This window comes from Pocillopora verrucosa, chromosome 10, assembly GCF_036669915.1.
Source record: "Pocillopora verrucosa isolate sample1 chromosome 10, ASM3666991v2, whole genome shotgun sequence".
In the NCBI taxonomy this organism is placed as follows: Eukaryota; Metazoa; Cnidaria; class Anthozoa; order Scleractinia; family Pocilloporidae; genus Pocillopora; species Pocillopora verrucosa.
Genome location: NC_089321.1, coordinates 267,377 through 386,496, shown reverse-complemented (window position 1 = coordinate 386,496; position 119,120 = coordinate 267,377). Strand labels below are relative to the sequence as shown.

At 38.1% G+C, this 119,120-nt stretch overlaps 7 protein-coding genes and 3 pseudogenes across 9 annotated transcripts; 6 read left to right on the top strand and 4 right to left on the bottom strand.

Moving 5' to 3' along the window:
- Window positions 1-4,449: 4,449 nt before the first annotated feature.
- Window positions 4,450-6,307, top strand: LOC136283919 (uncharacterized; annotated as a pseudogene).
- Window positions 6,308-13,349: 7,042 nt separating this feature from the next.
- Window positions 13,350-16,202, top strand: LOC136283870 (uncharacterized). The gene has a single exon (XM_066173380.1). It carries the CDS (start codon window positions 13,525-13,527, stop codon window positions 14,992-14,994), a length of 1,470 nt encoding a protein of 489 aa, XP_066029477.1. The 5' UTR covers window positions 13,350-13,524; the 3' UTR covers window positions 14,995-16,202.
- A 3,013-nt stretch (window positions 16,203-19,215) lies between these two features.
- On the bottom strand, window positions 19,216-63,290 carry LOC131769315 (tubulin monoglutamylase TTLL4). 3 transcript variants are annotated; one of them, XM_066173664.1, is made up of 22 exons: window positions 61,694-63,290; window positions 60,872-61,168; window positions 59,927-60,037; window positions 59,190-59,266; window positions 58,372-58,461; window positions 57,530-57,634; window positions 56,835-56,917; window positions 55,775-55,903; window positions 55,518-55,643; window positions 55,064-55,162; window positions 54,507-54,554; window positions 53,754-53,840; window positions 53,107-53,220; window positions 52,865-52,934; window positions 52,173-52,205; window positions 50,929-51,000; window positions 50,641-50,718; window positions 50,247-50,316; window positions 49,842-49,912; window positions 49,303-49,382; window positions 46,869-46,932; window positions 19,216-19,300 (listed from the first exon to the last, which is right to left on the bottom strand). In XM_066173664.1, the coding sequence occupies exons 1-22, from the start codon at window positions 62,238-62,240 to the stop codon at window positions 19,226-19,228; spliced, it is 2,526 nt and encodes an 841-aa protein (XP_066029761.1). In that variant the 5' UTR covers window positions 62,241-63,290; the 3' UTR covers window positions 19,216-19,225. The 3 variants fall into 3 exon arrangements, with proteins under 3 accessions (XP_066029761.1, XP_058941025.2, XP_058941026.2); XM_059085042.2 differs by lacking the exon at window positions 19,216-19,300 and adding an exon at window positions 44,007-45,771; XM_059085043.2 differs by lacking the exon at window positions 19,216-19,300 and adding an exon at window positions 44,008-45,771 and having other exon boundaries at window positions 59,190-59,263.
- On the top strand, window positions 22,128-23,964 carry LOC131769305 (RING finger protein nhl-1-like). The gene is made up of 2 exons (XM_059085033.2): window positions 22,128-22,223; window positions 22,364-23,964. The coding sequence occupies exon 2, from the start codon at window positions 22,381-22,383 to the stop codon at window positions 23,962-23,964; it is 1,584 nt and encodes a 527-aa protein (XP_058941016.2). The 5' UTR covers window positions 22,128-22,223; window positions 22,364-22,380.
- Window positions 37,113-40,702, top strand: LOC136284050 (uncharacterized). The gene has a single exon (XM_066173814.1). It carries the CDS (start codon window positions 37,986-37,988, stop codon window positions 39,684-39,686), a length of 1,701 nt encoding a protein of 566 aa, XP_066029911.1. The 5' UTR covers window positions 37,113-37,985; the 3' UTR covers window positions 39,687-40,702.
- Window positions 41,949-43,014, top strand: LOC136283988 (low molecular weight phosphotyrosine protein phosphatase pseudogene; annotated as a pseudogene).
- Window positions 63,291-65,094: 1,804 nt separating the features above from the next.
- On the bottom strand, window positions 65,095-70,108 carry LOC131769302 (neurofilament heavy polypeptide-like). Its single transcript, XM_066173484.1, has 7 exons — window positions 69,999-70,108; window positions 68,142-69,469; window positions 67,596-67,736; window positions 66,952-67,048; window positions 66,276-66,374; window positions 65,516-65,576; window positions 65,095-65,205 (listed from the first exon to the last, which is right to left on the bottom strand). Exons 1-7 carry the CDS (start codon window positions 70,106-70,108, stop codon window positions 65,095-65,097), a joined length of 1,947 nt encoding a protein of 648 aa, XP_066029581.1.
- Window positions 70,109-74,713: 4,605 nt separating this feature from the next.
- Window positions 74,714-85,562, bottom strand: LOC131769323 (tetratricopeptide repeat protein 28-like). Its single transcript, XM_066173602.1, has 8 exons — window positions 85,497-85,562; window positions 83,571-83,639; window positions 83,283-83,348; window positions 82,161-82,322; window positions 79,579-79,656; window positions 79,052-79,119; window positions 75,477-78,194; window positions 74,714-75,172 (listed from the first exon to the last, which is right to left on the bottom strand). Exons 2-7 carry the CDS (start codon window positions 83,635-83,637, stop codon window positions 75,489-75,491), a joined length of 3,147 nt encoding a protein of 1,048 aa, XP_066029699.1. The 5' UTR covers window positions 83,638-83,639; window positions 85,497-85,562; the 3' UTR covers window positions 74,714-75,172; window positions 75,477-75,488.
- Window positions 85,563-88,632: 3,070 nt separating this feature from the next.
- On the bottom strand, window positions 88,633-92,021 carry LOC131769301 (uncharacterized; annotated as a pseudogene).
- An 8,718-nt stretch (window positions 92,022-100,739) lies between these two features.
- LOC131769300 (oncoprotein-induced transcript 3 protein-like) lies at window positions 100,740-106,681 on the top strand. Its single transcript, XM_066173403.1, has 7 exons — window positions 100,740-100,869; window positions 101,567-101,944; window positions 103,617-103,808; window positions 103,888-104,013; window positions 104,171-104,756; window positions 104,946-105,247; window positions 105,432-106,681. The coding sequence occupies exons 1-7, from the start codon at window positions 100,797-100,799 to the stop codon at window positions 105,566-105,568; spliced, it is 1,794 nt and encodes a 597-aa protein (XP_066029500.1). The 5' UTR covers window positions 100,740-100,796; the 3' UTR covers window positions 105,569-106,681.
- The last annotated feature ends 12,439 nt before the right edge of the window (window positions 106,682-119,120 follow it).

Genomic DNA, 119,120 nt, shown 5'->3' with positions numbered 1-119,120 from the left:
CTCGAATGAAATTATCTTTAATGCTTCAGTAGACCTTAAATGGAATTAAGGGGAAAAAAATCCCTTTGCTGGGTACAGGTTTTTCACTGATTGATAAGCAGTAAGAAACAACAATCGAGTGCCTTTTCAATTTCTGCTCCCGCTTCCCGCCCACGTGTAGATCCCTTCTCCCGCCGTCTTAAGCTTCTGCCTTCTGTTCTCTGAGCTCGTTCCTCTTTGTTCCCCTCCACGTTTGTGGTGCAAGGCACTCTTACCCAATAAGTATCCTTCATTTGAAAAGAAACATAAACTTTTCGTTAGTTACATCACAGGATTCGAACGATTTGAATAAAATTCGGTGTTTATAGCTGTCGTTATTCGAGAACTTGAAAGAAAGAGCGTCCAGATGTTTTCAAGTTGGTTGATTCCCAGGGCGCGTGCGCGATGAATAATTTGAATAATTTACCCTTCTGACAAGCTGCAAATTAGGATAGAGGCACTTTACCATTTATTCGCCTTGTTGCAATCTAAGATGGCGGATTCTAAATATCGACAAATCCTGTTTGTTGGTCGAGGGAGCACTTGTCGTTCTCCTTCCGCTAATGCAATTTTAAGGCACCTTTTACAAGAACGTGAAGATAGGAACGAATGGGAGATTGAAAGCGCTGGAACTCGTGTTGTCCGTGAAGGACTCCCATCGGACGAACGGGGGTTGCAAGTGTTGAAGAAACATGGAATTGTTAGCAACCACCGAGCAAGACAAGTAAACTAGGATGATTTTCGTCGTTTCGATGTAATGTTGGCCTTTGATGAGGGCAATGTACGAGGTCTTAATGAAACTTTTAAGCCAAATGACGGCACTGCGCGATTACACTTTTTCATAAAATAGAGCAACAGTTAACTCAGCGATATGCGAGACAGCAGTGTGCTGTCCACTTACACAGGCATGACGTGTTAACTTTCCATTAGTGCTCAAATCGAGCTGGTGATAACCAATTACGTTCGAGAATTTTGTTGTAGTTTTGATTATGGATGAAATAATTGGTGATTACTCGCAAGAAAAGTAAACGAACACTATACATTAACTTTACTAGTTTCTTAATTCCTTTACGTGAAAATTGTTGCAATCAAAATCTATTTGAAAGCATTTTGACGACGTTTAGAACATACTTCGCGTGACCATCTCATTAAAGGTAAAAGGTTTCTACATATGTTATGGTAATCTAAATCTAATAATGTAATTTTTTTTCTCTTTTACCGTTTTTACATAATTCAAAGCAACATATGCCAGCTGAATAACTGACGCGTAACATATGCAGAGAAGATGACGGACTTTTTCATGTGACTCGCAAGGAATAATTGTAATTTAGGTATTACTAGACGACTTTGAAATTGCAACCTATAAGCCCCGGCTCAAAATGTTTTCAACCAAAATGATTGTTATGTAAAAAGGTTATTAGCTGTCTGTCATACAAAAACGCCGTATATCAAAAAAATCAATATTGGCTAAAAAATGACGGTAAACATTTTCACCGGAAGTAAGAGTTTTAATTAAGTGGATCTTAAAACCTTAACATCATTTTAAGCGGGGATTCCTAGAAACGTGATTTCTGAGAGTCATATATAGAAGGTACCCTTGTGGCAGCTGAATCGAAATTCTCCCGACAGAAACAAGAACTTTCAAATATTTAGGGAAAGAAAAAACTATTTGAGGAATGAGAAATTCCGGGAGCTCTTGTACCCACGGCTGTTCTGCACATTTCCATAATCTCGTTTTTATATTTGTTGTTTCGTTTTATTTTTTTTCCTAACAGTCCAAAAGCATGCTGAATTTTTTAAAGGTACTTTGCCAATTTCTTCTGATATCTGCCAGAATAGGAGTGGTTTGGTTGAGTACGTGTGCGTTGACTACAGGTTTCAGAAATCATTGTTTCATGACCCACCTAAGTTCAGGCTGATGAGAGTAGTTGAGTTGTTACAAGTAGTTTCTCACAGGGAAGATACTGGCAAGCGAGGTACCTGGTAGAATTGAAAGAATATCGCTCTCGTGTTTGCCTTTTTGGTGCAATGAACGTGTCAGTTGCCCGAAGCTGCTTTCTTATGGAGTGGTGACCCTCCATACCTCGTAAGTAGAGGCTATAGATTGAAACATCCCTTCGTGAACTAAGGCTCTATTGCGAAAATGGAGCTCTTTTTTTCTGACGCCAGAGGGCAGAATAATTCGTTTGGGAACGATAAATCCTTTTCAAATAGCTGACTCATTTCCTCATTCTTGTGAGATCTTCTGTGGTAGGGTGACGCCAGTAATTTGGATTGACGATAGTCTAAATCGCGAACGACGCTTCAGTGACTCATGCCAGAGTTTCTTATCGTTTTATTTCATGTCATAACAATTTTTTCTGCTTTCTCAACCCTTTCTCTCTTGGCTCTATTGCATTGCTATATTCGACAAAACCGATTTGACCCCCCTCCTCCCCCCAAAAGAAATCAGTCTTATGAATCAACGAAGCTATCTCTCGAGCCGGAGTTCTTGAGTCTTTTTTATCTTTTTATTTTTTGCTTCACTATTTCCCTCCTTTCACACCTTAAGTACTTTCTTGGAAACCTCGAGGAATTTCGGTGACATGCTTAGTTCGCTGCTTTGTGAGAGAGGGTAATTTGATATGATCAACTGAGTTGATATCGTAAATTGGCCACCGTAAAAAGCTTCAAAGCTGAAGTTTCGAGCGTTAGGCCTTCGGCAGAACGAAGCTTTGTACTAGAGATGGAGGAAAAGTGTAACTGAGGTGACTGATAGGCTATAAAAAATTTTATGGCCCTCTACATCTTTCTGTTATGAGAAATAAAAGTTTGAAGTTAGGACAAACTTATCCAATATTCTTAAAAATTGCAATAATTTACGTAATGAATTTTCATTAAGAGGGTTATCTCATGGATCAAGTTTGTAACTACTGAAGTGTACAGCTGTTTATTTTCCTTGTGATATTCATAGCCTCCGTCATTTGGACTGTTACCATTCTTGAATATGTTCAGGATTTAGAACTGGTTTTGCCCTGGCCTTTCCACTGCTTTGCTCTGGTTATTTATCGTGTGGAGAAATTTGAATTTATTGGTGTTGTGATATTTATTTTATGGTTTCCTGAGTAAATGTTTATACTTGTGTTCTAAGACTTCTTTAACCAAGAGGAGTGACATGACACAGTTGTCGAGCTATGTAGAAGGAAGGGACTATCAACATCTGACCGCATCTTAGAAATGCTAAACCGAGTGATGGTTACAGTACTAAACACGTTAGACAGTCCCACGGATCCTGTAGTAGCAAGTAAAGTGTGTATTTAAGAGCTAAATGCGGTCTGCAGTGGCATGAAAGACCAGGAGAAAACCAGTTCTAAATCCTGAACCTATCCAAGAATGATAACGGTCCATGCAGAAGCTATGAATATCACAAGTTTTTCGATTCAGAACAAGAAACTCACGGTTTTTTCCCTATCTTGCTATATATTAGTTGATGTTATGAAGACCAATAACTATTGTTGATTGGTTAAACTTACTGTAAAAAGAGACACGCTGCTGAAAAAGTGAAGTGATCTGGGTTGTGTTTTGCTCTGAGTGGCTCACCTTGCATTTTCACTTTCTAATCATCTGATTACACTGCACTACTTAATGATGCATAAAACACTCAGAAGAAGCTAACATCAGTGACGTGCATGAGAGACATATTATTCATAACAAAATACAGTTTATGTTCCGTAGCCTTCCTTTGTCAACTGTATAGTGCAAAGCTTGGCGATAACGATATCTGGTTTGAAATCATAATTTAGCGTATGGGTTTGAGTCTATAAATATAAACTCAGTCTTTCACCCTCTGAGTTCACCCGGCTCGCTTTTCAACCCATGCTGTGAGAAGGGATTCCAAAGATTCTTGAAGTCAATTAGATTGTACGTGTGTGGGGCCGAAACCCGATAAGTAGCCAAATACTAATTTGGTTGAAGGAACCCGTTCCAGCTCCAGTTGTGGTATAACAGTTATTTACGGGTAACAAGGTAAAGAAAGAACTCAGTATAAGTAAAACACATTACAGCTGAGAACAAAGCTAACAACTAAGGAAGATTCATGAACAATAATCAACCTTTTTTTGCCTCGGGTATCAAACAACATTTCCATTGAGAAGTCGAATGATGCCGTGACGTGATTGAAAGTTTCAATGATAACGAGTAACATTTTATTGAACAAAACAAAGAGGGCTTTAGATTGTACTTTTACTGATACATGTCAGGGATTTCTAATGCTCACATTATCATTCGTTGGCGAAAGGAAGAACTTAAGACCACAACAGCCTATTTGAGTGTCTGCAATGAGCAACATAACTTTTCAAAGACAAATATGTTTTTCCAACAAAGGATCATTTGAAGAGGCTATAAATCTTCACGCCATCATTCCTTGATTGCTTTCTCTTTGTTATGCTTTGTTTTGTTTTATTTTCTGGGCTGACAGCTATTATCATTCCAAAATTGCAATCATTCTTGAAATTTTGCCATCATTTGTTTTTTCTTTTGCTTTCATCGACGCTTGAGGAGTTACTTATTGTGAAGATTCACTGAAAAAAGCTCCCAATTTCTTCTGATTACTAAGTTCCAAGCTGCCATTATGTCTGCGATCATAACAGCAGTTTTCAAAGCGACTATTGGATGGCTTGTGGATAAAGGCAGAGATGAGGCATCAAAAAAGCTTAAAGATGGCGACGTAACAGATCAACAGTTTCGCGGCATCATCATGCGAGAAATCGATGACATGAAGTCCAAGCTGGATGGATTATCAAGGAAAGATTTATTAGCGAGTATTGGATTCTTTAGAGAAGGAATCGAGTTGCTGTATGAAGTCTTTGAAGAGAAAAGGTCGAGGAGTGAGTATGGCGCGGATACAGCACAAGCGGCTTGTGTGGAAGCTGTGTCGCTCGCTGAAGGAATGAAACACTTGGAGCTTACTGAATCTGCCACAAGACAGCTTACCAATGCAAAGAAGAGATTCGAACGTGCTCGTGAAATGGCAACAATTGCTTTTTCAAATGAAGCGCTATCAACAAGTGACCGCATCGTAGCAATGTAGTACCGAGTCATGGCAACAGTATTAGAAACAATAGACTATCCCGCAGATGCTGTAGCACCATGTAAAGTGTGCGTTGAAGAGCTAAACGGTCTGCCCGTGGTTCAGCGAAGTTTACAAGAACAGCTCAGGACAGGTTTCAGGGCAGTGAAGAGTTTATTTAACAAAGAAGAACGACGCAAAGTTATTTCCGGGGTCTGTCTTGTCAATCGTGTCGCCTTCAATGTCATACGAACAGTACCCGTTAAAGAACTATTCCCAGAATGGCTCATGATTGATAGAGGAGAGGAGAAAGTTGATCTGCTGCGAGATGTGAGAGTAAGAGAGATACTTTGTAAACAGGGTATGGAGAACTGTTTTATATCACCGCGGATACTTGGTCTTGATGATGGCGAAGAGGAGCACGGGTTAAGGATGCTGTGTGATATCGCTACCAACTCAAGCAGGCAATATATTTTAGCATACGTTGACTTCACAATCAAGGTGTTTGACAACAGTGGCAAGTTTGTGCAAGGTTTCAGACTTCCTCCTCTTATTGATGACAGCGGTAAACAGCTATCGATTAAAACCAGCGTGGTTCGGCTAGCCACAGACATGAATGACAACATTTATGTCTTGGTCAGCGAAGAGAGTCGTATGGGCTCATACTGGATTCTCAAGTTTAACAAAACCGCTGACCAGCATCACAAGTTTCGCGTCGAGGGATTTAGCTTCGACTTTGACCTGTGTGAACTGTCAGTCAGTGATAGTGGAAAAGTGGTGGTGATGAAGGGTGACTCGAGCAAGAAACATTGGATTGTGGATGTTTATGAGACTAACGGTCAGTTAGTTTGCAGTTTTGGACAACAAATCTTGAGTTGCCCGTGCGACATCACTACTGTAAGTGATAACAGAGTTATGGTGGTGCAAGATTCAAGTTGGAGGTCGGGAGTTGTTCACATATTCAGCGAACAAGGTGATCATCTTAACAAGTTTTGTTTGCAAAGGTCTGTATTCTCTCCAAAAATTGTATTTCACAGGGAAAGTCAACAGGTCGTCGTGGTCCATGGTAATAATGTTCCAGGAGAATTGCACATAGAAATATACACCAAAGATGGTAAATTTGTGCGAAGTATTTCTATTCGTATGGGAAAGTCATTCTCTTCTCTTCAAGGGATTGCAGTGACCACTGAGGGATGCATTGCGGTAGTAACCAAGCTTTCAAACAAAGTAATCGTCATTTAAAAAACGCACTGATTTTCCCTTCTTACTTTCACGTTTAGTTTACCAACTAATTATTATGAACGATAAATTGGTGCTTTGCATCAATAATCATGTAATTAACATAATAGGTACAATGCCTTTATTTTTCACATGGCATGATGAAACTTGAGACTTGAGTTTCATGCCCAAAATAAAAGCTTTTATGGCCTCAATTTATTAACAAATGCGATGCAGTTGAATTTTCTTGGAAAATAAGTATTGTATCATTGATCATATAGGGACTTTATTGATGGCTCCAAGCTTACGCTAGAGATATGATGCTTATTTAGAAACCAGCCTTGTGGTCCTCACTTCTTTAGATGTATTGATAAAATTGCACATTGTAACTGCCATATATCTCCTTTTACTGGGAGGAAATATTTTTGTTTATGTCATGGCAAGGTGACACGATCTAACACAGCAATAAGCTGAGATATTTGTTTATTCTCATTACCTGTTTACTGGATAATGTATGGATATTGTAAGGAGAAGTTGAATGTGATTCTCTTGTGTGAGTGAAAGGGGTTGATATCCAGTCTCCCTTAAATACATGTGCGTCATTTTACATTTTAATCATGGTGTTCCTGCCTTTCGATGATTTTAACATTAGCCGTTGTCCGTCTGTTAAGCATAATACGTGGACAGTTACTGCTGTGATAGGCATAATGTTTGCTTAAGTAGTTTTGAACACTTGTGCTTTTCTTGTCGAATGTTCCAATAATCAAATTTAGTATTTTATTTAGCTGTTGTTTCCTGCGTGACAATTTTTAAACAAGACCATTTTTTGCTGTGAACTTTGTCGCGTGACAAAATCAAATGGTGAAAAATTAGTATGATGATCCTTGGAGATCAAATCAAACTTGTTAGTAAATGCTAATTAATTCATAGCTAGCGGAGCACGCGGGTGAGATGATGTGAATCCTTTGCTCTGCTTGGCTACTCAAGCAGGCAAAATGGAACTCTTGCCCGCTAATGAAAAGTGTAAATTTTTTTGTATTTAGTGGAAACTGAAATATAATCAGTAAATCTTATCACTCGCTCAATTTGTTCTTGTTTTCCCTTATGTTCTTCTTTTTTGTATGATTTCGTTGAACTTCGAATACGACTCTTGCCCCACAGCTTCCAACTTCCCGTACCACGTTCTCCCACCTCTAGTTCTTTTGCAGCCCTTTGTTTCCCAACTCCTGCCCCTCTTTGTATTACTCCCGTCTTCGGTTTGATTAAAAGGACTATTAATCGAACTAATTGCATATCCATTATGTTAAATTTTCGCCCTTCGCCGGAAGCAGCTGTAGTCGTGAGCTGTATGAAAGCTGGCTCCAACGAATGATTCAAGTCACTACTCATCCATTGTAAAACCGTTTGCATTTTTGAGCGTTCAGTTTAAGCGCTGATAGACTGTTATTGCACATTATTGTTCGGCTGGTCTCGAAGTCACATTTTAAAACTACTCGGATTTCTTCAAGAAATTGAAATCTTTTTAAAACCTCTGCAGAAAGGTTGAAAAGTTGTTCATACATTCTATGGTACATTTATTCACTAGCGGTATGATTCAGCTATGTGATTGTGTGATTTTAACAGAAGCATTTGCAGAAACGAGGACTGATTTTTCATTGCCACATACAAAAATACTGAGGCTGTTCAATATGACCTTGGACGACGTTGGACCTAACTCACTTTGCTCGCTGAATAATTCCGATTGCTGACACTGTTTACATGTTTCATGTTCTCTCGTTCATGACGTATGACGCAACCGACTTCGAGAGGTATCTAATTACACCGGCTGATTCGTTTCCTCACGAATGAAATCATCTTTAATGCTTTGGTGGACCTTAAATGGAATTAAGTGGAAAAAAAATCCTTTGCTGGGTACAGGTTTTTCACTGGTTGATGAGCAGTAGGAAACAACAAACGAGTGCCTTTTCAATTTCTCTCAATTTTCCCTCTTAAGCTTCTGCCTTCTGTTCTCCGAGCTAGTTCCTCTTTGTTACCCTCCACGTTTGTGGTGCAAGGCACTCTTACCCAATAAGTATTGCGCTGGAACTCGTGTTGTCCGTGAAGGACTCCCATCGAACGAACGAGGGTTGCAAGTGTTGAAGAAACATGGAATTGTTAGCAACCACCGAGCAAGACAAGTAAACGAGGATGATTTTCGTCGTTTCGATGTAATGTTGGCCTTTGATGAGGGCAATGTACGAGGTCTTAATGAAACTTTTAAGCCAAGTGACGGCACTGCGCGATTACACGTTTTCATAAAATAGAACAACAGTTAACTCGGCGATATGCGAGACAGCAGCGTGCTGTCCACTTACACAGGCGTGACGTGTTAACTTTCCATTAGTGCTCAAATCGAGCTGGTGATAACCAATTACGTTCGAGAATTTTGTTGTAGTTTTGATTATGGATGAAATAACTGGTAATTACTCGCAAGAAAAGTAAACCAACACTTTACATTAACTTTACTAGTTTCTTAATTCCTTTAAGTGAAAAAAATGTTGCAATCAAAATCTATTTGAAAGCATTTTGACGACGTTTAGAACATACTTCGCGCGACCATCTCATTAAAGGTAAAAGGTTTCTACATATGTTATGGTAATCTAAATCTAATAATATAATTTTTTTTTCTTTTTTACCGTTTTTACATAATATAAAGCATAACTGACGCGTAACATATGCAGAGAAGATGACGGACTTTTTTCATGTAACTCGCAAGGAATAATTGTAATTTAGGTATTACTAGACGACTTTGAAATCGCAACCTATAAGCCCTGGCTCAAAATGTTTTCGACCAAAATGATTGTTATGTAAAAAAGTTATTAGCTGTCTGTCATACAAAAACGCGGTATATCAAAAAGAATCAATATTGGCTAAAAAATGCAATGAACGTGTCAGTTGCCCGAAGCTGCTTTCTTATTGAGTGGTGACCCTCCATGCCTCGTAAGTAGAGGCTATAGATTGAAACATCCCTTCGTGAGCTAAGGCTCAATTGCGAAAATGGAGCTCTTTTTTTCTGACGCCAGAGGGCAGAATAATTCGTTTGGGAACGATAAATCCTTTTCAAATAGCTGACTCATTTCCTCATTCTTGTGAGATCTTCTGTGGTAGGGTGACGCCAGTAATTTGGATTGACGATAGTCTAAATCGCGAACGACGCTTCAGTGACTCATGCCAGAGTTTCTTATCGTTTTATTTCATGTCATAACGATTTTTTCTGCTTTCTCAACCCTTTCTTTCTTGGCTCTATTGCATTGCTATATTCGACAAAACCGATTTGACCCCTCTCCTCCCCCCAAAAGAAATGAATCAACGAAGCTATCTCTCGAGCCGGAGTTCTTGAGTCTTTTTTATCTTTTTATTTTTTGCTTCACTATTTCCCTCCCTTCACACCTTAAGTACTTTCTTGGAAACCTCGAGGAAATTCGTTGACATGCTTAGTTCGCTGCTTTGTGCGAGAGGGTAATTTGATATGATCAACTGAGTTGATATCGTAAATTGGCCACCGTAAAAAGTTTCAAAGCTGAAGTTTCGAGCGTTAGCCCTTCGGCAGAACGAAGCTTTGTACTAGAGATGGAGGGAAAGTTTAACTGAGGTGACTGATAGGCTATGAAATTTTATGACCCTGTGCATCTTTCTGTTATGAGAAATAAAAGTTTAAAGTTAGGACAAACTTATCCAATATTCTTAAAAATTACAGTAATTTACGTAATGAATTTTCATTAAGAGGGTTATCTCATGGATCAAGTTTGTAACTACTGAAGTGTACAGCTGTTTATTTTCCTTGTGATATTCATAGCCTCAGTCTTTTGGACTGTTACCATTCTTGGATATGTTCAGGATTTAGAACTGGTTTTGCCCTGGCCTTTCCACTGCTTTGCTCTGGTTATTTATCGTGTGGAGAAATTTGAATTTATTGGTGTTGTGATATTTATTTTATGGTTTCCTGAGTAAATGTTTATACTTGTGTTCTGAGACTTCTTTAACCAAGAGGAGTGACATGACACAGTTGTCGAGCTATGTAGAAGGAAGGGACTATCAACATCTGACCGCATCTTAGAAATGCTAAACCGAGTGATGGTTACAGTACTAAACACGTTAGACAGTCCCACGGATGCTTTAGTAGCAAGTAAAGTGTGTATTTAAGAGCTAAACGCGGTCTGCAGTGGCATGAAAGACCAGGAGAAAACCAGTTCTAAATCCTGAACCTATCCAAGAATGATAACGGTCCATGCAGAAGCTATGAATATCACAAATTTTGTCTACCAGCATATAGATGTTGCCGTTCATTTCTGTGGCTTAATTAAGCGTCACCCTGTCACCTTATCAATCGATAGATATTTACCATTGTCAAAAAGAAGAGCTGGAATCAATGCCCTTAAGGGATTCGTTTGATCAGTAAAGAAAAACAAAGAAATCATTTCTGGTGTCTGTCCCGTCGATCGTGTCGCCTAAAGTGTCACACAATCTATATACAGTGGGGATTTACTGCTCCGGAATGGCTTACAGTTGATACAGAAGAGGAGAAAGTTGACATGCTGCAGGACATGAGGATAGTTAAGGCGCTGCGTAAACAGGATATGGAGCATCGTAATGTATCATGGATACTTGATCAGGATGGTGTAGAGGAGCACTGGATATAAATGATCCGTGTTATATCGTTACCAGCTCACGCGGGCGAAATATTGTAGTAGACTGTGACTTGACAATCAAGGTGTTTGACAACAGAGGCAAGTTTGAGAAATGTTTCAGAATTCCAGCTCTTCTTGCTGACAATGAAAATATAAGAAATAGTCTTTAAAATCGCGGTTGTTTGGAGTACATTCTGTACATGTGTTAATCTGATATACGCTCTGATGGTATCAGACGCTGATATAATAGGGTTTATAGCTAAACTGGATGGCAACTCTAAAGTTTCATCTCGTCAACCGTGATTGTTAAGAAGTTCGAAAGGGGAAAGTTTCTAGCCTAATTACTGCAGGAATATTGGCTTTCAGGGGGCTCAGCTTTTCACATAAAGAGACAATTATTACTCAGTGAGCCTTACTGTTTTAGAAGGAAGTCAGTGATTGTTAAATTCATGCCTCTGAAGGCATACTGACACAAAAAAGAAACCTTGACGGTTGAAAATCAGCGAGTGGAATGCAGACCGGGCAATGTAATAAGTTGTTTAATTCAGGGTTTCCGACAAAAGAAGCACCTCTTCCTCTTCCTCTTCCTCCCCATATTTATCACCAGTGGCAGCAAAATCTAACAAGAATACGATACATAACAAACTCGTCTGTGACCTTAGTTTCTGTTATTTTAGTCTTTGTTTCCTCTAAGTAAAGATCGAAATCCATCTTTGGGTGATGCTTTGATCAATTCTGAGAAAATGAAAGCCAAGGAAGAAAAGAATAAGGTCACTTTGATAGTTATTTTGGATTTGTTGTGTTGTTTGTAAGTCTGTGTTCATCATGTGGGTCACGGTTCACTAAGGCATTGTCATCACGTGCGTATTCACAATTTTTCATTTTGAAATTGAGACAGTTCATCGTGCATGGCACGTGATGAAAGTTTGTTAAGTTGTTTTTAATTTCGGCGAGAAAAAGTGAACCAGGAGATAAGGAGCAAAAGATAGGGAAAGAACATCTGGTGTATATGTAGCTACGAGAATATTTATCTGTGAATGAATGTGATATTTACCTGAATGTTATATACCCAGCGATATCCATTTGGGAGGGGTGTCACTTTCTGTAATGTTGCGTACATTGCTACGTTCAGTGTTACTTAAATAAAACCCCCCCAAAATAAAAAAAACACACACACGAGAGAAAAAAAAAAGACGATAAAAAAAACACAAACAGAAAAAAAAACCCGGCCAAGTAAAACTTGGTCAATAAGTATTTTAACTTATGAGATGACCATAAGTGATGAAAATTCCCAAAATGTTGTTTCAACCTAAATAGAACGCGATAGACGGGCGCACATGGGACAACCACGAACAAGATTCAAGATTCCTTTAAGTTTTTCGATTCAGAACAAGAAACTCACGGTTTTTTCCCTATCATGCTATATATTAGTTGATGTTATGAAGACCAATAACTATTGTTGATTGGTTAAACTTACTGTAAAAAGAGACACGCTGCTGAAAAAAAGGAGTGATCTGGGTTGTGTTTTGCTCTGAATGGCTCGCCTTGCATTTTCACTTTCTAATCATCTGATTACACTGCACTACTTAATGATGCATAAAACACTCAAAAGAAGCTAACATCAGTGACGTGCATGAGAGACATATTATTCATAACAAAATACAGGTTATGTTCCGTAGCCTTCCTTTGTCAACTGTATAGTATAAAGCTGGGCGATAACGATATCTGGTTTGAAATCATGATTTAGCGTATGCATATGGGTTTGAGTCTATAAATATAAACTCAGTCTTTCACCCTCTGAGTTCACACGGCTCGTCTAACAACCCATGCTGTGAGAAGGGATTCCAAAGATTCTTGAAGTCAATTAGATTGTACGTGTGTGGGGCCGAAACCCGATAAGTAGCCAAATACTAATTTGGTTGAAGGAACCCGTTCCAGCTCCAGCTGTGGTATAACAGTTTTTTTTTTTACGGGTAACAAGGTAAAGAGAGAACTCAGTATAATTACAGCTGGGAACAAAGCTAACAACTAGGGAAGATTCATGAACAATAATCATCCTTTTTTGCCTCGGGCATCAAACAACATTTCCATTGTGAAGTCGAATGATGCCGTGACGTGATTGAACATTTCAATGATAACGAGTAACATTTTATTAAACAAAACAAAGGGAGCTTTAAATTGTACTTTTACTGATACCTGTCAGGGATTTCTAATGCTCACATTATCATTCGTTGGCGAAAGGAAGAACTTAAGAGCACAACAGCCTATTTGAGTGTCTGCAATGAGCAACATAACTTTTCAAAGACAAATATGTTTTTCCAACAAAGGATTATTCGAAGAGGCTATAAATCTTCACGCCATCATTCCTTGATTGCTTTCTCTTTGTTATGCTTTGTTTTGTTTTATTTTCTGGGCTGACAGCTATAATCATTCCAAAATTGCAATCATTCTTGAAATTTTGCCATCATTTGTTTTTTCCTTTGCTTTCATCGACGCTTGAGGGGTTACTTATTGTGACGATTCGCTGAAAAAAGCTCCCAATTTCTTCTGATTACAAAGTTCCAAGCTGCCATTATGTCTGCGATCATAACAGCAGTTTTCAAAGCGACTATTGGATGGCTTGTGGATAAAGGCAGAGATGAGGCAGCAAAAAAGCTTAAAGATGGCGACGTAACAGATCAACAGTTTCGCGGCATCATCATGCGAGAAATCGATGACATGAAGTCCAAGCTGGATGGATTATCAAGGAAAGATTTATTAGCGAGTATTGGATTCTTTAGAGAAGGAATCGAGTTGCTGTATGAAGTCTTTGAAGAGAAAAGGTCGAGGAGTGAGTATGGCGCGGATACAGCACAAGCGGCCTGTGCGGAAGCTGTGTCGCTCGCTGAAGGAATGAAACACTTGGAGCTTACTGAATCTACCACAAGAAAGCTCTCTAATGCAAAGAAGAGATTCAAACGTGCTCGTGAAAGAGCAACAGATGCCTTTTCTAATGAAGCGCTATCACCAAATGACCGCATCTTAGCAATGCAGTACCGAGTGATGGCAACAGTATTAGAAACAATAGACCATCCCGCAGATGCTGTACCACCATGTAAAGTGTGCATTGAAGAGCTAAACGGTCTGCCCGTGGTTCAGCGAAGTTTTCAAGAACAGCTCAGGACAGGTATCATGGCAATGAAGAGTTTATTTAACAAAGAAGAACGACGCAAAATTATTTCCGGGGTCTGTCTTGTCAACCGCGTCGTCTACGATGTCACACAAACAGCGCACGTTAAAGAACCATTTACAAATGAACCATTTGCAAAAGAATTAATTCCACCATTGCACATGATTGACACAGGGAAGGAGAAAGTTGATCTGTTGCGAGATCGGAGAGTAACAAAAATACTTTGTAAACAGGGTATGGAGAACTGTAGTGTACCATGGATACTTGGTCATGATGGCGAAAAGGAGCACAGGTTAACTTACCCGCGTGATATCGCTACCAACTCAAGCGGGCAATATATTGTAGCAGACTGTGACTCGACAATCAAGGTGTATGACAGCAGTGGCAAGTTTGTGCAAGGTTTCAGACTTCCTCCTCTTATTGATGACAGCGGTAAAGAGCTATCGATTAAATCCTGGGGGGATCGGCTAGCCACAGACACGAATGACAACATTTATATCCTGGTCCAAGGAAGTAGTGGTGAGGACCCATACTGGATTTTTAAGTTTAACAAAACCGCTGATCATCATCACAAGTTTCGCGTCAGGAAAATAGGCACTATATTTGACGGGCGTGAACTGTCGGTCAGTGATAGTGGTACAGTGATGGTACAGAGTAACTCGGCCAAGACACATATTGTGGATGTTTATGAGACTGATGGTCAGTTTGTTTGCAGTTTTGGAGAACAAATCTTGATTACCCCCTTCGACATCACCACTGTAAGTGATGGCAGAGTTATGGTGGTACAAAGCTATCCGTCACGTGTTGACATATTTAGCGAACAAGGTAACCATCTAAACACGTTTGATCTGCAAATATCTATGGTGTATTCATGAATTGCATTTCACAGGGCAAGTCAACATGTCGTGGTGGTCGGTATGGAGGACTTTGATAGAGACATCTTGCACATAGAAATTTACACCAAATATGGTGAGTTTGTGCGAAGTACTTCTGTCAATATGGGACATTCCTGTTTTCTGAATGGGATGGCAGTGACCACTGAGGGCCGCATTGCAGTAGCAACTGGGCTTGGTAGTTTAAGACGCGAAGTAATCATTATTTAAAAATCACGCTAAGTTTACAGACTAAGTGTTTTGCATCAATAATCATGCAATTAACATAATAAGCACAATGCCTTTATTTTCCACACGGCATGATGTAACTTAAGACTAAAGTTTTATGCCCAAAATTAAAGCTTTTATAGCCTCAATTTATTAACTTTTGATGCGTTGGAATTTAATTGAACTAAAGCGATGCAGTTTTGAAATTTTCTTGGAAAATAAGTATTACATAATTGATCATGTAGGAACTTTATTGATGGCTCCAGGCTTAGCTAGAGATATGATGTCTATTTGGAAACCAGCTTGTGGTCCTCACCTCTTTAGATGTGTTAATAAAATTGCATATTGTAACTGCCATATATCTCTTTGTAATGCGAGGAAATATTATTTTATGTCATGGCAAGGTGACACGTCTGACACAGCGATAAGCTGAGATATTTATTTATGATTCTCATTACGTATTTACTGGATAATGTATGGGTATTTTGAGGAGAAGTTGAACTGATGTGATTCTCTTGTGTGTGTGAAAGGGGTTGATATCCAGTCTCTCTCACACGTATGTGCGTCATTTTATATTTTAATCATGGTGTTCCTATTACGTCTTTTCAGCGTAATGCGTGGACAGTTACTGCTGTGATAGGCCCAATGTTTGCTTAAGTAGTTTTGAGCACTTGTGCTTTTCTTGTCGAATGTTTCATTAATCAAATTTAGTATTTTATTTGGCTGTTGTTTCCTGCGGGACAGTTTTCAAACAAGACCAATTTCTGCGGTGAACTTTGGCGCGTGATAAATTTAGATGGTAAAAAATGTGTATAATCATCCTCGGAGATCAAATGAAACTTGTCAGTAAATGCTAATTAATTCATAGCTAGCGGAGCACGCGGGTGAGATGATGTGAATCCTTTGCTCTGCTTGGCTACTCAAGCGGGCAAAATGGAACTCTTGCCCGCAAACGAAAATTGTAAATTTTTTGTATTTGGTGGAAACTGAAATATAATCAGTAAATCTTACCACTTGCTGAATTTGTTCTTGTTTTCCCTTATGTTCTTCTTTTTTGTATGATTTCGTTGAACTTCGAATACGACTCTTGCCCCACAGCTTCCAACTTCCCGTACCACGTTCTCCCACCTCTAGTTCTTTTGCAACCCTTTGTTTTCCAACTCCTGCCCCTCTTTGTATTACTCCCGTCTTCGGTTTGATTAAAAGGACTATTAATTGAACTAATTGCATATCCATCATGTTAAATTTTCGCTCTTCGCCGGAAGCAGCTGTTGTCGTGAGCTGTATGAAAACTGGCTCCAACGAATGATTCAAGTCACTACTCATACATTGTTAAACCGTTTGCATTTTTGAGCGTTCAGTTTAAGCGCTGATAGACTGTTATTGCACATTATTGTTCGGCTGGTCTCCAAGTCACATTTTAAAACTACTCGGATTTCTTCGAGAAATTGAGATCTTTTTAAAACCGGCCTCTGCAGAAAGTTTTAAAAGTTGTTCATACATTCTATGATACATTTATTCACTAGCGGTATGATTCAGCTATGTGATTATGTAATTGTAACATAAATATTTGCAGAAACGAGGACTGATTTTTCATTGCCATATACAAAAATACTGAGGCTGATCAATATGGCCTTAGACGACGTTGGACCTAATTCGCTCTGCTCGCCGAATAATTCCGACTGCTGACACTGTTTACATGTTTTATGTTCTCTCATTCATGACGTATGACGTAACCGACTTCGAGAGGTATCTAATTACACAGGCTGATTTCAATTTTATGTTTCCTCTCGAATGAAATTATCTTTAATGCTTCGGTAGACCTTAAATGGAATTAAGTGGAAATAATCCTTCGCTGGGTACAGGTTTTTCACTGGTTGATGAGCAGTAAGAAACAACAAACGAGTGCCTTTTCAATTTCTGCTCCCGCTTCCCGCCCACGTGTAGATCCCTTCTCCCGCCGTCTTAAGCTTCTGCCTTCTGTTCTCCGAGCTCGTTCCTCTTTGTTCCCCTCCACGTTTGTGATGCAAGGCACTCTTACCCAATAAGTATCCTTCATTTGAAAAGAAACATAAACTTTTCGTCAGTTACATCACAGGATTCGAACGATTTGAATAAAATTCGGTGTTTATAGCTGTCGTTATTCGAGAACTTGAAAGAAAGAGCGTCCAGATGTTTTCAAGTTGGTTGATTCCCAGGGCGCGTGCGCGATGAATAATTTGAATAATTTAATCTTCTTACAAGCTGCAAATTAGGATAGAGGCACTTTACCATTTATTCGCCTTGTTGGAATCTAAGATAGCGGATTCTAAATATCGACAAATCGTGTTCGTTTGTCGAGGGAGCACTTGTCGTTCTCCTACAGCTAAAGCGATTTTAAGGCACCTTACACAGGAACGTAAAGATAGGAACGAATGTAAGATTGAAAGCGCTGGAACTCATGTTTTCCGTGAAGGACTCCAATCGAACGAACGAGGGTTGCAAGTGTTGAAGAAACACGGAATTGCCAGCAACCACGGAGCAAGAAAAGTAAAGGAAGATGATTTTCGTCATTGCGATGTAATATTGGCCTTTGATGAGAGCAATGTACGACATCTGAATGAAACTTTTAAGCCAAATGATGGCACTAAGCGAGCGGAAGTAAAACTGTTTGGAACATATAAGCTCCACAGTGACATGCAGTTTTTCATGGTCTATTCTAAATTATATAATAAGCTCAGCTATGCACGGATTTTAATTGGTTCTCACTTATGACCTATTGGAGGACAGACGTATTGATAACGTCATCATTAAAACCTTTTTAAATTCTTTATTATATAAAACAAATAGATTCCAAGTTGCCGTGCTTCTGTTCAGTAATAGATCACAGAGGACGTCAAAACGTGGTAAGAACAAAGTGGCACACGAGGCGCAGCCATGTTTGAAATATTTTTGTCGAGAATAAACAAGGTCAGCCTCTTCCGTGTAACGTCACAAGTTTATGTTAACAACATGCACAAGATTAATTCTCTTTACACTATTTTACTTTTGTTTTTCAATTTCTTTCCTTTTTTCATTCGAAGGTTTGGCAGGTAAACCATTTTGGAGACTTGAGTGTTAAGCTTATCCATTTTTGTTTCTCGATGGACACATTTCGGAATCTCTGTGTCGAAATTTCTCCCCTGCACACATCATAGTTCAACGAACGATTTTTCACAATCGTTTTTACTTATTAAAATAATTGTGTTATATTATGTGTTTCACCAGAACTGTTCACGATGAAATGCAGCGTTTTTAATTCGTTATCAATTCCTTTGTAGTTATATCAATTAGCTTTTTCTGTGGAAATTGTTTTTCCATTTAGTACATAAATACGTAGAAAACTTGCAACAGATAGAATATGGTAAAAAGTTGTGTCAATCATGGAAATTGGATTTACAAGCATTAAGAAGTATTTACTGTTATATACATCTGTTCAATATCATGAAGAAAATTCGGTGTTTGGAAATTATGCATAAGAAAATAATTATTTATAAGGTATCATCATCTCAACAATACCTTTCTTTCCTTATTGCAGTTATCTAAAGCTTTGGCTATAAACATTTCTGCTCCAGATCTGCAAACAGAACTTCGATAGAGTGATGATTTTTTTTAAACATTATATTCACGTTTGCTCTAACCCCACACGGGTTAAATGTCTCATGAAAATTACGTCTATTCTCACTTTTCGCTCTTTGTATATGTAAAATACGAATATGTACATTTATATTACAAGAACGCTTGCAGTTCGAAATGAATCAATTAAACGCTCAAGCATATCTATCCGAGCTTAAATTGAGTCTGTTCAGATGAATCAACAGTTCATGAAGAACTCGCTTCTGTGGGCATGTCTCAATCGTGCAATGCGCATGTCGGCTCTGGATGCACTCTTCACTCTCCCCCCGATACACACTGGCTGTGGATTAATACTAGGGAGAGAGGGTATGGTAGTTGTTATCACAGTAAGCGGCCCTCTATCCTGCACTAGTCAGATGTTCGATTTCATCCGAGCTCTCAGCATCTGCCGGGTTCGCTCAGAGGATGTGGCCGAGCTGGAAGACATCTGATGAAAAAAAAAGAATAAGTTGAAAATCAAGCGTAACAATTTCATGATATGTTAGGCTACGTATGTTAGGCTATGCAAGGTCTGCGTATGCAAGGTCTTCATATAAATACATACACACAACCCACAATTCCTCCAGTCGCTCTGATGAAGGGCTAATTCTCGAAATGTTATCTTCGAAACTCTTCACGGTAGCTAATTTACATTATCAATTCAATTGATAATACTAAATTACCCTATGCAAGGTTTGACTTGTCTCCAGTCTTCCTCGTGACGCTGGTGGCCATCACAGAAACCCGTGGGCGGATGTGTGATGATAAAGTCGAGTGGAAAAGAGGAAAATGGCTTCTACCCTCCTTGCTCCAGCGGGGTTTATCATTACCTATTAATTTTCTGTTCTTTTTGATAAACAAAGCTTATCAATTTAGGAATCTCATTCATGGTTCTAGGCTAATCATCACTGACCCTCAACCTCATAATTGTAAGCATATTTCTTTTTAAGATGCGATTATTAATTCACGATTTTAGCTGCTAATCATTTTCTTATACCGAGGTAAAACCAGCATGTGGCGGATATATTTGTCAATTCTCTTTATATATTTTTGTCGGATGACGTGAGGTTATTATAAGGAGAAGCTGAATGTGATTCCTTTCTGTTAGTGAAAGGGTTAATAGACAATTTTCTTTGGGTGTATTTGTATGATTTGATATTTTAATAAGTGTGTTCCTAGACCCTGTATAATTGCAGCCGTGGCATTCACCGTACTGATTCGATTTAGCGCTCGGGGCGATTATTTACTTTTGGCACCTCAAAGGAGGGCGCTTATTCGAGACAAGGCGGTAATTAGAGACAGGGCGCTAATTAAGAAAAGGGCGCTTACCTGTATTTCTTTTTTAGAAAAAGCAGAATATGCAAAACAAAGCTTTGATGATTTTATTTGAAGAGAATCAAGAAGACTGGAAAAAGGAGTTGTAGTCTCTTGATCCTTCCTGATTACAACGACCAGCCTAGCAATCGTCACACGGGAAACATGTCTTATTGACAAAACGATGGTCTCCTAGATTCTTTCATCCCACATAGATCGTACTTACCACGTTGAAGTTGCAGTTTGGTAAAAATGAGAGATGGACACGCGTGCAGGGCTGCACGCGTAGGCTGCTTACGAAAATTTTAGACACGGTCACTGCGTCATTTTACTCGCTTAAACGGCGTGCTATTTCACTCGCCAGCGTTTTATTTTATTCAGTGTCGAGCTCGACACACTTCTTTGTTCCATGTAATTCGCGCGTTTGTTTTTATCGTGCAATTCGAGCAATAGAAAATTTTAATTAGGTGTGCAAACCATGAACACCGGCTCCGCTCCGAAGCCGGCGTGTCATTTTTCTCGCTGCCGTTCGTTCACCTTATTCTCTGTTTGCCCGTGGAGGGTCACATTTATGACGAGGTCATTCGTTTGAAGGAACTGTGCACTCACGTGGACATAATATAGATGAAAGACTGAGACGAAAACCACTGTTTTTGCAATGAGGCTTTAAGTGATAAATCAAAGGAAGATGAACCCCTACGATTAATCTCAACGTCTATGTATTCTAACAGTGCTATCACTGAAGCAGAATAGGGGTAGCTTTTAGTGCAGGCGTTTTATGAGGGCGAGTTAACCTTAACAAGCTCGCGATCGTTTATTCAACCGGCCTTGTTTTGTTTGATGCAGGGAAGTAGCGATAGCCGTGAGCTAAATGAAAGCTGGCTCCAACGAATGATTCAAATCACTACACATCCATTGTTGAACCGTTTGCATTTTGGATTTCTCTGAGAAGTTGAAGTCTTTCCAAAACCCCTGCGGAAAGGTTTAAAAGTTTGTCAACTTGTTTGTTGTTATTCACTTGCAGTAGTATTTAGCTTTGCGATTGTGTGATTTTAACAGAAGCATCTGCAGATGCGAGGTCTGATTTTTCATTGCCACATACAAAAATGCTGAGGCTCATCAGTAAAGACGAACTCAAGGAATGAGAATTTTGTAAATTGAAAATTACGCCCATGATTGTTTTTGTAATCATTATTCAACGCATTTTTCCATCTTAAGCCTCAGCGCCAACCCACTGTGCGATATTTGTTCAGGAATTGTCGATTCCTTTATTTTCATTGATTAATAAAGTCGGTTTTTCTTATCAGTAAAGAGCTATTGTGTTTAGATGACAAACAAAATAATTCATGGTTGCTTCTAGATATGAAATTTCTCTTCTGGAGTTCAACTCGACATCTCACTCGTTCGATGCGCTCACTCGTGAACTATCGAGTTGAACACTCGAGGAGAAATTCTTCTTGAAATGTAGACTATGTTCTTAATTACAGTTCAAATTCATCATTGTAATGATATTCACACCTGTCTGTTTTGTTTTCAGCTTTTGTTGATTTCCTAGCTACGTGTGACCTCTCTCCGTTTGAATTATTTCTCTGTATCTTAAACTACTTGAAAAACTTAGCTTCACATTCTCCTGTTCCTTTTCTGGAAAAAATTTATCGCTGATCTTAGCATGGTCGCGTATTATTGTTTTGCTTTCCATGATGGAATTCTTACTAAACAATTTTCAGTTTAAAGGTTTACTTTCAATTATGATAGAGCTAAAAAGAAAATGAATTGATCCTCTTTGATTAGTCAAAGATTAGAACTGGCTCAAAACATCATGATATCAATTGTATTCACAGTCATATTGTATTCATAGCTATCTGTTACTTTTCCACCTGTCGTTTATTTGCCATGAATGATGTTTCCTTGAGTTGCATTTTTTCGCTGTGTCTTCAGTTGCCCGAGGAAAACAACTTAAGAAGTTGAAGAGTTTTTAGGGTTGCTTCATTTTGACTGTCTAACTTTGAACACATATCGACAAAATTGTCTTCATTTCTTTCGTCGAATATTTACCGGTTAGTATACAAACTTTTGAATCTAGTTGTTAATAGGCCTTCGATTCATTCGCGCCGGAAAAATCGAGAAAAAACTTTTAATATCGAAGGAGTCTTCATAAGCTGCAAAATATTTTCAATTTCCTATGATTTTTTCCCAGTCAGTATCAAGTACTAGATGATAACATCAGTTTTTAAAACTATTATTGGATGGCTTGTGGAGAAAGGCAGAGAAAAAGTAGCAGAAAAACTTAAAGATGGCGACGTAACAGATCAACAGCTTCGCAGCATCATCATACGTAAAATTGACGATGTGAATTCCAAGCTGGATGGAATATCAAAGAAAGAATTGAGAGCAAGTAACAGCTTCTTTAGAGAAGGAATCGAGTACCTGTATGAAGTATTTGAAGAGACTAGGTCGAGGAGTGAGCTTACTGAATCTGCCACAAGGCAGCTCGCCAATGCAAAAGACAGTTTCAAACTTGCTCGTCAAATGGCAACCATTGCTTTTTCAAATGAAGGGCTATCACCAAATGACCGCATCTTAGCAATGCAGTACCGAGTGATGGCAACAGTATTAGAAACAATAGACCATCCCGCAGATGCTGTAGCACCATGTAAAGTGTGTATCGAAGAGCTAAACGGTATGCCGGTGGTTCAGCAAAGTCTTCAAGAACAGCTCAAGACAGGTATCATGGCAATGAAGGGTTTATTTAGCAGAGAAGAACGACGGAAAGTTATTTCCCGTGTCTGTCTTATCAATCGTGTCGCTTACGATGTCACACAAATATCCGTTAAAGAACCATTGCCACAATGGCCCATGATTGATACAGGAAAAGAGAAAGTTGATCTGCTGCGAGACCGGAGAGTAACAAAAATACTTTGTAAACAGGATACGGAGAACTGTAGTGTATCATGGATACTTGGTCATTTTGGCGAAGAGGAGCACAGGTTAAATAATCCGCTTGGTATCGCTACCAACTCAAGCGGGCAATATATTGTAGCAGACTGTGAAAAGACAATCAAGGTGTTTGACAAGAGTGGCAAGTTTGTGCAACGTTTCAGAGTTCCTGCTCCTCTTTTAGATGACATGGGTAAGCACCTATCCTTTACATACCGGGTGGTTCATCTGGTCGCAGACATGAATGACAACATTTATGTGCCGGTCAAAGAAACGAGTTGTGAGGACTCATACTGGATTTTTAAGTTTAACAAAACTGCTGACGAGCACAACAGTTTTCGCGTCAGGACAATGGGCTGCGAATGCAAACTGTCAGTCAGCGATAGTGGTAAAGTGGTGGTACTGAAGAGAAACTCTGGAGAGAGTTATGGGATTGTGGATGTTTATGAGGCTAATGGTCAGTTTGTTTGCAGTTTTGGAAGACAAATCTTGAGTTACCCGTGCGACATCACTACTGTAAGTGATGGTAGAGTTATGGTGGTGGAAGGATGGCTTTCGACGCCAGGTGTTCACATATTCAGCGAACAGGGTGACCATCTAAACAGGTTTGATCTGCAAAGGTTTCTGAGATCTCCAAAAATTGCATTTCACAGGGAAAGTCAACAAGTCGTCGTGGCCGGTAATAAGGAATCAGACATCTTGTATGTAGGGATATACACTAGAGATGGTGAGTTTGTGCGAAGTACTCTTATCCATATGGGAGAGTCCTTTATTCTGAATGGGATTGCAGTGACCACCGAGGGACACATTGCAGTAGTAACCCGGATTCTAGGTTCAACAAAAAAAGTAATCATCATTTAAAAAACGCACTGATTTTCCATTCTTACTTTCACGTTTAGTTTACTAACTGTTTATTATTACATAATAATAATAATAATAATAAACACAAAGCCTTTATTTTTCACAGGGCATGATGTAGCTTGAGACAAAAGTTTTATGCCTAGATTATAATAAAGTTCGGATATAACGCGCACTGTTATTGGTTGAAAGAGCGTGCTCTATGAGAGTATAGAGCATAGAGCTGAGCTAAAGCTGTCACGCCATCTGCCAAACTGTACTATGTTCGAGCTTTTCCGGGACTTCTTTTTAGCTTTTTTCTGATAATTGAAAGTGAAATTTCGGAACTGAAGCGAGCCGACAAGTAGCAACAGAAGAATCAAACAAAGGTTTGTAAACATACCAGGCGCCGTAATTTACGTTATTAAAACGTGAGCAGATACGAAAATCCTCAAGGGAAAAACAAAATAGGCATTCGAGGTTTTAAAGATTGATTCACGCTCAGTTAGATTGCACGCTTGCGTACGGAAATAAAAATCAAACACAGCTTACACTCATATAGTATATAAAGTTCAGTGTTCGAAAACAAAACAGAAATGATGAAAAATATAACCAAACTGGCATAACTGTTAAAATTCATTCTAATCATGACGGTGTCTGAGCGAATATGATCATGCTGAAGTCCATCGCGGCTCGCTCATCATGGCGATCTCCGGTCATCACAGCAAGCCTCAGAAACTACATCGGCCGCCCTTCGAGTGAAAAAATAAGAGCTTGCTCTGATATCCTTTCCGATGCGTTGAGTGGAAAGTCACATCTGTCATTGCAGCCGAGTTTTGCGACGCTGTCATCCCGAGCGATCTTCATGTTCCGGTGAATTTGGCTGTCGTTCATTCAAAAAACACTCGCCCTGAACAGTTTGTTTTCTACCTTGTCATATGAAAAAACTCGCGTGTTTTTATGAGCCATAATTCGGCTGAAGTTCACTGAACATTTCACTTCAAGATTCTGTATTAGAGCCTTAAAAACTTCAAGCAAAAGTGTTAAATTCGACCTACCGAACTATTTTAGTTTGTAAACTATCGCAGAAGGTGAACTTTGATGGTTTTTTAACTTTGATGGTTTGACACTTTTGACAGCTTTAGTCTTGTACAGCCAATCAGATTATTTGAATCATTCTAACAGGGATTCTGATTGGCTTATTGTAGCGTGCTTTATGAGAGTATAGAGCATGCTGACGACACTGTTGTTCGCTTTGGAAATAAAGTTTGTTTTGAAAATTGAAAGTAATGCTCGGGGAATTTAATGGATTCTTTATTATAAAACAAATAGAGAAGCCTTGGCTGTGCTCTGTTCTGTTATAAAGCACTTAGGAAGCGGCTAGAGCACTCAAGAAGTGGGGAGAAACACTCGACTACGTCTCGTGTTTCTCCCTACACTTCTTTCGTGCTCTAGCCGCTTCCTGCGTGCTTTATAACAGAACAGAGCACAGCCAAGGCTTCTCTATTTGTTAAATGAAAGCCTTTATAGCCTCAATTTATTAACTTTTGAAGCGTTGAAATTTAATCGAACAAATGTGATGCAGTTTAGAAAATTTTCTTGGAAAATAAGTACTACATCATTGATCATGTAGGAACTTTATTGACGGCTCCAGGCTTAGCTAGAGATATGATGCTTATTTGGCAATCAACCTAATGGTCCTCACTTCTTTAGATGTATTAATAAAACTGCACATTGCAACTGCCGTATATTTCCTTGTAATGCGAGGAAATACTTTTTTATGTCATGGCAAGGTGACACATCCGACACAGCAATAAGCTGAGATATTTGTTTATTCTCATTACCTGTTTACTGGATAATGTATGGATATTGTAAGGAGAAGTTGAATGCGATTCTCTTGTGTGTGTGAAAGGGCTTGATATCCAGTCTCTCTCACATGTGTGTGCGTCATTTTATATTTTAATCATGGTGCTCCTATCTTTCGATAATTTCAAAACTAGCCTTTATCCGTCTTTTAAGCATAATGCGTGGACAGTTACTGCTGTGATAGGCCTAACGTTTGCTTAAGTAGTTTTGAATGCTTGTGCTTTTCATGTCGCATGTTTCATTAATCTAATGAAGTATTTAGCTGTCGTTTCTTGCGTGACAATTTTGAGGCAAGACCAATTTCTGCAGTGAACTTTGTCGCGTGACAAATCTAGATGATAAAAAATTAGTAGAAAGATCGATCCTTAGAGATCAATTAAACTTGTCAGTAAAGACTAATTATTTCATAGCTGGCTAATCAATGTTAGGGGAAAAATTCATGTGTTTTAGTTCGTGTAATGTTAGTTCAAGTTTTGTTTCAATTCAAATTTTATTTTTCAAGTTTCAATTTATTTCTTGTATTCTGTTTGTTCTTTGACTCGACCGGTCGAGCTATAAAGAACGATGAACAAATTGCTCCATTCAAATTGTTATTACCATTGTGTAAATTATAGCCAAAAATTGAATTGTTGACGTATCATAAAATGATATACTTAGGGTTTTTGGGCATATATATTCGCTAATTTTCCATATGTATTCGTACACTTTCATATTTAAAATATTCGGCTTCATTCGGGTTTTCCTTCTAGTAAGTTAAAAAAAATAATTAAATAAAAAAAATACTTAAAAAGCCACAGCAGTTTTTGAGTAGTAAACTAAGAAATTTTTGCTTTCTTCTTGCTTTCATTGTATACCTGTATATTGGTACTTTTGTTGTTCATTACTAGTGAAATATTAAGTAAATATAAGTGTTAATGGTCTTTTTGGAAAAATTGATTCTCACGGTAGTTAGCAGCTGAGTTTATACTCGTAATATTAATTTCCTTTCATACGATAATTTCCACACCAACCTTACATAGATAAGCAGAAATTTTTAATTACTTTTCCGCTTTTATTTCCTAAGCTGCTCTACTTTAATTAAGATAAGTATATTTTCTATACCAGAGCTGTGAATTCTCACCCAAGTTTCCTATTTTTGATGGCCTCGAATTTGTTGTATCCGTCCTTTAAATTTTGAAATTCTTTTCATCGTAGAAACAGCGGGAACATTTAAGTAGTTTTCGTATAACTTCAAGGAGACATTTTCTGCTTCTTTGTGTCCTTGTTCAAATATTGTAATTTGTGTTACAATAGCACCTCACACCAGTTAGTTTTTAAACAAGTACCTTGTACAGCTTTTACTACAATTAGTTTAGCTTTTACTGTGGCATGATTTATGTTAGAGTGCTCTTCGAATAAAGTCTGCTGTGGAACTAAAACGCTGTCTCATCCTTGACGTCCGTATAAGCTCGCTCGAAGTAGATCTCAGTGTACTAGGAAATCGTGAGGAGTTTCCGCTCTCGGAAGCCGAGTGATCTCTACCGAGTTATTTCCCCCGTTTTGTACGTTTTCCGCAAAGTCCAGTTTAGTGCGCGAAAACCTATCGTCACAAATTTCACGATTCATTCGCTCATTACAAAATGTCTCTCATTTTCCTGCAATTTGCTTGATTTCTTCAAACAAGTCCTGAAATCCGATTGGTTGTTGTGTTTTAGTAAAGCGGTCTCATTGCCTGGGATAAAGATGCGATTTGTGGATATATCACACTGGTCACGGAAAGTTGATCACATTGCAAGGATCACAAGTGATTTTTAAAGAAATGTTGTAAAGGATTTTATTCCCCGAAATATCGCATCGAAAACACAATAGTACAGTCAATACTACCGTTTCACTCAGTAAAGGTGGCGACATTTTTGCGCAATTACGCAGAATATTTAAAAACCAGATAATTTGGTTTTATCAGCAGAGTTGATAATGTAAATTGGCTGCTGAAAAGAGTCTCTAAGGCAAAAGTTTACAGCGTTAGTCCTTGGTAAGAGCGTCAGTTGATAGAACCAAATTATCTTGTAAATACCCCATCGACACAGCATCACCATTACCCCTTTTATTCATGTGTTATTTAATGCATGCAGTACTGGGCGGACTGTCTCTCATGTACTGGCTTCTAAGGAACATTCGAGTTACAACTTACGATCGCAACTCCGTTGTAACTCGCGATCCCAACAAAAATACCCTATGCCGGCGAGAGGACATGTGCACGAAAACAGATGGACACAAAACGTGATCAGCACCGAATCCGAGCGTGGAAACGACCCGCACTTATCCCGATCAAAGTCAAGTATGATCCGGCCATAGATCCCTCGAAGAAGACTTAATTTTGCTGGATAAGCTTGCACATAGTGTGCTTTTGCGCTCTCTTGGATGGCACGAAAGACTTTCCTTTCCTTGTATTGATTCTAGTGCTTTCAACATGCCGGGTTCGTTCAGAGGATGTGGCCGAGCTGGAAGAAATCTAATGAAAAAAAAGAATAAGTTGAAAATCAAGCGTAACAATTTTATGATATGTTAGGCTATGTATGTTAGGCTAAGCAAGGTCTGCATTTGCAAGATCTGCATATAAACATACACACGCACAACCCACAATTCCTCCATTCGCTCTGACGAAGGGCTAATTCGCGAAACGTTATCTTTGAAACTCTTCACGGTGGCTAATTTACATTATCAATTCAATTGATAATACTGAATTACCTTATGCAAGGTTTGACTGTCTCCAGTCTTCCTCGTGGCGCTGGCAGCCATCATAGCAACACGAGGGCAGAGGTGTGATGATAAAGTCGAGTGGAAAAAAAGATTTATCATTGCGGGTATTCAGCGGGGTTTCTCATTGCCTATTATTCGTTTTTAAATCTTACTTAGCAGATATTTAGCAGTCTTCACAAAAGGGAGTTTTGCATCTTGATGCAACAAAATATTGAAATAAAAGCTATTTCAGCGCGTTAGCATGGCTGTGTTGATAACGAAAAAAGTTTGTTGTGCACCGTGGTCATAAAATAGCTCTGAAACCCGTGACTGTGGGTTCGTTTGATTAACAGCTCGTATAAGCGGTAAACTAACTGAAGGTGTAGCTAACTGAATATTTTTACGATGCGAATGAATTCTTCGAAGTTTTAATCAGTGCTGTTAGTACTAACAAACAGAGAACCGTACAACAAATCGCTTTAACTGCTCCACGCTCTTTGATCTGAGGTAAGGTCAGTCGGCGCGAAGAGTCCCTAAGAATCTTGCACGTTCGGTTAGAATTTGCTAGGTTAGAACGATTTTGAAGAGTTGAATGGCTGATCTGGAAATCAAACACAATGTTTGGAGAGGATGAAAAAAATCGAGAACCGAGTCAAATTAAGGAAGATAGAGTTAAACAGGTTGAATGTAGAAGATAAACTTATGTACAAAGTAGAAATCAAGTGTATGCTATTCAGTTGTAGCAAGTCAAACGTATCGTGAAGAGGAGCTAAAAAAAACCGAAGTGACTTCCTATGGAGTAAGCGGGTATCCAGTAAAAAGAGATTGCGCTTTCTACAAGAAGTTTGAGAAAAACCAAACTTATTTTGGGCAGAAGTACCGGAGCCGAAGCACTGCAAATAAAAAGACGGATAATGATTCTTGACATAATACTATTTAGTGCTGGCTGTGACAAAAAAGCTACTTCTGAAACCGCTGTGGTATATGTGGCCTAGAATAAAGTTCTAACATCTCCTGGGTCGGCGGAAGTTTGAACTGTAGATCTGATGGTCACCCTGACCCTTAATGGCCATCGTTGTTTGAGTAAAGAAACTGGTTGCGCTTTACATAAGTATCTTTGTGACTTTAAAACTGAACTTGGAATCACTGTTGGAGAAAATACGCACCTACCCCTCCCCTAACCCAACGACAGTCAACTGATAACAAGTTAGGGTAAATGTTAGGGTAAAATAATCGAAAAACTTCATAAGTGCATCTGCGTTTGTGAGAACAGGAAACTGTATAGCATAGTCCTAATTTCTATTGAGTTCCACTTCGCACACCTTAAACGAAACTATAATTTTCAAAATTGTCACTTAGACCGATAAAGAAATTCAAATCAAAAATGCACTTCGTGCGTTTGATTTGAACTTTTTGATCGGCAGTCGTGAATTAACGATTAATTTATAGGAAGATGGGACGAAATAGCTGAAATGGGTGTAGAGCGAACGGAAAGATTAGAGTTTGAAGTAGAAATGAAAGAAAAAGATGAAGAGAAATCGTGAAAGTTACCATGTGTTACCCTGATTCATTAGAGCTTTCAGACTTTGCCGCATTCTTACGCCTACAAGAAGGAGCTGACTTACATCGTGGGGTTGCTCGAGGTTTTCTATTTGATGAAGAAAGAAATCAGGACAACAAAAATAAAAGATAGAGTTAGGGCACCAGAGATGGAGGGTAATAGAGTACGAAAAAGGAAAAAAACGGCCGTCTTTTTCCGGGTATCGGCCTGCAGAATCTTCAAGATTAAAAAACAAAAAAAAAAAAGAAGATTGGAAAGAAAGTAAAGTCGAAATTGATTATAAAGTACAACAGAGGAAAAACTAGTATGCAGATCCAAAATTTAAGGAATAGGAAAAGGTTCAGCAACAGCAACAGAGATCTCTCCCAAAGTTCCGTTTGTTACAATAACATTTTGTCATGCGGATATTTCTCTTGTGAGGATAAGAGGAAAAAAACTAACTGAAACTACAAGGAGATATTTAGAAACAAATTTCTTTCTTGCGAACCTTGGATATCAAAAAATGGCTTTGTTCGTGACTTTCCTTAATAACATTCTCTCGATACAACGCGTGCAACTTAACTGTATTGAATCACGGTGGTTCGTTTTCTTCACATCAGCTCTTCAATAATCTGGAATGTGCGATCAGAATCTCACCCCTATTCGCAAAGATGCGTACAAATCATGTGAAATTAATATTGAATTTCGAAACTAGTGTCCTAAGAAAGACCAGGAGAAAAAAAGAATGCCTTTTTCCCGTGACAGCTCTGGTTTAAGTTCCTCACTCTACCCAGGAAGGGTTCAAAATTTCTCTCCTTCCCCGGTACGGAAGACAGTCAAATGCCTGTGCGTTACTCAGCCGGGGAGAGGGGGGATGTTGAAGCTTCGAAATGAGTGGAATTTTTTCATGTAACTCGCAAGGAACAAATGTTATTTAAATATGACTAGAGGACATCGTAATCGCGTTCTATAAGCCCTTGTTCAAAATATTTTCAACAAAATGGCTTGATTGTTATGTAGAAACAGTTTCTGCTGTCTATCATACAAAACCCTATATCAAAATGATCACTATTGGCTAATGACCGCATCTCAGAAATGCCGAACCGAGTGATGGTTACAGCAATAAACAGACAGTCCCGCGGATGCTGTAGTAGCGAGTAAAGTGTGTATTAAAGTACAGCTAAACACAGGAATCAATGCCCTTGGGGGGGTTTGTTTAATCAGTAAAGAAGAACAAAGAAAATCATTTCCGGTGTCTGTCCGTCAATCGTGTCGCCTGAAGTGTCACACAAGCTATATGCAGTAGGAGTTTACTGCTCCTGGAATGGCTCAGAGTTGATACAGGAGAGGAGAAAGTTGACATGCTGCATGACGTAAGGATAGCTTAGGCGCTGCGTAAACAGGGTACGGAGCATCGTGATGTATCATGGATACTCGGTCAGGATGGTGTAGAGGAGTACTGGATATAAATGATCCGTGTCATATCGTTACCAGCTCAAGTGGGCAAAATATTGCTGTAGGCTGTGACTTGACAATCAAGGTGTTTGACCACAGAGGCAAGTTTGAGAAATTTTTCAGAATTCCAGCTCTTCTTGCTGACAAAGAAAATATAAGAAACAGACTTAAAAATCGCAGTTGTCTGGAGTACATTCTGTACATATATAGCCTTTATGTTAATTATATACATTCTGGTGGTATCAGGCGCTGATATAATAGGTTTTATAGCTAAACTGGATGGCAACTCTTTAGTTTCTTGTCAACACGATTTTTAAGATGTTCGAAATGGGAAAGTTTCTAGCCTGATTATTGGCTCTCTGAACCGGGGGCTCGTTTTTTCACATGAAGTGACACTTATCACTCAGTGACCTAACAGTTTTAAAAGGAGGTCAATGATTGTTTAATTCACGCCTCTGAAGGCATACTGACACAAAAAAGAAACCTTGACGGTTAAAAATCACTGAGTGGAATGCAGACCGGGCAATGTAATAAGTTGTTTTCATGGCTACCGACAAAAGCAGTATCTCTCCCTCTTCCTCCCCGTATATATCACTAATGGCAGCAAAATCTACTAGCAAGAATACAATACACAACAAACTCATCTGTGACCTTGATTTAAGTATTTTAACTTATGACATGACAATAAGCGATTAAAATTTCGAAAATGTTGTTTCAACCTCTATAGAACGCGATAGGCGGGCGCACGTCGGACAACCACAAACAAAATTCAAGATTCCTTCAATTTTTCCGAGTCAGAACAGGAAACTCACAGTTTTATTTCCTTATCTTGCTATATATTCGTTGATGTTATGAAGAGCAATGCCTATTATTGATTGGTTAAACTTACTGTCAAATGAAACACGCTGCTGCAAAAAGTTAAGTGATTTACGTTGTGTTTTGCTCTGAGTGGCTTGCCTCGCATTTTCACTTTCTAATCATCTGATGACATTGCAATACTTACTGATGTAGAAAACCCTCAAAAGTGGTTAACAGCAGTGACGCGCATGAGAGATGTGTTATTCATAGCCTTCCTTTGTCAACTGTAAAGTGCGAGCTGGGCGATAACAATATCTGGTTTGAAATCATGATTTAGCATATGGGTTTGAGTCTATAAATATAAACTCAGTCAGTTTCACCCACTGAGTTCACACGGCTCGCTTTTCAACCCATGCAGTGAGAAGGGATTCCAAAGATTCTAGAAGTAAATTAGATCGTAAGTGTGCGGGGCCGAAACCCGATAACCCTTGCGAAATGGCTTTTGGAATTCCTAGGAATTCCTAGGATTTTCCTAGGAATTCCTAGGAATTTATTCCTAGGAATTCCTAGGAATTCCTAGGAATTCCTAGGAATAAAGGTGTGAATTTTCACGGTAAATTCGGACTGGGAATTCCTAGGAATTCCTAGGAATTCCCAACCATAACAACTCTGGTTCTAAAAACCTAGAAATTCCTAGAAATTCCCAGAAATTCCCAGAAATTCCCAGAAATTCCAAGTTTATAGCCAACAGGACTTGGAATTCCTAGGAATTCCTAGGAATTCCAACTCAGAGAGCCAATGACTTTCCCTGAAAAGCTGTAAATTTCTGGGAATTTCTGGGAATTTTTGGGAATTTTTAGGAATGTTTAAGAATTACTGGGAATTTTAAGCAAAAATTTGAGGCTAATAATATAAAATAAATACTTTAAATTAAAAAAAAAACAGCTAAAATTCAAGTATTCAATGAAATTTATTTAGAAGCTTAGTTGAGGCTTACATGTAAAATATTTTTGATTAATTAACATCAATGTGTGGTAATATTAGGATGGAATTTGATTTATGTTTCCTTTCTTGAAAACTTCATACGGATTAATCCTCAATTACAACTATTCATATAAAATAGTTCTAATCAATCATTAAATTTGGTTTGACACAAATTGTGAATAAAATCTGTTGATTCTTTTCCATAAAATACAATATCTTAAGTTATATTTGAAAACCAAGCACTCTTGGGAGTGAAGGGGCTAATTACAGACAAATAAAATTGATTTTTTGATTAAAATCTTGTTGTAACTGTAACAATAAATTAGAATGAAGTTATCCTAAACTGCAAACTTAGCTGCTGTTTGTACTGTTTGTATTTTTTTCCTGGGCTCACAATGAGTTGGCCTTGAATGAGGTTGTCAACAAGAACCTTGACCATTTTGTATCTGGATTCCTTGACATCTGAATTTGAAAAAAAATAATATATTAAAATATGTATATTTAAAGCTCAGACCAGGCTTTTAAGATGGCTATGAGGAAAAGGGCATTCATTGGATTCTCAAATTGAGAAATCTCTGTTATATTGAGTGACTTTTATATTGGAGTTAGTACATCTCTCTCATGGATTTTACTAAAAAAGGGCTGAATACATTATTTTGTTTTTACCAAGGAGGGCTTCTTTATGTACTAAGGTTTGTTTAATAACAGTTCCTATTATGAATCTTGAATGTTCCCAAACGTGACTAGAGGAATCTTGAAACCTTACTGATAGGTTTATTTCATTGTAAAGCATAAGCTTAAGAAACTGCGGCATGCAAGTGACCGATTCGATTCTCAGAATTATTCTAGTTTCAGTTGCGCCGAGCGTTATGTAAGCTTAATTCAACCCGCTACATCTATTCTTTTATAAGATTTTGATCACGTAACGAATATCGCAATTTTTACTCACCACAAACTTTCAAAATCGTAGCTTTACAGATGGCCACTCGACCCTTGTTTGTACCAGTCAATATGTCTAACTGTTGTCCCTTCTTTTAACTCCACGGCGCCAACGACTTTCTTTTCTTTTACAACACTCACGCTATTCTCGTTTTCCCATTGAACCACAATAAAAGCTATCTTTAGAAATGTTATATTAAGCAAAACAGTTGAGAAAAGCGATCAACCGATCCAAAGTACATTCAAAGATGAGCGCCAAATGGAGTCTTCTTTGTTTCCGATCACGGGCATGATCACGTGGATCTTTTAGGACTTGTAATTGGCTAGCAAAGTGAATCCGCTGGCTTGCCGATTGCAGTGTTAAGAAAAGCGCCTAACTTTATTCTGACTTCTCCGACCGGTTTTCTGCTTTTAGAAGATGGATAGCTTGGTGATATAAATAAAGATGTGAGCTCACTCTATGTAGAAATAATCGAAAAGAATCGATCGTATTACAAATGCACGATTTGTGGCCGAAAGTTGTCGAGGAAACAAAGACTCGAAACTCACTTGAGTTGTGTTAATGGCCAAGGTGAGAAATAACACTAGCCAATCACAGTTTTGAATGCGACTACAAATCGTCTTTTACCCTCATATTTATAAAAGAAGGATACCACATTCGGAAGTATAAGAGATACATAGATGATCCCAGTGTACCAGTACCTAAATCTACAAAGCTTGACCGTAGCAAGCGTTCAGCAACACGTTCCAACACCGCCATCTCGATTCCTCAGTCAGTCGTTTCCAATGAACTTAAAGCAGTATTGACAACAGAGTAGAGTGCGTCTTACAAAGGAGAAACATTTGTACAAGAGACAGGAGTAGCTATATGCGATTACAGAGCTGCGTTGGAACTCTGGTCCACAAATAGTTATGCACTGCCCGAAGTATAAAACAATCTTGTTGATAGCTGACAGACAGAGAAGAACAACAAGTAAACTTAAGAGCTGTTATTATCGAAGTGTGACTATCACTTTTCATTTTATATAAAGAAGGACTTGTAATTTGCACCAAAAATAAAAAGATGTAATATTTTTTGGGAGATCCAGTGATTGGGACATTTAAGAAATTAAGTTATGAAAGGAAATTTGGTTGGTACTTCTCACTACTAACAAGTCTTGTTGACAAATATTTTCAGATCAGAGTTTCAAATAAAGTAAATTGAAGACATCATATAAAAGGTGTTTTTCCTCTAAGGGAACATTGACTACCTCTGTCTTGTCTGCATGCCAAATGTTTGCAAAGTGTGTGGATGATCCACAAGTATTGGAACTCTTACAAAACATTTTTGTAAGAGTTCCAATACTTGTGGATCATCCACACACTTTGCAAACATTTGGCATGCAGACAAGACAGAGGTAGTCAATGTTCCCCTTTTCTTACAAAAATGTTTTGTAAGAAGAAAAACAGCAAAACAAATTACAGCAATTAGTCATGAAAATAGAGCAAAAAACTGAAAAAAAAAAGCAGCAACAACAATCATGAAAAAAGAAAGATTAATTAGGTGTTGAATTTGTTTGTCTAAGGCATGAAATTTCTACTAAAAGTATTGTCAACAAAAAGTCTCTGGCAGCGTTTGAGGCAACTGAGCTTGACTGTTCCAAGGTTTTCTAACAAAGGCAACCAGTAATGTAGGTTAGGGAAGTAAGATAACAATGTAATTATTGTTAATTATTGTGGAAGTTGGCAATTTCCATTTAACATAACTGACAGCTGGTTCATGAGAAAATCCAGATTAATGTAAAGATTTACTAAAACTTAGTTTGAGTAATAAATTTCATGATCTTTAAGTTATAAACATGTACATGTATGTATATCTCTTGGTAAGTTTTGTATAGCATACCTTTTATTGAACCAAAGTTTTAAGCCTCTGAAATTACTCTTTTTCTTAAAACCTTCACATTCAAGGTATTGAGAATTTCTTAGAATTTATGTGGACCTCAGGGTATCAAAATTGCCTCAAATTCAATTCCCAGAAATTATCGAGAGTTCCACACTTCTTAAATTATAGGTAGTTTGTAAAGCTGAGAATTCCTAGGAATTCCTAGGGATTCCAAGTCCTCACAAAACTGGAGTCTTCCTTTCCCAGAAATTCCCAGTAATTCCAAGCTTTTTAAATCAGAGTTAATTTTCATAGTTGGGAATTTTTGAGAATTCCTAGGAATTCCTAGGAATTCCAAGGAATTTTTAGGAATTCCTAAGAATTCCCAGAAATTCCCAGAAAACTGGGAATTCGGTTTGCAAGGGTCATTTGCATAATTGGGAATTTTTGAGAATTCCTAGGAATTCCTAGGAATTCCTAGGAATTCCCAGAAAACTGGGAATTCAGTTCGCAAGGGAAATAGCCAAATACAAATTTGGTTGAAGGAACCCGTTCCAGCCCCAGTTGTGGTATAGCAGATATTTACGGGTAACAAGGTAAAGAAAGAACTATAAGTGAATGAAAGAACTTCAAAACACATTAAAGCTGAGAACAAAGCTAACAACTAAGGAAGATTCATGAACAATTATCATCCTTTTTTACCTCGGGTATCAAACAACATTCCATTGAGAAGTTGAATAAATGAAGTTGAATGAAGACCAATAACTATTGTTGATTGGTTAAACTTACTGTAAAAAGAGACACGCTGCTGAAAAAGTGAAGTGATCTGTGTTGTGTTTTGCTCTGAGTGGCTCGCCTTGCATTTTCACTTTCTAATCATCTGATTACATTGCACTACTTAATGATGCATAAAACACTCAAAAGAAGCTAACATCAGTGACGTGCATGAGAGACATATTACTTCATAACAAAATACGGGTTATGTTCCGTAGCATTCCTTTGTCAACTGTATAGTGCAAAGCTGGGCGATAACGATATCTGGTTTGAAATCATAATTTAGCGTATGGGTTTGAGTCTATAAATATAAACTCAGTCTTTCACCCTCTGAGTTCACACGGCTCGCTTTTCAACCTATGCTGTGAGAAGGGATTCCAAAGATTCTTGAAGTCAATTAGATTGTACGTGTGTGGGGCCGAAACCCGATAAGTAGCCAAATACTAATTTGGTTGAAGGAACCCGTTCCAGCTCCAGTTGTGGTATAACAGTTATTTACGGGTAACAAGGTAAAGAAAGAACTCAGTATAAGTAAAACACATTACAGCTGGGAACAAAGCTAACAACTAAGGAAGATTCATGAACAATTATCATCCTTTTTTGCCTCGGGCATCAAACAACATTTCCATTGAGAAGTCGAATGATGCCGTGACGTGACTGAACATTTCAATGATAACGAGTAACACTTTATTAAGCAAACAAAGAGAGCTTTAGATTGTACTTTTACTGATACCTGTCAGGGATTTCTAATGCTCACATTATCATTCGTTGGCGAAAGGAAGAACTTAAGACCACAACAGCCTATTTGAGTGTCTGCAATGAGCAACATAACTTTTCAAAGACAAATATGTCTTTTCAACAAAGGATTATTCGAAGAGGCTATAAATCTTCACGCCAGCATTCCTTGATTGCTTTCTCTTTGTTATGCTTTGTTTTGTTTTATTTTCTGGGCTGACAGCTATTATCATTCCAAAATTGCAATAATTCTTGAATTTTGCCATCATTTGTTTTTTCTATTGCTTTCATCGACGCTTGAGGGGTTACTTATTGTGACGATTCGCTGAAAAAAGCTCCCAATTTCTTCTGATCACAAAGTTCCAAGCTGCCATTATGTCTGCGATCATAACAGCAGTTTTCAAAGCGACTATTGGGTGGCTTGTGGATAAAGGCAGAGATGAGGCAGCAAAAAAGCTTAAAGATGGCGACGTAACAGATCAACAGTTTCGCGGCATCATCATGCGAGAAATCGATGACATGAAGTCCAAGCTGGATGGATTATCAAGGAAAGATTTATTAGCGAGTATTGGATTCTTTAGAGAAGGAATCGAGTTGCTGTATGAAGTCTTTGAAGAGAAAAGGTCGAGGAGTGAGTATGGCGCGGATACAGCACAAGCGGCCTGTGCGGAAGCTGTGTCGCTCGCTGAAGGAATGAAACACTTGGAGCTTACTGAATCTGCCACAAGAAAGCTCTCTAATGCAAAGAAGAGATTCAAACGTGCTCGTGAAAGAGCAACAGATGCCTTTTCTAATGAAGCGCTATCACCAAATGACCGCATCTTAGCAATGCAGTACCGAGTCATGGCAACAGTATTAGAAACAATAGACCATCCCGCAGATGCTGTAGCACCATGTAAAGTGTGCATTGAAGAGCTAAACGGTCTGCCCGTGGTTCAGCGAAGTTTTCAAGAACAGCTCAGGACAGGTATCATGGCAATGAAGAGTTTATTTAACAAAGAAGAACGACGGAAAGTTATTTCCGGTGTCTGTCTTGTCAACCGCGTCGTCTACGATGTCACACAAACAGCGCACGTTAAAGAACCATTTACAAATGAACCATTTGCAAAAGAATTATTTCCACTACTGCCCATGATTGACACAGGGAAGGAGAAAGTTGATCTGTTGCGAGATCGGAGAGTAACAAAAATACTTTGTAAACAGGGTATGGAGAACTGTAGTGTACCATGGATACTTGGTCATGATGGCGAAGAGGAGCACAGGTTAAATTTCCCGCTTGATATCGCTACCAACTCAAGCGGGCAATATATTGTAGCAGACAGTGACTCGACAATCAAGGTGTATGACAGCAGTGGCAAGTTTGTGCAATGTTTCAGACTTCCTTCTCTTATTGATGACAGCGGTAAAGAGCTATCGATTAAATCCTGGGTGGTTCGGCTAGCCACAGACATGAATGACAACATTTATGTTCTGGTCGAAGAAAATAGTGGTGAGGACGCATACTGGATTTTTAAGTTTAACAAAACCGCTGATCATCATCACAAGTTTCGCGTCAGGACAATGGGCTGTAAATTTGACCGGTGTGCACTGTCGGTCAGTGATAGTGGTACAGTGATGGTACTGAAGAGTAACTTGAGCCAGGCACATATTGTGGATGTTTATGAGACTGATGGTCAGTTTGTTTGCAGTTTTGGAGAACAAATCTTGACGAACCCTTGCGACATCACCACTGTAAGTGATGGCAGAGTTATGGTGGTACAAGGCTATCCGTCACGTGTTCACATACTTAGCGAACAAGGTGACCATCTAAACACGTTTGATCTGCAAATATCTATGTTGCATTCAAAAATTGCATTTCACAGGGCAAGTCAACATGTCGTGGTGGTCGGTGATGAGGACTATGATACAGACATCTTGCATATAGAAATGTACACCAAAGATGGTGAGTTTGTGCGAAGTACTCCTGTCAATATGGGACAGTCCTATTCTCTGATAGGGATGGCAGTGACCACTGAGGGCCGCATTGCACTAGTAACTTGGCTTGATGGTTTAGGACACAAAGTAATCATTATTTAAAAATCACGCTTAGTTTACAAACTAAGTGCTTTGCATCAATAATCATGCAATTAACATAGTAAGCACAATGCCTTTATTTTCCACACAGCATGATGTAACTTAAGACTAAAGTTTTATGTCCAAAATGAAAGCTTTTATAGCCTCAATTTATTAACTTTTGATGCGTTGGAATTTAATTGAACTAATGCGATGCAGTTTTGAAATTTTCTTGGAAAATAAGTATTACATCATTGATCATGTAGGAAGTTTATTGATGGCTCCAGGCATAGCTAGAGATATGATGCCTATTTGGAAAACAGCTTGTGGTCCTCACCTCTTTAGATGTGTTAACAAAATTGCACATTGTAACTGCCATATATCTCTTTGTAATGCGAGGAAATATTGTTTTATGTCATGGCAAGGTGACACGTCTGACACAGCGATAAGCTGAGATATTTATTTATGATTCTCATTACCTATTTACTGGATAATGTATGGATATTTTGAGGAGAAGTTGAACTGATGTGATTCTCTTGTGTGTGTGTGTGTGAAAGGGGTTGATATCCAGTCTCTCTCACACGTATGTGCGTCATTTTATATTTTAATCATGGTGTTCCTATCTTTCGATGATTTTAACATTAGCCTTTATCCGTCCTTTCAGCGTAATGCGTGGACAGTTACTGCTGTGATAGGCCCAATGTTTGCTTAAGTAGTTTTGAGCACTTGTGCTTTTCTTGTCGAATGTTTCATTAATCAAATTTTGTATTTTATTTGGCTGTTGTTTCCTGCGTGACAGTTTTCAAACAAGACCGATTTCTGCGGTGAACTTTGTCGCGTGATAAATTTAGATGGTAAAAAATTAGTATAATCATCCTCGGAGATCAAACTAAACTTGTCAGTAATTATAAATGCTAATTCATTGCTAGCAGAGCACGCGGGTGAGATGATGTGAATCCATTGCTCTGCTTGGCTACTCAAGCGGGCAAAATGGAACTCTTGCCCGCAAACGAAAATTGTAAATTTTTTGTATTTAGTGGAAACTGAAATATAATCAGTAAATCTTACCACTTGCTGAATTTGTTCTTGTTTTCCCTTATGTTCTTCTTTTTTGCATGATTTCGTTGAACTTCGAATACGACTCTTGCCTCACAACTTCCAACTTCCCGTACCACGTTCTCCCACCTCTAGTTCTTTTGCAGCCCTTTGTTTCCCAGCTCCTGCCCCTCTTTGTATTACTCCCGTCTTCGGTTTGATTAAAAGGACTATTAATTGAACTAATTGCATATCCATCCTTTTAAAATTTCGCTCTTCGCTGGAAGCAGCTGTTGGCGTGAGCTGTATGAAAACTGGCTCCAACGAATGATTCAAGTCACTACTCATCCATTGTTACACCGTTTGCATTTTTGAGCGTTCAGTTTAAGCGCTGATAGACTGTTATTGCACATTATTATTCGGCTGGTCTCGAAGTCACATTTTCAAACTATTTGGATTTCTTCGAGAAATTGAGATCTTTTTAAAACCTCTGCAGAAAGTTTTAAAAGTTGTTCATACATTCTATGATACATTTGTTCACTAGCGGTATGATTCAGCTATGTGATTATGTGATTGTAACATAAATATTTGCAGAAACGAGGACTGATTTTTCATTGCCACATATGGCCTTAGACGATGTTGGACCCAATTCGCTTTGCTCGCCGAATAATTCCGACTGCTGACACTGTTTGCATGTTTCATGTTCTCTCATTCATGACGTATGACGTAACCGACTTCGAGAGGTATCTAATTACACCGGCTGACTTCAATTTTATGTTTCCTATCGAATGAAATTATCTTTAATGCTTCGGTAGACCTTAATTGGAATTAAGTGGAAAAAAATCCCTTTGCTGGGTACAGGTTTTTCACTGGTCGATGAGCAGTAAGAAACAACAAACGAGTGCCTCTGCTCCCGCTTCCCGCCCACATTTAGATCCCTTCTCCCGCCCTCTTAAGCTTCTGCCTTCTGTTCTCCGAGCTCGTTCCACTTTGTTCCCCTCCACGTTTGTGGTGCAAGGCACTCTTACCCAATAAGTATCCTTCATTTGAAAAGAGACATAAACTTTTCGTTAGTTACATCACAGGATTCGAACGATTTGAATAAAATTCGGTGTTTATAGCTGTCGTTATTCGAGAACTTGAAAGAAAGAGTGTCCAGATGTTTTCAAGTTAGTTGATTCCCAGTGCGTGGGCGATGAATAATTTGAATAATTTAATCTTCTAACAAGCTGCAAATTAGGATAGAGGCACTTTAGCATTTATTCGCCTTGTTGCAATCTAAGATGGCGGATTCTAAATATCGAAAAATCCTGTTCGTTTGTCGAGGGAACACTTGTCGTTCTCCTACAGCTAAAGCGATTTTAAGGCACCTTATACAGGAACGTGAAGGTAGGAACGAATGGGAGATTGAAAGCGCTGGAACTTATGTTTTCGGTGAAGGACTCCCATCGAACGAACGAGGGTTGCAAGTGTTGAAGAAACATGGAATTGCCAGCAACCACCGAGTAGGAGAAGTAAAAGAAGATGATTTTCGTCATTTCGATGTAATATTGGCCTTTCATGATAGAAATGTACTACGTCTGAATGAAATTTTTAGGCCAAATGACGGCACTACGCCAGCGGAAGTAAAACTGTTTGGAACATATGACCCCAAAGGAGAGTCGAATATAGACGATCCTTTGTTTGGAGACATTTCAGATTATGAAAAAATGTTCGATCATGTTTATAGATGCTGTGTGGAGTTTTTGAAACACTGTTAGAGAAGAGAAGAACTTACTGGTTTATCAATCGTAATTTTAATATCTTCGAATTAGACGCACTGAAGGGAAATAATTAGTTTTTAGGAATGACGACGGGTGTATTTACGTGTATTGTGATGCTCTGAATACCACAGCACGAGTGAATAATGGACGAAACATCGAAATTGCGATATGTTTTCTATCCATGCATGATTTACACACACAACTGAATACAGACCAAAACACTGGTCAAAGTTCTTTCAAGTTTCGTTTTTTTTTTTTTTTTTTAGCTTTTTAGATAGAGAAAGCTTTTAAGTTGTGTGCCTGCCAAAACAAATACTGTGAAAACCAGCTTTTGTTATTTTCAGAATTTATACTTTATAAGCTCCACAGTGACATATAGTTTTTCATGGTCTATTCTAAATTATATAATAAGCTCAGTTATGCACGCATTTTAATTGGTTCTCACTTATGATCTATTGGAGGACAGACGTATTTCGTCATCATTAACACTTTTTTAAATTCTTTATTGTATAAAACAAATAGATTCCGAGTTGTCGTGCTTCTGTTCAGTAATAGATCACAGAGGACGTCAAAATGTGGTAAGAACAAAGTGGCACACGAGGCGCAGCCGAGTGTGTCACTTTTTTGTTCTTACCACATTTTGACGTCCTCTGTGATCTATTACTGAACAGACGCACGGCAACTTGGAACCTATTTGTTAAGTACCGCGCTTAAGACGATTTTTCCAGGAGTTACCCCGTTTTGTGGACAGTAATCTCTTTCAAATTTTGCTCCATCAATTTTTTTTCAAACGATCTTTCGCATCTTACGGACCCTTTGCCGCTACGATGACTTAAATAAATTTCAGAAAAAGATTTAAACGACATGGCTGGTTGATTATTTCACCGCAGGCTACTGAATAAGAAACAAAAGCAACGCCACTAATTTGTTTTGCCGCACACGGAGACTTTGACAACTTAACACACAGGAAAAAAAAGCAGGATTTAAGATCACCGCAATAACGAAATTTATTATGGTAAATAACTACCACTTTATTTCAAATTTGTTGAAATCACGAGATTCAGTCGTTGGATACAAAATGTCTCTCATTTTCCTGCAATTTGATCGATTTCTTTAAACAAGTCTTGAAATTTGATCGGTTGTTGTATTTTTAGTAGAGTGGTCTCATTGTTTGGGATAAAGATGCGATTTAGGAAATAAAATGGTGCGATTTGTCTATCAGATTGCAACGATCACAGGTGATTTTTAAAGAAATGTAATGAAGGATTTTATTCCCCGAAATATTCCATCAAAAACATCATAGTACAGTAAATACTATCGGTTCACTCAGTAAAGATGGCGACATTTTTACGCAATCACGCAGAATATTTAAAAACCAGGGCCGGGTTGTTCAAAGCTGGGTTAAGATAACCCAGGGTTAGTGTGAAATCCGATTTTAGATCTAAAAGCTTTACAAGAAAATTCAGTCGAATTCTTTTTGTTTAGAGTATGACTACTTGATGCTTTAAAAAGGACACTGAAACTTTTCCCAAAAAGGCTTTTGAGTAAAGGAATGAAGAAACGCAGATTAAAATTTAACCCTGGGTTAGCGCTAATCGGCCTTCGAACAACTGGGCCCAGATAAATTGGTTTTATCAACTGAGTTGATAATGTAAATTGGCTGCTGAAAAGAGTTTCTAAGTCAAACGTTTACATCGTTTGTCCTTCATAAGAGTGTCAGTTGACAGAACCAAATTATCTCGTAATACCCCATGACGCAGCATCGCCATTACCCTTTTTATTCATGTGTTAACTAATTATCAATCATCCAGTACTGGACGGACTGTCACTTCATGTTGTGGCTTTTAAGGATCATTCGAGTTTTCGATCGCAAGTTACTAACTTACGATCGAAACTTACAATTTGCGATGCATTATAATTCAAGATCCCAACATATAACGCTCCATTACGGCGAGAGGACTTGTACATGAAAAGAGATGGACTCAAAACTGGATCAACACCGAATCCGAGCGGAAAAACGACCTCCACTTTGTCCGTTTTAAGGCAAATACGTATGAGTCGATGAGTCGGCATAAGCTCGCTCATAATACGCTTTTGTGCTTGCTTGGATGGTACGAAAACCTTTCTTTTCCTTGTACTGGTTCTAGTTCTTCAACCATGTTTGAAATATTTTTGTCGAGAATATACCAGTTCAGCCTCTTCCGTGAAACGTCACAAGTTTATGTTAACAACATGCACAAGATTAATTCTCTTTACACTATTTTACTTTTGTTTTTCAATTTCTTTCCTTTTTTCATTCGAAGGTTTGGCAGGTAAACCATTTTGGAGACTTGAGTGTTAAGCTTATTCATTTTTGTTTCTCGATGGACACATTTCGGAATCTCTGTGTTGAAATTTCTCCCCTGCACACATCAGAGTTCAACGAACGATTCTTCACAATCGTTTTTATTTGTTAAAATAATTGTGTTATATTATGTGTTTCACGATAAAATGCAGCGTTTTTAATTCGTTATCAATTCCTTTGTAGTTATATCAATTAGCTTTTTCTGTGGAAATTGTTTTTCCATTTAGTACATAAATACGTAGAAAAACTTGCAACAGATAGAATATGGTAAAAAGTTGTGTCAATCATGGAAATTGGATTTACAAGCATTAAGAAGTATTTACTGTTATATACATCTGTTCAATATCATGAAGAAAATTCGGTGTTTGGAAATTATGCACAAGAAAGTAATTATTTATAAGGTATCATCATCTCAACAATACCTTTCTTTCCTTATTGCAGTTCTCTAAAGCTTTGGCTATAAACATTTCTGCTCCAGATCTGCAAACAGAACTTCGATAGAGTGATGATTTTTTTTAAACATTATATTCACGTTTGCTCTAACCCCACACGGGTTAAATGTCTCATGAAAATTACGTCTATTCTCACTTTTCGCTCTTTGTATACGTAAAATATGAATATGTACATTTATATTACAAGAACGCTTGCAGTTCGAAATGAATCAATTAAAGGCTCAAGCATATCTATCTGAGCTTAAATTGAGTCTGTTCAGATGAATCAACAGTTCATGAAGAACTCGCTTCTGTGGGCATGTCTCAATCGTGCAATGCGCATGTCGGCTCTGGATGCACTCTTCACCCTCCCCTCCGATACACACTGGCTGTGGATTAATACTAGGGAGAGAGGGTATGGTAGTTGTTGTCACAGTAAGCGGCCCTCTATCCTGCACTAGTCAGATGTTCGATTTCATCCGAGCTCTTAGCATCTGCCGGGTTCGCTCAGAGGATGTGGCCGAGCTGGAAGACATCTGATGAAAAAAAAGAATAAGTTGAAAATCAAGCATAACAATTTCATGATATGTTAGGCTACGAATGTTAGGCTATGCAAGGTCTTCAAATAAACACATACACACAACCCACAATTCCTCCATTCGCTCTGATGAAGGGCTAATTCTCGAAATTTTATCTTCGAAACTCTTCACGGTGGCTAATTTACGTTATCAATTCAATTGATAATACTAAATTACCCTATGCAAGGTTTGACTGGTCTTCAGTCTTCCTCGTGGCGCTGGTGGCCATCACAGAAACCCGTGGGCGGAGGTGTGATGATAAAGTCCAGTGGAAAAGAGGAAAATGCCTTCTACCCTCCATGCTCCAGCGGGGTTTATCATTACCTATTAATCGTTTTTAAATCTCACCAAGCTAATATTTGGCAGTCTTCGTAAAAAATGAGTTTTGCATAATGATGTCACAAAACATTGGAACGAAAGCTACAGGGCAACGCGTTAGCGTGGCTGTGTTCATAACGAAAAAAAATTGTAATTTGTTACGCTCCGTGTTCATAAAATAGCTCCGTAACCCTCACCGAGGCTTGACCGTTGGTTCGTTTGCTTTACGGCTTGTGTAAGCGGTAAACTAACTGAATGTGTGGCTAACTGACTATTTTTACGGTACGAATGAATTCTTCGAAGTTTTAATCAGTGCTGTTAGTACTAACAAACAGAGAACCGTACAACAAATCGCTTTAACTGCTTCACGCTCTTTGATCTGAGGTAAGGTCAGTCGGCGCGAAGAGTCCCTAAGAATCTTGCACGTTCGGTTAGAGTTTTCTAGGTTAGAGCGATTTTGTAGAGTTGAATGGCTGACCTGGAAATCAAACACGATGTTTGAAGAGGATGAAAAACTACGAGGACGGAGCCAAACTAAGGACGATTGAGTTAAACAAGTTTAACGTAGGAGATAAACATAAATACAAAGTAGAAATCAAGCGCATGTTATTCAGTTGTAGCAAGACAAACGTATCGTGAGGAGGAGCTAAAAAAACTGAAGTGACTTCCCATGGAATAAGCGGGGTATTCAGTAAAAAGAGATTGTACTTTCTACAAGAAGTTTGAGAAAAACCCACCTTGGATGTGTGCGATTTTGTTGACTTCTTCTTTATTTTAGGCAGAAGCACCGGAGCCGAAGCACTGGAAAGAAAAAGACGGATAATGGTTCTTGACACAATACTATTTAGTGCTGGCTGTGACAAAATATCAGAGAGCTACTTTTGAAACTGCTGTGGTATATGTGGCCTAGAATGAAGTTCTAAGATCTCCTGGGTTGGTGGAAGTTTGAGCTGTAGGTCTGATGGTCACCCTGGGCCTTAATGGCCATCGTGGCCACCGTCGTTTCAGTTAAGAAACCGGTTTCGCTTTACATAAGTATCTTTGTCACTTTAAAACTGAACTTGGAATCACTGTTGGTATCTGAGCAAATACGCTCCTGCCCCTCCCCTAACCCAACGACTGTCAACTGATAACAGGTTAGGGTAAATGTTGGGTTAAAATGGTCTAAAACTTCATAAGTGCATCTGCGTTTATGAGAACATGTAACTGTATAGCAAAGTGCCACTTTCTATTAAGATCACCTTTGCACACCTAAAACCAAACTGCAGTTTTCAAGATTGTCTCTTAGGCCAACGAGGAAATTCATTGATGGAAATTCATTGATTGTCAGTTGTGAATTAACGATTAATTTACAGGAACATGGGACGAAATAGCTAAAATAGTTGTAGAGTGAACTAGAGAGATTAGAGTTTTGATGTAGAAATGAAAGAAAAAGATGAAGGCAAAAAGTGAAAGTTAATATATATTACCCTGATTCATTAGAGCTTTCAGAATTTTCTTTATTCTTACGTCTACAAGAAGGAGCTGACTTACATCGTGGAGTTGTCCGAAGTTTTCTATTTGATAAAGAGAGGAGAAAAGAGGACAACAAAAAGAAAAGACAGAGTTAGAGTACCAAAGATGGAAGGGTAAGAGAGGACGAAAAAGGAAAAACATCAGGACGGTCGTCTTTTTCCGGGTATCGGCCGGCAGAAAAAGAGGAAAGTAAAGAAAGAGAAGTCGAGATTAGTAATAAAGTATAGTAGAGGAAAAATCGCCAAACTAGAATGAGGATCCAAAATTTAAGGAGTACGAAAAGGTTCAGAAAGAAGAACAAAGTTTCGTTTGTCACTGTCACATTTTGCCATGCGGATACATCTCTTCTGAGGATAAGAGAAAAATGACAGACTTAAACTACAAAGAGATGTTTAGAAACAAATCCCTTTCCTGGGAACCCTGGATATGATCCTGTTCATGACTTTCCTCTGTAACAATCTGTCGATACAACGCGTGCAACTTAACCGTATTGAATCATGATAGTTCCTTTTCTTCACATTCAGCTCTTCAATAATCTGGAATGTGCGATCAGAATCTCACTCCTCGTCGCAAAGATGCGTACAGGTAATGTGAAATTAGTGATGAATTTTCAATGTCCCAAGAAATACCGGGAGAAAAAAAGAATACCTTTTGCCCTTAAATGATGTAACAGCTGATTTTCTCCGCGGAGAATTTTTCAAGATGGAAGCTGTGCTATTCCTAAAAAGGTGAAAAGCAAGAAATGGAAAAAGGGGAGAGAAATAATTGCATGGGAGAAAAGAACCGGACTAAGACTGAACTTTGAAGACTTTCACGCAACCAAATTTGGATATATTCATATGGGACATGTTTAGGAACATGAAAAATTGCTGACATAATACCTTTTGATAGTCTTAGTTGAAGAAGCAGAGGAAAGCCTACTAACAGTGAGGAAGGAAAAATAAAGTCAAAACAATCAGTGATGATCTCAATTCGAAACAGCGCGAGCAGTACAATCAACTAACAGAGCTTAAAGCGAGAAATGAATCCTTCTGATTACCAATGGATCTGTTGTAGCTTTTAAAGTAGGTGTGCGGACTACAGAGTAAATACATAGCAAATACGAACTTGTAAAAAATTTTAAAGTGTAATAAAGAAAGAAGCTTAACATTTCAAACAAACTCAAATATCTGAGCACGAAAACCAGGAAGTAGAGTGGCAAGAGAGCTTCTAGAAAAAAGCTTAAACAAGCTTAGAATGAGTTTCTGAGGAACAAGGATGAACAACAAAGGAAGTAGTGTAGGTATTGTACAGAGCACGGAGGAGAATAATCAGAACCCATCGTAGAAAAAGGACCAAAGTCAACATAAAAGAAACTGCGCCAATCCCAAAAAACCATGCAGCACCTTTCCAGCATGTACCTAATAGAAGAGTTTGAGTTGCTCCACTCCTTTATTCTCGCAGCAGGTGCTGAGAAGCGTCTGAGAGAAAGAAGAAACGTTCAAGAACATGTAGAACACTGAGAATGGACGGAGAGTGACATGATGTTTCAGATTGAGGGCAACCTATAAATTGACTTTAAATAAATGTTATCATCAGGAATATCAAAACAAACAAACAGCGATATGCAGTTTTTGTCAATCGACATTAAGTTGGAATTTAATTTTTTACACCGACCTTGATTTGATGAGTCCGTGGTCCAAACTGAGAGCTGGAGCGGAAGAGGACCTGTACGTTATACCTTGAGGGCAATTCCACTGTGAGGAAAAGGCGTCTCTCAATCAATTAATCGATAAAGCCTTAAATCTTGTGATCGAGCTATCAATCGATTACTCAATCAATAAATCAATCAGCCAGTCAGTTCTTCAGTCTATAAGTCACTTGATAAAACCATTCATTCGATGGATCCGATTCAATCAATTCAGTCAGTCGATCGGTCCGTCAGTCAGTCAGTCAGCAGGCCAGCTAACCGGTTACACAGCTGGTCAGTCAGTCAGTCAGTCAGTCAGTCAGTCAGTCAGTCAGTCAGTCAGTCAGTCAGTCAGTCGTCAGTCCGTCGGTCAATCAGTCAGCCGTCAGTCGGTCAGTCAATCAGTTAGTCGTCAATCAGTCAGTCAGTAATCCAAATAGAATTTCGAACTATTTTCAAAATCTTTAAAGGAATGATTACTTTCTTTGCGAAAACAAATAAATCAATTAATAAAATTAAGCCTCACTTGATGTGTTGGATCCGAGGTTGCCCCAATATGAAGTTTCTTTTCACCAAGTGCTTGGAGAACAGCGATTCCTGTGTAAGAAAAAAGACCAATTTAAATAAACATTTACAGTGCAGAATCGTAAGAAACATAACAAGAAAAAACTTGAGACCATAAGGGCAACAAAAAGACGCAGAGTTTTAAAGAGTGACACGGACTACACTTGTTCAGCTCACGTTTGTGGAACGCACGACTCCCGGTGTAGTGGTCTGGTCTTAAACTGGCCCCCATTTAAACCAGCTCTGTGCTGCACTGAGCCAGCCAGTCTAAATATCGCAAATACATACATAGACTGCAAATAACGTAGTTTACTTTTCCGAATATACATTACGGTGACCTAGCTTTTTCTACTGAATTTAAACTTACCCAGGACTGTGCTCCGCCCTTCTCTCATGTATTTTCTTGTCCATTCGTCCAACAAAATGTTGTAATATCTCTATAAGGAAATTGGCAGAAAAAAATTCGATCAAGGATGGAGGGAAGAGAAAGTTATTTTAAAAGAGAGCAAAATTGCTGGAGTCCGTCGCACCATTCGGGGGAAAAAAACAGTGATTGAAAGAAATGGTTGGCGCACCGCTCGGACCTCTGAGAGCGGCACACACTATAAGTAGTACCTACTACATAAATCCGCGCGGCGCGCTAAAATCTTCCTTTTTTTCTCTGATTTCTTTTGGTCGCGCGACGAACTTCGGCAACAAGCAGGGACTGCCCGTGGTTTAATGAGGCAGTAATAACTGTTTGTGCGTAAAATTATCCTCACCTGAGACTCAAAGAATCTTAAATACTTGTTGGACGACATGGATGGAAAAACTCTCTGAAAGCATCCTCTTCGACTATTCTGTGAGGGAAAATAAAAACGCTCGAGCTATGCTACATTACGGCATGTTTCACTTTCTCGAATGCATGGCAGTCTCTTATGAAGGATAAAATGAATTCACTTTTCTATTTCACACACACATAATAAGCAATAAACTTTGTAAATTTTGCTTTTCACTACGAAGAGAAATGGAAACAAAGATTTGTTCAAAAATTCGAATGTATAGTGTACCTCATCTTCTGTCTCCATAAGCATTCTAATGTCGTCTGGTGTCAAGATGTCAAGGATTGACTGTTTCGTGCGCTAAAAGACATGAATGAAAGAGAAGTGGACTGATTACAAGTTTGTATTATTAAAATTTCTTACCAATAAATTCAAAATTCGAGTAATCCAAAGTAAGTGACGAACGCAGCTAGGGATTGCACTGGATTAAACCGATGTTTCTTAAGCTCCAACAGCCTATGTGATTGTTTTAGAAAACTCGATACTCTCTTGAATAACGAGATGCTGATGTTCACTAACACAAATCCCAACTACTCGGTCCCTTTTGCCTTTCCGCGCTCGAAGCATTTTCCTTGATTTCACCGTAAATTGTCTTATTAGTTCATTGCGACATTTTCTTTTTTTTTTTAATTTCTTTTTTTTGACTGGCTGTGTGGTAACCTCCGTTTGGGTTTTTAACGCAATTTATCCTAATGCATCCTAGAAAAGCCAGTAAAAGGGTCAAGTGTCTGTTGTTCAATGATGCAGACTTTAAGCGCTCTCTGCGGAGTAATTTCGAGTTCTTGAAACATGTAGTGTAACTGTCAGCAAGATGAGACATAGTTTGAAGCTACACTGGTTTGCAGATTTAATGAATGTAACCGAAGAAGTTACAATTCATAGACCCAACGTTTCGACACTCCTGTCTAGTGCCTTCATCAGGGGTGATCTAAACGCTGCAACAAGAGGTCCTTTTATATGATCACTAATTGGCGGCCTTTTTTCTGACGAGGTGTAAATAGGCGTCAGGAAGCAGACCGCCATCGTCACGATTTAAAGGAGCGTGGGCGGAGTTAATGTGCCAAGCCTCCAAACAAAGGCGCTGGTGGTAACGCCGATTAGTAGTGATAATTTTAGAATTATCCCACCCAATTGTATGGTTGGTTAGGCAAGTATGCTCCGATAAAGCTGAATTTTCCTTTTTGCAAAGAAAAACCGCTTTTTGGTGCTCTTTTAACCGTGTACCAAACTGGCGTTTGGTCTGTCCGATGTATTCGTTATCACAGTCATTGCAAGGAATAGAATAAATGGCGTCGGTTCGTTGTTCTTTCGTGACAGGATCCTTAGGTTTGGCGAAAATATGCCCCAAGATATTTCAGCAAGATCAGCAAGATCAGCAAGATATTTCAATAATTAAGGCATTGTGAGATTTCTAGATGCAATCATTTAAAAGAAAGGAATTTGAAGGGAAGCGTTGTAAAATGCGTTCCTACCTCGTCTAGATGACGTTGAACATAAAACGCATGCTGAAACACAAGAAAAATAACGTCCAACACTTAAACAAATTAAGACGACACACAAAAGAACAGTTTGACTTGGTTCGAAGTCAATTCCTTGTTACATTGTCGCAAATAATGGAATGTATCTATAGCCAGTACTTTTTAACATCATTTGTACGTTCTAATAATCCGTAAGGCGGGCTCATAAGTAAAATGATTAAACTATATGTTGGGGTCAGTGAAGGAGAAGTATTAAGTCAGCAGCAATCTCCGATACAAAAGCACTCAATAGAGCATGTCTAACTATTTCACTTCTTGAAACATAAATCTAGACTATTACCATACTACAGAATTTTTTTACTTTAGTCGTTGTCTCCACTGGAGGTAATTGACCTAAATGTATTTGCTGTTTTTAGAAATTGTAATCGTTATGATTGATTGGTAACAGGACTTCCTGTCGTCCAATTCTGTCTGTAATCATACTCTTGATTGACAAATTGGACTCCCGCTTTGCGGTCGTCCAATTTTGTTAAACACCCGTATGATTACCGACCGAATTGGACTCCACTCGGTCCTATTACCATTATATATATGACGTTGTCACAGTAAATTAAGACTGGCAAACAACATAAAAACATGTTGTTCTAAATATCTGTAGGTATTTGCCATCCATAACATATATTCACCTTTCCTCTCTCATCTGAAGAAAGACCCGTCACAGCTTTATCTTGAACAAACTGGTTCATGTTACTAGTGCTGAAACCAAACAAGAATTTCACGTTCATAATACATTATACTCATATGTGCGCTGCACAATGCAACCATATTGAAAAATTACATGTTGGCGGAGTCACGTGCCTCACTATTCATCATTTGCAAATAGCTCGTAATTTCAATTTCTCTCTGATATTTCAAAAGTTAGACTGACCTTGAAGTTGAGGTTGTGATCAGGTTTTCTGGGATGCAAAACCCTGCCAGGTTTAACAGGTCTTTTATCATCTGTCCCTTGATGTTACGGTCCAGTTGAGAGGTGGAGTGAAGACTGGGGAGGAAGTTGACGAAGTTTACTCGATTAACGAACGCGCATTTTTCTGCGCATCTCAATACGCACCTAATTGTACATCTTACTGCGCATCCTATTGCACACCCTTTTACACAACTTGCTGCGCATCTTATTGCACTTCAGACAAAGAGTAAACAAAACGAATGCTCGTAAATGTCCCGCAATAAATCAATTAACACAAGATGTGCATTAAAAAACATTTTGAAAAATAAGTTAAAAATCATCCTCGTTTTCGATGAGAAAAATTATAAATGGCAGCCTTCTTGTCCCTTACTATGTTCCAATGGCTGGCGGACCATGGAAAAAAAATTTTTTTGCATGCGAAAACAATTATTTGAATGGGTTCACAAGAACACCATAGAACTACAATCCCTTAAGAATGAAAATTTTTGAGTTGGATACATATCCCTCGCGAGGTCAGTATTTCAATCTCTTGAGTATGTGAATTTCGGTTGAATACTGGTATCTCTCGCGTGGTCAATATTTCTGAACATGACAAATGCGTGAATTACCTTGGAGATATATTCACTTCTAGTAGCCACGGTTTAAGGGTCTCATCCAACATGACATCAAATCCAAAAAGCTCATGACAGCAAGATCTAGACAATGTTGTAGATGGTAGTAAAGGTATTACAGTTAGTAATACTGACTGAGTTAGATGTTCCAGCAGTAAAAAAAAACAGATTTTGTAACTTACCGTACGGACCATGAAAACGAGTTTAGTAAGATATTGACGAAGTACATTAAAAAAAATACGCGCTTCTGATTAGCTGAAAACGAGCGCATTCTCATGTAACACGAGTGCAAAGTTGTAGCACAAGTGCAAGTTACAAATGGCGCGCGCACGCTTTCAAATTTCGTTTGTCTCGACTTTCTGCAATGTTTTTTCAAGTATATTACTAACCAAGTAATTACATAATTTTTCTTTTTCATAACTTTTTCTTTTTGGTGTAATAAGCACTTGCAAATTTTTCAAAGATTACAAATAGCACTTGCCCTATGAGCTCATGCAATTCTGTCGTCTTTGAAAAAATTACTCGTGCTTATGAGCACCAAATTACACTCGAAATCATGTTAATACTTACACTTGTTACATCTCTGGGTTCAAATAGTGCGCGAAGATATCAATTCAAACAAAATTTTGAATTGAGGGGGGCATACAGCCATAAACAGCCCGGTAAATAGACCAATCATAGCGTACGTACTATAACTAAACTCTGTTCAAAATGCACAAATGTTGTTCAAGACCAACTGCAGTCTCTTACCTTTTTCTCACATTCTGTTTCACCATGGTGTTTACCGCTGAGTCAGAACTGAAACATTCACATCAAGAAGTTCAATTTCACTAAATTTTCTTGTGCATGTTAAGATTTAAAGAAACGGCGAAAATGGTGAAAATGTAGAAATAAGTAAAAATAGACCTTCAGATTCTTGGACAAGCACAGTGTAATGACAGGGTTCAAGTTTTCAGCAAAATGCGACAAAAAATGTATCTATAGTGATAATTTACATGCGTTCTTTATTATCTACAAAGTTTTCAAAGTTATCATCTCCGTAAGACATTTGCGGCTCAAAAAACGTTAAAACTGATCAGTAAACGTGTCGGTATCTTGTTTTTGCCGCTACGCCACCTTCGCAGGAACTCGTTCTATAATGCTGGCGGCTTCTGCCTTTTATGGCCAAACTAACGCAAGTTCAAACTAGCTGAGTTACTAAAGAAACTTCAACCTATGGACTGTTGTGCAGCTGTACTTGTCAAGATGGATTTTACTAACTTTCCAGTGAGTATTACTTTACAACAACAGCACTTTCTGTTACTTACGCTATGATGGCTTTGACAACCAAATCCTTAATTGTCTCCCAAACATGAACATGGTTGATGTTCATGCGTTTCATGTAACCCCAAAGAGCTTTCAAACTCCTACAAACAGAAGCGTCACGTTTAATTAGCAAAATGGAATGTTTATTTTTCAGCTTATCTATGAGAAAGGTTGCAATCAAATTAAATACAAATGTACTCCAAATTAAAATGTACCATAACTTGGAAGTACTGACAGAAAGAATAATTTTTTGACGACGGCGTCGGAATATCGTCTGTACTGAGCTTGCTCTACCCCAACACATTTCTTTGCAAAGCTAAACAAATTAATCGTTTACACTTTAAAATTTGTAACTACGTTCTCCACACTGAAGTCAATCACTGTTAGGGTTTAGGGGTTTAAGCTTATTACAGTAAGTACATGTACAAGTGAATGAACAACACTACTTTAACCTACCATTTGTGTCCCTGACAAACAGTTTCATCTGAATTCGCTTGGTAAGCTCCTTCATTCTTTTTATTGATGCTGTAATTTGTCAGATGCATGAACTTGTTGCTCAAACTTTTCATGGATGATGAGTACCTTGAAAACAAAATGGAGATGGGAATCTTAGGAGGTGTACAGTGTAGCTTTGGACAAATTAACCTTCACAACTACTTAACCATGCACACATCTATTTATTGTATGTCATACTTGAGTCTTTGAAAACTTACTTGCATGTTGCAAATCTCACAAGCCCATCTTCAAAGACATATATCCTAAGTGGATCGTATGAAGTGACGTAGACATAGATTCGAAGATCAAACTTGCTTCCATTGATGAGAAACGGTTTGGCAAGGTACCTAAAAATCACAACAATGATGATATTAATCAAATTGTTACAATTTCTTCAAATGTGATTGGTGCATTAGCTGCTTTATTCTACACTAAATATTCAGTACAGTTGTAATCGGATAATTGGCTGTAATCGGACACTTGCAATCTGACAGTTGAAGCAGCCAACCATACTTAGTCCTTTCAGTCGAATCCACCAATCACAGAATTGATCACAATAACCATAGCAAAAACCACTTATCCTAGGAAAATTGTGGAATTTCCAAAAGTTAAGGAATTTTCCATCTAAACATTTTCTCTCCTACACATATTTGTCCAAAATGTATTTGTTGTTTTCAGAAATTATAACTATTGGTAGCAGGACTTTGAGTCATCCGATTCTGTCTGTAACTATACATGTGAGTGACAAATCAGACTAGCGCTTTGCAGTCGTCCAATTTTGTAAATCACTCGTATGATTACAGACTGAATTGGATGACACAAAGTCCTATTACCATTATTAATGACTAGTCTTCTTAAGAACATGCTTAGTGCTCACTCAGCCATCAGAGCTTAACCAATTATAGTCTACAACATTTATTGTGCACTGTACAGCTAAGTTACAATTCAACAAGGATTAGTACCACTGCAGAAGAATTACAGCCTGTTAATGTTTGAATTTATTCTGGGGGTGTGCTTCATCTTTTTGGGGAAGTGGGTGGGAAGAAAGGCAGTCACAGTAGCCTTACTGCAGTGATGATTGTCACCCATGAGTAATGAAACTCTGGACTTGAAATCTCTAAAGGTTGTGGCATCTCTCTACCATGTATACACAATTAATGTACATGTACTAGAGCATTGCAATTGCTATTGTTGAGTATTATCCCTACGATACTGAGTAGTACATATAGACAAGTTATGTACTAGTTAAATAAACTCAGAGGGAAATATACAGCATACCTCTGAACAATAACAGGTCTCTTCCTTGGAATTTGATTCCACTTGTGAATGACACGGATTCCAATCCCTCTGGCTGAAGCAGGCTGTACATGAAAAAAACAGATTAACGCTTTAACTCTCAGAGGTGATTAACATGGAACTTCTCCCTATGGTACAAGCAGAAGTTGCTATCTTGATCTAACACTAAATTCTCATAACTGATATATGAGGAAATGTGTAGCAGCTAGAAAGGAGAATTAACAATCAGATCTTGGGAGTTAAAGGGTTAAAAAATCTAACGATACCATGCAAATCAAAGACTTAATTGCTAGTTATATAATTGATTAAGTGCAGTCTTGACATGTTAGTCACCCTTCATACCTCCAAAAGGGTCATAACATATGCACATAATCAAGGCTGTACTATGGATCGTCATGATAAAGATTAACTCAAGTTTGCACAGTGGTGAAATGCCTCAAATACAGTGGCAGTCACAAAAAAGGGGACCATTCAAACACAAAAAAACTTTTAACAGACAACAGTATAATGTTTTACTTGAAATTGTAGATAATTACTAGTGACTGGCTTACATGGAAAACATTGATACTACTCCAGAGAAGATGTTACACTTGTGTCATGAAACTGCACATAAACTATTTTAGATATCCAGGGTTTTTAATACATAATTATAACAAAGGCAATGAAATGCTTCTTACTGGCTTGAGAATCCATTTCTGTCGACTGCTGGCATCGTCCCAAGCCCTTTTCAGTAGTTTCATGTCATAAGGCAGAACATAAGTTTGTGGAACAAAACCATAATCCTGTAGAAATGACAACAAAGGTGCCAGTTAGTAATGAGGGATGTTCTAAACAATCATTATGGATACAAGCTTAAGCCAAATGAGCTCTATTCCTTGACTTCAGCTGAACACCTGGTATCAGTATGTTCTGCATTATAATCTGCTCCACACAATACAATTTGACTTAAACTGGGCACATCTCCATTACAGAGGTTGGAAAAGGGGTGTCAGAACTCCAACAATGATATGTTGTTTTTCACTGCTAGGTTAACTTAAAATTTGCATCTCCCTTGTGAACTGGAGTTGAAACAAAATCCCCAAATTGCAAAAAAAAAAATTAATAAATAAAATAAAATCTCAAAAATGCAACCATCCTTGAATTCAGAATCCCAGATTTTTCAGTGCAGATTTTACTAGTCTAAGAATGGCTTCCCTCCCAGATGGTCTAGGAGAGTTCGATCAAGCTGGAAATCACACAAATCAGTTCACCCTTCAACTTCCATGAGTGACTAAGACGGAATTTTACTTATGATATCAATATAATATCAACCAGATATTAAGTGATGCTTGACAATAAAGAATATAAATTCTCTGAACTAACATTATAAGAATTGTATGGTTGACAGTAAGGAGAATGACAAATTTGATGTGGGAGTTGAAGGGTTAAGCATACAGATTTTCACATTCTGTTAGAACCCAGCTTCTTTATAAAATAATGATTTAAAGTACCCAATGTAAATAGTTTCTGATGAACATACTTTTTTTCCGTGATGCACCATCATCCGGGAGAGATTTCTCCACAATCTGTCTTTTCTCCCAATTTGAAATGTACCAGGAAAGTGGTTAACCTGGAAAAAAAATTGAAAGGTAAAAACTTGGCATGACCATGCAGCAATAGTACCAGCTAGTAAAATTTTTTGCATGCTTTCTGAGTGATGAGCTTTCAAGCTTATCCTTGCATCTTTAAACTTTAATGAGGTCAAACTATTTTTCAGGCACTGAAGCTTGGGTAAATTAACCCTGAGAAGAACAGAAAGCATTCTTATTCAACCTAAGAACATATGTTAGTTATACTAACATAATTATCACTTATTTATAATGTACATGCATAAAGTAGCAAGGCTACACAACAGTACATGTAGCTGCAGGGTTCGGTTGTAACTAACCAAAGGTTACCCAACAATTTTTCATTAAGCTTTGTAGTTTTGCACACCATTATAATTGTTTACATTTTTTCCCTTCAGTTTCATCTTACAGTCTGAGGTAAAACCCCTCAAAATGTAATCCCTAATATATATATATACAAGTACACTTCAAGAGAAACCAAGGAAAAGTCAAACTTTCCATCCTGGTTTAAAACTTACTGCCTTTGGGACAACAAACCCTCTATACTGTGACCCACAATTAACAATTTACATAATTTAGGCATAGTTACTACAGATTGGTCAGTTAGATTCATAGAGTCATACAAAACTTTAAGCCTATAAGTATTTTTATTTCAGATTCAAAAAAGGAGAAAAAAAAATTGTGTAACTGTTAATACTTAAAACACATAAGAACAAAGATGACTTCTTACCTTTTGATATTCTCTGACAGTTTTAAAACAGTTTGCTTTCATGTGTTTGCCCCAGTATCCTAGCCAGTCATTCCCTGCTTAACAGTAGACATTAATCAAAATATTAATTTAATGAATATTTTTCTTAAACACCTTTCTCAGGCATCTTCAGTGAGATGTGCACAATTGTACAACTAATTCTTACAGAAAAACCTGACTACAATATAAATTTTAAGAAACTAAAAGGCTGAGACTGGGCTATCATATCCAGTCTGTAGGAGTCAGAAGATTTAATACAGTCCTTCCTTCCTTTCTTTCTATGGAAACCAAGAGATGTGTACCTTTTATATTGGGAGCTTCTACAAAGCTCTAATACAAAACATTAGCATACAGTCTTCCTCACCTTCCCTATAAGTATATAAGCAAGTTTATGCAGCCATGTAATTAAAACTACTTGTAGTTTTTCAGGACAATGGGGTAAATGAAAAGATTTGAAAATCTCTTTCAAGCTTGTTCTCTGATGCTAACTACAGTGTACATAAAGACATTCAGCACATAATCCAAACCAGTTTTTCCACACATTGAGACAAAAATAGGGAGATTAATTATTTTACATGTTTGCTTTCTGATGTACAGTAACGACATGTCATGTACGCAATTGTATACACATATTAATCTAAACTACTTTACAGCACTTAAAACAGTCAAGCAAGGAAACTACTTGTATGACTGAAATCAGTAATAGAATAACAACTTACTCTTAGTTGGTTTAAAGCCAGCTCTTGCAATACACTGCTTGATAACATTTGGTGTTATAGAACTCATCTTCCACCGGAGGAGTTTTCGCAGTTCAGGTGAAAGTTGACCCACTACAAAAGATCATAGAGATACACTGTACATAAGTTACCATAGCAAATATATTCAGTATACAGGTACAGTACTGTACATTAAATGCTTAGAGAAAAAACTAAAAGTACTTATTTTGCTTTAGTTTAAACGATATTTTGCTCCCAGTTTGTGTTTCATGATTTTAGTACTCAACACTGTACATGACTGCATGCAGCTGAACTGGACTTACCTATAACAAGACAACATTCAATATCATAACACTAAAAGGCTGGAAAAACTTTTTTATACTGCATGTTAATAATGATTCAGTGCCTAGTCTACAAGGTCATTTAATGATTGCATGTTGATTTGAATCCCACTAATCTAAGTTGATTGTTTATACATTAAATATATGATTGAGAAAATCATATAATTATACAATGAAGACCATTAATTAAGAATGTACTTGTACTAAGTTTAAAATTTACTTTGGATAAAATTACTAAAATATATCACAATAAAATCATGCATGTGCTGTGGGAATATTATTCTGAACTGCAATTCCAAGTGATAAACTTCAACAAATTTTTATACTTAATTGACCCTTGCCCCTAAGAGTGACCAGCATCTAATTTCTCCCTATAATATCAGCCCTGAATCACACATTAAGGTCATGAGAATAAAGGAAGTGATCACTAACTTAAGAAACTATTGATTGTTAAACAAATTCTCCTTGCCAGCACCTTGAGAAATTTGGAGAGAAGAGCATGGAGAAAATAGATACTGAGGTTAGGGTGTAAAGGTTTAAAGTTTATGACGCTGAGAAAACAATACCTCCTTGAAGTGTAAAATACACAGTTTTATATTCAGTTTACCTTTTTCTCCCTCCACAGAAAAGTAGATGGTTGGAGATATATGAGGAAATAGGCTGGGTACTAGAGGAGGAATTTTCTCTTGTTTTTCATCGTCACCTGTTGATGCCCATGCATTTGTTTTTTTGGATGATGCAGAACTTGGGTTTGATGATCCTACTGTACCAGACCATCTGCGAGTACCTAACATCATTGGTCTTGCACTTGATGCTCTACTTTTGGCAGTAGAAACACGAGAGGAAGCAGCTGTGCTAATCAGTGACTGAGAACCATCATCATCATCACCATCAGAAAAGCCTGCTGTAATATAAAAGCAACATTTTAACATTATAGCATATTTATCTCCCTTACATTGTGCAATAGCCAACAGTTGATATTGTGTTAAGACAGGCATTAGTAAAAATTGAGTTGTGTTCATCAAGTCAAATGCACTTTAACAAGAATACTCTTGGGAAGTAACTTAAAAATTGAGTTGTGTTCATCAAGTCAAATGCACTTTAACAAGAATACTCTTGGGAAGAAACTTAAAAGAAAAATCTTGACCAGTCCTTTGAATTGTTTATTTGTCTTTGTTTCTTTGTTCCATTCATTTAAACTTTAGAGATGAATATGTCACATATACGACTGTGTCATGGGGCAAGAGTACCAAGATTGAATGCAACTGCTGTAAAATATTCAAATGTCTGCCTGCCTCAACAACAACAACAAAAGCAGGTGACTGAGTTGAAATTAGTTTTTTTTTTCCAAACTGATCACTATAGTTATTGCAAAGTGCATTATTAAAGCTTGGAGTTTGCCAATTTCAACATGAGTATTAGTTATTACCTTCATCAAGGTCATCGCATTCATAGAAATCATTGTCATAGTTGTCCTCAACAGACTCCTCATCATCATCATCATCATTCTCATCCATGTCGCCATCTTCTTCTTCTGCATCTTCATCTTCTTCAGCAATATCAGAGATACATCCATCGCCCGGCATACGCTCCCATGACGGACACCTTGACTTCTCGTAAAATTCCTCATTCTCTAGTGATTCTCCATCTCCGCTAACCCTGCTTTCGTCAACAACACTGTCTTTTTTTCTTACGTCGTAAAACTTTCTCACCATATAATTCTTTCCACGAGGCTCTGTAGGAGGCGCTGGCTTAATGTTCTGATCATCAGTTCTCCTGCTGTTCTGAAAGCCGACCGACTTTCGGTTTTGAGGGGGATGCGGCATGAACTTGAACGATTTCTGTGGGCTAATAGGCTGCGATTTGAGAACAGGCGGCGTCGCTTTTGCTCTGGATAACTTGCTCAAATGATTAGTAATCTGAATCCCGTTGAGCTTCGAAGATAAAGCTTTATCAAGCTGTACCTTGGAATTCATGACTTCGTCCTCAAAAGCACCCCTCAGTAAAACGTAAAAACATGAACAATAGATGTGACGCCTTCGTGTTGATACGCTTTCACTTCCAACAACGTGCAAAGTAAATAACTTTTGTGGCTCGAAGTTTTAGCGTGATCAATACATTTTTACGGAGTTTAAATACACGTTTCGAGGCTATAATTGTTCTAAAGAATTATCGTAGCAAAACAACTTTCCGACGGTGAAATACGAAATATTTCTCTCCTCTGACTTGATTGCTGACAGTTCGAAAGACTCACGTTTCTCAGTGCATTGTCTAACAAATGAGGGTTACTTTAACTGGAGAGGCTAACAAACATTTCTTACCGTTGCCAATGATTTGAAGCACAACAAAAAGAAGCTGTAGTAAAAATTGTTTTTGTAAAGAAATAAAAATTAAAGCTGGTACCACCAGGTGTACAGTGTAGATGCTGAAAAACAGATACTTGGATTTGAAGGTCGATTCGAAATGTTTCGCCTTGTATCTTAATTTTCGTGATAAATCGACTTCCTAGAGACCTGAATATCCTCTGATTAGCTCTTGACGACTTCGAGATCCAAAGCAGAGTTAGACTTCGAAATCTGACGTCTTCACACTCTCAAATAAAGCAGTCAAAACCAATACAATCCTTTACTTACTGGTTTGAATAGCTGAAGAATTCTTCAATGTCATTAATTTGACGTGATAATTCTTTCGTCAAATAATTCCCTGATTAGCTCACCAATCGAGCGTTAAAGCCACAAACTTCTTCTACAGAATCCAATCTCTACGATGGACTCTACAAATCTGTTGATTTTGTCCTTACCAGTTGTTGTTTACCCTTCGAATTCACTCCGATGATCAACTTTAGACGATGAAAAGTTACAAACGGTATGATCGATAATGGACCAAGGAAAAGTCGTTGATCGTTCAAAACAAAACGCTGTACCTCGTAAAAAGCTTTCAGATTCGCAATTACAGTCTTTCAGATCAAAGGAACAAAGTCAAAAGCCAAGTTTCGCAGCTCACATAAATTTCGAAACTCACTCTATTTCTGCGCCGGGTAAACTGGGCAAACTTTGTTGATAACCGTGGCAACGAATCGACCAATCACAGCGACGTGCTTCGCAAAGCACAATGCCCCTTACAGCGTCAGGGCACTCATCCGGCTTAAATGATATAATATAATTGTGTTTTAGCAGTATTCAGACGGAAGATTAGCTAACAGACAATATAAAAAATAAAACTAAATCCCTCCATATCCAAATTAGACTTCGGCTGTTCAACAAAGAGTTATTTTACAATTTTAAAGAGATCATATTTTGAGACTTTAATAACATACAAGGAAGTACTGACGGGTGTTTAATGTTTTCTCCTAAAATATTGATGATATTTTATCAATATGAGGAGAGGATATCGCGGAAGTTGTACTCTGATTGGCCACTCAAACTTAGAATATTCTTTGTTTCTCCAATTCTAGCAACGCCGAAAATATTGTAATCGTTGCAGGAAAAAATCATTTTTCTTTTGCCATAATACATCACTGTTTTAGTACATCCTAAAACAGAAACTCACCTCAGTGTCAGCGCCACTTCGGGGCACCACAAGCCACCTCCACAATATTCGGTGAACAGTCGTTAAAAATATTGATAAAAATGGAATGAAATAGCGTAAGTTTTTTATTATTATTATTATTATTATTATTATTATTATTATTATTATTGAGTGGGGAGGGGAGTGTTATTTTTTAAGTGAAGATCGTCACAAAAATTTTGTCTGGAAGGCAGTTTGATGAGGTCAAAATTCGAGTTAAACCCACACGACAAAGTCAAAAAAAATTTACTCCAGGTTAATGCTGTGATAAGTTACTACTTTCAATCTTGACATCTTCCAGTGTAATGAACAGTTTCGAAGGTAAGTGTTTCCACATTCTACTCCAAGAACCACACTTGGTTTTAATCTACACCAAATCAGGGGCGCGGCTAGCTGCGCAGCATGTGGCCTCATGTGTAGCCAGCAGAAGAGGCGTAATTTTGGCGAGCGAGTGCTCAGTAATTTCATAACGAATACTATGGCCGCCATTTTTTATTTTAATGGCAGCGGAAGGCTGGGGAGAGAAATAAATTTGTACCAAGGGGGCGGTCGACGGTCAAAAATAAGGAGAGGGGTGGGTGTGTGGGAGTGGTTATTTATTTATTTTTTTCCCTTCCCCCGCCCCCTACCCCCACCGTCCACTCTAACTGCAAATCAAACATGGTCGATCAAATAAACGATCGCGACCTTTTAACGTTAGCTCGCACTAACAAGACGCCTGATTGCCCAAATTTTCAAACACCCAGGAGAGTTACAATTCGATGTAAAAATATGAAACCTATCCAAATGATAAAACACGATGAATGATGATTTTAGATATATGAAATTCATGTATTTGCACTGCGGTGAAAAAACGAAATTAAGAGATCCTCGCAGCTAGGAACACTATTTTCAGCTACTCGTTTCAGTAGTGTTCTCAGCTGCGAGGATCTCTTAATTTCGTCAAAACACGATGAATTGCTTTTTTTCATGGCGAATCAAAAGGGAAACAGAGTAAAAAGATAGACTTTCCATGATAGAATGAAGCTAACACTTGATTCTTTTTACAGCTAGGTTTATTTATAACAATTAATTTTACAAATCACAGTGAAATGTGAGAGATGGGGAAAACAAATCATACAACTCAAAACTTTACAATTTTCCAAATTTTATATCGCAGAAATTTGAAAGGGAAAAAATGAAGCGATTACGTTGCTCTTTTCCAAGGTAAAGCTATGCAGTGACGTTAAACTTAATGAGTCCCAGTCTCTTTACGTTTGGTTACTAATCAGCGCTGATATGAATCGTAGGAGGAAAGTGACACATGCGGCCTGAAAACCACTTGACATAACCAACAGCGTTTGAATCACTGTTAATACAGATGGTGGAAAAAGGCTGAATATTGAAAAATGATGATAACAAAATAAAGTGAACGAAAGAAAGAAAGAAAGAAAAGAAAAAAAGGAAACAATGAAGGAGAAAAAAAAGAAGAAAATAAAAAAACATAAATTAAAACCGAATTACAAAATACCTAAAATACCCTAGTTAAAATCTAAAATTCATAAAAATACCTAAAAAAACTAAAAACCTACCGACTTAAAAACAAAATGAAAAGGCTATAAAAAAATAGGAGAAAAAGAAGAGAGAACTGAAAAGACAGAAAAAAGAAAAAGAGTGCAGTGCCAAAGGCAAAATGTTCAGTTACGTGCAGTGACTCTGTGACCGCATACGTCACCTCCATTACAAATGATTCTGAATCAACGTATCTGATTGGACGAAACATAACCATTAGATTGAAATTAACACGCAAAACATGACGTCGCCTTAGATTTTGCTAGCTTCCCCTTTGCAAAACACAGCGTAATCGAAAAAAACCATAAAAATGTGATGATGAAAATATGTCTAGTCAGGTCTGCTCTTTTAACCTTAACTCTGAACTTAAGATATTACAATACAAAAGAAGTATTTACGTAATCATGAAATAATTACGAGTAATAAAAAAAGAGAAAAAAAATGAATAAACATTACTCATGATAAAAAAACGAAAATATTTACAACAGTACAATCAAATGAATTCATAATAGTTATGTACATGACTAATGTTTGACATGCGAAATATTCTCGCTATTCACAGATAATATCTGAATAATTCTCTTGGGTTAAGAACTTTGCATTGAAAAATGAAACTGCCGGCTTAACTAAAGTGATTGGCAGAATTTAGAGATTTACAAAGGATTTCAAGTCATATATGAACATATTACAACACAACCCGAGCCAGAAATAAGGAAATTCTTGTAAAATCAAAACTGCAAAAACAGGAAAACAAAAAGCAGAATTAGCCATTGTTACCGTAATGAATAAGTATAATCAAAATGATCTGTGGCAAACTCGTGGCAAAATACAGAGTCAGATTATGTGAAGAGAACCAGATGTGTTTAAATTCAAGTTAATTGCACGTTTCTTACTTTTGATAAAGTTTGCCATTCAGGCCATGTTGGCCAACTTGAGGATAAGATCCAAGACATTCTTCACCTGAGCTCTGTGCTCTTTTGTCTTCTTCCAACCTGCAAAAAACGTGAAAAACATCACTCACCACATGATGGAAGACAGGTCAAAGATTGCGAAAACACATTTGCTTGGGATACGTTACGAAATAGAACGATTACAAACAGGGAATAGCTTTAAAAAAAAATAACTGAGTCTCACTTTTGACTTCAACTAGGCATTTCAGGTCCTCACGTAAGAACTTCAAACACTCCTTCGGGTTTTCTTGTTTGGAACTAAATACAAAACGGACGAAAAATAAGGCACATTAAACGTAGTAAACTTTCAAGTAGAAAATACAGTGTGAATCATCAACGGCTCCTGTGAACGCGATGGGCTCCTGTCAACGCTCAGTGATAATGTAAATACATTGACGGAAAAATTGCTTGGAATTTGATATCACATATACCAGAGCTAACAAATTCATTTTGATAAAGGAACATTTGATCGTGTGCCTCACGATCTCAGTAAGAGTCAGGCGAATCAATCGTGTTTGTTGCTGAGCTTTAGTTACCATCCCATAGCTGGGCTTGTTCACTTGTTCTAAACTGGTGCGCATGTTTTTAAAACAGCTTTGTAGCGTAAACAAGTACTTACAGAACAATAAGGTCTTTTTTCCTTTTGTTAAGTTCAGAACGGAACTTGTTGAGCGTCAACCAGTCAAGCGATAAGCTTTCAAACTCGGCCTCACAATCTACAAGCGGTAAAGAAGGCTGTATTGAATTTGTGTCCAATTAGTTACCCTTGCATCACCCGCCATATGCTGCAGAGGTATGACCGGATGATTACCTCTTCCGAGATCGGTATGACCGGAAGATTACCTCTTCTTAGATCGAGGCAAAACTTCTCTTGGAGCGTAGTGCGATCGAAGAAAGCTAAGGCCAGTACACTAGTTTCAGAGATTTAAAGAGATGCGGTGAGAGGAGAGTCAGTCTTCCATTTGGCGAGGGGGAACATTTGAAAGGAGGTCAGGGATTTCAGTGAGTCGCCCTCGAAAATGACTTTTATGCAAAAAAATGGTCGATTTTTCTGTATTTTCATCCGTAGAAACCCCACCCTGATGTTCCTCATCCACATTACGGGTGTAAACTGTGGAATTGTGGGCCGAATTGTAGCCAGGGCAAATTTAAGTTTGCCGCTTTCATTAAATTATTGTTAGTATCGATGTCTTGCACGATGTCAGCAAATACGTTCGTTCCCTATAATGCCCCAAGCAAAGAAAAAGACACGAGAAAACTAACCTTTAGTGTCCATTGCCTCTTTCATCTCTGATTGCAATTTAACCATCACCTTCTGCAGAGAGAGCAACTCGCTTTCGACAACCTGAAGTTCTGCATCCAGGTAAATGGCCAACTCTGGGCAATGATTCCTTGAATTGGAGTCTAAAAATAATTTTATAAAATATACGCGCTCAAATATTCAAAAGAGAAGGCGAATATAAACACAGTCCAATGAAGTTGATACTGAACCAGTTGAATCCCTTCAATTTATTCATGGAGTGGCATTGCATCTGATGCAATTAGCAGATGCATCTTCAGATACATTACCACTTTACGAATCAAAGTACTGGCAACAATCAAGAATCATTTTGAAGTTTACTTACGCGCAGATTTAAATGTTTCTAATGTCTCTTTTTTACGGTTCGGTAGATGAAGATGCACTACTTTATAGTGCTTTTCCCTCTATAGGGTTTATTGTGTAGCATTCTTACAGCAAAAAGGAACTGGATTTCCGATCCCCTCTTCGTTTCAGTATTTGTCGTGCATGAGCAGATACATAAAACTTACCAGATCCGTCTCCACCCTGGTACTCTTCCATATCATTAGCTTGCTCAGAGGGTTCTGCCTGCTTGAGGATCCTTCGACCGCCAACATCTGTAAAGTCTTTGGCAGTCGAAGCATCAAGGTTTGTTGATCCGACACTTGCAGAGCTATTATCCTTGTTTGTGGAAGGGACATCGTCAGGAGAGATCTTCTTATCAGATGGGAATGACTGGGCCTTTGAGTCACCAGAATCTGTTCTCCCACCCTGTTCTTCGTTTTCATTGTTGGTTGCCAGACCTTGCTGTGTACTCTTTGCTTTCACCTCTTCTACTGTGGCAGTGTTCACCACAAACTGAATATCTTCCAATGAAGAAACAGACCATATGTCAGAAGTTTCGTTCCACTCCGAACACGAAGAGCTCCTCCCCTCATCGGAATCACTCAATGGATTGTGTTTAATTGAGTGTTCTTCACTTTTAGATGCTTTTCGTTTTCTTCTACGCCTTTGACGATGAGTGTGGGAGGGCTTCTCGCTCATCTCTTCAGCATCACTGGATGGATTGTCTTTCATTGGGTATTCTTCACTTTTAGATTCTTTCCGTTTTCTTCTAAGCCTTTGGCGACGAGCACTGGAGACCCTTTCCCTCATCTCATTAGTTTCAGTAAATGGATTTTTATCCATTGGATATTCTTCACTTTTAGAATTCTTTGGTCTTCTTCTGTGCCTTTGGCGACTAGGTCTAGAGGCCTTCTTGCTGTTCTGTGACGGGTAGTCATTATCGGTGGCATTGCTGAAATTTGCAAACGGGTTCAGATCCTTTGGGTATTTGCAAATCTCGTTTGCCTTCTTCTTAATAATGCTCGGTCCTTTGGCACCCTTTTTTCCAGGCTGCTTCATAGTCGGTGGAGGGGGGCGAGGTGGAGCCGCCTTACGAAGACGTGGTTGACGCGGTGGAGGGGGAGCTGGGCGCACCGGAATAGGACGAGACGGAACAGATTGGGATGGACTGGTATGAGAAACGGAAGGCCTTTCAGAAGTAGGCGGAGGTGGAGCTTTCTTGTTGACCTTTGTTGGTCCTGATCTTGTTTTGTTCCTTCGACACGAAGCCTTCTTAGGACTATCACCCTTAGTGTCAGCACCAACTTTCCCTTGCCTCTTTTTCTCATGGTCACCAACCACGTCTGACAATGGAGCACGTGGAGCAGCAGAGGCCGTTGTGGTAGCCCCCTTGGAACAGGCAATATTACTAGTAACATTGCCATTGCGGTTTTCCTTCCGGAAGCTTTTTAAGGATCCTGGACGCGACAATTTTCTGCTTTCTTCCTTCGTGCTGTCTTCCTTGTCTGTGAGACTGTAGGATAATTACGAAGGTAAAGTGAACTCATGTAATTTAAGGAAGTACCCTAACGACTCTAAGAGTAAGAAAGTAGAAATTAACTCAGTTTTTATGAACTTGCCTTAATTCCTTAAAAGGTGATAAAACTTCTTGTTCATTTTTCTTGTTAATTTTTGTTTTATTCTCGTTGTCTTTACTCCAGTCAATTTCATTTTCCGAATCTCACCAATATTTCTAAGGGCTATCCTATGTCCTCGATTTCCAAAAACACTTCATCGGCTTCTTAAAACTGAGATTCAGCGCGCCTCAACTGGACAAAAGAATCGCTGGTTAAGTTGAAAAATCCATTGGTACGTCATTTAGTTTTCGTCCCAGACTTAAAAACAAACTGTTCGATATTTTCTTGCCTGTTTTGCAACTTAACTGATGTATTCTTTCACTACCTCAAAAGTGCAGAGAGCAAAAACTTTCTCCTAAATCTATTACACCCATGCTTATCGGTAAACCTTTCCGATGACCTTTTTTCTCCTTTTTCTCCACTTACCATTTGTCTTCGACACATTCCAGAGTCGCAGAAGGAACCGAAGCTCTGAAGTACAATTCTCGATGGTTTTTACTTTGACCTTTCTTCTGCATTTTCTTCAAAAAACTCATGATTGCTTCCTTGTGGTCAAAACGATCATACACGTTTCAGAAGAATGAAAATCTCCTATTTATCCATTGTGATGTCATGTAGCCATGACGTCAACATATCATTCTCATTTTCAATGTGCTGCGTCACTATAAATATTTTATCGATATTTTATAAAAAAGAAAGTTATTACATTCTTTGAAAGAAATGATAGCTAGACGTGATACTGTAGGTAGCTTTCGCCGTAGAGAAAAAGCTGTGGTTGTTCTAAACTGATGTGCGCGCGCAAACCCCGTTAAGTTATGCGCGATGAAGATACGTACAACAAATTCTACATACTGAAAGAGGATCGCCTCAAAATCCTGAGACGTGTCGAAAATAGGTAAAATATTTGTAGTTCACTAATTGGGTACATTGGAATGAATATAGATTAAAAGTCTTGTTGTCTGCTTGATTTTCCTCTTAAAACCAGAAATACACTTGACAGGGGAGTGAATCCAGTTAGTAAGGCACGAAGACAACACATAGATGCGGTTTTTTCTACTACTTTTTTTAGTTAAAAAAATCTTCCCTCTAAAACCTCTACGTCTTTTTAACTGCTTTTTCATTCTTTGTAACGAGGGAGCTGTAAGCTTATAACTCAGTGCCAAATTAGCCATAGACCAGGCCAGAAGAGTGGGTTGTGTCGTCTTGTTTTGGAGCGACCGATGGAAACTTCATAGAGGAATACAGCATCACGCCGTTGTGATGATGTATACGTTTATTGAAAAATTATCGGTATTTAGTGAGTTTCCTATATATCACCTGACTTGAACAAAAAAAGTTAGAATTCAGCCAAACACACAAGTTACCTAGTGCAGAAGCTTTCACATGTAAGCCATCGGATTAAAGGTTACGTTTGGCCTTTTCAGAGACTCTTCACTTTGGGTTTTGGTGAATCAGGAAATATAAAGAGCTAAATCAAGTTTTAAGTGAGTAACTGTAGGAGGCCTTGAGGAAGTCACCTCGCTTTACTCTTCGAGAAATGCTTGGCTTTTACGTTAAACTTACATGAGTGAATCAGCTATATGGCATGATTTTTGACAGTTTAATTTGTTGTAGGAATCTGCAGCGGGTCCAGAACAGCAGACTAAATTAAATTCTATAAGATCTCCGGACAGAAAACTGAAAGTAGTAAGTAATGAAGACAGCAGCTGTCTTGTCTGGTGATGGTCTTTATTCTTGTGGTTTTTCATCTGCGAATGTATTCGTTGCAGTATTTCTCAGTCAGATCCTCGACCATCACTTGCATATAGTTTTTTTTTTTTTTACTGCTTTTGCTGTTTTTGTTTTTTTTTTGCAGATAGAAATACGGATGGAAATAAAAAGCGCATTACCAAAAGAGCTCCAGGAAAAGTTCATGACGACAGACAGTGCTGTTTTACAAACAAAGAAACTCAATTCCGGAGAACATTACGCTGATCTTGACACCTCTTGAGTCAACTTTGTTTCTGGTATCATCAAATGTAATATATGTACGTAAAATATATTAAAGACTTATTTGATAAAGAAAAATAAAAAGGAAAGAAGTAATACAGCATTATGTCCAAACATTGTTTACACCGACGTGCGTTCCTCTTTGTTGGGCGGAGCCTGCCTTCAGAAAATGCGCTAGAAATGAAGGGAAGGTACGAGCTCTGTGGGCAAGAACTGAAAATCAAGAACTATATCGGGCTCGCATAGGTTCACACAATAAACTGAGGCTACGTTCACACGGCACCGGACGAATTTTCGACTGGACACTCTGTACACATCGAACCGTGTGAAAGTTTCGTTCTGTTCGGATGGGACTGATAACAGGATTAATTTTGTGAAATTTGTGAGTGTTTTATCGTCTTATCATGCACAAAACGCTTCTTAACCCAGAGCAAAATGGCGTCCAGTGTTTTTGCTGCTTCGACGTCTTCGATTTAGTACGTGCGTGGTAAGTCCGGCATGGCTTACACATTTGCGAGATAATGTTATGCAATAAAGCTGTAATATTACCGAGCACCGCAATCAATAAACCAGCACGTTCCATCTTCGTATATTATTTAACCTAGTTACCACGCATCCATGCCGCCACGCCTTCGCCGTACAAAAATTTCGACGTTTACAGTGTTCACACCGTGGCGTTCAAATTATTGACTGCACCGGCTAAAAATTCGTCTTCGATTTTGGTGTTCAAATTTTGAACGCTTGAGCGTCCAAAGTTTCGTACGTTTGGCGTGGTTCCATGTGAACGAAACGCACGAAGTTTCCATTGGTCGAAAATTTGAGAAACAGTTTAAAAGTTTAAAAAGAGGATCCTCCTAAGTTTCGTTAAATAACCCTTGTCTTGTTGGAAAAAAAAAAAAAAGAGATCGTAACGCTTGTAGCAGTACCGCCATTTTTATTTCAAGTTGATGGAGTCTGTTGATAGTGTTGCATGGAGATCATCACGTGACTTGTTATCCCCTCACAAGATATTGCTGCGCTCTTTTATCCTTTCCCACGGTATCAACGAACGTTTTTCATTCAATTAATTTGTTGTTGTTTTCTTTTTCACATTATCATGTTCCCAAACAACAGCGTAGACGTAGCTCAATCTTTTTGCGTATAAACCTCACACAATCCTAAATTTTCATTTATTTCCTCGAAATATAATTTTACAAAATTTTCACTTAATCATATAAAGGGGGAAAGTGTGAGTAAAGCAAATTAATTAGCTTCATTGACTACATGTTTATTTCTTCAGTACTTCTATACATGTTTATTTCAAATGTCTGGGTCAATAAGACTTGGTAAACCAAATTTTGCCATGAAAATTTTCGTTAAAGGTAATCACGATTGCCTTTTTGTCCAAACCTTTCTGAGGTTGGTTGGGGTGTAATAGCATGCGAGTGGGTAGACAAACCTATGGCTGTACAAACCTTGCTGAGGTTGGTTGGGGTGTAAAAGCGTGCGAGTGGGGAGACAAATCTATGGCTGTACAAACCTTCAACACTGCGTGAAAAAAATATTGACGCGTCTCTTTCCAAAGCACATAAGATAATTTTTAACTTAAGTCGACCTACGTTCATTTTGAACATTAGTATTTATGTACCTGCGTAAACAAATTCATTCTTGACTCTTCGCAGTTTCTTTATTTGCGCCTGGCTCAATGAAATTATATTGAAAGTTTTCTTGGAGGGAGTTGAAGGAGGCCGATTTAATGTCTCTGAGTCTTCTAGTCCCTCAAGGTTTTTTCACCCATTTAATCAATGGCTCAAAACTCAACAGCCACGCTTATGCGTTTTTATTTATTGCACATGTTAACTGATATGAGAAGAGTGGTGTAATATTAACCCTTTGACTCCCAAGATCTGTAATTCTCCTTACTATCTGCCATACAATTCTTATGTTGTCAATTTGGAGAATTTGGTATTGGATCAATTCATGATCCCTTAACTGATATTTTACTTTGTTCTCATCACTTCTATGCTTGATATTGTATTGAGATTGTAAGGAGAAATTCTCTCTTAGTCACTAATGGGAGGTAAAGGGTTAAGAGTCCTTCACTAGTATGATCGGAAGAACTGTGAAGTAGGTATAGCACTATACTAGTCTGTTCGATATCATCTGAGTCTATTGAATGTCATTTGGGGTGTTAAGAGGGAATTTATGTAGAGATAGGTTTCCACTCTTGACGATTGTAAACTTCCAATGGAAGGCGGCTTAATATTCTGGGCTATTTGTAGGTTGACGAGTAAGCTACTCTCTCAGACGGCTTATCACGAGAAATGACTTTGCAAATTTGACGGAGTTATGGATAATGTGAGTAGAACATCTTTAAGTTTGACGCAGTACTTAGCTTACCGCGGGGAATTAGGGCGGGGAGACAGCTGCTAACATTCCAGTTTTTTTTTTAAGAAGTTTGCTTTGCTGTTTTTGTTACTTTTTGCTATGCTCAGATTTTTTCCTCTCTCGCTGCAGCACATTCCCGTCAATAAATTTCAATTCTATTACTCTGTAACTCAGTAAACAGCATTTAATGTTACTTCAATCAAATTTAACAATTAAATGGGTCAATAACCCAATAAAAGTGACTGATTACATTATTTGGCTACAACTTCATTGTACTTATTGAAATTCTCCTCTAAATGTTTCATAAAATACACAATTCTAGAAACTGACCAATTAAAACAACAATAAAAAAAGGAAACTCCTCTTTAACTTCTCGTTTTGCGATTGGAAAATTAATTTTAGTAGCATACTCAAAATATATTGTCATCCTTATGCATAAAAACTTTATCGCTTTCAAACGCACCCGGGAAAGATCTGTCGAAGTATTGGTAAAAATAATGTTAAATACTGGCTATAAACGCTAAAATCTGTTAATTTAATTCAGAAAAATCCAATAATTGTGATACAGAAACTGATCATAACTTGGTAAATTTCCTCCAAATGTTAATCACAATTTCCATTCAACTGAAAGTGAGATAATCGAACGATCACTCAACTGATTATTCTCCAATTTCTATGAAAACGTTTACGCATGCACATGGTTTTGACAGCTGTATATCAGCCCTAAGACAAAAACCGATTAAAAGAAAAAAATTATTAAAAATATTTTAGGGAAAACGGCGTTTTCCAGGTGCTTTTTAGCTTAAACGGAAAATTAATATAACCGGCCCAAAAACTTGTTTATAGATAACAAACTAACTCATGCTAGATGAAAATTTTTTTTACATAGCCAGTCACAGTAATTTCACGAAACCGCTTTTGAAAAAATTACTTTTAAGCTGGTTCGAATCAGATATTAAAGATAAAAAACACTGCAAAGTCCTTTTTCTTTGACGTGTCCAAAATCCCTATAGCTTATAAGAACATTTAAGATAATAAGTAAAATATCAACTTGTGAAAGAGTAGAAATCCGCACGGACTCTCAAAGGCTCTTTCTGTTCTGCTTGCTTTGCATAGAAGTCTCTTACAGAGATTTTATTGGTATTCCTGTGGTTTCTGTTCCAAATGTCAACGTTTGTAGGCAAAAGTTTATTTCCTTGGGTATCGTCATCTCTATGATACAGCTCCATTGCTCGGTCCCTGAACTGAAAAATAAAAGAACCACAATAAGGGAGAATCTTTGAGTTTACATAAAATTTTTCATTCGGTTGTACGACAAGAAACGATACACTTCACAACAATTATTATCAATCTTATTTTCTGTGAAAAACGTTTTCATCGTTAAGTCTGTAAAGTGTCGACTCAATTGTAAAGTATCTCAATTTCTTCGGGAAAAAAAAGCAATTCTTACCCACTAGACAACCAGGCACCCGTGCTAAAATATATAACCATACAATTTTGATTAAAAGCTACGTTGAATTGCATAAATGTTATGAAAAGAATAATTACATGGATCAGCAACTAGATGTCCTTGATATCAAGTTTGACGTCATCACCAATGAGTACAAATGGTGCCCAGTACTTCACCTCCTTGAACGTTCCAGATTCTCTCATACATCTCATGGCCTGATTGAGAGCTTCACTTGCCTTCTTGCCTTTAGCAAGTGCATCGTAAAAGAAACTCATGAACTCCAGGGTTCCTTCGTCATCTAACGCCCACAAGGCTACCACAACAGATCTAGCGCCCGCACCCAGGAATGCTCGGGCGATGCCGACCACGCCCTCGGCCATGACCTCCCCACGAGCACTGTGACAACAGCTTAGAACAACCAGTTGCGCCCGCAGTCCAGCTGCCATGACATCTTTCATCGTCAGTAGATAGTCCTTTTCTTCAGGCTGAGTGGTTTCTCTTGTAGTGTTTGGTGCCAAGATAACTTCCCCAGTTTCCATTTTACCATGCGCTGCAATATGTACCAAAGCCACTGATGACAGTCGTTTTAACACTTCTCCTTTTGTTGCCATCTCTCCAGTAAGGGGGGAAATACTGAGAATTCGTCCAATCATTTCCGCTTCTTCCCTTGCTCCCGGAAGTTGTACCAACCGTCTTCCCTGATAAATGATCTCTTTGAAACATGGGTCGCCAACAAGCAATGCACCACTCTTCATGTGGAACTCAGCTGGGGAATCATTAATTAGTCGCAAGGTCGTCAGGGAAGGAAGCACACGAATTCTGAATGAATCACTCAGATAAGTTGAATTCGAGTCCTCCAATGCCGCGTAAGGCACAAGACAAAATGGACCCTCAGGAACAAATGTAAGCTCGTTGCCTTTGATCAGATCAGCAATAGGAGTAACAATGATGTCATAAAGCTTCTGTAGCGCACTTGATTGTGAGAACCTTACATCAACTTGAACCATATCGTTTGCCACTTCCTCCGGTTTCGGCGAGTAATAAGGAGGATTTTCGCATGTAACAGCACCTCTTGCACCGACCTCTTTCGAGGCAGTTTTGTTCAGTTGCTCGATGAAAAATTCCAATTCCTCCTCATACTTATAATTGTTCACATGTACCTTTCTCGATTGGATATTGTCGTCGCTAAGGACAACCCAGAAGTGAACGTAAGGTCCACTGATAGCTATAAAAATTGTACTTGATGGAACAAAACTAAGGAGGGCGAACGAAAAATCTCCAGGCTGATATTTTGAGGTTAGTAGATCTTTCAGGGCTTGAGCGCGTCCTTTCTCTGCGGTGAGAAGAGCATCAACAACTTCACCTTGGATTAGATTTATACGCCACAAGCCTATGTATGCACTCTTATGCTGATCACGATAAGTAATCTTCAACTGATCGCTGAAATGCAGACTCGCCCTGATACTATCAAACACCTCTACACTAGATTGAAAGCAGTCAAAGGCCCTCCTTAGTTTACCTTGACTCTCAAAACTTTCTCCAAGAAGAGAGAGTGAGAATGCCTCTCCGACCTTGTCTCCCACTTCTTTAGCAATTTCTAGACCACGTTGATGGTACTCGATTGCTGTTTTGAACTGTCCTAGACTACAATAAGCGCAGCCGAGATTGCCATAACTTCTTCCCTTTCCGACCTTGTCTCCCACTTCTATAGCAATTTCTAGACCACGTTGATGGTACTCGATTGCTGTTTTAAACTGTCTTAGACTATAATAGGCGCAGCCGAGATTGTCATAACTTGTTCCCTCTCCGGCCTTGTCTCCCACTTCTTTAGCAATTTCTAGATGACGTTGGTGGTACTCGATTGCTGTTTTCCACTGTCCTAGACTATGATAAGCGCCGCCGAGATTGCCATAACTTGTTCCCTCTCCGGCCTTGTCTCCCACTTCTTTAGCAATTTCTAGATGACGTTGATGGTACTCAATTGCTGTTTTGAACTGTCCTAGACTACAATAAGCGCAGCCGAGATTGCCATAATTTCTTCCCTCTCCGGCCTTGTCTCCCACTTCTTTAGCAATTTCTAGATGACGTTGATAGTACTCGATTGCTGTTTTGAACTCTCCTAGAATATGATAAGCGCAGCCGAGATTGCCATAAGTTGTTCCCTCTCCGGCCTTGTCTCCCACTTCTTTAGCAATTTCTAGACTACGTTGATGGCACTCGATTGCTGTTTTGCACTGTCCTAGACTATGATAAGCTTTGCCGAGATTGCCATAACTTCTTCCCTCTCTGGCCTTGTCTCCCACTTCTTTAGCAATTTCTAGATGACGTTGATGGTACTCGATTGCTGTTTTGAACTTTCCTAGACTACAATAAGCGCAGCCGAGATTGCCATAAGTTGTTCCCTCTCCGGCCTTGTTTCCCACTTCTTTAGCAATTTCTAGACTACGTTGATGGTACTCGATTGCTGTTATTAACTGTCCTAGACCTTGATAAGCGCAGCCGAGATTGCCATAATTTCTTCTCTCTCCGGCCTTGTCTCCCACTTCTTTAGCAATTTCTAGACTACGTTGATGGTACTCGATTGCTGTTTTGAACTGTCCTTGACCTAAATAAGCGCAGCCTAGATTGCCATAACTTGTTCCCTCTCCGGCCTTGTCTCCCACTTCGTTAGCAATTTCTAGACCACGTTGATGATACTTGATTGCCGTTTTGAACTGTCCTATATCATTATAAGCGTTTCCAAGACGCTTACAATGGATTCCCTCTTCGGCTTTTCCTCTCTCCACTGGAACCAGAAATTTTTTTCTCTCGTCAATCTTGAAACGGGTCAAGAATAAATGGCTGATGACTTGACGTGAGAAAGTTTCAATAATAATGAGAATATTATACAACCGATTGGGAAATTTTTTGGATATGACTGGCCAGGAGCAGTGGTATTTTAGTCAAATTTGAATCACTTATTTGTTAAAGTAGCATTTTTAATGGTAAATGAAATTATCTTGTTGTCAATTTTGAAACAATGGCTGAAATAATTTCCGATTGTGAGGCGAAAGAAGTGCAAGAGCGTAAGGAAAACGCAGCAAATATAAACATCATGAAAAGCACGATGTGGCCTACAGTCTGGAAAAAGTGGGCTGAAGCGAAAGGATTCAGGCCGAATATTTTGAGCCACGAGATCAAGAATTTTGATATTAATCTGAAGAGGTTATTAACTGAGAAAGAAGGACAATTTCGTGCAATGAGCCACACAGTTTGCGGGTATTGGGAACATCCCTGGAAGGTCATTTAATTTAAAAAAATCATTCGGGGTGTTTTTCCTCAAATACCCCTTGTAACCATGTTATTCCCTATAAAAACCTTGGAATCGGACATACGTGACTAGCGGGGGTTTATCTGGATGATTTGCTATCTTAACAATACTCTTATTAGATTGAGTATTACGAGCTTTCTAACCGCAATTATCTGTTTAGTTTCGGGCGTCCTATTGTTTTCTTGTAGTGACGCGGATGAAGAGCATTCTGTTTAATCTCTGCGAATTCGATATTATGGCCCCTTCTGTTCAGTAAAGTTTTGTGGAAATGATCTTTGAAAATATTATAGTTTCTAATAGGTGTCAGTGAACACTGTTTGCATTGCCTAACGCATCACATTTGAAACACTCGTCAAAGGATACGGCCAATCCCATCTGCAACCAGCTCCTTATCTCTTCAAACAAGGATAGCTCGACACAAGCACTGGCTCCTGAGAGGGTAATAATAAGCGTCGCAAGGTAAATAATTCACTACCGTCAACATCTGATGATAAATGTATCCAGAATATCGACTCACACCTTATCCACACTAGCAAACCATGTTTAGTTAAACATGGTTTTCTGACTGAAAATCAGAAACAGAGATCTAGAAAATTGAATTTTCCACAGATTTAAGTAATTGCTATCTTGTATTTCAAATGTGGTACATAAGTCGATAAACATGGGTTCGTGGAGCTTCTATGAAGAACAAAAATCAAACAGCTTTAAATCATGTTTAAGCTTTTGATAGGTTTTGACTTGGTTTGGAAAATACTTTTTACCTACGTAGCAGATATTGATGCGTTAGATATCATTGACACCCGAGGTACAGTCAGCTGTCTTAATCTATACAGTTCCCTTGGAAGAAATCTCAGAAAAGAGGTTAGATGACTCATAGCTAAAACACGAACCTTTCTTTATCGCTTTGACCAAAGTGGGTTCGAATTGAACGGCAACTGTTGCATCATTAAGACATTCTTCGTAGTTTTCTGTGGAATTCAATAATTACGTGTAAGTCGTCATCGCACGTCGATTTGCGTGCTAATAATACTCATGCAAAAATTTCAGCGTGCTTATTGGCTGAGAACACGTCAATTAATCCCAAACAGAATAGAAAGTTGAAGTTAAGAGCTAATGTCAGCATGCATCAAACAAACAGCCAGACGTAATATAATAAACGAAGCGGCTAATAAAATCATAAATAAACAAGGTAAGAGTGTTATGTTAGACTTTTTTACAAGTTGTAGTGATTTATGCGTGTTAACGGTGGCGACAAGTAGGCGCACCATGTACATTTCATAGTCGCTATCAAGTAAATTTTGGCGGACTTTGAGTTCGTCTCAAGATAGAACAACGCAAATACACAAGGAAATTTTTACATTAACTTTATAACCATCCTTTGGTCTTTTAAAAGCTTGAAGCTCAGTAGATTGTGTCATATCAGTCATTGTTAAAACTGTCTTTGTTTTGATGCTACTTTTCGACATAGGAAAAGTATGTCGGACAAAAATATTCACCAAAAAATAAATATTTCCTTGGCAGCTTCAATAACGACATGAGATTAAGTTTAGACGATAAAACAAAGGATTATGTTCACAGAAATACCGTAGGTCCAGTACATTCGATACATGAGGTCACACAAATCGGGTAATATTCACGGTGAAAATTTGCATATTTGAGCGGTCGAAGGAAAAAAATTACTTCTCGAAAACAAAAGTATATTTTTACAAAAAAACTACACCACAATTATTAGAACATGTTGGGCTAAAAAATATAAATGTAGGGGGGACAACAAATTTGGGTGACTTGCCACAATATTTCAAATTCCTTCGATGGATGCTAACATCCTCTCTTAAGTGCAGAAAGTTGAGGTTAAATTAATTGACAGGTAAGCCGCGAAAGCAAAACAAAACATAATGAAGAAAGTAGCAACGTTTTAACTCAAAGTTTGAGGGAGAATGCTAAAACTAAAAACGCACAACAAAGGAACAAAAACTGGCTACCAGTCTGGCTTCCAAGAACGAATATGAAAGTATAAACCGGTGGCCCTCAGTAAAATTATCGATGAATTTTACGCAACATTTTGCACGAAAGACGGGGGAGATTGCGAGAGTGATAACTTTCATGTGATGGTTACTGCTGTCGATCGATACATAACAGAGATAAGGTACAAACAGTAATTATTCTCTAGAGAGGTTTAAAAAGTTTGAAGCAAATTATTGAAAAAAAAGCTCAACTACCTTGGCAACAATTGGCGAGCCTTGACACGAAATAAAGACACTAAAAAGCGAAACAGAGTCATATTTTTGCTTGTATGTTTTATCTGGTAATCACATGATATTTTGCGTGCAATTTGGAATAAATTAGCACTAGTAAATTTTCAACGACTACAAATTGCCCTCGCCCTGGTGCTTGTGCAATTTGGACAGGCTTTGAAAACTTTATTTGCGATAATTCTCAAATTGCACTGGAAATCATTGTGGGTTGTGTGTGTCAAGTTATATGCAGAAAATAGAGCTAAGCTATTGGTGGGAATATAGTCACGAGACTATTCCCATAAATTTACGTTATCTAGTTAGTTGAAATTGCCCAGCGCCACACACGGATTTTGCTACTTGCCCCTTGGCTATAGATATTTTAAAATTGGAAACTGCATGAGTAGGGTCCACATTATCTGACTACGATGTTCCAAACTTTTTAACTAAAATTTCCGTCAGGAAACGAGATGCTTAGTAATAGGAACAAAAACATTTATTGTTGTTCTTTGCAACCTTGAACATCTAAATAAGTAGAAGTAGAAATTTCGTTTTTTATAGCTTCTGTTTGTCTTTAAGTGTATGGCCCTTTAATGAGTCGATCCCTTCGAAGCTTCAACATCAACGTCTCAGTTCGTAACTGAGGAAATCTTCGAGCCATTATCTCTGTTATGTAGCTAAAAGAATCTCATGATTCTCAGAATGCTGTTATTTAGAGCGAGTTCTAAAATTAGAAAATTTTGACTAGTTCTGCTATTTGACATTTGACAATGAGATCTTCCTTTTGGCCCATGCCTTAGTCGAAATTTTACCATTCAAATCTCCGATATCATTGTTAATGTCACACGTGACAGTGATTCTAAGCTTATTCTCAACGAAAATGTCTCCTCTGGAGACAATTTGCACAAAGGCGAGTCACAACGATTGGCGAGGTTGGACGTAATGCCGTGTAAGAGGGCTATAATCTTGGATTATTAAAAAATGCGATAGGGACTTCTCAAAAATGCGATGAAAGATTACTTAAGAATTGTTTCTTTTAAGGAGCATTTCCGCGTATTTGTTATACATGAAATGTTCATTTTGCCGATTTCATTTGGGTTATGAAGTGAGGAAAGATGCACAAAGTGCAGGAAAGACAACAGGAGTGGATAAAATCCTGTTTGAAATGGATACAGATTGTTTATTTCGTTATTTCGGCTATGTAAAGATTTTTTAGAAGTTCCAAAAATAATTCTTACCCAAATGGAAATAAGCTGCTGCCCTGTTGCTGTAAAGCTTGGCGTTCAGCCGTATATCTTTGCAGTTCACTTGAAGTCCTTCCGTGTAGAAGTTTATCGCCTCCTTAGTTTCTCCTTGTTTATATTTCTTGTTACCTTCCTCGAGACATTCCTTTGCTCTCTCTGAAAACACATCGGCTGGGTGTTAATAAGTTAGTGATGAATAAAGCGACCCTAGACGGATAATGCAAACTTTTACTTAACAAAGTAGATTGTAAGTCATAAAGAAACTTAAAATTCTGCCAAAATAAAAGGAATTCGGAAACGATTATTCGCGCATGTAACTATTTGCTCACGTAAAATAAACTCAGTAAATGGGAGTCTTAACTGTGGCACATTTACTGAGTTTAATTGAATCGATTGTTATTTCGGTCGTGAATATTTCACAGAAACCTCTTCTATACTACTAACTGAGGATTAGCTCGATTAGGAGGCATAAGTGAAGTCTGATGAAAATATGGTCCTTCCACTTTGTTGTTCTCTTGACAGCCGTTCTTTGGGACGTTACGCTACGTCCCCCCCTGCGAAATCCTAAACACGGATACGAAGGAAAATAGCGGTCAACCTTTGGGCATGCGCAAGGGAATCAATTCAGACCGGCTGCGCACAATTTCCCGCGCAAAAATGAGAAACACGATCGCTGTCTTGCAAAATAAGAAAAAGAAAATTGAAACATTCATCTGAAATCTGGGAAAGGAAACAAAAGTAGAGAAAGGGAAAACTTAAGTATTTTTGTTTCCTGTTGATTTACCTTTTTATTTTGAGGTCTACCAAAATAGTTATACGGTTTTGAATACCATACGTGACTGACTGTCTTTTTTGGTTCTTTTCAGCTCTTGTGAGACAACTTGGTTCTGATAGCCTTGATGCACCTCACTTAGTTTTGCAATATCGGTAAACGTGCAGACGTTTGACCGCTGTGCTTTGCGTTTTAGACTATCGATTGTGAGCTTCCAAGAACTTTCTATTCCGAGGAGTTGAGAAATAATTTGAGATAAATCAGGACATTTGAAATTATTCATCCATGACTGGAGACTTAAAAAAAATACCTAGGGGCGTATCTCAAAGAATCTAATCCCTCACCTCTTAAAAAGTCATCGTATACACCAAGTTTTGTCTCACTTGAAGTAACTTGACTTTCGTTTGACGCTGAAATTATCAAAAATATACTTTTTTATTTAATGACACATATGTGCAATTCCAACCGGTGCTTTACTTCGCTTTTTCCCTTTTCGTTCGCTGGAAAACCAGCGTTTCATTTGTTTCCTAAAACCTTCAAGTGTAAACGGTCCAAAAAAACTGCACCGAACAAAGCATGTAATCACTTACTCGATTACCATAGAGCCGTCTTACTGAATTGTTTTCTCTCACCTGTGACTGGAAGCTCATTGTTTAAGTCCAGATCCTTTCCTGCTGTTGGGGGATTACCTTCCGCCATAGCTGGAAAATAAAATGAAATTGATTGTACTGCGCTAAAGAACATCGTCACAAAATAAAAAAGGTGGCTCAAATGAAGGTAATTTAAAGAGAGCACAATAAACCACCTGTCTCTGATACTAAGATATAACAAAAGAATGAGAATTTCAAAGTTTTCGTCGTCACACTACTGTGGTCTCGTGACCGTGCGAGTCAAATTCCACTTATTATTTCATATTTGTTTGTTCGTTTGCTTGGTTAGTTTCGATACATCGTTCAAGGCTCTCCGTTTCTAAACATGATCAACCAAATTGTACGCAAATAAGCATAGAACATCCTTCACTTTAAGAGAATTCTTGAAAGTTGTATGCGTCGATTAATTTAAAGTTTCAACATTCCCTTCCTGGGCAATATCTCAGGCTTTTGAAGATTTGGTCCTTAAATATTCCACCCTGGGCCAAAATTGCGTTCAAATGCCGTATTCGACCGCCAGATTTAATAGGCAAATGCTCCTTTTAAAGAAAAAATCACCAAAAAGAGAGGAAAGGCATGGTGCCTGGCCTTATCTTAAAACTGTCATAGATCATGATGATGCAGTTGCCTCCAATACTGAGTGCGTTGTGCTGGTGTGAGCGCAAGTCAAATTTGTATCTCCTCTATGACAAAAATTGAAACTTGAGAGTACTCCGCTGGAGAGACTTGACAGTTTCGGTTCAAATTTCCCACCTCACCCGGGCACGTTTCAAATCCTGCACTCCCGGAGTGCCTTTTGTGTCAAATTCCCCACTCCCTGGGTACGGACCACTGTCAAATACCCGAAGGTTGCCGGGGAGGGGAGGGGGATGTCACCGCTTCGAGTTGAACGGGGCATTTTACAAACGCTGAACACAGTCAGTCAGAATATCTGTAAACGCATTGCTGAGAAAAAAAATTTGTTGCTGTATAATTCTGAAGAGGATAAATAGGAAATTTTTCATGTTAGGTGGTTGTGCAAGTCTCATCATTCAGAACAGCATTCTGTGCCGTTGTTAGCATTCACTGATCCTACATTTTTATCCTCCATGGACGATGTAAATAGTTAAACACATGTGCCTGCTAATTTTATCGGTTATTGCGCAAAAAAAGCATTTCTGACAAAACAGGTTAGAATTATATGACTAATACGCAATTATTATTGTTCAAGGCGATGATTTAGTTCCTGTCAAGGATTTGATCATTGGCGTGGAAAATTTCGAAGACGATCGAGCTCGAATGATGTTCGCATGCTACCGGAAAAACCGAAAAAGATAAATGGTGACGCGAAGTTTTGTTTGCATACATGATCAATAATTTGTTATCAATATGGTATTTTAGGGTTAAATTTTTTCACTTTTGTTAGATCTTTTTGACGTCACCCTTATTTCCCTTCTATTATTATATTTTCCTGTGTAGTGAGACTCACGAGCGAGCAAAACGAATCTTGTGATCGGCTATCCTAAAGGGTAAAATGTGCTTTCTCTGGACTTCCATAGATGAACTCGCAAAAAAGAAATAATTTGCTCGTAACGGGTCCAATACTTTGTAATTTTGTAACCAGACGTTTATTTGTCATAAAAAAGGGTTTTGCAGCAGTTTAACTACAACGGGGCCGAAATTTTGTCTCCTTGTCAGTCAAAATACAGACAACCATAACGAGTACATATGTTACAACCTCTTGGTTTGTATAATTTTTCCATGCAATAAATCCTTTATTGACAAAGCTTTGTCTCCCTCTTTAACAATGCAGAGAATTCCTTCGAAGGAACTCGGCCAATATACAGCCTTCTTACGTTCGGGCTTGGAGAGTAGCGCAACTATAGGGGTATACGTGTAATAAATTTCAATAAAGATATTGCTTAGTACCTGTTAAACTGCCATCCTCTGAATCCGTTTATCCTCTAAAATATATCATTTTTATTTCTGCATGCCTAAAAATATCAAGAATAATATATTTTGCTTTATTGCAATTTCGATGACAATATAAAGGATTTCATATTCACGAATAAATACCAAATTCCTTCTGATGTCTAGCTTAGAGATTAAAATTGCTCTTCTACCTCACGCAAGTTCGTTTAATTGCTTGTTTCTTCGTTTTGGTCTTGTTTTTATACTATATATATATATATATAAATCTATCAACATATTTTAATATTTCTGTATTCTGATTAGTCCATCCTGCGATTTAGCTATTTATCTTTCGGTGGAGAACACTCGCTATTCGCAGTTCAAAATCCCCTTTTTTCTCTTAGCAGTACAGACTCCACCGAAGGCAAATGAAATTGAATCGAGGAGGATGAAGACAACCCTCAAGTCATATTATTTTTGTACCAAGAGCACATGTTCTTTTGATTGCACAGATTTATATTATAAGAATAATTTCACCCATTAAGCCACAACAATATTACAAGTGCTTCCCTTGTTTTTCTAATGAATTTTCTCGCAAAGATCCCTACTCATTAATCCAATTCTCACCTTCAACTCTGACTTGTGAAAATGTGATTTCCCTCACAGGTGTGTAACAAAATGATGAACTTGGTAACAAGAGCAGTTTCGAAGAAGCTGAATATTATTATGAGCTTATCGAACTGGAAACAGAAAATGAGGTATTACTCGTTGAATGTGTTAATCATGGACTTATTTTGTGGGCATCGTATTTCACTTTTCAATCGCCAAGTTGGGACTGGACGTCAAATAAATTCATAACTTTTCACTTTCGTCAGAGCGGAGTATGGCACAAATATAAATGTAACGCTATGTCTAAATGCCCGGCAGCCAAGCCCTGTCTTATGGACTAAATGTCTGACAGTCAGAAATGCTATAGAAAGGTTCTTTTAAGCTTCTTAAGAGTATCACAACCTAATCCATGCAGATGTTTGTTTAGAAATGTCGACGGGTATCAAAAATTGTTATTTCTTTTTTTAGAAAGCGAATCTTAGTTGAGTCTCACGTGCAGAACGTTTGATGCGCTCGCGAAGTCATTCCTAAACCGTTTCCGGTTTCCTGTCACGTGCTCGTTGCACTCAACATCAAGGAGGCATCAAGAGCCGTCACGCGACAAGCAAGAGCTGCCGGTAGCTTCTGTTAATAATAAAAAGCAGAGATAAAACCCCTCGAGAGAGGCTCAAGCGCATAGAATTAAGTTAAGACGGACCAAGGATTGCGATAATTTTTCAAGTGCACCAAATTAAAAATAATCACCTGACGGCAAGCAAACATGAGGCACACTTGAAATAGAAATCTCTCCGTGACTTGATTTTACTTCATACCTTAAAAACATCGAAGCAATTTTCTTACAAATCATCAAATTTTTTTCCCGCACATCTCAAGGGCACAACACCCTGCCCCGGACTAGAACCCGGGTCGCCCGACTCGAAGCCCAGTGCACTGACCGCTGGACTACTGAACAAAGCCGTGCCCGCGGTACAGTTGACCACGCAAGTTAAAAGTAGCACCTTGTACGGTCGTACGGTCGTACATTAAAATTTTTTCGTCTTGATGGGTTACTACTATTTTGTAATAATAGTAGTCTGCGAGCTCCACTATTACACATAACCGTATACTAAGTATTGGGACACCCTATATCCAATTTTTCCCCAAGTATTATAACGCTTTTAATTTACTTGCATACAGGTACTGCCCTAAAAATTTACTGAAAAGCAATTTTTCTGCACCCTTTCCGACAATTTTGTCACGACACAAGTGTGTACTGTTTTGTATACTGATCATTATGCATACACGTATACTAAGTGTAAGGACATTGTATATCTGTTAGTTGTACTAATTATAGCGGAGCTCGCAGAGCGTAGCCCCATAATTATACAAAATAGTAGTAGTAGTAACCCATCAAGCCGAAAAAATTTGGACTTACGACCGTACGACCGACTGTACAAGGCGCTACTTTTAACATGCGTGGTCAACTGTACCGTGGGCACGGCTTTGTCCCGTAGTCCAGTGGTCGGTGCACTGTGCTCCGGGTCGGACGACCCCGGTTCTAGTCCTGGCCGGTGCAAGACGTTGTGCCCTTGGGACGTGCGGGAAAAAAAAATGCGAGCTCCGCTTTTAGGCTTGGCTAAATCTACATATAACCAAAGCTCTTAATTTGCTCATCTATAACTACTGCAGACATTCTTACCCTAAAGCTGTAAGAGATTTTCCACTTTACCACTCTTCAGCAACTTTTTCAGGAACTTTGTCCCAGTCGAGTCACTTGAGCCGGTTTAATCATTTCTGTCAATTGGGTCATTTCAGCCAGTTTGGCCATTTGAGCCAGTTGGGGCAATCAAGTCAGTTTGGCCATTTGAGACAGTTGCATCATTTGAACTGCTTTGGTCCTTCAGTCAGTTGGGTCATTTGAACTGGCTTGGTTATTCAGAGCAATTGGGTTGACCAATTGAACTGGATTGGTCATTTGAGGCAACTGGGTTGACCAATTGAAATGGTTGGTCATTTGAGGCTTTTGGATCATTTCAACTGGTTCGGGCATTTGAGGCAATTGAATCGATGGAACTGGTTTGGTCATACGCAGCAGTTGAGTTATTTGAACCAGTTTGGTCATTTGAGGCAATTGAGTCACTTGAACAGGTTTGGACAATCGAGGCAGTTGGAGAATTTTAACCAGTTTGGTCATTTTAGTAATTTTAGTCAGTCAGCTCATCTTAGCCATTTGGACCATTTGAAGCAGTTTGGTCATTTGAGAGAGTCAGTACCAGTGAACCTCTTTGGTCATTTGAGACATTGTGATTGTTTGAGGCAGTTGAGTAATGATTGTACTGTGTCATCATTTGTAACAGTCCAATTAGTCCATACAATCTATGATTTAAGTTTGGTGAAAATAATCAATAGTCCAGAGCAGTTCAAATTTGACAAGTATTCGAGTATCTTGCCAAAAAACCCACTCAAGAATAAATGCAAAAAGTTGCTCTATCCCGCTAAAGGTCACAACCATCACCGTACAATTGTTTACTAAAGTAAAATTTCATTTGTTTGCTAACTAAATTGCTAAGAATTAAAATGCAAACCATTACTGATTAAAATATATAGGGCCACTCACTTGACCTCTGGGGGTAAGCTAACCTATATACACTTGTATTGAACAGTTTAACTAACAGGAAAAACAATTAATCCAACAATTACAATAGACCCTTGTTACAATGTCTCAAGCAGACACCTGCTGCCACCCACTGGAATAAAAAAAAAAATTCCCAGAATTTTCACTGACCATGTATGTGTAGGAAAAAAACTATATACTTAAAAAGAAAGCATGGTTTCCTCAATTATAGCCAGACAAAAGAGAACGCTAAAGCCAAATGGCAACATCATCAGTTTTCAAAAAATAAGCACATTTGGATACTAAGGTTTGAGACAAAACACAGTCTTGTGTACTGTCTGGTTAAGTAATATTGCTTAACCTCACAAGTCTTTCAGAGCATTTAACACATTTCTGATCACCCTTTGCAAGGCATTACACTGCCCAAAAAATAGAAGTTCAGTTTCAATTGTTCTAATTGCTTTAAATTAGTTTTAAAAGTTCTAATTGCTTTTAATATTCCTACATGTAACTTAAGGTCAAGAGGGACAGCCACAACAATTTTCTCTTTACCATTAGAAGTCCCTAAGTTGTAGCTCAACTCAGCTATACCACATACACTATCAATCCTCATTACTGGAATAAAAGCTGCCATTGACTCAACCTCAAATGATGGCAGGCATGCTTGAATCAGTAAACCAAAGTAAAACTTTGCATGAGGGTGAACTTTGTACCAATGAACACAAGCCAGGGTGTAAAGTAGGTTCACATTTTTGCCAGTTGGGGAACGGATAGTTAAAGAGTGCTTGAAAAAATATTGGACAATCCCTGCAAGAGAAAGAGGAAATAGTAGAGAGGATGAGTGCTACAAACATACATGTAGTAATCTTCATCGTTCAGTGCAAAAGGCTTAAGAATTTAGATTCACTAAGATCTAGTGAATCTTACTTCTTATATACATGTAGAGTATTGCTTTGTAATGCGATAAATAGCAAACTGTTAAGTTGCAAACACTGAAAGTATTTACTATTATTGTCCTCTGCATCTAAATATACCAAGGTAATAACAGCAAAAGGGTATGCTCACTCATTAAGCAGGTGTTTATTGGGTTTGGTTCTCCTCTTGCTTGTTTGTCAATAAAGTATTTACTATACAGATTCAAACACAGAAACCCACAAAAGGGGATAAACAAGTCTACTTTGACTGAAAATCTTATAACACTGAAGAGCCAACTTAATATTTATTGTAGCGACTATAAAAGGGAAGTAAAAAAAAATTGCCACAAGACAGATTCAAGGGGAAAAGGAAAAGTATTCCTCTGCATTATATCACTGTCGCCTCTATTAATAATTCTTTGGAGCGCCAAAATATTTCTGACAAGGACATGTTCATTCTACACTTTTTTTAAGTCCACAGGAATAAATACACTTTATTTTCTCCACTAAAAACCAGCATTTATCTGGAACCTAGCATTTAATTTAGAAAATAGGGTAAAGTATGACCCCTTATCACACCTCACTGTCCTCACAAATCAATTTCAGGGCAAAAATGATTTCAAACTGATTTGATTGTTTTTTCCTACAGGTCTTAAAGTCATGGCAAAAAATCTGGAACAAAAGAATAAACAAATCAAACTAGTTTGAAAAATTTAAAACTAGATTTGAACCACAAAATGTACCAACTCACCTGACCGCAGATCCACTGAAACTGTGTCCAAACCACTTGCACCATACCATCGGGCAAGTATACAGGCTGACTACTCACTTCTTGAATACCAGGAGTCAACTTTCTGGTCAAAAAGTAGCAACTGTAGAAATTGACATGATAATTTGGGAACATAAATGATAGTGTCTTCCTTGTGTAGGAAAGGATAGGAGATAACAGTTGAATGTAGCATTTGTCAACAAATTACAAAAGGAACAGGTCAGTTCCAATGTCAGCTTTGAGTTTCATACTTTCTCTATATTCAGTTGGAGTATTTGGGGCATCAAAGAAGAGCTTTCCTTCTGCACTCTTGAAATTCTTCCAGACTCTTCCATCATTCCATCATAAATGTCTCCAAGGAAGTTAGGATCTTGAGGACGCTTTTTGTATTGCTCATATTTCTCAGAAAATCCAGGAAGCTTTAGGAATTCCTGCAGGGTTTTCTTAACAGAACAGTAGCAAAAGACTCTTGTTGCTTTTAAAATCAGTTCTCTGTGCTTGGAGTGCACAGCTTTGAAAAGTGCTGCTCCACTTGGCCTTCTTTGGCTTCTATGTGGATGATGGGGAAACTCCACAAAGCTGCAACGTTCACCCTTCTTTCATTCATTTGAAAGAGTTTGTACACAGTCCTCAGATTTGTAACATGAAGAGCATTTTGGGCAAACAATGAGTTTCTCAATATCATCTCGATTGATTCCCAAATACTTTCTAATCATATAGAGGGATTGGGGAAGCAGGTTTGATATTTGTTTTAGTGCTTTGCAATGAATCATTCTAGCCATTAGATCCAGTAGTCTCTTCAGAAAACAGAACAGAATATTCACTGCAGCATCTGACAAGTTGTGCATTACTTTCCATGTCATGACAAAAATAATTATAAGACTGATAGATGTGTTGCTCAATACTGATAAATTATTACTCTGCATAGTGTTGCTCTCATCAGTGGTAATATCATCATCCTCAGATGATGACAGTAGGTTTTTAAACTGCAATTCAGCCTCATCATCAGTCTCTCCCTACAAAGAAAAAAGGGTAAATGTGTAACTTTCAACCAATATTAAAAGAAAAAAATACCCACTCAGCAGCATTCTGTTGCTTTTACCATGAAATTACCATGATGCCATTAAATGCCCCTTCAACATAAGAGGAAAAGTTCAAAATACATTCTAGCTATGCTTTAGAGTGGTATACAAGTTACAAGTGGAATATTCCATGGTAATATTACTTCACGAAAGTGTTGCATAACTATTTTATACTATGCCATAGAAAATACATGTACAGTGGCCAACACTAATATATACAGGGCGTGAAATTGGGCCTAATACAGGCGCCAATGCGACTAAATTTTTCACTTTGGTGACCAAATCCTGAAAGTTAGTCACCAAATTGGTAATAACCTTACCAAGAGATATAGTGAATTAAAAAGATTTGCAAAGATAAATCCGTGGCAAACTTCCTCATTAAGTTTGTTTCCAAAACATAGCACATGCATCTCGATTGATACCTAGACGCCATCTTGGATTTAGATGAGCTTTAATGTTGTATATCATCCATCCTAGTGTCCACTTTGTAGCACGTTAAAGATCTTTTCCCTAACTTAATTTTGGAGGGTCTATCTAGAACACTGACAACGTAAAGAAAGATTTTGTTTGTCTTTGAAAATGGCGACCCACTTTTTTTTAATTGGCCACCACTTTGAAGAATTTAGGAGCCAAGTGGCTATCAGAAAAAAAAAATTAATTTCACACCCTGATATAGATTTAGCCAAGCCTAAAAGCAGAGCTTGAATTTTTTTTTTCCCACACATCTCAAGGGCACAACGCCTTGCACCAGCCAGGACTAGAACCCGGGTTGTTCAACTCAGAGCCCAGTGCACTGACCACTGGACTCTGTGTGCCCATAATACAGTTGGCCGCACATGCTAAAAGTAGTGCCTTGTACAGTCGTACGGTTGTACGGTTGTACATCCAAATATTTTTGGCTTGATGGGTTACTACTATTTTGTATAATTATGGGGCTACGCTCTGTGAGCTCCGCTATCAATGTGACCTATGCATAATGGTAAGGTTGAGTATTGCAATGAATTTCAGGTCAAACTGATTTTCACTACATGTAGTATGATTTGCATTTTCCTTCATTTAAGGATTATAGTAATAAACAAGGAATAAGGGAAAATACATACATACATCCATTAGTGACTTTCCCCAAAGGGGCTTTTCAAAGACAATACCTATTTGTTAAAAATATTGTGTTCATGTAGTCAAGTGGAGAAAAAAGAATACAAATAAAATACAAATATTTAATTACAAATACAGTTCAAATTCCTTTCAAATAGAATTGACCTGAAATAAATGTCAGTGCAGCTCTTCATTTTGCACATGCTCAGCACCCACTGAGCAGCAAAGGCTAATGACAGGCTAGATGATATTTACTGATGTATTAGTCAGACAATTAAAACATCTGGCTTACTTGTAAACTGTCAGATGACTCAGCATTTGACAACCCATTACTGCCATCACTTCCAGAAACATGTGTATCTGTTGGTTAAAGAGAAATATAGGTCACTTCAAAAGAGAGTGAGAGCACAGGTTTAGTCACCAGCAAAAACAAAACAAAACAAAAAAACAAGAACTGTGTTTTTTTTAAATGCATTTTTGCTCATAAAAATATATAACTAACTTCTTTCTCACTCAAAAAAGAAGTTGCATGATTCTCTATTGTCAGTGACACTTGCAACACTATATGCATTACAATCCCAACTATTCATATATCTGTTACCTTAAATGTCAATGCTAAAAAGGTAACTCGTGAACACAAAATTATAACAAGTGTAAGGAAAATTTTGTCTTAGAGGAATTACAATGATTTGTAAAACAGTATCTTATATTTCAGCTTAAAAGTGAGGCCTATAGGTCACAAACAATGAATAAACATGCAAATCCAACTGCATTTTTGTGTCCCTCAGGTCTAGCTGCCTAGCTGCCTAGCTGCCTAGCTGCCTAGCTGCCTAGCTGCCTAGCTGCCTAGCTGCCTAGCTGCCTAGCTGCCTAGCTGCCTAGCTGCCTAGCTGCCTAGCTGCCTAGCTGCCTAGCTGCCTAGCTGCCTAGCTGCCTAGCTGCCTAACTGCCTAGCTGAATTTTGATTTATAAAAAAAAGTTGTCTTTTGCCATTAAATTTAGCCCCATCCTAGAGCGGGCTAACATCTGCAATACAAAAATGCACTTTATAAGCCAATAAACTCCAAGCCCCCAAAACTTCAATCTCACCCAAACTTTGCTTTAAAAGAAGGTTTATTCTGAAGGTGAATAACATTAAAGTTTGGTGTAAATAGATATTTGAATATATACCTTGAAGTTCCGGACTTTCGGCGGCAAATTCTGCAACTTCGGGACATTCATCGCTTGATAACACAAAGTCAAGATCCAGGTCGCTTGAATCTGAATTGGAAGATCTTGGCTTGGCAATTCATCTGTGTAATCTACGATCAAAAATAAAATTAGACACAGCTACAGATTAAGATGTTGTTCCTGAATATGAAAGGAATAAAACATCGACAAGCAAAGTTTGAAAAGCCGACCAAACAAAAACAATCAACCATTCAAAGTCACACTTACTCAGTACCAATATTTGCATCATCAACGGTCTTCCTTCACTTGTGAGCATTGAGACCAGACGATCGCAGTGATCACAAAATCTTTTCTTCTTCCTCTTGGAACAATACACAATTTTCTCATTTACAGGTAAAACAGTATCCACTTCCAACGCCAACGTGACTGAAAAACTATGCTAGCTCGTGGAAAAAAGGCTTGGTTACGAAGCTCACGCAGCCGCTTCATGGTTATTTGTTGGTTCTTAGGCGGGAATTTTCAGTTCACGAGGTTCGCTGATTCAGACTGATTCTCTCGACTTATGCAAATTTGTCCGCGGTTCAAATAGTGCTCATTCATCAGATTTCCAAAACATGGATCAGACTTCCAGCGCACAAAGTCGCGGTAGTGCACCAAGCAATTTTTATTCAATGTCAAGGACTCCATCCCCTTATAGCGGTCCGAGTTCGCGAGTAAGTTCAGTTGGTCTGTCGTCATCTTCTGTCCAATCCAGCGGATCCACACCCCTATCCTCACGAGACACAACACAGCAGTTGATCACTGGCCTGGCTGCCTGCCAGAGTTCGATCGAGGAACTGCTTCAGACCGTGCGAAGCTCAAACGAGTGGATTGAAGAACTGACCGAAAAAGTTAAAATCCTAGACGGCAGGGTAGAAAAGCTTTCTTCCCATCCCGTAGATGGAACTGAGAGTGGTTCTGGTGGACGAGGGGAAAAGAGAAAGAGAACAAAATCATCTCTTCTTGTTCAGGTAAGTTTAAAAATTTTGACTGAAAAACCTTGGATTGCTGTTGTTTACCTGATTCCCTCTGCTAAGTTGACGTCATTTTGAAACGATCGAACAACGATGTAAATTTCTCTCATTTAAGACTACACCCTGATGGTAATTTGCTCATTTATATCAATTACGTGATATCGTTCAAAATCTCAGTTAAGCTTAATGAATACATGTCAGTCGCTGGTTAACTTTTTAATTTTAAAAGTTTAAGGGAAGCTGCTTGCTCTGACTTTTCAGTCGTTCTGTTGATCGAGGTGAGAAAAGTTTCATGTAAGCGTGATTAAAGCTTACAAGCTTTTGTCTTGGTACCGCTCAATTTGGGTCACTTAGATTTCATTTAGTTTGTGGAGTTTTCATGAGAGGCTGAACACAACCTGTTTGTGAAGCAAGTTGCTTGCTTTACCGTGAAAATGGAAGTTTATAATGTTGCACTGATTGCGGCAGTATTCAAATTTGTGTTATAGGAGGAGGTTCACAAGCTCCACAATAGCAGAGACCCCGCAAGGCAATACAGAGGAAGGGAATCGTGAGTAAAAATTAAATTATGCACTTGTTTAGAATTTAAATTCTGATAACAACCTAGTGCATGTATATCTATTTCCAAATCGCATGAAATTGTATATGATTCTTGTAATGCCAGCGCGAAGACAAAGCCACACGCGGAACTCTGTGATTTTGTTGGCAACGTTTTGCCGCCATCTTCCATTTGAGGAAGACCTCTGAACTTGCCGCCTAAGTATTTTGTATAAAAATAGGGGCCCGTTTCCGAAAGTTTCAATCAACTTGTGCGCGCGAAAATATTCGAACCCGGTGAGTTCTCGTGCAGGACTTTTTTAGGTCCCGGCAGAAGAATCACTCATGGCAAGCTTTCTTGGGTAAGAATTATTCCCGCTAACTAAACCCTGTATCTGCTGTACCTCTGCACCATTTCCCCGCGTGTTCATAGGAAGGAAGCTGTTGACCAAAGGTCATGTTCACCGCGCTGCCAATTTTGCTGAGACTTGGCGGGGATTTTACAAATTGAACATCAGATTTTGGGGGATTTTGAAAGTATTCTAAGTCGATCGGCAGTGTTCGAAAGAAATTTAAGTGCTAAAAAACCCGAAATAAGAAAAATAAGTTTTTCAACGAGATACAGAAATCTAAATATTTTGTATATTTTCTCCCTGTCAGGGTCACCAGCCCTCAAAAAAAAAGGTAACTAGCTGATTGTTGATGAAGGTAATTTAGTGTTAACAACTGAGTTGAAAACGTAAATTAGCCACCATAAAGCGTAAAAAAGCTGACGTTTCGAGCGTTAGCCCTTCGTTATTGCTCTGACGAAGGGCTAACGCTCGGAACGTCAGCCTTTTTACCCTTTACGGTGGCTAATTTACGTTTCCAACTCAGTTGTTAACACTAAATTACCTGCTATACTCTCTCACCGACGCAGCACCACGGTTTTTTTAGAAACTTACCCCTTTATTGAATGTTGATGAACTTTTCCGCCAAGGCCACCGAGGTGGATTTGGTAAAGCTGCTGTACAACGTAAGTTTACCATATAAGCAATTTAAAACTCGAGGACACCACTGCACCGCCCTCGTCAACTATCACACGATAGAAATCTCGAGTTCATAATCTAATTGTTAGATAGAAACACTCGTAAAAGTTAGGGAGCGCTCGAAAAAGCTGTATAGGAAACACTTGCCTGTTGCCTAATGTTCCCTCGGCATTTCTTGTTCCCCCAATTCTATGACTTGACAGAAACACGGAACATGTTGGCTATTTCTTTATTATTAATGTAAGTTTCCTGCAGTTTGTCTTCTCCAATTGTACCGTGCACGGCAGCGTAAACATTTATTTTAAACAACCAAAACCCTTGATAACTTCGGGTCTTTGACTTTTAAAAAATTTTTTTAGTGTCACTTGAGTTCATTTGGCTTTAATTTTCTCCATTTTCCCCGTAGATTTTGTGCTTTTCATTCACTGTTAACGGTTAACTGGCGTAAATGTCCTCGCTCAAACCAAAGTATAAAATGTGGCGTGTTTATGACCAGCCATTAGGGACGTTTGTTTACTTTTTTTTGTGAGCGTTGTGAGAATTTTGCTCTCTATCGCAATAAAAGGTTTCTTCGCGCAGATCCTTATTGTCGCTCTGTTATAAAAGAATTTGCTCAGGCTTTTAGCTCAAAAAGCTAGAGTTGCTCTCGGCTGCGCCTAGAGCTACTCTTAGGCATTTTTCGTGCTCTCTAAACTTCCCGCGTGCATCCTTAACTCGATATACGCACGCTAAACATGTATTGTTAGGAGTGTAAAACATTTCATATCCCAGTACGTGCAACCAGCCTTTATTAAACCGTCCTTGTAATCAGGCCCCAATCGCGCAATTTTGAAATTAAAGCCTTTTTTTGTTTTGTTCAGGGACTGCAAAAAAGTATCATGAGCACTTACAGAGGACTGCCCTTGGAAAAATAACGGATGAAATAAAATTGAAAAATAAGAAAAATTTACGAAAAGAACGGGCAAGCATACAGTTATTATGCATTAAAATAACTAAAATGACACATCTTGAATGATACAATGAAAGTTAGTTGAAGAGTACTAAAGAGCAAATTTTTCTTTATCTTATAGAAATATGAGAGAAGAAAAGCTCATGTCAAGGATGAGACTGAGTCCCGTGCCTTCGCATAGTTAAGTAAAGAGCACATGTCCAGTGACGATGGTGACACAGATACTGATGAAGGCGAAGGAGGATGGGTGCTTAGGCCCCCAAAATACAGGAGCAAAACTCTTGAAGCTTTGCTAAACAAGTAAGAAGTATACTAAAGGCTTAGTCCTTTACTGATATTCCTTATAGCAAGAAAGATGGAAATGTTTTTATCCTTACAAATTGCCAATATTACTGTCCAGTATTGCCAAACTGTTCCTTGTTATTGGCAATGATGGATTGTAAATGTCAGGAAGGCTTTAAAGTAAGTTTATTTGTTAGTCACCTATTAGTGCTTTTTTGCCCGGTTTTTTACTTCACGGTTTCAATCAAGCCAACGGCATCTTCTAATTATAATACTGTTATTGTCTTAGGCTTGACAAGCGCAGCGAAAAGACAGAAAACGCAACGAACAAAAGGTGGAAACGAACAAAGGCTCGTAAAGGGAAGCAGGCAGAAAAGAACCACCCACAGGTTCTCTTAAATGGGCGCTGTCCGATGAATGGAGGGAAATCATGCAAAGGAGAGAGCAGGAACAAACGGAAATGTGAGAATACTACTAAGCCTTTACACTCCTTATTTTGGATTATACCTCTTCGTGAATTAGATTTTCAGCTTTCATTCTTCGCATTATTATTAACAATACTATTTTTGAGAAACACAAATGTTATATTAAGCTGTTTTTTTTTTTAATGTATATATACTGCGAAAAAAGCAAGAACTTGAGGACGAAGAAACCACTGACGAAACCAGAGCGGAAGAAAGAGAAGGAGAAGAAAGTGATAATGACAGCTCCTCAGGAAGCGATTGTGATTTTGAGAACGAATAGTTTGTTTTTCTGTGTGGGTGTGTGTGTTTAAGGAATAGTGTGGTTGTACATAAATCACAACTTTTAATCATTGGATTATACCTCTTCGTGAATTAGATTTTCAACTTTCATTCTTCGCATTATTATTAACAATACTATTTTTGAGAAACACAAATGTTACATTAAGTTTTTTTTTTAATGTATATGTACTGCGAAAAAAGTAACACGTGACTGAGGAATACAGAGATAAATTAACAGCTATTTGTAATTAAAGCATGAGATTATTCTCGATTTTATGATTCCACCTAGATCACACCTAAGCAATGCCAGAATCTTTGACGCTGAACGTACCCCGTAAGAATACTGGAAATGGTAAATTCTCCTATTAAGATTGCTCAAAAAAGGCTCGTTAAAGCCCTCACAATACGTAAACAACTGTCTTCTTACAGTATTCATGTGTACACTGGTATATGGCCTGAAATCTCGTCATGAATCTAATAAGAATTCGTATACCTACCTTGAAACAACAGTGGTATCTATATCTTATACTTCCTACAGTATACGTGAAGTCTACAGACCTCTGTAATGACATAAAGGTAATCCTTTCACGAGTGAAAGAATCTGTACACGTACTTTCTACGGAACATATCAGTACCCTTCCTGCTTCATGCAGTATACATTATATGTACGGACTTGTGTAATGAGGAATAAGAAATCCTGCAACGACTGTAAGAGTCCCGTATACGTGCCTTCCACACAACATCAGTAGACCTCATAACTCCTTCAGTATACAACATGTATGCTGAAACGAGTACTGGCGTATAAGAAATCCTGCTACAAGTGTATAAGATCCTGCTATTTTCTTGGCGTAGCCTGACGTATACTGATCCTTAAACAGTACCTTAAACATCATGACACCTCCTTATAGATTCCGTACACGTGACTGTATAAGACCTACATACGGGACCGTATTCGGATTATTTCACGCAGTATGGATGATGCAACAGAAACTACGGTGAAAACTTGTTAAACGTGCGTTGTTAACCAGCCTCTTTAGAGCCACTGACCATAAATATGGAATCCGTCGACAGTTGCAAAATTTTGGTATTCATTGTATGTTTTCTTAGAGGACTCTTTTGATGAACCCTTCTCAAAAATTACGTTAAAAATTTCCATCGCGCTTTTTTTCTGAAAAATCGAAAAGTTCAAAGTACACCTGAATGGCCGTTTTCCTTCCACTCCCCTCCGGTAAATCTAAGAAAAATGATGTAACTTTGGCAAATTCGTACGCCACAACACAATGCTTCTATATATAATTAGTAATTACAATATAAATCATATTAAAGCTTTATCTTTGTAGTTTAATTCTTCAAATATTCTTTCTTTGCTCAAGTTCCCAGAAGACAAGGAAGAGTGGTAAAACAGGCTGTTACAATGTATGGCGATCGACATGATTCTTTTTGGCTAATAGATATTTATTTCTACTGAACAGGGTTACAATCCTTGACACAATTATTGATACTTTTCCCCCTCACCCTTCTTAAACGCCTTGTCGATTTTGGTGACGGAAAAAATTAGACCGTCTTACAAAAATACAAAAAAATTATACTCAACATCGAGAGGTGTTGGGGTGTTTTAACAAAGCTTGATAAGGGTTGCAAATGCAAGTTGACCAATAGTTAACGTTCAAGGAACACTGAAGTGAGATCTTTAATCATCGGATTAGACGACTGCACGTGGTATCATGTGCTTGTCTGCTGTTTAAAGTTATATTTATATACGAGGCGTTAAAGAAGTTCGAGCGATACTAAAATTACCTCTTTCATTTCAAGGATAAAATGAAACTTTCTGATGAGCGTTCCCGTGATTGTAACTCTCTCGAAATTGAAATTGAGCGGTTTGTAAATATTAGTCTCGTTCCGTGTAATGAACACAATTAGGTCGTCAATGCGCGTAAAATTCAGTTGCACATCAGCTGGCACTTAGATGAATTTACATTTCATAATACAAATTGATAAACCTTTGGCTGTGACACGTTTCTTTGTTATGGTAGACAGGACCTAAAACTAGCATTCAGAGGGCAGCTGTCGGTGGCATTAGTTTACATTGTTTATTCACTTTCAAAGACTATCTATTCTGAGATCATCCTAATACATGCAAAACTGAATAATATGACACTGCAGCTTCGGGCGCGAAAACAGAAGCACTCATGCAGAAAATAACAAGTACACAACTTTCATTGGGATTTGTGCAACACCCCTCAATAAATAGCTACAGGGAATTTATGCTCATTGCGAGGTTGTTTTTAGAATTATCAATCGTAAACTGTTCGCTCTATCGAGTCTTGTAATATTAAATCAATTTGTGTACACAAAGCCGAAACTGTTTAGATCGTGAGATATTTAAATAAGCTTACTCAAGAAAATTCCCGTTTAAGTAAATTGTCCAGCTTTATGGTTGTATGTTGATGCTTTGTTTCCACAAATGCTTCAAACGTTTGCTTGAAATTAAGAGAAAGACTCACAAGAGGGACCGGTTAGATCTGTATATCGGTATGCTCATCACCCGCTTTTTGTCTATTATCCTTGTGGGTTTTACAGTCCTTGTCTTACCACGCAGTGCTCAAGGTGAGTTTAACCTCTTCCGACTCTTACTTAGTAACACTATCGCTGCTTTTCCCGAGATAAGAACAATTCCCTTTAGTTAAATCACTAACGCCATCGATCGTTCCTGATCTGGTCAAACTAGAATTTGAATTATACAAAGCTTTCATGTGTTCCAATTTAATTGATGTTTTTATTTTCGGCATCCTATAGATTTCTTCGAAATCAAGTGTAAAATTGAATTGTTTTCCACCTAGCCTCTTTCCTAAACCCATCTTCAAATCTTTTGGCTTGACGGGAATGGAAAAGCTAAATAAACTGAGTCAATTCTATACTTAAGCTCATGTGTCCACGCTAATCCAAAAGCACATGCGAACCCCGTTAAATTTATCAATAGCGCGCGTTGTACACAAAAGTAATCTAGATAGTCCTTGTGTATGTTGCAGGCGTAAATCCAAATAATTAATTAATAACTAAAAGAGGAAGCCAAAACATTCCGGGGGAGCGCGAGTAATTTATTGCGATACATTGCAGTCGAATGCTTTTAAGCTTCCCCTTTTTCTATGATCCCTTAAGCTTATTTCTGGACCACACAGAAGAAAGAGGCAGACGCTCGGAAGCAACCTTATTTTTAACTAAATGTAAATGAAGAGATGAATCTTCATATTTTAGATGCTTCCTCTAAACCTCTACTGATTCTTGATGCATGTTATTTTAACAGTATGTCCAAAGAACTGGGTACGTTTTCATAACTCGTGCTACAAGTTCTCTTCCAAGTCAGCCTCCTGGAATGCAGCAAAAGCGTCCTGCGAAGCTCAAGGATCCCATCTCGTTGTGATTAATTCTCGAGCTGAAAATCAAGCGATTGGCACTCGTTCTTCACACACTATGTTTATTGGTTTGTACAGGGATCCTAAAGACCAGTCTCGCTGGCTCTGGGTTGATGGTTCGCGGCCAACCTTTACCAATTGGTATCCTGGAGAACCTAATAATCACGGAGGAGGGGAGGCGTGTGTCGAGTTGTATCCTCAGAAGCACGGATTGAAATGGAATGACTTCCCCTGTAGTGGTCCACGTCGTTACATTTGCGAAACCAGTGGTGAGTCAATCCGATCATGGCCTAAGAACACATTTCGATTAGATGCCTAAAATCTGAAATCCAAATATTCACAGCATACTCAATCGAGAGCCTCAATGTGGTGACGGTTGGCGTTCAAATGACGTTAACTTGACAACTGTTAAAGGGCAATGTTTACCGTAAATCGTCCACAAAAAAAAAAGAGAGCAGCGCGATATTTGCTGTCAAAATATATCACGGTCTTTCAAATCCTTCAATTAAGAGCTGTTTGTCGCGGACAGTTAATATCTCGAAAAAATCTTAAAACCGGTAAATACGTTTCCACGTTTCCAAATCAAAACTAATTTTATGGTCATTTCCACTAATTTTTGAGATTTTTCAATCGCTAAACGGCGTCAAAACGAACATTGCAACTACCTTCTATCCAAATATACTTCTATTAGGTTTAAAAAATTCAAACAGATTCTCCGTGGATAACTTGTTCACGTTGTGACCACGCCAGTATGGTGTACCATACTCCCGCAATCACGAGTTGCAAGTCGAGAGCATGTCCGGAAAGATCTGAATCACACACACTTGTGGTGTAAAGCAGAGTAAGAATCAGTTGAGAGAAAGGAAACCAAAAACATCATCATTGTTCATTTGAGAGAACATGATATTGATTTCTACGACAACTTTTGTTGGAGCTCATTTGAGGTCGAGCTATACACACCAATAAGTATTGTACGGAAAATTAAAAATTCCTATAAAGACACGGACAAAAATTTTGAGGGATTCCCTCTAGCGATATTTTCAAAGTTCGCAATTACTAAACCAGAGAACTCAAATTGGGAAAGGAGTTGATAGCCACTTAAATATTGTTTATGGTTTTGCAGTGCGTTTTAAGTTTTCATTTCATTTCATTGCCATCACTGAAAGACCGAAATCACTTCTGAAAAAGATAATTCGTATCAAAAACTACGAAATCAATATCAAGTAAGTTTCAAATCACAAATTTCTTCCTCACAATTATCAGCCGTCAAAAGCCCTAAATTTCAATCGTCAACCGTCAAAGTTCCTTCCCGATTACATGTGACCGACATTGAGCGTTGAAAAGCGCCAGAGTAAGGTCATCATAACATTTTTTCCTTGTCACTACAACTGTTTGCGTGGTGGTACGAGTTTTGTAAACCGACCGCAGAGTAAAATGCATCAAAGCCAAATTAAAGCATTCCCGGATTACTTTCGGAACGGAATTTAACATTGCTTCACTGAAACTTTTTTGACCCCTTTCCAAGCACTTATGCCCATGTTAACAGAATTTTTCAGCTCCCCTATCACCTCACGCGTGTTATATCCATGGCTTGCACAATTGCCGTAACGGACGTCTGCCAATTTTTATACATGTTAAATCACAACTTTGGATCAACTTGTTTTACTCGCACCAGCGGACACCAGCTTGTTGGCTTTTTTCATCTCAGTACAGACCAAAAATAAGCCTTCGTCTGAGTACTATGATAAATTTGTATTTATTCTTAACTCTCTCGTTTAGCTTACGTTTTTAGTATTTGTACATGAAATACGGAATCTAATCGACAAAAATGGTATTTTTTTCCAAAGTTTTACCTTACCATTGAGTGAAATAAATTTCGTTAAAAATTCAGCCTTTAGGAGCTTGTACAATCATGTGGATTTGATTCCCTCCTTTTTTCAGTTAAATGTCCAGTCCTAACAGTTGGTCGTCTCGTCAAAACCTCACCAAACAATTGTGTGACATCACCGGCTAAACACAATACCAAATGCTCGTTCTCATGTCCACAGGGATACTATTTACAAGGTCCTTCTAAGAAACAGTGTGGGCCTAATGGTCAATGGACGGATAGTGCCAAACCTGTGACGTGCAAGGGTAAGTTTTCTTTATTCTGTCAGTTTTTTAACTAAAATAAACTTCATTTGCAACACTCAGATTGTAACTCTTATTTCAGACACCGACGAGTGTGCTGTGTCAAATGGTGGCTGCAGTCACGAGTGCGTCAATATTGCCGGGGGCTACAAATGTGAATGTCCAGACCTAGAGCTAAGCTTATCATCAGATAACAAAACATGTCATGGTTAGTATAAACTGGTAGAAATAATATAATTTCATTCGTTTGCTTAAGTAATCATTTTCTCCATCCCACTTTTTTCCGACAAAGTAAGATTCTCTTTCTACAACATTCCACTTTCCTTCCTTCTAAGAGATAAAGAAACTTTTATTTTTTCCTGAAGCTCCAGGGGTCAATGTCCAGTGCAACAGCAACAATATGACAATTATCATTCCTAAGTCCCTCTTCCGTGGTCGCGACCGTGGGCGTCTTCGGCTCTTAGACTCAAGATGCAAGGCTGAGGAAACTAACGCCTCCTTCTCTCTGACAACTCCGCTGACTGGCTGTGACACAAAACGCAGGCTTACACCGACAGCTATCGTCTACTCCAACACAGTCTTTGAAATCCCTGTGGCCGCTAAGGACGTCGCAACACGCGTGCGGGAAATAGAAATACCATTCAGCTGCTACTTATCCAAGTTTGGCGTGGTATCATCAGTTGGTTGGAGGCCGAGCAATACAAAACTTAGGTTCAGTGATGAAGGCAAAGGAAACTTCACACTTTCTCTGAATATGTTCCGTGACAAAAGATTCGTGAGTCCTTACATGAAGGATGACTTCCCTGTTGATGTGCTGCTTCGTAAACCTCTCTTCTTTGAAGTGTCAGTGACATCGACTGACAAGAAGTTGTCAATCATGGCTGATCGATGCTATGCCACGCCCACTCAGGATGAGAAAAGTTCTGTAAATTACGAATTTATAAAGAAAGGGTATGTGAAAGATAATTATAGGTAATATTTTATTTGTTTTTGATCTTTTTTTAATCGGTGCGCAGGTTCCATTTAATCTTTAATAAACTTGATCTCCACCTCTTGCACATTAGGAAAAATAAATGTAGGTAACAGGCACTTCGTGAAATAGGGATTGAAATCCAATCAGTGCATAACGTTTTTTCTTAGATGTCAGAATGACGTTACCGTGAAGTATTACTCTGGGCCTTCATCGAGTGCTCAGCGGTTTAGCTTGGAGGCTTTCAAGTTCATTGCAGATCATCCATTCATATTCGTGCACTGCCACGTAATTGTATGCAACGCAACGAACCCTGCTTCACAGTGTGCAAAAAAGTGTCCATCAAGTGGCCGAGGTAGACGTGCAGTAAGCGATCACGTGACTGATGACGTGTATTCTTTGGCCCAGGGCCCGATCCGCCTCGCACGAGGCAAGCGAGAGAGAAAGAAGGAGAATGCCTTTACTGAAAATGGTAAATAACTTGAAATAAAAGTGTTATTATGGTGTTGTGGTTTCTTTGACATGCAAGTGGTGGAACCAATGTTGATATTTGTAGTTCTTTGGATTTCTAAACGAAAGGCCCTTTCAGAAGGTTTGCTATTATTTTCCACCAGTTCGTAATTTTATTCATCATTTTCTCTTTTCTATTTCCTTAGGATCCAGTCCTTTCTTCATGATGTCTGTGTTTGTGATGTGCGCTGCTTGCTTGGTAGGAACTGCGCTAATGATCGTTAAGAAGTCACGTGACAAGCCCATTGGCTATACTCTGCTTGCTAGCGGAGGTCAGAAGTAAACACATGCTCTATGACAACGAACGGACTTGACAAATCTTGTGAAAACTTGAGTAGGAGATACCAAAAAAAAATGCATGGAAGTCCTTTCCTTTCATCCTTTCCCTTTACCAAACAAAGCAATGCACATTTCGATGGAATCTTTAAATATCATAACTCCTGAATGATGAAAGTTGAAATAACCAGACTACCTTTCGGGAACACGAAAAGGAGTCATAACACCAAACTCGACTAGGCTTCTTCATTGCGGACTTGATAGTGCAAGAAGATTTCAAAAATTATCATGCCAGCCTAACGATGTTGTTGTTTTCCGGCTTTTGCCTTTAAAACTGAATTAAATCCGACCTGCTCCAGGTTATCTTCACTATTAAAAAAATTTAAGTTCTTTAGCCCCTTAGTTATGATGCATTGGTAAAGGAAACATCCTTACTTTGATATCTGCAACTCAAGTTTGACTCAATACGAAGAGATTGGCTGGTCTCGAAACTTTGTTAACTCTGCTTGTTTAATGAAGCATGGTTTATAGGACTTTTCAATGATCTACTCATTACCGGAAATGTCGAAAAGTATGATTTAATAAGGGTGTTTGCTGAGTAGAAAGAAGTATTTGCTTTTTTTCGTTGAAGTATTCTGAGTAAGTTTAGAAATCTGCATTAAGCGCGGAAGTACGTTAGCAGTTGTTCAGTTTTTTTACCAACGCTGAGGAGAGATACTTAGAGAGAAGCGAAAAGAATACAAGGAGGAACTGAACTAAGACAACACTGATTGCTTGTCAGTGCGCTGAATTAACTACTTCATCAAATTGGTAATTTGATAAACATTTTATCATGTAGAAGTGTGAGAAAATTTTAAACTTCCGAAAGTGATAACGACAAAAAACATACCTTCTGTAACTGAGTTTACAATTTGGGATGATGCTGGATAAAGGAAAATAATACTTTAATCAAGATTAAGGACGTTACTTTTACCTGATCATTATACTAGCAAAGGAAGCAGGTATCGGAGGAAAGCCTCATACTCACAATTAACAACATGAGCTAACGACTATATTTTACTAGCAATTTCATACTCAGATAAGGTGTTGGGATTTTGCTACTGTTTTGTCAACTAGCGGTTCTAAGGAAATAAAATCTTAAACTGATTTTTTTGCGGTAGTTAATCATGATTTATACCTAAGGACTAAACACACGTGTGTTTTTAATTTTCTAGTGCGTATTGCAAGCCTGTTCAAAAGTTGTTAGGACTCTTTCATTTATCTGACTTCTTAGCTAAGATTATTGTCACGAGTAACCCCTCTCCTCTCCCCTTGCAATGTTGAAAGTAATGTAGCGTTCCTGAATGTTTCCAGCATTTTTATGAATATAACCAAAAGCATTTAGTGTCCAAAAAAGGTGTAGAAGGCTTAACATCTCTTTGCTACTCTGATCAATCAAATCAAGTAGAGGACAAGTACCCTAAAAATAGAGAGGGAATCAAATCAATGTTTGCATGCGGACTCACGCCTTCGTGCGGTGAAATCAAAGCTGCGATTGGTTAGTTCGCTGCCACAGTTTTCAACAAAGTTAGTTTGGCCGGCGCAGAAATGGAGTGATCCACCATATCTTTGAGCGTAAGGAAGGGGGGGGGGGTACTAATGTACGCCTTTTTTCAGCGAAAGTGTGACCCTTGAATCAGCTGACTGTTAAATGTTTCATTTAGAAAAAAATAGGAAGAAAAACAAAAACTACAATTACCTAAATCGTTATGAAACGACTTTAAAGCCATAATGGTACACGAGTGAGGAAATGTAAAGAAGCGGACATCTTTTTTCCCAAATGCAACTATTTTCCTCATTTAGCTACTTCTACTTCAACTGTTATGGAGAAATTCAAATTATACCAACCGGCCTCAGTCAATGCAATGCGCTGAGCGCGCGCAACATGCCTTCGAAGCAATTATTTTCATGGCAACATGACATCACAATGAACGAAACAGAAATCCTTGGAGTTCGTCTGAGAGATTTTGTGAAAAAACAACAATGGCTTGTGTTATCATACCGTTCCGTCGGGATAAAGCAAGAGCTGATAATTTTTTGATCACAGCATCTGTTTCACTATTGAATGTTGAATTACGCAAGAAAAGGTGGTAAGAGACACGATAAAGTATTTTCTTTCTCTCTTTTCTCTTAAGAGTTTAGTCTTCGAAGCTGCTTGTCTCACAGAGTCAAATTCTTTTTTACTTTTCTGATTAGAAAGTGATCAAAAGTTTAACTCTGACGAAGCATAAAATTTCGGAAACAATATAAATTTCATTATGATTAATTGAATTGAGGAAAAAAAGTTTGCGTTTTAGAATTTGGTTGAATCCGATTTCACTGCTGAATACCGCGTGAGACTTAAGCAACAGAAAGAAAGGGTCATTCCCCAAACTGAATATTGTTTGCCCTTTGAAGTTGCAAGACTCGGTGAAAAACAAATACTAAGCTAATTGGTATTTTTCACGGCGGTGCTGCGAGAGAAAGTTTTTGATAACGGTCAATCATTGACAGCGAGGGTGAGGGAGGGGTAAGTTTTACTAGTTACCAGTCTTGGCATAAAGACATCATGGCGGCCGCCTTGAAGATACGATGTACTTCTTTGCCTTTTGTCGTATTCCAAAATAACAAAAGATGTAAGCGCATCTCAGCCCTTGAATCGTAAAACGCCAATCGCTTATACAAGGATAGAATCCGCACTGAACAGAAATATGGTTAACTATGGCAACTTTTTCACATTATGCTGACATTCGTGTTTTCTTCCTCAATTAGGTTTCCTCATAAGCTTGCAGTTTTTTGGAAAAAAAGGAAAGCGAAATACAGTACAAAGGTAGTCAACTTAGACTTTGGATCTCTTATCTTTCTCTCTTAGCTCATTAAACGTTATTGATTTCTTAATCGTCAGTTTGAGTTAAGAAATATTTCTTGCAATTACTTTTTCTCTCAGCCTGTAGCATGGTTTGGAGGTGTTGAAAATGGTTATCGTGGTGTTCATTTTTGGCCTGAGCCTGAGCCAGTAGATAGTAAACTTACTCTCCTCAAGGTAAGTTTCAAACAAAGGCAACATGAGGTAGATATTTGGGGACAGATTTCCGTAAAGTGCCACAGCATTCGGAAACGAAATTGTGGGCCAAAAGACTTGCTTTCGTCACAGTTTTACTTTTTACAGTTTTCTTTATCCAAGAGCTCTATGCATAATGAACTATTGGGAAGTGCGGAAATCTTGGCCAGCTTTTTGAAACCATCGTTTTGGTAAACAAGGACAGCTTCAACATAAAAAAAGTTCTAAACGCTAGTGCTTAGCTATTGTTCTGCTCATTTGGTCTTTTGTTTTGCCACATATTTGTTTCCATCATTCTCATGATTTGTTCAAGGTCCCTAATATTGTTATCAAGTTTGTTTCTTTGTTTTAAAACAATATTTATTTGTATTTGTAGAACCCAGAAGATGAAATGACAGAATATCAAGAAAAGCAGTGGAATATTTACATCTGTAATGTAAGCTTTTCCCTTTTCAATTTTACATGAGTATGTAGTTGCTCTTTGCCTTTGATACTATTTTCACTCCAGGCAGTTTGGAGTAAATCTGAACACTTTTCATCTTCCTCTTGCTTCTTTGAAATCATTAGGTGTCCCCCAGTGGTTGTCACCAGCTTCTGGCCACTGGCTGTATTGATATCAGCAATTACATTACAGAGATGCCTGGAAAAGTGGAAGTTACTGTCACTCTTAAGCCAGCAATCAAGAAAGTTGTTTCTGGTAAAATTGAGTTTGAATTATCATGGATTATCCAGGAAGATGACGGAGTCATTCAGTGAGTATTCTTCAGTAATTTCCATAGCTAATTATTGTAATGATCATCTAGCCTATGTTTGGCATTTATAAGTCAGTTACTATCATAATGTTATTCTAGATCCATGAATTTGATCAATAAACTTTCAAAGTGAGATATTATCATTTTTGCTGCATAATCACAAGGGTCAACTAAAATCTAAAGTTTACTTGCTCAATGGTTTTTATTCATGCAATTATTATTTGTTTTGTCTCAAAGTAATTGTATTGTGAAATTCCATTAACTCTTTTGCATTACCTTTACAGTCCCACAGATGAAGAGATATGGGAAGAGATAATGCAAGAGGTCAGGGAGGAACAAGCAAGAAGAAAAGCTGAGGGAAAGACAGCAAAACAAAAATCTTTGAAAAAAAGAAGGCACAGGAAACATGGCTGCTCAAGTGATACAGACATTGTGACTGAAGAAGACAAAAAGAAAGATAAAAGCAATAAAGTTGGCTGCTCAAGTGGTACAAAAATTGCTGTTGGGGAAGATAAAGAAACTATTGAACAACAAGGTGGCATCTTCCCAAATGCTGAACCTCAGGTGGATCCCTCATCTGACAGCAATACCAAAGTGGGGTCAGGAAAGGTCGGGAGGCAGTCTTCACCTCATCATGCACATCTTAGCCCTGTTTCACCCCAAACACACCTACCTGCTAGCCAGGGTCTGCCATTAGAGAGTGAAGAGAAAAAAGAGGTGCAGAGTAAAAGGAACCTTCATAAAACTGTCAGGTTTCAAATTGATGAACAGCCTGAGGTATTACATCTTGTTGTACATGATGAAGAAGCACTGGACTCCTTGTCAGAAACTGTTTACAGAGAAACAGTTTTCATAAAGGAAGATGAAGTTGCAACAAAAGAGAAGTGCATTCCCAAGAGAGATGAAAATTCATGTAAGTTCTGTTTTGATTTCCAGCCTCCCATTCCAAATGGAAAGGGGCTTAAATTTGAATACTTTTCTCCTGTTTGATCTGATTTATTTTCAATCAAACAGTTTTATTGTAAGACTCCTTGGAACCTTGAGCTATAAGCACTAAATAAAAATCATAACTTTACTTTTTTCTATTCTGAATTACAACTATTTTTGTTGATTATTGATGTTGATTTTTTTGTTCAGCCTCAAGTGGAAGCCAGCTTCACTCAGAGTTGGCCAGTTATGTTGAAGAGGAACTGAAGCTTGTTCAAGATGAATTATTGTCTTCGGAAGAAGTGCGCTCAAAAGTAAAACTTGAAATGCAGAGAGCCATGTCATCAGGTGGGTGATCCATTTCCAAAATGATAAAGTGAAATAGCTTGGAATTTCAAATCATACAATTAATATGTTGCATTCACTTGTTGAGTCAAATTTCAGAGCAGGCATTCCTTCGTTAAAAAACTTATGTTAAGTTCTTTTCCCCACTAATGAGTTATAAATCTTTTACTCCAGGATCTTATAAATAATTCTCTTTACTGTCTGCAGTACAATTCTTATGATATTACATCAGTAAAATTGGTATTGAATGGACTAATGCTATTGTTTTGATATTGTAAGGATAGATTCTGTCTTGATCATTCTCAGGAGTGAAAGCATTAAAAATATTAAAAAACAGCTAATCCCCAAACTAGAGATACTGCAAGTTTTTACACTTATTTCAGGTGTTATAAGCCATGCTTAACTTACACAGCTTATACAATGTATTTGTTTACTTTTTGTCTGTAGACCACAAAGAAGAGTTTGAAAGCTTAAACCAAGGCTGGCTTATATTGGATAGCTTCCATTCCAAAGTGATGAAAAGAAAAGATGACCTTCTTGCCCTGTAAGTAATGAAGACTTATTTTAGAAACGAAATAAACATGTTCATTATGACCTAAAATGTAGTCTTACATTGTAATCCATGATCCAAAAACTCTGCACAGGTGCCTATATATGTTTACCAATTGTCTTTGATATGGATAACTGATCTATCTATCATATATTGCTTAATTAGTTCCTCTGGATTCATTTTTATTATTGTTAATAATAAAAATGTGAGCAGTGGAATGAATAATGTTTGATTTACAGATCAAGAAGTTCCACTGTTTGTCTTTGTTATTTATTTCGGTTTTTCAGAGACTGTAGTGGTTCTGCTAAACTAAAGGTTGTATTTAGCTTGAGGCAGACTTGCTTGATTTTCTGTTTTCCTTTCGCCAATATAGTGACAAAGGAAATAACATTGAAAATTGTCTTAACTTGCTGTGTTCAGATTTGAGACGCCTTTCAGAAGTGGAAGGTAAGTATTCAGTTGTTTCTCCTCCTTTTTCTCAGCTTAGTGTTATTGGGACTGGTTTAGTGAACCTTGATTCTTAACCCTTTACACCCTAACATCATTCTGTATATATATAAATACCCCAAAGTGTTGTCTTTACATTTCCTAAGGTGCTGACAGGTGAATTTGTTTAACAACCTTGAGTTTCTTTACATAGTGATCATTTCCTTTATCCTTGTGATGTTCTAAAGAGAAATTAGATGCTCTTCACTCTTCAGGGCCAAAGGCATAAGCCAAAATGTAGATGAAGGAAACAATGTTTTGTATTTTGATTTTAGGGTGGAGGAAAACAGATGAGAACAAAGCTCATGAAAAAAGAGTTGTTGGACTCATTACTGCAATTCGCCAGCAAAGCCGTCATGCCTAAATAATGGTAAGAAACAGTAATCTTAACTAATTTGAAATGCAAGTTATTAATTGTGGCTCTAACACTTCATATTATTGCAGTCAATATTGTATCTTAATTAGCTGAAATTCAAGGCTGATTACTACAATCTAGCAATAAAATGTACTGTCTATAATTCTGTCATATGAAGTGGTGCAGATGTTCTTATGTTGGTTTATTTTCTTTTTGCATTTCAGAATGAATGAAAATCCGTCTAATATTTTGGAATATTGGTCATTTGTGTTTTGGATTCTTGTGAAAAAATTGTGGCAAGAATTGCCTTTTAGTAAGAACATGCTGCTGCTCTTTTTTCAAACAAATTGTTCTGTGATAAGTTCATTTATAACAGTATCTTAAGTATGACTTTTTTCAAAATGATATATGATATTGAGAGCTCTACATTCAGAAAGAAAAATTATTTTGATGAAACATTTTCTCTCACCATTGTAAATAATCCTTTGTAAATAGTCCAAAACATGTTTTGTAAACAGGTCATGGTGCATTCTTGTTTCAATCTTTTAATGGGATTTCAATTTTTAAGAATTAATTTTTTCCTGTAGTTTTTATGAAGCCACTGTAAGTTGTAATAACAGCACATTCCAAATCCTTTTCCTTATTTTGAAATGATGTACTTTAAGTAGTTTTGATAAGACAGATCTCCTGTCTAAATTGTAAACAATATTTTATAACTAGTTCATCTTATGGTTTGTGAAGTTTATCATCTGTACAAAAGCACTTTTTTCCTGCGATATTCATGAAGCCACTGTTAAAGTAACACAATCCAAATTATTTTTCTCATTTTCAAAAGATCTACTATTCAAATAGCAACTCACAAGTAAAAGACCTAATACTCTCTTGTCAATATAACTTGCCTAAAAATGAAGAAAAACTTTGTTTACTTCTCGACGATTTTTTGAGGTAAAGCAAAGCAAATGTCAACAGTCATGCTAAGTGGTTACATGTGCACATGTGGCAGTTTGGTTTATAAGTGAATCAGTATTGTTGCTGATGTTGGGGGAACACATTGTAATGGAGACTGAGAGACAATCAGTGTGACTTAAATATATATTCAGAACTTAACCTCACAGAAATAACGACATAATCAATTCAACTTGACCTTTCAAATCTGTGACTTGTCAGTCATTCTCATTAATTTTAGCTTGAAATTCTTTCTTGGTGCAGTTGAAGTCTTTTTTGTCAATCACACATGAAGTTTTTTCCTTTGTTGCATAACATTTTATATGTAAGACTCTTGTACTGACATTGGTATTGAGCTCATTATGCAGTGGCTCTGAAATAAAAAAAACCGTTAAAAGTTTATGCTCATAACTTCCTGTGATAATTGGATGGTTTCTTATATTGCGATTAGGTATATTTATCAAGGTAACCCTGGTCTTAAGATAAACGCCGCTGACCTAAGAAGGCTTTTTGCCTTTGCGACAGCTGAAACCGGTTTTCTGTTTGCGGGAGTGTTTTACGATCAGATCGATGGAGTTGCCATGGGGTCCCCACTTGCTCCAGTACTTGCAAATCTCTTTATGGGACATCATGAAAAAACCTGGTTAGACAACTATTCATTATCTGAAGTTGTTTTCTACAGACGCTATGTCGATGACACCTTCTGTTTGTTCAATAATGAGAAGGACGCGGTATTGTTCTTTGATTATTTAAACACCAGACACCCTAGTATTCGCTTCACAATGGAAAAGGAAATTAATGAGAAATTATCGTTCTTAGACATACTGATTGACAACAGTAATCCATCCATAATTACTAGCGTCTACCGCAAGAAGACGTTTACTGGTCTTCTGACGAATTATTTTAGCTTCACTCCTATGATGTACAAATTAGGTTTAATAAGAACTTTGGTTGACAGAGTATATAAGATCAATAATTCCTGGGTTGGTTTCCACAAGGATGTACAAAAACTTATTTTCTTGCTACGGAAAAATTGTTTCCCTTCCAGCGTCATAGACAGGATTATCTCAAGACATCTGGCCAAGAGCTATAATCCTTCTCCCACGCATAACGCCACATTAAACTCCGGAAACCCTTCTTCGCATTATTTTAAACTTCCTTATGTTGGGCGGTTTTCTGACATCGCTCAAACCAAGTTAAGGCATCTACTGAAACGTTATTGTAGACCTGATTTAGATATTAAGCTAGTCTTCAATACGTTTAAGCTCAGAAACTTGTTCAGTGTGAAAGATTCAGTACCACCAGGTCTACGTTCGCGTGTCGTTTATAAATTTTCATGTGCTGGCTGTAATGCCAGTTATATTGGTGAGACCACTCGCCACATCTGTACACGGGTTCGTGAGCACCTCTTGTCTGACAAAACTTCACACATTTACAAGCACCTACAATCATCAAAGGCCTGTCTCGACTCTTGTGGTACAGAATGTTTCACCATTTTAGATTCTGCCGCTTCGAAATACAAAATTAAGATCAAAGAGGCATTGCATATTAAGTGGGACAAACCCATCCTTAATCAGCAATTGAAGCATCTAGAGTTGTCTCTTTCCTTTTGATTCTGTCATCATAATAATTTTTCTTATTATGATCATTATTTTTCTTTTCTCCTTCTTTCCCCATCTGGCGCGTGCTATGTCACGTTTTTTCGTATTTAATATTCAAATTGTAACGTAAACAATATGACGTAATTTGTAACGTAATCTCATATAAATTCAAATGTACAACCGTTAAAATCGCATTTACAACTGAAGATGACATAAGAATGTCGAAACATGTCTTGCAAACTAAAAGTTGTGGTTTCTTTATTAAGAATTTCTTATATTTGTAATACTCTTGTATTGACGTTACTATTGAGATCATTTTACAGTGGCTTCAAAGTATGAAAAAAACCTGTAATTATTAGTTGGCTACTTATCATATTATTTTTTAATGTTCTTTTATGAATGTTGGTTTTGAGATAATTATACAGTGGCTTCAAAGTATGAAAAGAAAAACCTGTAAGTTAAGTATTAATAAACTTTGTTGTTGGAAAGTAGGTGATGATCATTGTTGTATTCATGAGGTCATTTCGATTGAGTGTCGAAATTAAAGTGATCCGTGATTACGACAGTTTTACTTCACCATTTTTGGTGATTGGGCCAGAAAACTCGCTTCAAATGCAAAACTAAGACTAGTCGCTGCTCACTTTTTCCCGCGCTTTGGGCAGTTTGCCTAGCTTTACTAATAGTTCTCATTGACTCCTTGACTAACCCTCGTAATCACATTGGTTTTTGTCTTTCATCATACTATGAAAATTTACGTGACTCGCGTGAGTGTCGAAATTAAAGTGATCCGTGATTGCGACAGTTTTACCTCACCATCCTCAGTGATTGGGCCACAAAACTCGCTCCAAATGTAGTACTACAACCTAATGAGAGAGATATGTGGGATCTATTAGATGAGCCGGGCTGATTATATTTTACAAGATGACTATCGTCTCGTTTTAAAATTACCTTAGCCGGTTAAGATTGAAGGGAAAGAGTTAAAGAAACAAACCAAAGAAATAATGGTTTTGACATCAAATATAACAACAACTTTTCGATTGCAAGACAACCAGCTTAACTCACTTGCCATGTGTCGACTTGGTACTCAGAGAGCTTAGATACACAGTTTGTGCTGTGAGCCTCCTGTTGGTCGATCAGTTCTGATAACAAGTAAGGTGATAATCAGGATATGTATGGTACCATACGATACACAGGCCACTATCCACTCAGAGCTTTCACCCCACTTCACAGGTTATAACCGTTGTGCAAGATTTTAAAAGTAGGAAAATCATAAACATAAAACATTGCGTAACTGTGTAATCATGGTATTAAAATCGCCTAGTTACTAAATCTACCACCGTCACCAAAACGTGGAGGGGGACAGAGGGCAGGAGCCCGGGAGAACAGGGGAAGGGAGAGGGCGGGAACCGGGAGCAGAAATATAGAAGGCGATAGTTTGTTGTTTATCGCTGAATATTATTCAATCAAAAACACTTACCTAGCAAAGTTTTGATATTTCCATTTAACATCACCAGTGTTTAAAAGAAAATTTTGGAAGCAAGAAATTTGTACTCGGGCTGGAAAAACAGCATTACTTCCGGTGAATTTGGAAATCCCTTCAATTCGATTACGTCAAAGGTCATGAGATAGCATGACACATGATACATGTACGCGTCTGGTAAGTTGTAGCTGTCGAAAATCTCCAGCAAAGAAAGCGATTCAGGTTCATACAGGTCAAATGACGTCAAAGACTACATTAATCGGCCTCAGTATTTCTCGGTGTGGCAACGAAAAATCCGTTCATGGAAGACCCTTAGGAGCTCGCTCCGTACTAGTGTACATCCCAAATTACTGAAGATTTTGCCTCCTGGTGCAAACTTAAAACTTTCCGCAGAAGTTTAAATAGGATTTCAACCTATCGAGCAAATCTGATAATCAGCCGACTACGAATGTTCAATCATGCTTCACTAACACTTAAACGGAACACTAAAAATGCAAACGGTTCAATAATTGATGTGCAGTGATTTAAATCATCTTTTAGAGTCAACTTTTTTATTTGCTCACGACTAGCTACGACAAGTTACTTGGTCAAAAAGGGAAAGCAAGTACGGACTCAGTAGAAGCAAACTCTAAACGTTACCTCTGGCTCTTGATTTTTTTATTTGATTTTGAAATGGTATTCCTAAATGCATGGAAAAGTCTATATTAAATTACAATAGCTATTACACCACATAGAGGACTTAGACTTTCGTCTCTATAACGAGATGTCAGAAGCGATAGTCAAACTGTGATAACCAGGTTAAACTTAGTTTAATTAAGAAAACTGACCTGTTATAACTTTAATCGGGACCCAATGATCCTCCAAAAGGCCAAAGGCAAACAAAGGCCAGAAGATGGACAAGAATGTTAAGTTTTGGCTCAGTTTGAAAGTTAATGATTGATTAACCTGAAGACGGGAGCAACACAATCAAGGGTGGGAGTCGGGAGTTAAAGGGAAACAAAAGTACAGGAAGCGGGAGACTCTGACCCCCCTGTCCCCCCTCAACGAAAAGTGAATAACATCTGCAACTTACAAAAGTACGGGAGGCGGGAGAACGTGGTACGGGAAGCGGGAGACACTGAACCCCCTGTCCCCCCTCACCGAAAAGTGAATAACATCTGCAAATTACAGTAAGGGGAGGGGGGCAGGCTAATTTCCCAAACAGCGTTAGCTATCGAGGCTACATCCTCTTTCCCAACCTCTCTTCCTCTCTCGAGAGAAGAAGAAAAAGGACCCTGAGAACGAGGCTACCGGGTCTATTACTTCCTCGCGTGCGTAACATACTAAAGCTAGTATATATACAAGAATTAGAGCAGTCGCGCTTTTTGTCTTGTTAGCCGAGTGAGAGAATGATAGGGCCCGTGCTCGTCATCAGCAATTGTACGTTTTCTTCGGTCGCTTGATGAACATTTCTTTGTGCACCGGGAGCCTAGGGCAGTTGCATTGCCTAGAACCACTTGACAGTGAACGAAAGCAAATGAATGATCAGCAATGAACTCGAAAACTCCTAGGCTAAACCTCTGTAAGCTGACAGCGCGAGCACCTACCACTGCTTCCCCAGGTTTACTGCGCATTTCACAAAGATAGAGTCGCACAAGGTCAGTCATTCCATCTTCTTCTCCTCTCAATGGACATGACGTGTCCACAATCCTCCTTTCCGCCTGAATTGTTAGTTTCCATATCGTTCCAGCGTGTATAACTAACTCGAGATCCGTCAACACACATCTAGAGTCTTTTGATACTAGGATGTCTATACAAGCTGCTCCATATCCATTCATTTGGTGTACGTAAAGAGGCAACGGCTTGTTGCTCGGGTGCTGAATTTCTCGAGGCAAGCTTGCCTCGAGAATTTAGCACCCCTAATAATTAGAATTATTACAATAATAAAACATTAACAATAGTAATAATTGCAATAATTAATAATAATAATATCAATAATATTTTAAGTAGTATGATATTCGCTGATAGTGGATGAGAATTCGTGTTCATGAGTTCATAGGACTTGTAGATTCTAATTTTCACGGCTTGGTCGTAGATAGACCGCTTTCAATTTCTTCAGTGTCTGGAGAGAGTTCTACTGCTGCCCTTGGGTGGCTTCAGTGTTTAACTATTTAAATAATGGTTGTATATTGCTATTTCGTTGCTTTGGCGCTCGTCCTGCTATCAAAGGTAACATCCCTTCACGCTGTAGAAATAGACGGATGTTCCTGGGCTCCAAAGTTGCAAATTGAGAAATGCATGTGACTGACTTTTGAATATCAGAACTATGGGAAAGATTTAGGATTTAGGATTTCAAGCTATTCTTGTTTTTACCTTCTGTATTTTGACAGTATGATAAATGTTATTACGGGTTCCACGCTTTAGATACTCCTCTCAAGTAAATCTCTGGAAAAACTAAAAACACACGAACGATACGCCAAAAGAGGAGTGAGACCCTACAAAGATTCGGCAACTTTCTGAAAACGTAGTTCAGAACGGCAAGTTTCAGGTTTCTCACCATTTATTCATCTAGGTATGTTTGAGTCGAAACATTTTGACAGAAGTTTGTTGTAGCTGCTTACCTGAACGCTCGCTGTTCCGATAGAGGCTAGACTCCAAAGTCCGTAAATAAAAATAAATTGAACTTATCAATTTGTATAAACTTATAAATACATTTAGCTGTAAAAAAAAGCCTTCAAAAAGTCTTTTGACAGTCTTGAAAATAAGCAGCCGAAGAATTTTGATAATCAAGAGTTAAAGAAAATTCAAACAAATGTACACGTCAACCACAGTGTTGATCAGATCACGCACGTCACGTATGAATATAAGAAAGGTTACCAAAGCAGGACGGATGGGAAAAATTGCAATTCCAAAAAGGAACACCTAAAACTCACACTTCTGCGCCTGGTCTTTGGTGAATTTGGCAATTTTAACTTTATAGCTCCCTTGTGAAAATAAAAAAGTGAAATTAAAAAGGCCAAGTGGTATTTTAGGAACGATTTTGCAAATAAAAAGACAATT

Bases quoted from the DNA above. Each gene is read 5' to 3' on its own strand.
- LOC136283870 (XM_066173380.1), top strand. From the start codon at position 13,525: ATGTCTGCGATCATAACAGCAGTTTTCAAAGCGACTATTGGATGGCTT.
- LOC131769305 (XM_059085033.2), top strand. From the start codon at position 22,381: ATGATAACATCAGTTTTTAAAACTATTATTGGATGGCTTGTGGAGAAA.
- LOC136284050 (XM_066173814.1), top strand. From the start codon at position 37,986: ATGTCTGCGATCATAACAGCAGTTTTCAAAGCGACTATTGGGTGGCTT.
- LOC131769315 (XM_066173664.1), bottom strand. From the start codon at position 62,240: ATGAATTCCAAGGTACAGCTTGATAAAGCTTTATCTTCGAAGCTCAAC. The intron at 55,904-56,834 runs GTATGCTGTATA...TGTGATTTTTAG, and splicing joins AGACCTGTTATTGTTCAGAG to GTACCTTGCCAAACCGTTTC. The intron at 46,933-49,302 runs GTCGGTGTAAAA...TTTTCTTTCCAG, and splicing joins CACGGACTCATCAAATCAAG to TGCTTCGGCTCCGGTGCTTC.
- LOC131769302 (XM_066173484.1), bottom strand. From the start codon at position 70,108: ATGAGTTTTTTGAAGAAAATGCAGAAGAAAGGTCAAAGTAAAAACCAT. The intron at 67,049-67,595 runs GTTAGTTTTCTC...TACCGCTTGTAG, and splicing joins AGAGGCAATGGACACTAAAG to ATTGTGAGGCCGAGTTTGAA. The intron at 65,577-66,275 runs GTAAGAAACGTG...TCGTCCAATCAG, and splicing joins AATGGCAAACTTTATCAAAA to ATACGTTGATTCAGAATCAT.
- LOC131769323 (XM_066173602.1), bottom strand. From the start codon at position 83,637: ATGGCGGAAGGTAATCCCCCAACAGCAGGAAAGGATCTGGACTTAAAC. The intron at 82,323-83,282 runs GTGAGGGATTAG...ATGTGTTTTCAG, and splicing joins ATACGATGACTTTTTAAGAG to AGAGAGCAAAGGAATGTCTC. The intron at 78,195-79,051 runs GTATCCTTTGAC...ACCCGTTTCAAG, and splicing joins GGTTGCAGATGGGATTGGCC to ATTGACGAGAGAAAAAAATT.
- LOC131769300 (XM_066173403.1), top strand. From the start codon at position 100,797: ATGCTCATCACCCGCTTTTTGTCTATTATCCTTGTGGGTTTTACAGTC. The intron at 100,870-101,566 runs GTGAGTTTAACC...TTATTTTAACAG, and splicing joins CTTACCACGCAGTGCTCAAG to TATGTCCAAAGAACTGGGTA. The intron at 105,248-105,431 runs GTAAATAACTTG...CTATTTCCTTAG, and splicing joins GAATGCCTTTACTGAAAATG to GATCCAGTCCTTTCTTCATG.